The 109183-nt window shown below is 45.7% G+C and overlaps 3 protein-coding genes across 5 annotated transcripts; all 3 read left to right on the forward strand.

Annotated features, from left to right (window-relative positions):
* The first annotated feature begins 6461 nt into the window (after positions 1 to 6461).
* LOC146171668 (uncharacterized) lies at positions 6462 to 63291 on the forward strand. 3 transcript variants are annotated; one of them, XM_084586432.1, is made up of 6 exons: positions 6462 to 6510; positions 11066 to 11183; positions 12936 to 13123; positions 30573 to 30645; positions 45858 to 45977; positions 63031 to 63291. In XM_084586432.1, the coding sequence occupies exons 1-6, from the start codon at positions 6500 to 6502 to the stop codon at positions 63217 to 63219; spliced, it is 699 nt and encodes a 232-aa protein (XP_084442558.1). In that variant the 5' UTR covers positions 6462 to 6499; the 3' UTR covers positions 63220 to 63291. The 3 variants fall into 3 exon arrangements, 1 of the variants encoding a protein (XP_084442558.1); XR_014702830.1 differs by lacking the exon at positions 30573 to 30645 and having other exon boundaries at positions 63031 to 63043; XR_014702831.1 differs by lacking the exons at positions 6462 to 6510; positions 11066 to 11183; positions 12936 to 13123; positions 30573 to 30645 and adding an exon at positions 41029 to 41137 and having other exon boundaries at positions 63031 to 63047.
* Positions 63292 to 74838: 11547 nt separating this feature from the next.
* LOC146171669 (uncharacterized) lies at positions 74839 to 104413 on the forward strand. Its single transcript, XM_084586430.1, has 6 exons — positions 74839 to 75004; positions 77957 to 78186; positions 80519 to 80713; positions 93834 to 94093; positions 96710 to 97000; positions 104273 to 104413. Exons 1-5 carry the CDS (start codon positions 74906 to 74908, stop codon positions 96928 to 96930), a joined length of 1005 nt encoding a protein of 334 aa, XP_084442556.1. The 5' UTR covers positions 74839 to 74905; the 3' UTR covers positions 96931 to 97000; positions 104273 to 104413.
* LOC146171670 (uncharacterized) lies at positions 90523 to 92414 on the forward strand. The gene has a single exon (XM_084586431.1). The coding sequence runs from the start codon at positions 91444 to 91446 to the stop codon at positions 92152 to 92154; it is 711 nt and encodes a 236-aa protein (XP_084442557.1). The 5' UTR covers positions 90523 to 91443; the 3' UTR covers positions 92155 to 92414.
* Positions 104414 to 109183: the final 4770 nt, after the last annotated feature.

The following is a 109183-nucleotide window of genomic DNA, read 5'->3' on the forward strand; positions in this document are numbered from 1 at the left end:
TTGTTATCTTCAGCTCTTGGGTATGATAAGAAATTTTTATTACCCATATCGCTCGCACAGGGCATAGCTTTCGAAAGTTTTTCTCTCGTGATATTGAACTACTTCACTTCACCTACGATGTGCAATTCTCTTTGGGGACTGCATCATCATCTGACTGCATATTTCCTAATTTTGCTAAAGCATTCGACAAAGTTATTAACTCGCTGCTATTACATAGGATAAGTGTGTTGAAAATTGAGACTGCAGCTCATAACTGAATCTGTGGACTTCCTTCGTCTGTTAAATTTGTGAGCATTAATTACCGCAATCCCCATACTCTACCACACGGTTCTTGGAATCTTCAAAGATTAGTACTTGGCTCTTAGCCTTTTTATATTCTATATTGCTGTGAATTGCCTTTCCCTTTTGTATTGTACTTTGTATCCTGAGAATGAAATAAATAAATAAATATCCCTTGCCAAGGAGCATGCTAGGAGGAGACATGGGAGGGCCAATGAAGAAGACCTGGCAGATTGAAAACTGCTTCTGTGCAACCGAATGATACAAATCATTTGACACCATCCGCAAGCCTACGTGACAAACAGTTTGGTTGTAATGGCCACCCAGAGTTCCGCCATATTCATGGTTTCCAGGTAAAAAGCTCATCGGTGGGTGTCTAGTACATATATTTTAGACCTCATTTAAATTAGCAGATTTAATATTTGACACAAACGTGGATATCCTGCCTCAAAGACATGACCCCCAAATGTTATCTAAATGGTGGTCCGGGGCGTAGTCTCAATTCGATGGCCTATAAAAAGGCACATATATAAGGAAGACAAGGTTTAATGTCGAAGCGCTGTGGGCTCATTGTTGCTATGCGCCTATTATGATCACGTAATATATATTTTATTGCCTTTTCGCCTTTGTCCTTCATAGCAGACGTCCACAACCTTTGAAATAGAAAGTAGTAAGAGCTAATGTTCTTGAACCCTAATAATTTTAGCACACCACATTAGTGTGATTAGTACAACTTCTTCCTTCTGCCTTTAACATAGGTTTAGGGCGACACTGACGCGCTGGGATACAACGAAGTGGGCTACTCTCTTCATTGCGACGTTGACAATGTTTGCACGTCATGCATCGCCGTCAGTAATGTGTTACGTGCGACCTTTGAATAGCGAAAACACCATGCTGCGCAAGGGTTATCGCATTCGGCTACTGAGCCAAAGTGCTGAGAATGGAAATTCCGGCCAGTTCTGGGCACGCTGCTCTTTGCATGCATGTTATCCGATCTTTTGCATCCTGCCGCTTGCTATGTACTATTCCGTCTAAACGCCATGGTACGCGAGAAAGATAATTTATAAACTTGGTGGAAGAGAATGCGACCGCGGTTTTTAGCTGCATCCGTGGCCCATACATGCCCACGTACAATAAGTGGTCCCATTTAGTCCTGGTTGCCCAGACCACAGTCGGAAAAATATATAACGACATGCATCCCGGCGCGTTTAGATGTTCGTGCACAAATACATTCGTATACGCGCCGAAAATGCCTAACAAGGGCGCAATGATGGGTGGTAGTGCCGTCAAAATAGACGGCCACCACTCATGGCAACATCTTACGAGAAATATTGGCGCGATTTCTGCATACAGGCTGAACACACACGCAGTACTTTCAGAAAGTGCAAAATATAAAACAAATAATCTATATGAATAAAATTTATGCCGCGAAAATTATTAAAGAAAAGGAAAGGAAATGTTGCGAACGGAAGAAAACGCGAGATGGTTACTTATGATTTTCCTCAATACATACCGATACCTTGTAAACACATTGTTTTAATATCGTCCACGACATTTCCTTCCTTTTATAATAAAGAGGACAGTGTCGTAAAACAAGTGGCATTCATGCAAATTAGCGCCAGCTATAGGTTTTGAAAGGCCACATGTATTCTTCATGGGCACTCTCACTAGTGAGGTCTTATACTAACCTTAGGCGCGAGTAAGCGTTTCACAATAGCACGGCCCCAGGTGGTTTGGTTACAAGCCTCTTTTATTAGTCCTTTCAAACAAGAATAAAAAAAACGTAAAAGAAAGAGAGAGGGAGTTTCGACCAACGAAGCTTTGCCGGGCTTAAACCAATTGAGGATAAATGAAAAGGAGTTAAGAGCCCAAAATAAAATATTGTGATTTGAAAAGAAAGAGGGATGTGAAAAAAGTACGCCAACAGGAAGTTTACGAACTGGATACTTATAGGCAGGTCAACGTGCATGAACTATCACGCGGTCGTGAAATGCATGCATAAAAGAGGCTGAAAACGCACAGAGTCAAAACGCACCGAGTCATTACGCCCTTAAAACCCACTCTGAGACTTGTAGAACGCTTTTCTCACCTAAAGATCAAAGCGGCCTTCCTTGCGTGACACAACAATTAGCTATAGAACCGGAGGACATATGCAGTATAGGAAAAAAGTTGACTCTGACGAGCTTAACCATAGCTTCAGCGATGAAAAGCAGGCATGCAGAAGCACGATTAGGCATACTAAGTTTATTAGTGCTGACAACTTTAATGGATCGTCGCTTCCAAACTGCACTGAAACTTTGGCCGCATATTAGCGCCGCGTCTGCACGAAAACACGCGAGAGAATTGGGAGCTGTGCTTTAGGGGCAGGTTGCACATAGCAGCGGCGTCCACATCTCCACAAAGTGGCAGGCAGGTCTACAGAAAAAACAGCTCTGTTTCAGACAGAGCAGGAAAGTCTGCCAGCGACTGGGATCCACGTCCTGTGATTGAGTCTGAGAACTGCCCACAGAATCCCATGCGACAACAGAGTGATCACGACGTCCCGTTTCTCGGCTCGCAAGTGTTTTCCGTCTGGCTCCATAGCTGTTAGGCAGTTCCATAGTTTTTTTGCACTGTTGTCAAGGGTCTTGCACGGGTTTTGCATCGTGAAAATACTGTGCAAGACAATCTTTGTTACACGCGATCCAAGGCCGGCCAACTTGACAGCGTTGGGGGCTCCGAGCGCGTACCAAAAGGCGTCCAGGTCAGCGACATCGATGGGTGAGGCACCAGTTCGCAATTCGCTGCCAAACATTAGCTCTGCAACTGGAACGTTTCCGCCCAAGGTGGAAGACGCAGCTTCAGCAGCTGCCATCCAGTTCGCGAGTGGGTCACTGGTCATGTTTGGAAGTGAAAAATAGACCTCTTTGACGTAGTGTGTCTCATACCTCCGAAATATATCCAGCAGTGTGTCCTGGGTAATGTATGAAGGACAGTCCCCAGAGAAGTACCAGTGGCGTGTCAGAAAATCACCGACGGCACGAAAGAGATGCTTGACAAGGTCTGTCATGTCATCTCTAAATGACTCAGTGTTGATGTCGTTGAAAAGACTGTACTGAAACGCGTAGTGCATGAAGAAGTCTGTCTGGCGGAAACAGTGTGCTCGATGTTGGCTCGCAACGCACTGCGAAGAGTAGTAGCTTGCAATAATTTTGTCGTTCGTAAAAGAGAACAGAGCCGGAGCGCAAAGGTAACCGTACAGATACATGGTTTTTTGTTGTCCGAATTTTTTGTAGTGCGCAAAGACAGCCGAAAAGTACTCTTTGCTGTCAACTACAACTAGCACCGAGTCGTTCTTAAATATCTTGAAGTACTTGAGAAACGCTGCCTGTCAACGCTTCTTGGACACAGTTTTGGTCCATTGATGAACTTCTGTTGAGGTGGTCCTTTCCGCGTCGCGTTAATGATGGTCTCATTCAGCAAATCAAACAGCTCCTTCTGCTGGTATATTAGGGCTCTGTAACATCTGTCCAAGTCGAGGAGAGACGTTTGTTCGAGCGAAAATGATTCGTTAAGTGTGCGGAAAAAGTTCTTCTCATTTGACGTTTTCGTTTTTTTCCTATGGTTAGTCATGACGTTGAACATGCCCATGGTATTAGAAATACGAATCTTCTCTGACCTGCCTTGAATGAAAGACAGGTCGAATATAAGTGGCACCCTTACAACGCGACACATGTAAAATACCGCGTCAAAGAGATCGTTCTTCGTATCGACGTTGGGCCACGTAATGCCGCCATTGCGCAATAGTTTCTTGACCTCGCCCAAGTGATCGTCTGAGGCGGACATTACGTCGTCGCAGGCGGTGAAGTACCGGGCTGCCTTCCCCAATGGCGTCTGGTGAAGTTCCGGCACCTGCATGCCCCTCTCTCGATAGCTTATCTTGTCAATTAGTGCGTCCCGCGAAGCTTGCGTGACGCTCACCGTACGGCCCCGCAGCCAGCCTCCGCAGACGTAGTCGTGGAAATCGTTGCATGGTCGAGCACTTTGATTCCCAGCGCTGGCGAGCAGTGCGGCCAGCCTACTGCAGGAATCGCTGCCGCAGGCTCTGGCAGCCGGTATTCGCCACTGGCGCCTCATCACTCTGTATGAGTGGTGCTGGCTACTTCCGTTAAATAGAATAGATGCGAAAAACATCATGGCCAAGAGTACGGCGGCAACCAATGAGGTTTTGGCGGGCGCGTGCTTTGGGCTCCGTGGATTCAGAGCGGAACCCGTCTCGATGTTTTGAGGCTCAAATGCATTCTCCGGCGATTTCTCGTCCTGCATTCAAGCAAGGTGAAATTTGCAAAGTACACATTTTGCGATGGCTCTTGAGAGGCTTTCAGTTATTCTGTTTTAAGAAAACACTGAACTAAGTTTGTATTAATATAGAAACACTTCGTGCTTTTAAGGTGCAACGGTGGCGTAGCGGTAGAGCATCCGCCTCGCGTGCAAGAGGACCGGGGTTCGAATCCCGGTGCCACGCAATTACCCAACGGATACGAAAGGAATTAACAAAAACCGCGCGTCGATGGAATTGCATAAATAGGTTTGGGATGCGACCTGATGCCGGTGCACTCCCTTACCAGAACAGGAGTTGGCCAACCCTGGTGCAGAAATTGGCCGCAACCTGCTCTAATTATTCCTATCGAACACTTTATAAAAATATGACAACTTGAGGAACGGCTACAGCCCGGCAGGCGGATCGTTGACGAATTGTTAAATTGCGAGTGACGAAGTAGAAGGTGTGCTTAGACAAGCTTCCATAGCCGAGTTCAATGAGCTCATTATGAGACACGACCCTCGTTAAAAAAATAGTCAAAAAGGAGTTGAAAACAATGCTCACAGTGCATTATTTTCTAATTATTCACGGAAACAGTATAACGTTGCAGACGAGAGTTTCGTGTTAAGCATGTGGAAGTACTGTAGCCAGTGTCGATATAAAAAGTGCATTTCACTCGCAACGCGGTGCGAGATAAGGTGGTATGCAGCACACCGCCCTTTGTGAGTGTGCTTCCGCAACACACGTAAAGTGCAGAGTCGGTGTCCTGTAATTTCCATTTATTCGTCAATTGAAAAACCAAATTTACAGCTTGGTGCACATTTTCGGGATGTTTCCGTCAATCTTCAGCGAAGAGTTGGTCAGCTTTGCTATTTAGCAGCGCAACGTAGAGATTATCGATCGAAAGCGCTAGCCAATGTAGTGCTGAGCAGATAGAGCCTTATAGCTATCAACGTGGGCATATATTCATCGCGCTGTCCGGAGGGAAACAAAAACAGACAGAAGCTCCAGTATTAAAATTCATATCAGCAAAGTAGGTTCCGTTAAAGATTGACAGGCGCTATATAGTTACCCTGTCTACTCGAACGCCTGGCCTGACCCAGGCTTGCGAGCGAGCGCCTCCGATCGGCAGCCGAAGAGGAGCGCCTCAGCGACAGTCTTCTCCTTGACAAGCCCCGCAGAGAGCGAGACCTACGGGACACAGAGGGATGGCGGGCGGCGGGACTATGTTCAGAGCTGCTCTCTTCCATCTTGCTGTTGTGCCTGACTGTTTCTCTGCTATAGCAGCTGCTTACACTCTTCTGTCTCCTCTTCCTTCACTCAGGCTGCGCCTGAAGAATGGCATGGAGACGATTTTAGAGAAAATCAGCGATTTAATGTTATCTGTCAATAGTGCGAGCATTACTGCAAATTCGGCACGATGCCTATTACTCCTTCGCAGTAAATCTCTCTCTGAAATCTCTCTATATAGTAGGTGTTCAAATAACTGCTGTTAAAAAACGCCTATTCTAATTTCCAAAATTTGTTGATTCAAAAAGGTTCATAATTACTGCACTCATTGTCCTTTGATAGTAAAACTAATCAGCTTGTTTTTTTTTGTTTTTTTTAATCTACGGTCGAGCAAAAAGTGTTAATGTTAAAGCTGCAATTTGCCTCGAAAATAAAGCTGGCTACGTTATTTCCACCAATCTAACCCCCCCCCCCCCCCCCCCCCCCCCCCCCCCGATTTACGTAGCTATATTCATTGTCCTTCAATAGTTGACACGCTATCAGATATTATTTTTAACGTACAGTTGGTGAGGAAAATATATACGCAAGGATGCATTACGCGTGAATGACTATGTTCAAAAAGAGTGGTTACAGCGGTGAGCCGTCAGATAATACGAAGAGAGTGTCTCCTCGCCGACTAAGCGTGTTTGCATGACTGCGCAGTACGTGACATCTCACGTTTTTTGTTTTCAATCCAAACATGGTAGCCTTTAAAGCTACGGCGTCGCATATCTTTGCGGTGGTTGTCTGCGCTTTATGCTGCGGAGTTTTACAGATTTGGATGGCTCGGAGGCGTTTCGGGCTCGCACAATAGGTCGTTTTGTCGGTGTATCATGGCCTGAAGGCGAGCGAGCAGAGAGAGAACTCTTGGCTCCCTTTTATTTACAAGATATATGCACAGGGAGTATCAGCCGGTAGTTCGACCATGACGGAGAACCATGCTCTGGAGGGCATGCTGTGCGGGGTCCTTCGCTGTTAAAGGGAAAACACAAGCAAGTGGACTTTCTTGTCAAAGCACCTTTGCATCCAACCCAGCCACCCAATGCAGATAATTGGCAGGCCATGTGAACCATTACCTCCATGTCTCTCAATTTCGACTCAAATTTGTTTCGATATGCGGCTGTATAGAACGCAGCGGCGCTTTGATGAGAGCAACCACCCCTTCGCGTGTTCACCCTAAATGTGAATGACTACATAAAACCCCTATTCCATATTATTCCAATGATCAAATTGGTAGAATCAAGGCATCTACCAATTTGATCGACAGGTTGAGAGAACATGCTAATAACGTAAAAAATGCCAGTGACGGAAAAGAATTTAAAGGTTTCGTAGCCATCTACTGCCTTACTTGTGAGGACTTTTTCAGGATCTTGCTAGCACTGTTATCGGAAAAACGAAACAGCGTGTAACGCGAGAAATCGTGGAATCGGAGCTGATATGCTAACGAGGAGAAGCACGTGTTAGTTCCGCTTTTATCACGCTCTCTGAAAAAGACCGGATTTATTTGCGCATGAACTGACTTTTTGCGTATGCATTGACGATGACGCCAGACGTTTCAGATTGTAACATGTTCACGCAATTCGTTCGCATTAAAAGTTGGAAGTTGGAAGCAGCAGAATCAAGCTCCTGATGCGCTGTGGCATCAAGCAACACACAGACGTTTTTCGCAATCACCTTCCCCTTAACGCGGATTGCGTTTTTTGATTGACACGACAGCGCACATAATTTTTATTCCTGTACAGTTTCTTTAATGCAGTCCCGACTAGCGTGCTTGCCTGAAATGTGAAGAGTAGATCGAACGCGCGGCAAAAGGCCCTCTTCAGGCCGTCTGGATGCCGTTATCTGAGAGAGGCACGAGCATCCGGTTACCAATAGTTTTTTTTTTCTTTTTTTCTTAGAATTCGATACCTTGCTTTTCCACTGCAGCACCACATTCGTGCTTTCCACCGATCGCATTTGGCGCAGCACTTTCTCATGTGGCAGAGGCTGTCGGCTGCACTGGTGAAGCGGGGCCCCCGACAGCGGTCGCATCTAATTTACTTCACCCCGTGTGATTGGCGTCTGGTTGCGGTGTGAAACAGGCGGATAGAATAGTGAATCTTCATTGCAGATGTGTTGAACGCTATTGGGGAAGAACTATAAGCCCTTTATACCTAGTGGCACTGGCAGAGGCATATTATTTTCTATTAGGTTTGGGTAGCCTCACCATAATATATGTATCAAAGTCTGTCGGTCTGAAGACGCAAAAACGAGCTCTCACTGCTCCGCCTCTTAAAACGAACGTCTGGGGTGAGCACACCACCGCGCTCATGGTCGCTCCGGTCATCTCAACATTACCGTCCTCATTTCCGTCGACATCTTTTCCCTACTGTTGGACATATTTTTAAAACCTGGAATGCAATTCTGCTCGCATTTTCTTCGCTTAGTGACCAAGAAGTCAGACCTACAGTGATTGCAAATTCCTGTTTAAGGGTCTTATTGGACTGGTCGTAACGACTTGTGCATCAATATTGTGCAATATATTTTTATTTATATTGAAAGTTGATGTAGAGAAGAATACGTAGACAAGTTTAAAAAGACACCAAAACGGTGTTTTTTTATTGTCCTCAGAGATTTTCATTGTCATGGTGAAGGTGATTGCGAAAAACGTCTGTGGGAGGCCTATGCCACAACGCATGAGGAACTCTACGCATACAAAACTGACTCCGAATCATTCATTGCTGTGTCTGTCACAGCTAGTTTGCAACGTAGAGACAAAAAATTAACAGCAAGCTACTAAAAAATACCATTTCATTGTCTAGCCAGGTACTGCATCTAATTTTTACGCAATCTTTAGATACCGGGGTTGTCCCTGACAATTGGAAAAAAGCTCAAATTACACCCATATTTAAAGCGGATGACCGCACGTGCCCTAACAACTATCTTCCCATTTCTCTCACTAGTATACCGTCTGAACTACTTGAGCACATTATTTTTTCCAATCTTATGACCCACCTAGAATCAATTAACTTTTTCTATCCGAATCAACACGGCTTCCGGAAGCAGCTGTCATGTGAGACCCAGCTTGCCGAATTCACCCACGACATTCTACAATACTTAGATAACCTTGTCCAGATCAACGCTATCTTTCTCGACTTTTCAAAAGCATTTGATCGTGTTTCCCATAATCTTCTTCTTTTTAAGTTCTCATCGCTCGGCATTCCACAAACCTTGCTCTCCTGGCTAGAGCAGTTCCTTAAAGGACGTAAGCAGTTCACCTGTGTTAATAACTGTCGCTCAGCTTTTTCCGACGTAACATCCGGCGTACCTCAAGGTGCAGGCTTATCACCTCTTTTATTCCTCATCTACATCAATGACCTACCAATCAACATAAAATCAACGCTACGTTTATTCGCAGATGACTGCGTAATTTACAGCCCCATCCACGGCGCTAGCGCCATTGCCGCTCTTCAACAGGATCTAACCACTATCTCAGCGTGGTGTGACAAATGGCACATGCCTCTTAATCTAAATAAATGCCAATACATATCATTCTCCCGCAAAAACACAGTTATTGATAGCACTTACCTGAAGTAAAAAAGTTGGCATACATAACATTCGTACGTCCTAAATTGAAGTACGCGTCATCTGTCTGGCATCCATCACAATCGTATCTCATCTCAGACCTTGAAGCCATTCAAAATCGCGCCGCCCGTTTTATTACATCGCAGTACTCAAGAAATACCAGCGTAACATTACTAAAACGATCCCTCGGCCTTCAAACACTAGCAACTCGCCGTGTTATTTCCCGGCTATGCCTCTTTCACTCTTTCTTTTATCGCTCACCAAGACATTTGTTGCTGCAGCCACCCCCACGTACGTCATCCCGCCTAAACCACAGTAACCCAATCGCACGCAATAAAACCCGCACCTCCGCAATGAGCAGTTCATTTTTTCCCGACGCCATAGTGCTCTGGAATGGCCTTCCCGACAACGTAATTGCATGCTCCGATCACCGCCTTTTCCGTGAGAAACTGGCTAATCACTTCTCATAAACATATTCATACTGCGACACCGGAGTGCCAACTGTTGCTTGTTTTCTTTTTGTATGTTTATTTCTTGCTTTTAGTTTGTATGTTATTTTACACTTTTTTGGTACCCCGTGTATTTTTCCCCCTTTCTTTCTTTTGTGTTCTCTGCTACTACCCTCCAACCTGTATGTACGCCCCCCCTTATGTAATGCCTTCGGGCCTTTAAGGGACAAATAAATGAAATATGTAGTAGGCGGCGAGGAGAGTTTGTCCGCGTCTGTCGACTTGTGTCTGCAACTGTTGTCGATGGGAAAACAACTTTCATCGTAGCAGCACCCTCTCAATACTTAATGGTTCACTTGCAGCATCTGAAGCCGCGGTGTGCTATCAGCTACATTATATTTGATTGTTTACATCGATTACTAACAAGGTCACCGCGGTGTTCACTTCTGCTCTAGTCCACATCAGTTCACAGCTCTTTACATGACCAAAGCTGCTGTTAATGCACTGCGATGAAATTGAAAAATGGCTTTGCGGAACGCTGTGGAGGAAAGAAAAGGGCGGACCAACCGTCTCCACGACGGCATTCCGAACTCAGCCGTGAAAAAAAGTGGTGGGAGTGAAAGACTTGAGACAGGCGTCTTTACATTTCGCCGCCATCGAAACGCGGCGGGATTGAAAACGCGTTCTAGGGCTCAGCAGCCGCACGTGCTAACCACTGAGCCATCACGAAAGGCGGTGGAAAGGGAGACAAAACATTAATTTGCCGACCCTGGTCAGAAAAACTAAACGTTATTATTATTATTATTGACAACTGCGTTTGATGTGCAGTACTGGGATACTGTGCTCGTGGCTGTATGGCTTGAATATCTGTGTCTCCACTCACACACGGTTGTCTGTGGAACTCGGCAGCTAATGCCTTGTTTAACTGTGCACGCAGTTTGTGTGTTTATATCTGTTCCCGAGGAAATGTCATGGTAATAACTAGCAACAAATTTTAATTAAGCCATCGTATACTGACTGCATTTTGCTAAATATTCCTTTCTTTTTATCTTTATTCTCAACTGTGCACATAGTTTGTGTGTTTATATCTGTTCTCGTGGAAATGTCCTGGTAATAACTGTAGCAACACATTTTAACTAAGCCATCGTATACTGACTGCATTTTGCTAAATATTCCTTTATTTTTTTCTTTATTCTCTACACAGGCCGCTGTTTTCAGCCAAAGTGAAGTGTTGGTTCTGCGGAGCACAGACAGTGGTCTCATATGGCAATATTAACTGCTGGGACTGCCCAAGCTGTGACCAGTACAATGGATTCAAGGAGGTATGATGAACTTGCTGACTGGCCACAGTCATTTTTGGTAGATCCTCGTTTACCCAAGCGATACATTTTCTGTGTACCACTACAGCTCGGGTGCCTCTGAGCGCAGTGGCAGATGATGCAGCTGGCACAAATCTATTTCTTCATTATTTTAATGATTTTCAATAAAACCACTTGATGATTAAATGATGCCTTCTAGGCTGCAGCTTGCTAATGTGTGTTAAAGTTGTCTTTTGATTTCCTTTTACTTTCTCTTACTCTTAAAGCATTGCAGTTTACATTCTGAAGCTGCGCATTCACAGGGCTAAGGAAACTGCTACCCAAGGCCAACCCTTCAAAAGAGTAGGCAGATTCAGAACGTTCTTAAAAGCAGGGAGGCATGCATCAAGAAGAACAAGGGTTTGCACATTCAGAGTCCAAATGACGCAACGATCACATCACAAAAATTATCACTTATCTGTCATAAACCGATTGGTTAGCCCTGCTATTGTTGGTTGATTCTGATCGATGGACCTGTTGACCAATAGGAGCGGGGACTGACTGATAGGCTTGTGACAGCTTTTATGATGTGATTGTGCATAATTCCACCCCTGTTTTCTAAACAAGTGTCAGTGACTCACACTCTATGAACTTGTTTCTCTGAGGCTGGGTCCTGAAAGCGACAATGCTTTTCCATCCTTGCCACAGGAATTAAACAATAAGCAAGTGTTAACTTATTAGCACACACCCAACTGTAGCCATGCGGCTTCCTGAAATTCCACAGAACAATTTTTCTGATCTTGGGCTTGAAAATGGGGCTGCCACTTCTGTGGGTCTCCGTTCTGCTATTTAAGGTCAGGAGAGCTACTTCGTAAATGGCAAGACTAGCCAAGTGAATATTATCCTATTTAATATGGTCTTCACCTTGCGGGGATTGCCTTATGCACATATTAAATAAATAGGCATGTGCTGGCATCAAAAGTTCGACTATACATAGTCGACCCTAGCACATGATTTTTGTGCAAAATTTGGATCTAGAAAAATAAACTGTAATGAAAAGAGAGAGTTTTGAAGATGTCATGATAACTATATATGCAGGCTACTGCATAATGACATCTACAGAAGTGCTACACTTTGTGGAAAATGTCTAAATTTTAGCAGTTAAAAATGTTTCTGAACTGAACCTCTTGTGTTTTTTTTTCAGTGGAGGTACTAGAATAGGTCCACTTCATTGTTACAGTGCTGTCAGGAACTTTGCTCGACTAACTGAACACTGTGCAACAAGTTTAGTAACAGCATATAGTTGGAAATAAGCGCGTAGTTGATGTTCAGCATAACAATATTTGGAATCTCTTGTAGACTGAGTTACTTCGGGACATTAAGACCTCATGAGTCATAAGCCTTCCAACATTAATTTGTAGTTGTAAAGTTTGTGATTTAGAAGCACTACGCTTCTTCAGCTGCCTGTATATTTTTCCTCGTGGAAAAAGAATGTGTGGAGCAATCATGCGCATTTTGTTTGTGCAGTATCATAAATGCATCAGTGATGAATGTCACAGCGGGATCTGATAATTTCGCTCAGCAGTGTGTTCTGTGCTGTCAACAGTCTGGGCAAATTACTTTGCAGCGATGTACTTTACTGAGCAATGCGGAGCTGTTGCTATATTTTTGTGTACCCTTTGCGTACATGCATGTAGTTGTTGCTCCTTCTAATTTGGACGTCTCCAGTTGACTTCATTCTGCTGGTCTAGTTTTGACTTTTGCTTCTTTCTTCAGGACGGCGACTACAACAAGCCGATTCCTGCACAGTTTGATGAGGCTCTCAACTTCACGACGACGACATGCTGTGAGCCAGACTCATCGCCTATAGCTCTTAAGCCCAAGTTTGCAGCCTGTGTTCAGTCTACAACTATCACCAACTCATCAAGGTCCGGCTTCTGGCAAACTTTACTCCTACAGAAGAGGTATGTGGTGCTGGGAATGTTCAGCGTTCTTTATTATTTTATTACGTTGAGTTTGGTTGCATTTGAATGAGGCAAGCCTTTTTTTATACATTGTAGAGTATAAATAGATGCAGTCTACGTCCCAAGTCTTCAAAAAAAACTTTCGGAAGCTTTAGAAAGGCGTTTTGAGTAACAGTACACAGTTTGTCACGTCCGCACTTTCAGTTAATTGTATGCAAACAAAGTTGCCATACTTCAGCCTACTGGTGCCATCTGGTTTTCAAAACTGAAACAATTTTTGGTATAAAGAACCAACTTTTGTTTTTAGGCCTGGGAAAGCCAAAATTATTGGCCGAAATAAAAATTAAAGGTAATTCAATGCTCGTGGATGTTGCTGTAGGTGAGATGAAGCCAAATGAGTGCCTGATGTGCTGTTTATGACCAATGAACATGCCAAAAAACCCAGTAACAACGACGAGTTGACTGTGAGTGAGACGGCCTCTTCGAAGCACTTGGACATGTTGAAAACATGATTTCAGCATATGCAATGGTCGTGAACGCTAAACTCTGGAAACAATGTATATAAGTCGAGCGTACGTTCAGGTTCGATTTGAAATAGCATTTTGCAAATGTGCACTTTAAAACATGTCATCCCATATGCTTTACGGGCACTTTATACTGGCGCTACATTCCACAGCCTCAAACCGTTGCCTCTGCAATCATGGTAGCTTTGGTACTGGTGCAAGGAACTACTGAGATAGAGTATAAGTAGCACCTTGACCCAGGGCTCTTCAGGTGCATAGTTGCCTTTCTTCGAGGTCATTTAGCACTATTTTTTTGTTGAATATATAACTAGAGACTGGACTTCTTGGTTTAAGCAAAAACACCCATAAAAGTATGTCAGTTTCAGTTTCTTTAAATTTGAGCTTAACCGAAAGAAGCCATTATTCTTGACATGTAAGGCATAGTTGGCTGGCTGTTGAGCACAAATTGCACTGGGTCAAGGTTGAAAATTGACTAGTTTAATAGAGAAGTCAGGGACATGATGCCACTGTGTATTATTAGATAAGCAACCAGTTGTGCAATTTGAGATATTGCTTCGTTACCTCGGTAGACCGGGAAGCACCACCTCCCAGCCGCCTGCTATCTGAGCACTTTTTATTTCCTATCACCACCCGATTAGAGCAACTACTCGGTTAAGGATGTTTAGTATCAGCTGATTTTAGAGCGGTGACATGGAACCATGCATGGGCATCATGAAAACTTCTGTTCTAATTACCACAGTGAATGAGTGGCAGTTCCATCACTTGTGTCACACCCTGTCACACCTATCACTGTGGCTCAGTGGTTAGAGCGCTCGCCTAATGAACTCAAGGATGCAGGATTAAAAAACCAAGGTGCCCGCTTACTGTGCAGTGTCAGTGCATGTTAAAGAACCCCATGTGGTCGAAATTTCTGGCGTCCTTCGTTTTGGTGCCTCGCGTTGTCTAAAGAGTTGCTTCAGGACGTTAAACCCTACAAACCAAGCCAAACCATCACTTCGGTCAACACTAAGGCTATGGAATTTAAGAGGGTGCATTGCTCGGCAAGTCGGTCAGCCATGATAAATAAAAGGTTAGGGCACACTTGGAGACAATGATGAGGAGGGAACATAACAGTGCCCCATGCTTTCATTTGATGCAGCGCAGGAACTCAAGAAACCAACACTAATATTTTAAACTACTATAGTTCATTGAAGTAAACTTCTACTTGCATTTTTATTCTGCCTACTTTCTTATTTATTGAGTTGCATTTTTCTCAATGAATAATTTCTTTCACAGGCAGAGTTCAAAATGCTCTCATTTGGACATTAATTAGAAGTAAATAAATTGTTTGCGCTGACAAAAATGTTGAGACGCACTATAAGCAACCGTTGACCACAAAGATTGACATATAGATAATGAGAAAAGTAATTGACTCGTTGAAAATAATATTTGCAAAAAGAAGAAAGAAAGACTAAACATGTTCTGAAAAAGAACACTTAAAGATGCAGCCAAATTTTCCAAACAAAAACTGAAAAATCCTGCCCCTTGATATTACTCATTTGAACCAATCAATATAAATTATATATGCGCCAAAAGCATGCTGCCATGCTTAAAATTCAGCTTTCATAACTTACCATGTAAGCTGAAATACTGCTGCTGTATGCATTATGCTGTCCTTGAGTTTGGTGCAGATGCTGTATGTATATCATTGTATTTCTATTTTGACATGAAACATAAGTTGTTCATTCACTGTGGTGTTTGCATGTTTTTCTCAAGCTGTATATATTTTCACCACAGAGTTGGCACATACATTGACATATCTCAGTAGAAACTGTACGAGTTCATTTGACACTTTGACTTTCCCAAAAACCATCTGTTCTGCTAGATTCCTTCTTTATTTGCTTGCTTGCTTGCTGGCTCGACTCAGCCTTCACAAACATTTTCGTAGTGCAGCTCAGTAGCAATGGTACCTCTTCACGAACAACCCCATTTCATTTTGAGGAAGCTTCAACGCATGGATGATCATCCTCAGAACGCTACGGTTCAGTGTACTTGAAGAGTGGAGGAAGCATATGGATTCAAGAGAGAGAAATATGCGTGGTCGTTAGAACAGCGTGTGACGTGCTAAGCAGCGTCCGAAACGACACGGCTGACCTATGCACAGGCCCAATGTCAGTGGTGGGATGGCGTGAATTTAAGCAAAACTATTTATGTGGCTATGCTGTATTTCGGCAGTGGAATACTTCTGATCATCATCATTCCTGCCGTAGCGTGCACGTCTGAGGTGTGTAGGTACCACTGTTTTATGCAATTCATGTCAGAGAACATCAGTTTGGCTAACCACTAGCTTCGCAGGTCATACCTGGATGCGACTCCTCATCTGAATTAACAGGCACAAGGCCTTCCATGTCCGAATTGACGAGCGTCTGACACCATAGATTTACACGGACGTCAGCTGGGACTGCACTCCTATTTTGAAATTTCGAATTAATGGGGGTCAAATAGTTTTAGTTTACTGTACCTTATGATAACATCACAATATTTCGTTGTTAGCTCAAGTTGTCCAGCCCAGTCTTTAATGCGACATCTGTCTTGATTAAAACAATGCAGAAAATGCCACTTGGTTGAAATTGACCTATAGCTCTGGTATTGTGTCCTGTGGCCTACAATTTTGTTTGGCATATGCACACCCACAGCACTTTACTTCATGGCATCTGATATTGCTTGAAACTGCACAAGCTAGACCATAATTAAAGCGCAGATGAGTGAACTTGGTGTAGAATATGAATTTTGGCTATAATGACGTTAAAGGTACAGTCAGCTGTCTGAGACAAGTAAACACATACAGTAAAACCTCATTGTTTCGAACTCATTGGGACTGCGCAAAATTTCAGGTCGAACACCGTGAAAAACAAAAGGGCGAGGCAAAAAATTTCATCACTAGAATGCGCTGCGCATCTGCACGTACCCTGCACTTCATCCCGCCTCTGCACCTTGTTTATAATTTCTCGAGGGGTGGCATTGTGGTGCGCTTGCAACTTCAAAAAACAAAAATGTGAATATGTTACGATGTTAGCAGAGATGAAAAGAGAAATGCCACTCCTTCCTGCCTTCCACACTTGAGCGTGATCTGAGCGGCTTGCTGCAAATTTGCACGGTAGTGCAGTTTTTGATTTCACAGCACACACATGCCCCAAGATTATTATTGAAAGTTGCTCTTGCGCTGCCTATCACTTCTGAGGCAGCGACCACCAGCGTATAGAAGCCAGGCAAACAACGTGCAATTCGAACTTCGTTGCCAACTACACTTTGATGATTGGGCCCTTGTTCTGCCGGCATCGGGCATTGTCATGGGCACTTATTACTTGCCACTGGTTGAAAACACGAGGATAATGAGGACACACGGCGCACCACTTCGTTGTATATTCTCATCCTCCTCTTATGTGATTGGCCAGAACCAGTAGTGATGCCGTATTATGTTCAAATTTTGTAACTCTACTAGTAGACTGGCTACACTGCCTGGGGTTGACACATGCACTACATCTTTAAGAACAACCGCAATGCAAAGGGTTATTTTCATTCAAAGAACCTTCAGGCACCTACATCTTTTTTTTTCTCTCTTCATTGCATTTTGCGTGGTGTAATTCTGCGTTCTCACCATCTTTTAAAATGGTTTGCATGGGCAGCGTTCTAGTATGCTGACAGTGGCGCTGCCTTTGACAGTGCTGCTAATGGCAAACTATCTTTGCATTTATGTGTGGTAGGTGTCACCAGCCTTATGTTTTGGCAATTAATTGCGAAAGCAATACTACTACAACAGCCAAAGCGAGACCTTGGGTGGCCGCAGCTACGCCGTGAAGAGGCGTAGCTACGGTCTCTTCATAAAAATTCAGCCTGCCATGACATTTCAATTCACGTTACCCCTATGCTATGGGCAGGAGCTGCCAACTCGGGTCACTCTTTTCATATGAGAGGGTGATATCAGAATCAGCCTGCAAGAACAGTTTGCATTCTCGTTACCCCTATGATACGCAGGCATTTCTGTACGGCTTGGTTGAAGCGTGACTTTATATGTGGGCTGGTAGCTTACATTCTCGCGTTATACCAGGGATTAAGTGCCCCCCAATAATGTAGCACCTTACACTGATGGGGCATGATAGGGGAATAACGTAGCAAGCAAAAGAAGCTTCCGTCGTTGCTCTTGCAATTCAACTAGGGTTTACCAGAGCTAAACCATAACTAACGTTTTCAGAAACTGTATTAGTTCTTTAAACCTTTGTTCTCACCATCTGATGGATGTTGAGATCATGGAACTGTGGCCAAAGCCATTGTTGACCCTTAAGGCCTACAAAGCACTAGTTTCATTATTCGAGGGCCTCATGCTTGTGTGTCAGAAGTTATCGTGCTCCTGACCTCTTCTCTGATTTCCTTTTATATCCCAAAATCCCATTCCCCTGGTACAGGGCAGCCGTTTGGAACACCTTTCCCTCTTCCTCTTCCACACACTTTCAAGCAAACCTGCATGTCTCAATACCACGCTGATTATTGCCCCGGCGGCAGGCGGTCATTCTCATGTCTCTTTCAGTGTTCTGCGTTTATCAGCCCAGGTTTAGTTCGACAAGGAGCTTTTGATTGTCGCAAAGAAAATACATGACTAACAAAATTCACATGACGGTTTATTTAAACATTGACACCTTTGCAAGGTGTGCTATCGCCTCTACAAGTATGGTAGTTAGTATACAAGCTTTTGATGTTGCTGGGCTACGGCTTAGCAGGAGAAGGAATTCAGATTGCATGCTACTTGCTTGCTGTGTTGTGCAGAGCCTCCCGGCCTCGGCGGCCGCTTTTCGGTGGAGGCGAAAAGCAAGGCGCCCGTGTGCTGTGCGATGTCAGTGCACGTTAAAGAACCCCAGGTGGTCGAAATTTCCGGAGTCCTACACTACGGCGTCTCTCATAGCCTGAGTCGCTTTGGGACGTTAAACCCCACAAAACCAACCAACCAAATTCGAGACTGAGGTGGAGCAGTATCGGGCGCATCTGGAAGCACGCGAGTAAATCGTCAGCCAAACCCAACTCCAAGCCGTCCCTATGCCTTCCCTAATTGAATCAAACCTAGTGCTGTTTGGTCCCTAGCTTTCTGGGTGTCCCCAACCGTCCCCAACCACTGTATGCGTTGTGCACGTGTACCTTCTCTGCGCGCGAACTTTAGTTTGTTGTAGCCCACAGCGTCCATCATCCGCCATGGCATTGCGAGGCGTACTGGTTGGCGATTGCCAGCTGAAGCGTTTGTGCAGGGCTCGTCTGCGGTTAATCCCATCTGTAGAGACCTGCACGTTCAGTTTCGGAGGCTACGACGCCTTGCGTCTCGCAAACGCCGTGCGGCGCCTTGATCTGCGGCGCGCAGACTTTGCGATTGTATATGTCGGCGGCAACGACCTGTGCAACCCGGATTTCAGACCGCAAGATATTTGCGAGAACATTAAGGTACGTGATCTTACAAATCGTCGACGCTTTTTAATTGCAGTAATAAAGTCTCATTTATCATTTCACATCCTAGGCCCTCGTCCTGCAGCTTCTGGGTGGCGTGGGCATTGTTTTTGTCACGAACATTTTGCCACGCTGCTTCGGAACAGACAATGAAGCAAGCCGCCGCTGGCTCAACGGCCGTCGATTACTCAACAAAAAGATCAAGAGGACTTTTCAGCTGATGAACCATGTGATACTGAACCCGGAAGTGAGTATGCATGCTGTTTCGTGCAACGTTTGATCTCGTGTGTGTCTTGATCTACGCATTACCAGCGAACAGAGCACAGAAGAAGCAAGCAGAATTGAGACCATACTATGATCTGAGGGCTGACTTGCAGCAACATTTATTCATTGTACGTATAATCTATAAACGCGTTCTATATACAGTTGAATCCCGCTATAACGAAATTCACGGTGCACGAAAAAAAATTCGTTCTCGCGGAACTTCGTTATCGCAAAAATTTGACGTGAAACGCAGAAAGAATTGCCCAAGCAGCAGCAAAGGCGTTTAATGCCAAAAATCTGTAAGCTTGGTTTGCTTACGCTTCACGGCGAGCAACGCCGTCACGCGATTTTCGCACTCGGTCAGCAAACCCATTGCAACATCGTCGTCTCGGACAGCAACGAAATTCCTGATGACATCAAAAGCGTCCATCACCTGTACGGCGGTTGCCGCAGCCGGCGCTTCCTGTACGTCGTCGTCTTCTTCATCGGAAGAGTCCTTATCATTCCGGGCAGCTTTTATGATCTGCTCATCACTCACATCTTCGTGAACAACAACACAAGCGTCAGCGCCGATGTATTCGTCGAGCTCGAGATTAGGCGGCACGGTTCCTATTTCTCCCAGCGTTTTCCAGGCGGCCGCGATCCCCGGAGCCGGTGACGCCTCTTCGTCGTCGTCTGTAACGCCTGGTGTTAGGCCAGCAGAGTGTACGGGTCGACCTTCGGCAAATCCGGCGTGCCTGAAACAGTTCACAATTACTGAGCGCCCCAGTGTGCTCCAGGCAGCAGACATAATCTGCAGTGCCACGTACAAGTCCACCTTCGTGTCTCGGCCGGTTTCAGTGTTAAAAAGCAGCCGCTGAATTAACCTCCCGCGGTAAGCGCGCTTCAGGCTAAGAATCACGCCCTGATCGAGAGGCTGTAAGACAGACGTGCAATTGGGAGGGAAAAACCTCAGCTCCGTGTTAGTGAGCTTGACTTCGTCGGAGTGATGCGCTGAACAATTGTCCAAAAGCAAGCAAACTTTACGGCCCTGCCGCTTCATGTCGCGGTCGAATGCCATCATCCACTCGGTGAAAATAGCGCGGGTCATCCATGACTTGTTGTTCGCCTTGTACTGCACAGGTAGGCTACGAGTTCCCTTAAAACAGCGCGGCTTGGCACTTTTGCCTATGACTAACGGCGGACGCTTGTCCGAGCCATCCATGTTTGTGCAAAGCAGCACTGTGATGCGTTTTTTGCTGTGTTTGCCGCCGTGACAGCGCTGCCCCTTGAAGTCGAGCGTCCTAGCCGGCAACATCTCGTAGAATAGCCCGGTCTCGTCGGCGTTGTAAATGTCTGCAGGCGCGAAGTTGCTTAAAATTCCGGCCTTGTTACTCGCCTTCCAAGCAGCTGCTCCGTCCACGTCTGCTGACATTGACTCGCCGCACAACACTTTTCCAACGATGTTATGGCGGGCCTTGAAACGGTTTAGCCAGCCAATGCTGGCTTTAAAATCATCAATGCCAAGTAGGCATGCATAGTTCAAGGCTTTCTGCTGGACGATGCTTCCGGACAGGGGGACGTTGCTGGCTCGTGCTTCCACAAACCACGCATGCACTGCTTTGTCCAACTCTTCATGGAGGGGCCGCGTCACCTTTTTGTGCTTCGAGGATGTGCCTGAAGCAAGTGCCATTCTCACGCTGTCCTTATTGCCTAGAATCGTTGACAGCGAACTTGCAGGAATTCCGAAGTCTTCAGCAATTGCCGCTTTCTTCCTTCCGCTTTCTGCTTGGGCGATTATTTGAGCTTTTTGCTCAAGGGAAAGAGTTTTGCGTTTTTTTACTAGCGTTGCCATCGTGTCCTGCGGATGAAAACTCGTCGTTGTCGAAGAGAAAGGCAGCGAGTGAACAACGCGACCACGACACAAAGCCAAAATGGCGGAACTGCAATCACGTGATTTCATGCTTAATGTGGCTTTGGATTTGACTTGGACTTCTCGCCAATAAAACTAGTTTCGGTTTCGATTTTGAACGCGAAAATTTTGTTGAAGCGGAAACGCTCTGCAAAAATGGTTCGTTGTGCAGAGAAATTTAGGCCATTAATTCTTATAGGATACTCGCGGGGAATAAAAAATTATTCGTTGTCGCGGAAATTTCGTTGTGGCGGGATTCAACAGAAATTTAGCGCCTGCATTTGGCCATGAACTGGCGAGCTCTTTTGGTAAAAAATAGTCTACTAGCATAATATTCGCCCTCTCTCCCCATTTCGATAATCTCAGCTTGGCTGTGTCAATTTACCTAATTTTTTTTGTTCACATGCCTAACATGCTCCAGCAAGTGTGAGGAGGCTGTATTAGAAACTGGGGTGACAATAGAACAGCATTATTTCAACATCATTTTACCATAGTAAATGACCAATTCGAAAATAGAGCTCATGATGGAAACAAAATGCAGCACATTTTTGCTTCGAAAGTAACGGGGTCAGAGACATGAACAACAATGTCTTGAAAAACACGACAATACACAATAGCACATGACTGACAGTGCTGATTAATAAAAAGCAGTGGTTCTTTCCAAGGAACACTTGAAACTTGGGTAATCATGTGGAATGTGCAGCTCATTTGTGCTCGAGGTAGGGTAAAACGGTGCCCGCTGTAAGCAATTTTATGGAGGAGGCAAATAAGTGCTGTTCTGTGAGATTCTAAGGACAAGAGGAACGGCAGTCTCTTAATCTTAGTAAAATTTCAGCTGTCATGTTGAACAATGAAACAAGCTGCAGCACTTTTTATGTGCTCTATGGAGTCAAGTAAGTAGTGTCGATGAAGGACAATGAAAGATGCATATTCAAGTTAAGGCAGAACAAACATTTGATAGGCAAGCTGCTGGGTGGAAGTGAGCGTGCCTCTGAGGTGATATTTTATATAGATGGACGGTTGTCTTTAGCAAAAGCTTTTTCTGTATTGGCTTTTCGTGAAAGAAAACAAAATGAACGCTAGGCACTTGTATGATGACACAACAGTGCCTGGACTTATGCAGTTAATAAGTAAAGAGAATCGGATTCTTTGTGACTAAATGACATTATCAGGCTTTTATAGCGTAAGGGGATTTTTCATAATGAACACCAGCTAGTACTGATCTTCCTGAAAAGCATTGTTGTCAATAGATAGGATCTTTCTATAAATAATGTAATACTCGGCAAACAGTCCGATGGCTGAGGCAATATTTAATGGCACGACATTTATGCAGGAATGGATTTGCTGCTCCATTCTGCTCCAAACTGCTTTCCTTGCTCCATCCTATTCGAAAATACAATATTGCACCATAACTTCTCCAAACTGGCTGCCTTGGTGTTTTGCCATTAAATTTAGCAGAACATGGGAGTCAGGCAGGTTCCTTATTCCGTCTTTCAGGCATTCTCCAACAAAGCCCAACAGCAGTTGACAATTCCAGATTACAAGGAATTGATTTCCATAATTGTGAACAATAAATTGCACTCAGAGTGTGGCTTCTCTGTTCGACACCAGAGTTCAATCTCTCCTGTCTCTTGCGTCGATCTGCTCTCCTCGAATTTGCCCTCTCCCTTGAAGTTTTTTTCACCTGATTGTTGGAAGATCCTTCTTCTTCGTTGTTTTCTTTTTCCAAATTTCTGAACGCCACAGTCGTGGTGGCTTCTTTGACCCCAGAGCCCAATGGCCATTACAGCCGTAAGTCATAGCTTCGAAGCACAGACTGCGGTCAGTTTGGAGTACACCCCTCCAAGAGTGGCATGCCTCTCTTCCAGCCTGTGTTTCATTCGCTTCTTACCGCCTTTCAGGCACTAGTCTTCCGGTCCCCATTACTGTTCTTCATCCCTCGTTTTGGGGATGTCTTTCGTCCATCACCACTTGTTAGGACGCAGAGCTCACACATAAACACGTAAAAAGACTACTGTTTGTTTTTTCAGTATTCGGTGCAAAACACATCGTACACGACAATGGACTTTTGTCAAACGATGGGCCATTAATGCTGCCTACAGGAAAATATGATTCGATCCAATTCAATTAAGCAAATGTCAGAAGTGCAGCAGGTTGGTTGCATGTCAAGAGTTGCATGTCCATGCTATAAGGACTGTCTTAGTTCAAGCAATGGCAGCACACTGGTACCACAGTTATAAGTGTTCTTGCAATGGTAATATGAATAAAATTTTCATAAACTAAGAGATACACGAAGCATGATAAATATTTTTTTCGCGAGGAAATTTGAAACGAGAAACCAGTTTTTTTTTAGTTCCCCACTTCTTTCTATTCGTCACAATTCCTACCAAAGCTTGTTGCACCAACTTTCCAATATCTGTATACTAACACGCCTAGTGCATTTCGATGGAGCGGTCTTGGTGCTGCACAAGTGATTGGAGGAAATTTCAAAAAATGTTCTTTGTGTATGAACTAGCACCACCTCCTAGCCTTCTGAGTCACTGGTAGTAAGAGAAGCGAGAAAAGCAAACACTACAAACTACCACGAAGTGTCGGCCAACTTGTCCAGCTACAAAGATCTACATGAGTTGTTCTGATGCTTCTGCTGCTAAAGCAAGAAGGTATTTCACCACTGAGCCTCTCTATTAACAACCATCTCAAGCCTACAAAAACGTAGTTGAAGCATTATGGGGTTGGCACCTTGAAGGTGCCAATTGCTACAAATGTTCTCACAAGTGTTGCAAAGCCATACAGGGCCTAATTCCAGTGTGTTGAAATTAAGGAAGCCCCAGCGTCTCTCAAGTGAAAGCATGAGGATGTACTGCCAAAAAGCAGTGAAGTAAACAAGCTAAAAGAGGAAAAGACTGCTCTTTAGTTTTATCTATCCACCCTGAATGCACTACTGACGAATTCCCAAGAATTTTATAGGCACAAGCATAGGATGAAACAGGATATGCACAAGATAGGGAGCAGAAATATACTGCTCATTGATGTGAACTCCAAGCTAGTGGGAGTGCTTCAATGCATCAATGTGCTACACTCCACATTTGAATCAATGAAACCAAAATAGTCGAAAACTTTTAGTCAAACTTGATATTCAGTATTGTAGTGAAGCAAGCATTCTGTTTGCTGCTAGTCTGTTCTAAATTGTTGTTTAGGTCAGCTGTATTATTTTAATCTTCTGTACATGGTTTGGGCGGTTTGTCCTGGCTCGACAGGGAGGCATGCATAGCCAGCGAAGCACTGAATGTTGAATTAAAATTGACCAAATGAAATTCTTATGTATTTCAGGGATAAAAAAATGCAGTTAATAAAAATGTTTGGCCCTATAAAACATGTTCCAATACATAATTGTTCAAAAATTCTCTTTTTATTGCTCCAAAGCTGCTCCATAATAGCATCATTACTGCCCCCTGGGCTACTCCAAAATGTTCGAGCGTGCTTCCAGCCCTTATTTTGCAGACCAAAAATAATAACAGGCCTATTATACTACCTTGTAGTATGTTAGGTGTTGTACTGTTTAAATAGGATCAATTATTGACAAAAGTGATGATGATGATGATGATTGACAAAAGTGAGCTGCTTACAAATTGAGAAAAAGTTTCTTATTCAAGCAATTGCTAAGGAATCATGGCCCAAAGATGATAGGTCAGCTATCAGACAACAATGTGGAAATGGAATGAAGGCTTTAGTATAGTCGAGGAATACATAGTTATTTTGAGGAGTCTTGTCTTCTGTGTAGCAGCTCATTAGTAAGGCCCAGAGTTGCGTGGCTCATGATAGTATAGTTTTCTAAATCCGTGCTGTATTGGAAAGAAGGAACCTTCTGAAGCCTCCTAAAAATTGTGCCATGTTAGATGCAATGACGTGTTCGAGAAGTTTCATGACATACATGCCAGTGATATCAGGTGATAGCAATGAAAAGCCGTTCACACAATTACCAACATGCCCATTCTTGTTTTTTTAAACAGTCGAGTGGTGGTCATCAATGGTGTCTGGAGCATTTCACGTGGAACGACTGTTTCAGTACATATGGTAGTGATAATTGCTCGCACGATTGTGAGCTTTTGAAAATGCAATGATTTTTGTCGCTTGGTGATCCAGAGCTCGATCAAGTGTCTTGTTCAAAAAAAAAGTAAAACTCAGCAACACCTGTATCCTCAAACTCCTGTCATATGCTGTGGTTGCTGAAATTCGGTGTCATTTGCAACTTGGGCTTGACATTGTTGATCTGCACAAGAAATAGTTAAAAGAAAACTTTTTGAATTCTTTGGAGAGGCATGCATGTCTTGGAACAAAATTTCAAAATTTTCCTCCCTATCGTTGAGCAAATCTGCAAAAACATCACAAGATTCTAAGCAATAGTTGTAAAGTGGTCCTGTGGACTTGCTCTTATTTGGTGCTGCTAGAGTTGTAATCTCACCTGAAAGGCACAAACATCCTTGCCTATTTTTTTCCTGAAGTTCTGCATTCAAGATGTTCAGGGGATCACATAACTATGTGAGAAATACAAGGGGAACAAAGCCACTTCTTATCTTACACATCAGCAGTCTACCTAGTTTCCTTTCTGAGGTACAAAAAATCTCTTCAGCACTTTTCCGCTAGCCATCCACAAGTCGCATCTCTGCTGGATGATTTCCCAGTATGTTCTACCTCTTATTGCACAGATAGAAAGAGATTGTGAACTCCCAATGGAGTGCACTGCACCAAATACAACGTCCATGACAGATTTTATGCTCAGTGACGTGCTGCATAGTACTTCTTGGTGGAAGGTGCAATGCACTGTAAAACACTATCTGTTGACACTGAAACCTTCGTTCTCAAATGTCCCACAAGACTGCTCCTGGTTTCAACCATTAAAGGCTATCTGTCATTTGCAACACACACCATCCCTTCCTAGTGCTAAGTGGTGTGTTGAACAACCCCTTCAAGAATATTAATGTCTTCTGCTGTAGTCATACCTTTTATTGGGATAAAGTTTAGTAGTTCTCCTGTCACCTTGAGATCTTTGCACTCCTAATGAAAATGGCACACCAGGTGTAATCTCGAATGTCAATGTTTGTTGGCGAAAGAAGAAAATGCTTCAAAGTCCTCACACTGGTTCATCAAGGCATCTTCAATGTTGTGACTCAGTAATTTTTTACACAACCTCAAACAGGCAGCTTTTCACTGTAATACCTATCAGCAAAACACTTTCCAGATTTGACAGATATGGGAATTGATGCTTACTGTCACGATTTCTTAAGGTTCTTTGGCTAGACTTTGGAAAAATTCCTACTGCTTTTCAAGTAACGCTTTCAGTTGAGGCATATTTTCATTGGTGATATTTATTTATGATTTCTTACAGGGCCCAGAAAGACAGTGAGTGAGGAGGACAAAAAATGACATATGTAAAAAAAAAAACAGTTAATACATGAAATACAAAGCACAAATGAACAGAAAGTATTGTGCATTACAAAACTTAAGGGTACAAATTTTACATAATTAAAGGTGTTTAGTAGTGGCATGAATGCAAAATATGGTAAGTACATGTCTAGAAAAAAAAAGGTAGTGGTCATATTACTAACGTCAGTCATTGAAAAATTAAAGCGCACAAGAAACCAAAATAAAATTCCATAACAATGAAAAAAAAAATCACAAACTGCAGAACAAAGATAAAGAATTGTTAAGATATCACTACCCCGTCGGGGTGGTGCAGTGGTTACAGCGCTCGACTAGTGTTCCCAAGAATGCGGGATCGAATCCCAGCCTCGCCAGTCGCCTTTCGGTGGAGGCGAAGAGCAAGGCGCCCGTCTGCTGTGTGATGTCAGTGCACGTTAAGGAACCCCAGGAGGTCAAAATTCCGGAGTTCTCCACTACGGCTTCTCTCATAGCCTGAGTTGCTTTGGGACGTTAAACCCCTGAAACCAAACCAAACCTAAGATATCGCAGGAGAAAATGTTTGCCTAGCTAGTCATGGAATGATTAATGGTTGCACATACACGCAATAATGGCAGGAAGATCATTCCAAACTACAGCACATGGAAGTGCGGATGAATAAAAAGCTTGAGTTCTTCCGTGAGTGTGTTTTATGCTGTACTGGTTATGTAGGCAATGTGAAATGCATGAAACAGCTTCCAGAGGTAATGGAGGTGGCCTGGTGCTGTAAGAATATTTATGTAGTAACCATAAAAGAGCTATGGAGCAATGAATGTCTAATGGCTGAAGGCAGGTATCATGCTTGATCTGTGTTAACCTGCATAGCAACTGTAGTGTCATGGAGTACTTGTGTGTCGTGAGACAAGCAGGTCTATTTTGAATGGATTCTAGTGTGTTAATTAAGTAGCTTTGATATGGAATTATGCGGGTGATGCAAATTCTAGTTGTGGCTGTACGAATGCTAGGCATGCCTGTTTTCTTATGCTGTTAAAAGAGGTATGCAAGTTTCGATGCAGGTACTCGAGTGATGTGGAAGCTTTCGCACAAATGGCATGAATGTGAGTGGGCCATGAAATATTGTGCATCAGATGAATGCCTAGATACTTGTGCATGATGAAGCCCGAGACACTGTGATGCTCTCTGTGAGGTACGAAAAGTTATGATTAATACACTTGTGGCTTAAAATCTTGCATTTAGTAGAGTTGATATTCGTTTTTCATTTATTGCACCAGTCTGAGATTAGGTTCAGGTCATTTCGGAGAGCAAGGTGATCAACTATGAATGCGGTCATCTGCGAAAAATTGAAGGGAAGATAAATCCAGTAGATAAATCATTTACAAATATTGAAAACAATAAAGGACCAAGAACACTGCCTTGAGGCATACCAGGTGCTGCATCACAGAGTGAAGAGGTGAAACTGCTGTCGAAAGTAAGAAAGGTGTGAAGCCATGTCAGTGTTAAAGAATCTAGACAAAGAGCATCTAATTTAAAAACAAACGGGAGTGTGCAACACGTTGAAAGCATTAGGAAAATATTGAAAAATGCACTCTGTTTGTAGGTTGCCGTATATGTTGAAATGCAAGTCAGTCGTAATTACAAATAGTTCACCAAATTTCTCAGGATGGCAGGACATGAAATGGTATTGCATACTGTGCTCCTTTGGCGGATAAAAAACTCTGGTTTGCTCTGCAATTCACTAAAGAAATACGACTGTTCCACTTGCGGCTGAAATCTAATTTTCATTTTCAACTTTATGCTTTGTTCATGTCTTCAACAGCGACCTTCCAACATTAAGCTTTCAGAGCATAAAGGCAATATTTTTACTGTATTTTACTGACTTTAAAAAAACATTAAAATATATATTTTAAATGTGCAACGCAAATTAGAGCATGCAATCCTTAAGTAGCATTTGGCGTGGCGACGCATCGTAATGCAGCTTTCCGAAGAGTATCACAAGAATGACTTAGAAGCAGACAAAAAATAATTTCAAATCATCCCACAACAAGGAAAGGCAGGAGCCAGCTTAATTTTGTCTTCATCCTGGAAGCCCTAATGTTTGCCTGGAATTCCTAATCTCTGCTTGCAATAATTTGTAGATGTAAGCACGAATATTTTCAAACTTGTAGCCTTTCTCACATTGCATATTGTGGCAATTGCAGCGGTAGTTTTTCAGTCTATACCTAAGGGTAAGAATGAGGTTTTTGAAATGAAGGAGGAATAAGAACAAAGTTTTCAGCATGCTGCTGGCAATCAGGAAGGCCACACCTTGAAGGGAAAGAAATATGTGGCAGATGGAAATCCTTGCTTCCTCATTCAATACGGAAACAAGGACTTGGAAAGGGCTGCAGGCACTGCATGCTACCCCACATGACAAAAAAAAAAGCCCTTACAGTCTGCTCACAGAGGCATACTCTGTGTGTAATGCGATTTGTGCCCTTAGTGCCTTGAGAACTTGCTTTAGTTGCGAATCCCATTTTCTTCACAGCACTGAAAAAACATAATGCGATTGTTAATGCAGTGCCCCACAAGGCAAGTAATTGGCTAATTCACGGATTTAGTTTGCCCTCGGCTACTGGGAACTGCATTTTCAATGCCCTTTATCGTCACCTCAGCGGGTTCTCCTCATACAAGATAAAAGTTAATCAGTGACTCACAGTGATCTGGGTAGGGACAAGGCAGGATTTTACTGCCCTTCAGTTCTCACACCAAATTATAGCTACCTGCTGACACAGAGCAACAGGTAGCTGTGAGTGAGATCGCCTGGAAAGAGATAGACGCAATTAAAGATCAGTTTAGTGTTGTTAGGCTAAATGTGAATTAGGTGCTCTAACACTTCACATTTTCACTTTATTTTCAGGGCGCAAATATTAGCATACTGTCTTACTTTTCTGAAAGACCACTCTTTATAGTTATGTTGCTGCTACACGTATACTAAGCCATACAAACATATCCGCATGGCCTAGGTATAGTATGTGTGCCTGACTCAGGATTCAGTGGTCCCATTCGCACCTCAAAGGAGCTACACAAATTGGCTGCTGCTGCCAACTTGGCCATGTCATTTCGTCTCATGACATCACATAGCCCTTGAAACGGTCAGTGGCCAGCCATGTCACCTGCCAACTTCCACTTTCCACAAGCATGCTCGTGAGAAGGCCAGACAAACAGACATTGGAGAAATGCTGAAGTGGGATTCTTATGGGCGGCTGTTTAAATAAAAACATTCAACAGAACATTTGTTGATGACTCAGCTTCTCTTCAATGAAAAGATGGCTTAGACAGAGTTTTTGATATGGTACGAATTATACCATTGTCACTTATTGTGAAGAGAGGAAATTTAGACGTTGATGCAAAATAGAAGGGGTTCTCTATCTTTCTCTATATGCACTTTTGAATACAGTTAATGTTCATCCTGACTGCGCTTACATTAACGGGGTCCTACCTTTTTGTTTCCATGAAGTGACTGTCATTCCTGGCAATATGTTTTTGGTTGATCTCAGTTTAGAAACAAAGTTGGTGGTGAAGCTGAATCATGAGCTGACTTGTGAAGCCAACACATATTTCTGGAACAAAGGCTGAAATTTGAGGACCCAGCTCAACACATTCCTTCCCTCTGCAAGCCACATACTTGAGACTTTTATTATACCTTTCCAATGAATAGTCACTAGGCATCGTCATATTGTTCACTTGACTGCTTTTTCCACTTGGCACTAGCATAGTGGACGCTGCAGTGGAACTGGTTTTTCAGCAGCCTAGACACGAGAAGTGAACAATATGGTGATGACCATACATGCTTTCTAATTTGTCTCAATCTGCCTTGGTTCTGAAGAAAGTGTTTTTTTTTTTTCAGCATCGCTTCCTGGATTCATCAAAAGCGCCCAAGAGACACTTTTTTGCTGACGACGGTTACCATCTGTCAGCTGGTGAGGGTATTCGGGAGGTGTCCGAGATCGTTGTCAGGGCCTTGGCTAAAGTGTACGGAGCAGGCATCCTTGGACCTTTCTCTAGAGCACCAGCCAGGCACATCATTTTTCGGTGCAGTCTCTGCGGTTCGAAGGGCCACGAGTACGGGGAGTGCTATGAGTACTGCAGGCTGTAGGACCTGCACTGTAACCTACAGGACTCATAGCAGTGGGTATTGCCGTGAAAGTGAGACCTGGGCCCGCATTCCAAGGTTACGTCGTTATCAAAGTGTCGCTGTCTCATGCGACTTCGAGTCATCTGATTGGTGGAAACACCGGAACATTATCTTCCAGTTTCGTGGTGGTAACACCCGGTTCTGGCATTTCAACCAATCAGATGACTCGAGGTCACGTGAGATAGCAACACTTCGATAACAACGCAAACTCGGAATATGGGCCCTGTTCGGTTTGATGCATGAGCTGTGCCCGCTGCTTGAAGACTGGGTACATCACCTGTGATCCTTTAATGTGCACTGACATGATAAATGGATGCCTTGTGCATGGCCTTAATTGAAACGCAGCTGCCGTGGATGCGATTGAAGGCATGACTTCAAAATCATCACTTAAGCACCTTAACCGCTGAGTGGTTCCTGTTATTTATTTATTTTATTTATTTAGAATACTGCCAACCCCAAAGGGGTCATTACAGGAGTGGGTTCACAAATGAGGGCAATAGGAGAAAACAAATGCACATGAAGAAGTACGAAAGTTACAGAACCAGTGCAAATAGTTGCTGCAACAATTTATGGGTCTAGATGGTGTACAGTTTGCTTCAGCAAAAAAGAAAAAAAACACAATAACAAGCCAAATTCTTTTTTTTTCCTATTCATGGTCAACGAAAAAAGGCCAGTAGCCTTGAAATATCAACCACAGCATGCTAACTGTGCTAACACAGCCTCAAGAGAAAATGAAGTATCAGAACGAGAAGCATGGTGGGATCGGTAAACTAAACAGTGCTACTACTTGATTTGAGGCATTTCTGCACTACCTGAAACATATGGCAGTACAGATGCGTAGCACCACCTGTTCATAATTGGCAATACCCAATTAGAGCCATTGCATTGTTAAGGGGATTATGGCACTGTATGTACTGCCACCGCAACTTGTAACCATATTAGGCCACAGTCAGTGCAAACCGTGCAGAAGCATAGCGAACAAGTGTCACATCCTAGCTTCCACGGTTGTTTAGTCATCTCTGAATTTCTCATTTTGGACGCCTTTCTCTACAGCATGCAATTTTATTTATGTGAGGCATTCAGTGGTTTCACATTTGTCCATGACTGAAGCATTAACCAGCAAGTTGCAAGCTGTAGTCATGAACTGATAACAGTTTCAATTTATCTTTTTGCCTCATCATGTAACTCTCATTAATACAATCCCTCTGGTAACGGCATTTTATTTTGTTAGCAATGCTCTGGACGTAAAGACACTAATACAGTTCAATGAATTTAACAAACAAGTCATCATTACATTACATTTGACTGCACAGAGGTGCCTCATATGTTGCTGGAAAAAAAAAATAATTCTTTCAGAAGTTACAGTCACAAAAAGATGAGAAAAGAGTTCTGAAATAATCTTCAGAAAATCTCTACTGAACCTTCACAAAATCTCTACTGAACAGTTTCAGCAGAACCTGCAGTGGAGAAATGCGAAAGCCTACTGCACACGGTACATAGAGCGCCCCTTGTCGAACACAGCCAGCATTCCGTTGAACGCATCAAAGTTCACCGGCAATCTATAATTGTTTTACAGGAAAGGAAAGACACCGTATATGTCACTCGCAGAATCTCGCAGACAAATCTCGCTGACAAATCTCGCTGACACGAGATTTTCACCATGAGCCTAGAAAGGCTTTAGCCTTAATAAAAAAGAAACTGAACACTTCAGCCCCCAGATATGACACGGTGCTTTTTTTTTTTTTTTTGAGACTGCACAGTAAACGTTGAATATTCTGGTGTGAATAAGTGTTTAAAGCACTAAAGATGAACAGTATTCACGATTTGTTGCTTTTAGTTATCTATGTTATAATCTACCTGCTAACATTTTATTGTGCATGTTACTTTCTGTGGACAATTCTGTCATCTTTTGCTATCCTTGATCACCGTGGCGCCTCTAGTGTGACCTAAATGCCATGTTAACATGTTTGAAGGAAAGAAGCCAACAGTCGGCGAGGCCAAGGAAAGCGTTGGGGATGTTACTTTATGTCCTTTTTTTTTTTTTTTTAATGCTTACTCAGATAATCACAGAAGTTAGTAATGTAATCTTGTTTAGGGGAAAGATAATTAAACACGAAGTAGCAGAAAAAACAACGTGCCGATGGTGGGAACAGAACCCACGACCTCCGAATATCGCGTCCGGTGCTCTTCCAACTGAGCTACATCGGCCGCTGTCCCCCCTGCTACTTGCTTGGGTATTTATGTTGTCTGTATACGAACCTTGAGAGTGTTCACCAGCTCCACCTTCAACCATAGCGGCGGACGTAGAACGTCCTTTGTTACCGCCAGCGTCATGTAGAACGTGATCAAGAGCGAGGGCGAAAGCTGTGCTAGAACCCTCTTACGCTAGCTATGGCTTCAATACTGCCAGAACTGAGACCCCCGTAAGCTACAAGCAGATCAATTAAGGGGAAATGAGGGTGCTCGTTATAATACATGAAGGAAAGAAGCCAACAGCCGGCGAGGCCAAGGAAAGTGTTGGGGATGTTACTTTATGTCCTTTTTTTTTTTTAATATTTACTTGGATAATCACAGAAATTAGTTATGTAATCTTGTTTAGGGGAAAGATAATTAAACACGAAGTAGCAGAAAAAACAACGTCCCGATGGTGGGAACCGAACCCACAACCTCCGAATATCGCGTCCGGTGCTCTTCCAACTGAGCTACATCGGCCGCTGTCCCCCCTGCTACTTGCTTGGGTATTTATGTTGTCTATATACGAACCTTGAGAGTGTTCACCAGCGCCACCCTCAACCATAGCGGCGGACGTAGAACGTCCTTTGTTACCACCAGCGTCACGTAGCACCCTCATTTCCCCTTAATTGATCTGCATGTTAACATGTTGGAATGCTTTGAAAAAATGGCTCAATACACATCTAAATGAAAAACAGGTGGTTTTTTCTGTGACAGCACAAGCCCTAATTTCTCATACAGTGTCTATAACACCACAGTAGTGAGGCACAAAATATTTTTAACTGTTTGTACTTGCATTTCATTCATGTTTTTTGGTTCTGCCCGTACTTGTTCAGTCAGCAGGCATGTTCGGATGAGGTCGTTGTTCTGAATTCGTGCTCGTGGCACTGTTAACACTCAAGCAAGTTCTTTTGTGGTCTGTACTTGTGCTCCAGATTGGGAGCTGTGAAATGGGCACCTACACAAAACTACCCATAATGTTTTCTTCATGAAGATGCCTAGATAAATCCAGATAGTAGGTGATTATAGTATTGGCTATAGAAATAGTAAGAGGCAGTTATTAGGCTAGTGTGCAGAATGCAATAGCTTGAGTAATGGATACCTTCTTTAGCAAAAATTCAGCAAACTGAAGCATTGGATTTGAGCCCGGAAAAGCCAGAATGGGGAGACAAAATATTAAATTGAGTTCATATTGTGCTCAAACCCTGGCATTGTGCAGGATGTAGAAGTAATCGGAAATATGAAATGCAGTGACTGCAGAATTAAGGTCGCAAATTAGTCTGTATTGTAAGAAGGAATGGAACTAAAAAGTAAGGCAGAAGTCCATCAATGAACTAGCAGTGAGAGAGAAAGTAGAGGAATTTTGGGTCCCGCTACAGAACAAATATGCTTTAAACCGAGGAAGACGACCTTAGCTTTCAAGCAGTGAAAGATAATTTGAGATATCATTACTTTTATTTTTATTTGTTTATTATAACCTCAAGGGTCCCCAGGTGAGACATTATTTGTAAGGTGATTCATTATCATCAGCCTGATTATACCCACTGCAGGGCGAAGGCCTCTCCCATATTTCTCCACTTTACCCGGTTCTTTGCTAGCTGCATCCACTTGACCCCTGCGAACTTCTTAATCTCATCCGCCCACCTAACTTTCTGCCGCCCCCTACTACGCTTTCCTTCCCTTGGAATCCACTTTGTTACTCTCAGCGACCATCGGTTATCCTCTCTTCGTACTACATGTCCTGCCCATGTCCATTTCTTCTTCTTAATTTCTACTAGAATGTCAGTAACTTGAGTTATTTCTCTCACCCACTCTGCACGCTTTCTATCTCTTAATGTTACCCCTACCATTTTTCGTTCCATAGCCCTCTGGGTTGTCCTCAACTTGGTGATTACAAGATGATTACAAAGATGATAAAGCCTCTGCAGTCTTGAAATGAGCAGGGTCGTAGATTAGCACAAGACTGCTGGGAAGGTCATTCCAGTTTAGAATGCAGTAGTGCGGACACAATGCGGGATGACCCTGTTAGAATGGCCTGTGTGGGATGTTCGACGTACCGGTTGGGTAAGTTGGCTGTCATGAGGAGAACTATAAAAAAACTTGTGATAAAGGAAGAGGCATGAAATTTGGCGATGGAAAGCGAGAGAAGGAAATTGAAGCTTTAAGGTGGATATGCTAAAGTATCGTCACCAGTTTGAAAGGATAAAGCGAGTAGCATGGTTACGTACAGATTCAAGAGCTGTGATAAGGTTAGCTTTGTGCAGATTAAAGATTGCGCTAGTGTGTTAAAATTTAGATCGCACAAGTGTTTTGTAAGTTAAGTTAATAATTTTAATGGAAAAGGAGCCATGCGTAGGTTACGACTAAGGTAGCCAATTGTTCGATGAGATGAATTTATTAATATGGTTAACATGGTAAGTTCATGATAAATCACTAGTTAGGGTAATACCAAGGTAATTAAAGGAGTTAGTGGAAGTAATGGCAGAATCGTTAATTTTATCAGCAGGCGGAGTACAATTTTGACGGTGGTGGAAAGTAGTACTGTCTTTGTGTTATTTAAAGAGATCAGCCACGCTGAGCACCATTGATGTATGCCATTGAGGTAATTTTGAAGCAGATGCGTCGCTAGGGTCATCCGCACCCGGTGTAAAAACGCCCCCCCCCCCCCCCCCCCCCCTTTCTCGCGCATTTTTAATCACAGAATCGCAACTTCCTTTCTACCTCTTCTGTTCTCATGGTTTGCTTTGAAATCAAGTTCGCTCTGCACCCAACCCTGCAGTGCGAGTGAATTGGCTTTTTTTTTTCTTTGTAACACTTAGACGCAGTGATGGTGCCCCACGACAAATAATTCAGCAAAACATCACATTAAAAGCACATATTTTTGTAAAATGTAGAAAAACTAGCACTTATAAGTTGCTAGGAAATTCACTGAGCAAGCAACTTAAGACAGGTGATTGCCCAGTATGAGACCATAAGAAAAAATGGGCCTTATGCATTACGCATTGTGTAAACATTCCATGCTTTTCGGTGTTTTGAAAGTGTAAGGCCGAGGAGCGAGAAAGGCACAGGAGATAAATGAAAAAACAAAGACTGCCGGAAAGATACTGCCAGTGGTCCTTGCTTGAGAAAGGAGAATGAACTACACGTACACAAAAAGAGGCGATGCGGCGGAGCGGCTGCTGACAGTTGCCGTCTAATGCTCCCGCGCACAGGGGTTTCCAATGGGTGTCGGGTACCTTAGCTGATGTTTACAGGGGATACACGCACATACACAGGCCGCTGCAACGTTAAAATGGTGTGGAGTCTCTGGCATAAACTAAGGCATGTGTTCAAGCACTCTCACAACAGTCTAATTCGGTCTACGAGAAGATCCAGTCAGTGCCTCAGCGAGACCAATGAGTGCATTTTTGTGCCTTCACACAATAATTCATTTCGTTCCCCCCCCCCCCCCCCCGCCCCCCGCCCCGCCCCTTCAAACGCTGCACCCGGTGCGGACCGCACCCGCCTTGCGACGCCACTGTTTTGAAGGACAGAAGTATCGTCGGTGTTGGTTATAGGGCGGTAGAGTACACAGTTATCTACGATGAGGCGGATGGTAGATATTAGCGTGGAAGGCAGGTCGTTCATGTATATTAAAGAGATTAAGGGGCCCAGGACTGTGCCTTGAGGCACTCCTGAAAGAACATGCGAGTAAGTCGATGAGAAGTTGTTAGCAAAACCAAATTACATGCAATCTGTTAAACAACTTCGGATCCGGTTGAAGACAAGTGAATGAAGATTTAAAAGGGACAGTTTGAGTAAGAGGCGGGAGTGAGGTACTTTATGGAATGCTTTCTCAAAATCCTAGAATAATGCATCAGTTGGGTATTGTGGTCAAGATTGGAATGAATATCATGCAGGAACAAAGCTGATTGGGTTTCACATGAATGACCTTTCTTTAAGATTGGATGGAAAAAGCTGACTGACGCTAGAAATGTAGCAACATTGTCGTGTTCCATGATTTTAGAGCATACACTAGTTAGCGAAATGGGTCGATAATTACCTGAAGATGATTGATCACCTTTTTTGGCTGCGATGACCTTCTCAATTGGCCAGTCAAGCGGAACAGAGCCAGTATCAAAAGACTGCTGAAAAATTAGTGAAAGAATAAGACTTGAAACATATTGTTACGGAGCACAGTATCGAGACGACGATGATGTGCTGGTGTGAAGTAGGGAAGAAGACGACGCTCAGGTTTAGCTGGCTTCGTTCTGTGGTGTGTGGTATGCATCTAACAGTGAACTAGCGTTTACCGTTGTGTACTTTTCCTTAACAATATTACTGTTTTTCAAAGCTTTGGAATTAATTCCGCCGATACCGCAGGAAGATGAACATTTAAGTGAATTGATAATATTGTTACGTGGCGGAAAGCGATGACAACAGGAGAACAGAGGACAGAGAGAAGATGCTCGATGACAGTGAGATGACATTTAATGAATCTGTGTGTGGGCCTAGCGTGCGCGCTCCTGCCCGCGCCACTGCCTTCTTCCTCCTTCGTCCGTAACAATATTAACAACTTCATACAGTTGAATGTGATGCTGTCCATTGGCGGATGTGGCAATGGTGGAAGGTTGGAAATATCATGAGTGCACCTCAGAAATAGATGGTAGGATGGTTAGACAGGATACTGGTAAACTGTCTGAGGGGATGAAATATTTGGTCAAAAAAAAAACAAAAGGTGGGACCCTCCTACCAAAAAGACAGGATAGAACTGGCAGAGCTATTATAGCTAATCAACAGGCGTAAAGTGCCCAATGTAAAGCGCTATATGGAGAAAATTGAGCATAGAAAGAATGGCAGTAGCCTAAACGCAAGAGAACACTATGCGAGGCAAAAATTTTACCTATACGCTCTATACGGAGAAAATTGAGCATATAAAGAATGGCAGTAGCCTAAACGCAAGAGAACACTATGCGAGGCAAAAATTTGACCTATACGCTCATTGATAAGGTGGGCAACGCCATTACCAATATGGATGACATAGTCATAGCAGGCGAACAGTTCTGCATTCATCTATACAGTAGCCGAAGTAATCGGGACAATGATGAGAATAACAGTAGTGCAGGACAAGCAGATGTTCAATCAATAACAAAGGACGAGTTTAAGACAGCTATAGAAAGTGTGATAAGAGGGAAAGAAACTGGGTAAGATTAGGTAACTGCTTATTTTTGAAAGAGGGTAGGGATATTGCAGTACAATTATGTGTGCCATGACTTGAACAGCACCGAAATCTGTGAAGGACGCTAACTATATATAAATTTGCTAAAATAATCACTAATAGAATCAGGACAACCTTCGACTTCAATTGACCACAGGATCAAGCAGGTTTTTGGTAAAGCTTCTCTTCATGATAGTATCCATACTGTGAAACAGGTGATAGAAAAATGCTCTGGATAGAATTAATATAACCAGCCCTTTGATTACGCAAAAGCATTTGACTGGGTCGAAAGCTCAGCAGTCATGCTGACATTGTAAAACCAGGGTGTAGGTGAGCCACATGTGAAATTGCTGGGAGTTATCTATAGTGGCTGCACAGCAACTGCATATACAGTGGAAAAAATACTTTTATATTGGAGCAGTTTATGAGATAGGATCGGGTAAAATGACCTACCAGAATCCGGTTCCAATATACAGATTTCGCCCTGCTATACTTTCCTATTCCTTTCCTAATGCGATATCAGCATTATCAGTATTGTCATTTTCTCAATACTTGATACATTTGACTAAATGAAATATGCAAATTATGTACAATTGCTTGATGTAATTGGCAGCAAACAGTACAGAATTATCCACCTTCATCCCCTCCCTTACGGCGCGGTTCAGGTGTCCACAGAGCAAGTGTGACAGATACTGCACCTTTCCCTTCCTACGAACCAACCAACCACCCATCCACCCACCCATCCACCCACCCATCCACCCATCCACCCACCCATCCACCCATCCACCCACCCATCCACCCATCCATCCATCCATCCATCCATCCACCCATCCACCCACCCGTCCGTCCGTCCGTCCGTCCGTCCGTCCGTCCGTCCGTCCGTCCGTCCGTCCGTCCGCGTCCGTCCGTCCGTCCGTCCGTCCGTCCGTCCGCGTCCGTCCGTCCGTCCGTCCGTCCGTCCGTCCGTCCGTCCGCGTCCGTCCGTCCGTCCGTCCGTCCGTCCGTCCGTCCGTCCGTCCGTCCGTCCGTCCGTCCGTCCGTCCGTCCGTCCGTCCGTCCGTCCGTCCGTCCGTCCGTCCGTCCGTCCGTCCGTCCGTCCGTCCGTCCGTCCGTCCGTCCGTCCGTCCGTCCGTCCGTCCGTCCGTCCGTCCGTCCGTCCGTCCGTCCGTCCGTCCGTCCGTCCGTCCGTCCGTCCGTCCGTCCGTCCGTCCGTCCGTCCGTCCGTCCGTCCGTCCGTCCGTCCGTCCGTCCGTCCGTCCGTCCGTCCGTCCGTCCGTCCGTCCGTCCGTCCGTCCGTCCGTCCGTCCGTCCGTCCGTCCGTCCGTCCGTCCGTCCGTCCGTCCGTCCGTCCGTCCGTCCGTCCGTCCGTCCGTCCGTCCGTCCGTCCGTCCGTCCGTCCGTCCGTCCGTCCGTCCGTCCGTCCGTCCGTCCCGTAGGAGCACTCGAGCAGACGACGCTCTGGCGCGTGATTCCTCTGAGCAGCGCCACCAAGCGACAAATAGTGGATATATTGTCTAAACAAATAAGAACATATTTAAAGCCCACCGTTCCCGTCGTTTTGGTGGCGCAATTGATTAACACCACGCATCTCTTCACTGATGCCACTTAAACATGCGTTCGACTCCTGTGTTTTATTGTTTTTTCTGAATATTTTTTTTTCAATTGTCTTCACTGTAATTATATTCTGCCTTCAGTGAGCGTAGGTTACCTTTAGGTTGCGTTTATAGACACCTTTAAGTAACAATCGGTATGACAACAGTTACACTAAGCAATTACCTTTCCCACAATCATTTCATGCCTCAGTGAGTGTATGTTACCTTTAGGTTGCGTTCACTGACATCTTTCAGCAACAATCGCCCTTTACAGTGAGTGTATGTTACCTTTAGGTTGCGTTCACAGAGATCTTTCAGCAACAATCGCCGTTTAACTCGCTGAAAGCGTCGTCTGTTCCAGTGCGCCTATGGGATATGGTATGGCAATACGCTTCCCGGTGTGGTCAGGACAATGAGGGCTGCAAATGTCGGTCAGCGAGTGTACCGCAGGATGACGGCTTCACTGCGCTGTGTTTCTTGCAATGCCGTGAAGCTGCTCATATTGACAACATCGCCGTTTATCAAGAAGTATCGGTTAACTTTTAAGCATATATACCACTCACGACAAGCGGTAAGTTTGAAAAGTTGTGCTTAGACGACATAGGCACGCCATGGGCACGCCGCGCGGGCTCATCTTGAACAGCGTGTGCTTTCTTTAGAACGGTGCGTAGTTTTTTTATTGCTTGAGGTTTAACGAACGCGTACTAAATAATTTGAAATTGTTATTGAATTTTATCATAGAGTTCCGTATGCTTGCATAACCTGCACAGAAATAATTTTTTTTTTTTTTTGCAGTTGCTAACAGGCTTTTTAAAATCGAAACCAGAAGATATAGAAGTTCAGTATTCATTATTCGGTACATGTAAGAGTAATACACCTGTTGTAGTTAATATTAATGCACGACTAGAGTACGCAGATTAGCATAGAGTTAATATACAAACTCGGCAGCTTAGGCCTCTTTTTCAATGCGTACATATATAGATGCACGGCATTTCGTCTGCACGTTATTCCATGCTGGGGGCACTGAAAAGTTCTTATTAATGAAATATTGGTGTGCGTTTTGAAAAGCATTTAAAGCGCACAACTAAATTAGATAAGGTTTTCTTTTTCGTAATGTGCTTGCGTTCGCCGCTAGGAGTCTCAACAGCGCTTAGTAAAATGGCCGCGTCCGTGCTGCTTGCGTTACGTATCAAAACATGAAGGAAAGATTAATGAAAACATCGCAAAGAGTTGTGAAGACGTCAGCCTTGCTAAAGGTAATTAAACTCTATGTAATAGCAACTCATGCACTGTGTGTTATAACCACACAATTGTTCGTTACCGGCCTTGGCTGATTTCAAGGCACGGCAGGGCAGCTGTAGTCTGGTGCGTGGGAAGGCGGACGAATGCTGTTTTTACTTCAACGTTATGTACCAGAGGCTGTTTAAGAAATAGTGGAAAGTGAGCAGTTGACTGTAAATGTTTCGCGTGATGTGAAGGCTTCAATTTTCAGCACACGGTCATTAATATCAAACGTCAGGCAAGACCATTGACGTCGAGCATTGATGTTTCAGTAACAAGTGTGCATTGGCTCTGCTGTCTCTATGTTACTTAACGCTGGAGGCTATGCGGACATGAACGTCCAGCATCTAGTTGGGCTACGCATTACAGCGAAACAGTATATTACCATTGTAGCGGATGAAATGGCCCGAATGCGACCATCTAGACAACCTCGTATTGAGAGCAATGGAAAGCGGTACGCCTAAGAGTGTTGCGACAATTATAGGCATACGTCGTACTAATACCGCAATCTAAAGCTCCCCAACCATTGTGGCACTCAGCATTTGTGGTCTTTGATCTATTGCGCTGAGCCAGTAGGTAAACGACAAATCACCCAACCAAGGTATCGCGGAGAGTTTCAGACTTTAATGATACTACTATTTCCCGTTTGAATTCCGTTTTTCTGTTTCATTGACCAAGCCAAAATGCAGGTGATCCAAGCTTAAGGCCCCGCGACCCATTCAGTTCTCAGCAGCAGATGAGATTTGTAGTCGGGTACCGAGAGAGGGGTGTGCAGATTCTCTGGTTCCGGTAAAAACGTCCTCGGAAAGAAGGTTCCCGGAATAAATGTTCCCGGAACAAACGCCCCCGGAAAGAAAGTCCTTTTTTTTTTTTTTTTGCGAAATAGGGGAACATATCCCCAAACGAGTGCAATCAAAGTAACGTATCGTAATCTCAGTCTTTCGCCTGCCCTGGAGATTGGCTTCTCTGGGATTAAATGCTCGGAAAATGGGTGTTTTGCCTAACATAGTGTGAAAAACGGCCGCAAGCGAGCCTTTACATGATGAATTAGCAAGAGGACACTAGTGTCGCCCCTGTTTGCTTATTTGACCTTGCATCTCCTTTTGTGATTTTAGCTTGAACCTGATTTGAATTTTTTGTGTATGTTTCTCTGCGTGTTTTCTCGTTCCACATGCTGCAGCAGCTCATTGTGCTATAAAGGCGTAGACTATGATTATACATGTCGAGTTGCAATAATCAGTGCGGATGCGCCCCATATCAGCATACATTATTGCAACAACAAAGATTATGGCAACGAGTAGTGGTAGCGTAGTGTTTTATGGCTTGACCTGCACTACATTATCGTGGCATGATCTGGTGCTGACCAGTAGCCTCGTCTTTGTCTTGTTGCGCGCTGACCACCGGCTTTGGTGGCAGAAGCGGGGAAGGGCGTTTCAGGGTGGTCATCCTGATTTCCCTAGTAAAGCACTACTGGTAGTGCAGCTAGAATTTCGTACCGTGGACACCAGAACGGTTGACCCTCATCACTGAAAGATCTGTAAGGGTGTTTCAGTAACGCTTTCTACTGTGGGCGGTTACTCAAGGCTACTAATTAGGCAATCACAGGACCCAGATACTATACAATGCTTACATCTACTATCAACAGTTATTAACGTCAGCGCAGAATGCAACAAAAGGTTCATTTTTTTGCGAAGTGAAATTTGGAAGGTTATATTCTATGGGCAAAATTCGTCCTTGAGGATGTTTTCTCCTAGGAGTTGCTTCATAAGGGGCCCTTTCATCCAGGTACGGTTTTTCTGGCACCGAATTTTCCGGGGACGTTTTTACCTACACCAGCAGATTACCTTGCACCCATGATATCTGTATGTACAATAGAACAGCTTATCTTAAATCTCCCTGTCACATCATGCTTCATGGTGTTAATGTAATCCAACATATTGCCAGGGGGCGCTCAGAGTGAAAGACGACGTTGAAGTGAATCGGCTCCGGACTCGCGGGACGTATCTAAACCTTGGACCGTGTGATTCTACCTGTACCGGCTCTGTTAATCTAGCCCCAGTCGCCAACACCGTGACAAATCTGGTGGAGGTCAGGTCTGATGTCCCGTACCCCTACGCTAAGCAGGAGTGCTGGTCATATATTCGAGGAGACGCCCGTTCACCGCACTAGCCGCAGGCAACGAGGCCTACCACCTGAGTTTTCCCCCTCGGGCATGACTACCAGTAGCCACGACGTCGTCGCAATGCCTGGCGCGACCCCCACCTACGTGACGTTGCAAAACCCCCGCGTCCCAAAGACCTTTCACGGGGACACCTATGAAGACGTCGACGACTGGTTGCAGCACTACGAAAGGGTAGCTACATTCAACCTCTGGGATGACGCCGCACGGCTTCGAAATGTATATCCCCAAATGTTCCTATCCCCATGTATCACCCTGTTCACATCCATGACATCGCACCTGAGGGCCTTCCCTACCTCCCAGATCATCTCATTAGCCCTCAGTACTTGGTGTGCTACATACGGGCCCTGTCCCTTGACTGCCGGCACTGTGCACAGCACTATGTGCACATTCTCAGCTGTAGCCCGTAGCTTCGCCACCCCTGTTCTTATCTGCCTGCCTAGGTTTTGTCCCCTGTTCTTTAGCACGTCGTTTACTCCGGCATGGATGACTACCAGATTGTCTCCTTCTCTATTTTCCCACAGCATATCCCTTGTCCTCTCCACTACCTGCCCAAAACACTCGCCCGGCCTGCTTTCCACTTATACTTTCTCAGTAAACTTCACTGTCTTTAAGACTGCCTTTTTAATTCTCGTGACATTAGAGCTCCCTACCACCCATACCCTCTTGCTGCCGGCTCCTGTCTCTTCCCTGTCAGTGGTATCCAGTCCCTGCTGTCTCGACCCCTGTGTCCCCTCTTCCCTCCGGTTACCATCGGGGCTCGTGTCCCCTAGCGCCCTGTATAGACCTTTTCACGACCCTTGGAGAAACTGGTTTGACTGGGCTGAGAACCAGGTATGGGGGGGGGAGAATCCGCAGCTTTTTCCTGTGTTATGAGCACAGCCCAGTCTCCAATATGGCAGCGCCCTTTGGCCAATTTTGAAAAGGTCTATACATGGACTCGACAGCACCGGGTCGAGTAAGCGTCGAGTAAGTGAAGTCACCATTACTCGACCCGATTGGTGTCTACACGAACTCGCTTTCTAGCGAGTAAGTATCGCAGCGGCGCGTAGCGTCGAGATTTGTAGTTATTGTGCAAGTTTCTTACTCGTATTTGATTCCGTTTCCTTTTACTATTGAGAGCTTCGATTATTCTTTTTTATCATTGATGAGGGCTAAAAAGCATTCAACTTCGCTGACGCTCATCGCCACTCCGGTTGCTTTTTAATCCCAGAGTTCGCCATAACTCGACTCGCTGACTCGACAGCGTCTACATGCTTTTAGACAAGCGAGTCAAGCGAGTTAACCTACCCCCTGCAAGCGAGTTAACGCGACCCGCTCCGCGGCTATTTTACTCGACCCGACTGCGTATTCATGAACCCGACAACTGGTTTTTTACTCGACAGGCTTACTCGACCCGACTCTGTCGAGTCCATGTATACAGGGCTCATGATCGCTACATTCTCCCTGCGCGCCCCCTGTGACGCGTCCGCCATGAATAATGCCAGTGTTGCCTGGATTTTTGCTGGACAGCCGCCCTGAATCCCTAGCAATCCCTAGGTCGGATTGTCCCTAGTTGGGGGCACGGCGTGCCGGCGAGCCACCGCTCATCGCCCGCCAACCGCCCTGCCTGGGGTTGCCGCCGGTGCCGCGGCGGCGGTTTGGTGCCGTGGCTTTTGTTGTAGTAAACGAGGGACGGACAGGTGCGATCGAACTGACTGGTGTGCGCGCCATGAACAACCCTGGCACATCTGCTGCGGCTTCGGTACAGAAAGGTTAGTGCCCGGTCTGTGAAAAGATTTGTTTAGTTGTAGACAAAGCATGCCAATGAAGGTGCCGCCATGTTCAAATTTTAGCTGCCCCATTTGCGTACAATGTTCGTGGTTATATGCTGTCCGCTTACCGTTCTTATTTGTCACATACTGCAGGGATTTGTGCCAAGGTATGCACTTACAGCACGCGCCAATTTAGCACGGTTGAAGGCGAGCACTGCACTGTCTTATGATGCTGCTAACTGGCGCTTGATGCTTTGTCTTCTCTCAACCAGATACTCACGGCACTCGTCAGTGATTAGCTGCTTAGGGCGACGAAGCTCATTTTATGCTTTTTTCGTTCTTGGCCCAGCTTCTCCATACGCTGTTCGTTTTGATCACATCCGGGTGAAATACTTGCCTATGATATCGCTCGAGCATCACTAGCTTGAAACTAGTGATACATATTGAGCACCAAAAGCTCGAAACTAGCACTGAACCTTTTACAGCCAAAAGCGGCAGCTATATGGATGATATCCTGCATACCCTTGATGAAATTTTACCTAGTTTGCGTCGGGTACGACAAAAGGATAAGCTCTGTTGAGGCAACAGAAATGATAACGTAAATACCGTTTAGACAACTCCATTGTAGCACGGAGACCACGTAGCGGTGCTGCAAAGTAATGAACTCGCTACTGAACTCCCCTTATGTGTGTGTGTTTTTTTTCCTGTACCTTTAGTTTCTTACACTCCTTACTAGAGCCCTGCACGGGTTGGATTTTCCAGCCCCTTCCCTGGCCCACGTTTGAAGACCATCCCGGGCCCATGGTTCCAAGCCCATCGGCAATGATTACATGTCCCGGATCCGGCCTGCGCTTCCACGACGGCCCGAGCCAAACCTGCAAAGTAAGTCTGAGCAGACGCCTTAAAAATTGCTCAACTAGCACATAACAATAAATCAAGATGAGAGACAAACCTTGTAAAATATTCTTGGTAGAGAAGGGCACAGTTAAAGCACCGACAGAAGCAAAGGCTTGGTGAAGAATATTTTGATCAGACATTTTATGTAAAGCTATCTAGCACAATGTACATTTAAAAGGTATGGATTACGGACATTTTAACTATGACTCCTTATAAACAATTGGCTCTTGGTGCAAGTTCTTTGCTTAATCACCTACAAAAAGACTGCCCCTGGCAACTTTGCCCCAGGAACATGTGTGGGCAAGGGCAGAAAAAAAACGAAATTTACATATTCATTGAAGAAATCACTGCCACATTACCACATCTCTGTGGAGACAAAAAGCGGTAGTGTCTGTTCATTGTGCATGTATATGTTATTCAATACGTAAAGATTCCTAAAGCAATAAGCTCTTATCCTACAGCATTTATTGTAGCGTAGAGACATTCTTTTGGGGGGGAAGGGGGGGGGGCAAAGCAGACAGTCAGAATTTTTATGAACAGATGGCTGCCTGCCGAGCAGTCAATTGAAGGTCCTTGTCCAGGGGCTGTTATGAGGCTTCAAATGTCCAGCCGTTAGCGGTAACACAAAGGTTAGAAGCTACCCTCTTGCTCACTGATTGCTGAGAAATCCTAAGCTGATGGTGTTGAGTACTCCAGTAGGCACGTGCTCAGGGGTGTGAAACTCCCTATACCTCCCAGCGGCCACGAATTACAGACGCTAGCGCCAAACTCCCCATTATAGGATTATAGCGGGAGGGGGCGCGTAAAAAATGGACTTGACGGGGGAGGCCGTGTAGCAGACTGGTCCAAAAAAACGGTGCGCTGAAGGGGGTGTGAGTAGGTTGCTTCAAGCAGCGCGGGTCGCGCGCTCACGTGCGCCCGTGGATTTTCTACCGCATCATCGTTCTGCCGCGGCGCGACCGGCTCGCGGCAGGAACAGTGTGATGGAAAGAAAAACCACAAGCATAGCGCTCTCGAGGGCGCAGGCGCTCGCGAGCAAGCTTACCCGACCGCAGCAAGAAATAGCACAGAGAACAGCAGATATCGTTTCTCTTTTTTATTAACTGCACGTGAAACAGAAAATTAAAAGATGCGACAAGGTATCCCTCAGACACACGCACTTTACATAGCTAACAGTTTACAGTAGTGTTCTGTGTTCTGCGCTAACATTGTAATCTTGCACGCTTGCTTTATCACTACAAAAGAACCCAGTTTGCCGGCACTGCTTCTGCCAGCATGTGTACAGTTGATATGAAATTAAATAAATGATGCACATATTCATTCTACGCATTCCATACCATCAAAGCAATGTAGAAACATGAGCAAATACCTGCGTTCTAGTTACCTAGTTTGGTATTTGATGCAAGTAATCACATGTCACTGTGCATGATTAAAAATTTACACTACCCTTCCTGGAAGAACCGTCTTCTTCGAAACGCACGTCTCTCCACAGTACATGAAGGTAACAAGTTCAACAACACGAAACACAGCGGATATCGCCGACTGTAATGGCCAGCACAATCAGCAGACGAGATGGGTCCACGGAACTGGAGGTGCACGCAGACAAGTCTCTCGTCTCACGAAGGGGCGAAGAGCCAGCAGGAATGAGATGCACAGAGTAAAAGAACCGCGACGAAAAATCGCAACTCGCTCGCATTCAAAACGAGCGGAGTCGTAACGGCTGCAGCGGTTCACGCGAGGACGAAGCAAGCCACGCAGCGCAGTCGGCGGCGCCGTCAGTGCGAGGGGAAAATTTAGGCGCGAGGGAGAAGTCCTCCTCCCAGCTTTTTCTTTCCTCCTTTCGCCCCCGCTTGGGAGAATCCGCCTTTTGCGCGAGGATGTGGCGCCATCATGCGGGAGCGGGCGGGAAACACATTGAGCGGCAGTGTAGCAGACGACGCGAAAGCGCACCATACGAAATGGCCACGCCAACGCTGGTAGAAAGCGAAAGCTTCCCCCCTTTTTTGGCCTCGGAGCGAAAAGTAGTGACAGTGATTGCAGCATATCATGTTCACGCAGTATGGGGGAAGGTAGAGCGTTTTCACAATCCACTCATAACGCACGTACACATATACTATCTTCGTATTGTAAGAGCGTGTAGTGCGGGCCGTGTTCGACGTGACAGAATGAGACGCTCTCAGCGTGCAGGTTTTCGGCAGACAGGAGAGGGTGGGGGCAGAGAGAGAGAGAGAGGGATCTCAAAGGGCAAAGCAGCCAGGGGTTTGTTGATGCTGCAGAGCTAGGTGGAATCGTCTCCTGTGACTTTGAGCGGCGCATATGCGCGGGGTGTCTTGAGTTACCGAGCACAATGCGGTCACCGCGGCGCCGGCATGGTGCAATGGGCGTCGCTTCCTCCTCGCGTCATCTACAACCGTGCAGCTATAGGATTTCATCCACGAAGATCGGCAGAGGGGCACATATACACACCCCGTGAAAAGGGCATTGTCCCGGCCGGAATGCACACCTGCAGGAAACGCGCTGCATGTTTCTGGCAATGGATGATTCAGAGCTGTAGCCAGTTTCTGGCCTCAGGAGTCAGAACAGATGTGATCGCAGTGGTGAAAAGGTTCTCGGTGCGCAGAGAATGGTCATTCTGTTGTGAAAGGATCTCCAACGTTCATTTCTGCCTCCGCCACGATTTCTGCAGAATCAACAACTTGGTGACACATGTGAATCTCCTACATATCGGATGCGCATCTCGGTCAGGAACCAACCCTGTTCTACGTCCAGAGGGATCCACTCTGCAAGTGAACGAGCATGAACCCTCCAGGAGACTCATTTATTGTGCCGGGTGGTTTCCTTGCCGTTGCAAACGGTTGGACGTAGACGACGATTATCAAGCTCCCTAACGAAGTGCATCTGATTGCGTACACCAAAGGAACAAAATCTGGATGCTTTGGCGTGCACGAAGGCGAGCCTTTAATTTAAAAAAAAAAAATACTGTGCGTTGTGCAAGAGTGTCAAGTGCGTCATATGCGCCGAGCGGCAAAAACACAGATACTACAGGTATGTATGCATCTAAACAAAATATGCATAATGAAAAGTACCTACTGGAATTTTCGCCCGGGCTGTAGCGCACCAGGGATAGCTGCAATGAGGATTTTTTCGGTGCGTGATTGCTTTAGTTGCGCCGGGGCCTGAAGGTGATGTATTTTGTCCTTTCTTTTCTTTATGTGCGAAAGGGCTAGGTAGCTTAGATATCACAGGCGGCTCTGTGCGCTAGGCCGTAATATTTAGCATGTTTTATCGTGACTGCCTAACAAGAAAAAAAACACGGCGTTTTAATGCACTGCCGTTCGCGAGCCTCATGACCAGCTCAACCACTCGGCTCGCGAACGGCGGTGCATCACAACAAACGCCCAATTTTTCTTTTCTTTTTAGTCAGGCGGCAGTCGCGATAAAACATGCTAAATATTACGGTCTAGCGCACACAGCCACCTGATATATGCGCTACCCGGCCCCTTCGCACATAAAGAAAACAAACGACAAAATACATCGCCATCAGACGCGCCGAACAAATGCTCATTGCGGCTATCACTGGTGGGTTACAGGCTTGGTGCAAACTCCGGTAGATACTTTTCATTATGCACATTTCCCTTAGATGCATACATACCTGTAACGAAGTGTTTTTCGCACAGTCGAGAGTACGCAGTCGGTTGCTAAGGTCGGCCATTCGCATCTTGACACTTGGTGGCCCTAATTGTAGCTTCACGTCGTTGTTGGCCGCGGCTCGGCGAAGGAAACCTGAAAAACCGCGTCTTGCATCTTGGCGCGCTTAGAGAGTGGCAACCGTACGCGGCAGATGTGGTTGGCATCGCTTTGCCAAGCCTGTGACGGCCACCGTGCCGCCCGGTGCCGCCAGCCCCCATGCACTGGCGGCGCCGAGAAACGCCGTCGACGCCACTCAATGTGTTTCCATCGGTCGCCGCTACGACTTCGCGCATGCGCAGAAAACTCGCGCAAAAGGCGGATTAGACGGGACGGAAGTGCCCCTGACTTTCCGCGGCCTGACGTGCTTATGCAAACGGGCTGTGTCATGCATGACAGGTCACAGCACTTCATAACACCTCCATTGTAGTACAGTTCGCTATCGAGTTTTGAGCCTTTTCTTTCTAACTTTTTTCACTTGTGTCATTGAATGCAGCCCGGCATGTTCGTACTAAATTACTTGGACAAAACACAGATGGGCACTGATTAAACTCTGTTTACAAATGAGCTTTCTCTCATTCTCTGTCAACATATGTACTAGTAGTGGTTTATTCATAAACCACTGGAATGATTTTAGTGCTGGAATTCCATCTCCAAAAGAAGCCATACACAGCTTTACCCAGCCTGGCCTGGTTCCGCCACTTCAAGCTGCAAGCCCAGGCCTGCATGTCAAGCCTGAGCCAGGTCCAGACCCATAAAAACGGCAATTTTCCAGCCCGGCCCAGGTTTTCGGGCTGCCTGAATTCATGCTCTGCTCCATATACTGTTGAAATTATTTGCCGAGAATAAGTTCTCAGCAGGCAGTACTTTGGTAATCTTTGTTAGGAAGAAATTACATGCCATAATTTTTTTGCCCTGGAAACTTGGGTGATATCTGGATTACACGACTACCTCAAAAATATCACCCAGACGTGTCCCTTGCCTGCAGTCGCTTGCTGTACAAACAGCATTGCAATTTATTTGCTGACACTATGGCGCATGTAGTGCGAAACAAAAGGAGGTCATTATTTGCTAAAAGATGATTGTGAAAGTATGAAAAATTTCAGTCACTGCTATTTTCATGGGAAAATGTCGCATGGCCTTGTATAGCCAATTAGGGCCAATTGATGAGAAATTTTTGCTTAAGATTTCTGCCAGCAGAGTAGGCACTGCTGTCATTTCTAATAGCTATTTCATTTGCAGCGGCACCAACATGTTCTGTTGTCTGTGTTTTGTGCACCCATATTCTGTTCGTTGCTTTAAAACATTTCTGGGTAAGTGCAGTCGAGACCGCGAGCATAGTGTTGGGCGAATTCACCAGGCGGCATGACAAAAGGAGGCAGTGTGGTGTAGAGGAATCCACTTGTGCTTGTGACAGAGACTGCAACCATGCCAGACAGGTTGCCAAGACATCGAACGAGAAGCCAGACTAGCCTATTGCTGAGCTTACCAAATGCGGAATCAAGCCAAGACTGAAGCGGCAGCTACAAATGCGGCACCGGCCGATGGCTAATGCTCTTGACTTGGTTCAAAGAGAGCTGAACCTCTACAATTTTTAATATTTCATAACAAAGGCTTCAAGGATTTGCCTCAAGTGATTCCAGTAGCCCTGCATGCACAAACCTTTGTCACGGATACACCTGCAAGAGACAAATAGTGGCGCGTAATTGCTCCAAGCGATGTTCTCTTTGTTTTCCTTTTTAACTTGATACCATGAAAAGCACCCTGTGTAGCAGCACCTGCTGACTTGGTCATGTCATGTGGCCTTGTGATGTCACACAACCTGACGGACAGTCATTGCAGTGCTGCGTCACCTTCCTGCCACTTGCCAGATACATGCCCATAATTTTTCATGGATGCCAGATTTTCTGCAGTATGGGACCCATCAGAATATTTTTTGTTGCCAGAATCCAATAGTGCAGTGTTTCGTGACTTTTTTGTCGCTTGTCCGGCAGCAAGAAACATTTATTGCCCAGATATTTCGATTTGAAGTTGCAGAGGTCTTTTTTCCTTCCAAGGGATTTAGACTTGGGAAAAATACCTTATGTGGTGTACTCTAGCGTCGCTGCCCTGCAGATGGCAAACTGATGTGCCAGTAAGGTCTGTGCATGCACGCTGGGACAGCAGAAAATACAGAAATAGAAATATTACGAGATAGTTTGGCAGACTCCTATGCTTATCATAGATATGAGACATCGGTGACACTATCAACAGCCAGCAAAAGCATTCAGCACACTTGGGATGCAATTGTTTAGCGGTGAGTGAAAAATATGTGTAAAAAATGCAATTGCACTACACAAGTAATGTAATGCGAGAGGTCTCAGCTGTTCGTGTGGCGCAATGGCTAAGACATTCAGTTAAAACTCCAAAGGACTTAGGATTAAATCCCGTTCGAGGCTGGTTTTTTTTATTTATTTATTTATTTTTTGTCGCTTTTTTTTTTTTTTTTCCTTAAGCACCCATGCCATTTTAAATCTTACTTTTTCCAGCCTTTCTTTTCTTTCCCAGCTCCACTCGGGTCAGTGCAGGTTTATTCTGCCCAGTAAGTTACAACGTATGGTAATCCTGTGTGCATTTCATACCAGATTTTTCAATAGAGAAGCGCTTACTGAGGCATGAACTTCATCAGAGGAAAACTGCTGCTCCGCACTTGTAAACCAAAGCATGTATATTAAAAATGAAACCATGTGGGCATGCCAAATGCATAGCTGTGACTTCAAAGAACCAAAACATACCAAAACGAAACTGACTGCCTGTGGCACTGCCAAGCGCAAATTTTTTTTTTGGCTTCCAATATTTAGCCTGTCTTTTTGCCATTTTTGAAACAAAAGTTAACAATTCAAACATGCAACAATAATACATGTTAGGCAGCCTCCGGGATCCCTTGCATGTCATTGTGCATGCATTTGCGATTTCTGTATTTCTGCAATGCCTGCATTTCTGTTCTCTTTTTTCTACCTTATAAGAGTTTTGTTTTCAGCGAAAGTGGTGTTTTTGTGATTAGGAGCCAGTATACCATCGCTGCAAGCTTACTTTTTCTTGCACCTGAAAACTTCAAACACAAATTGAGAACCTGTAATTTCTCTTTTTTTTTTTGCTCACTGCGTGTTCTTTGCGAATGATGAATTTGACCACTTGCTTCACGAGGGAAGGCTCGAGGACGTTGAAGCTACTTTGATTGCCCGTCACTAGGCACAGTTATACACTGGGTGCATGAGGCATTTGAGGTTACTACTCCTTATCGCCATAGACACCAGCAGGCTCAGCATATGTATCTAGGCATGCGGCTTCTTGTTAGTTGACCCCTTATCATTTATACTGCGCAGTTTGTTGAATAATGGAAGCGTACAAGTTGACGCAGGAAATGAAACACCATGCAGTCCTCATCGCACTGGCCGCGCGCCACAGCGACTTGGAAATTGCCAACTTTCTGAATGTAGCAAAGTCTTTCGTTAACAAGGTGCGAACAGAACTGATGTGCTGTGACGGTGACGTGGCATCTGTGGCGAAAAGGAAAAAGCACACTCAGTGGTCAGACGTCGTCAGAACACCTAATTTTCTTCAGAGGCTGCTAGTCATCGTGAGTGACAACCCAGAGAAGTCAATGCGGGCCATTGCAAAGGAGCTCGATGTCGCAGAGTCAGCTGTCAGGCTTGCTGTGCACGAGGACGTGAGGTACCATTTCTGTGTCATGAGGCGGGCGCAATTTTTTTCTGGTAAAGCTCGGAAGAATAGTCTGCTCTGGTCCAAGCGCTTGCTAGGCAAGCTGAAGAGCCTGGAATGCTTTTTTTTCTTTCAGATAAAAAGAACTTCGATCAAGACCAAAAAGCTAATTGCCATAATGAAAGATGGCTTTACGGAAGCGCTAATGAGGTGCTGACAGCATTGCACACAAAAATTCTGTCTGTGATGGTGTCAGTAGCCGTCAGCAACAAGGGTGATGTCATGCTGCCGCACTGTTTTGCAGAAGGACTCCGCGTTAATGCTGCCGAGTACGCAGAGGTGCTTGCCACCGTTGTGAAGGCCTGGACTGATACTGTTTTGAAAAAAAAAAAACTCGTGTCTTTCAGCAACATTCGGCTCTCGCCCACACCGCCTGCGTCACCCACGAGTGGCTGGCCAACAACTTCCAATAGGGAACCAAAGCTGGAGTTTGCTCCGCGACGCCAGCGCTCGGTTTACAGCGGAGCGGAGAGGAACTACAAAACCTACGCGCATCCGCGCCCGCGCTGCGCGTGGCTGTCTGCGGAGTCTGCGCAGCCCGCTCGCTCGGGAGCGCGTGCTACATTCAGCCGCGCGTGCACGCGGAGCGGGAGAAGGAGAGTGAGGACGAGGGGGGTTGGTGGCGCGTTCTCGCGCGCAAAGCCGGCGCTCTTTGCCAGTGGGATTTCTTAATTTTGCTTCTTTCTGTGCCCCGGCTGACATAGAGGCTGGCTGGAGGCATGTTTTTTATGGGTGCTTTTGAAAGCAAGAAATTATGATTAATTGATCGCCAGACATTGTTTTCAAAGAGCGCTTGTTGGCAGGCTCAGACATACATAAAAAAAAAAAAGAAAGCGAATTCGCTGCTTGGAGGCCGGAGGCAAACGACAGGTATCTTGAAGGACTTGAGGCGGCACCTCTTGATGCCTCTGTCCATGTTCACAGAGTGAAGGGTCCAGCCTTCGAGTGCTCCTTCCTTTCCCTTTGTAACTGGTCACTTGAAAGGGGCCTATTCAGCTCTTTTGGGACAAACGTTTTAGGCAGTGCTGCCGGCGCCGTGGGGCCTGTTTTCGGCGCGTTTAGGATGCGTTCCCTACAAAGGCACAAAGCATGCCGCCTTACCCTTTGGTTCCTGCCGACACCGGCCAGGGGAAGTTCACTGCTGCAGCGCTGCCATCCGAAATCAATGACCTAGCTACCGTTAACGATGAGGGGTTTCTTAACGACCTGGGTCATTCCCCAGAAGCCGAGGCATGCCATTTTTGCGGCAGTTTCCTCTCCACGAGACGAACAGCGAGGAAATGTCTGACGACTTTCCATGCAGACGGGGACATCTCTCCACGGAAATCTTTGTCTTCTTAATTCCACTGTTACGCTGCGCAATTCCTAGTTCAGTTATCTCCTATAGCGAACGCACAGTTTTGAGCTCCCGAAGCAGGATCGCGTATGAGGATAGGATGATTGACGTAAAGTGATCGCATTAATGACGAATATCTGTTTCTTGAAGCCGACCCGGTTCCACGATGGCTGCTTCAGCACCGCCAGTTAGAGAAGTACGACACACGAATGGTACGAGAAATCCCCCCCCCCCCCCCCCCCAAAAAAAAAGAAAAAAGAAAGGCCCACAACCATCCCATTACTTTTCCACACAAGCTTCGCGAAAAAAGTGCGCCGTCATTATTTTCCTTCTAGTTCTTTTCTTTCTTTTTTCTTCCCCCCCTCATTGTTAGAGCGCGACGGTGGCCACAATGCGGCCGGAGGAGGAGAGAAACAACCGAGCGCGCGCGCGCAAACACGTGCTGGAGAGCAGCGCGGAGCAGACGACAACATGCTTTTCTATGCGGCGGCTAGCAGACGACGCGGCCGGGCTGCGCGTAGATTTTGACGGGGTCTCCATGGAGGGCGCTGACGCACAGAGCGGCGCAGCGCCCCCTGGCCCAGGTTTTCTCCCCTATAACCACATCACTCCCAACTTGTGGCCTCCTAGTTGTCCAGATTTGAATCCACTCGGCATCGTTGAGAGAGAAGCGGACAAAAGGCCACATAATACAAAAAGCTCTGAAGGTCGCCACTGCGAACTCAATGGGCAGTACCTCTAAGAACCACCTGATCCGTGCATGCAGCCATTTCCGAAGCCGAATTGAATTGGTTATTGCTGCAAGTGGCGCATTCATTGAGTAATGTGAAAATAAACAGTAAGAGAAATATCTCCTAAAGTTTGGTGAAAATATATATCTGCTGGAGATATTCTCTGCCTGAAGCCAACATTGCATCCTCAAATGCCTCGCGCACCCGGTATATTGCAAGATATGTGGCTCGAAAGTTCTGACACAAATCAAAATGCAGTACTTATTCTGTATCTAATTTTGAGCAAATTATGTGTGCGAAAAAGAAAACGAATTCATCTCAAATTTTGACCACCGAGGTCTTCTTTATACGTCTGCAGAGCTTGCAAAGCTCGTAAACACGCTGGAAAATTCGATTTTTTTTAAATTATTTATTTCATTTCAATAATTGAGATTAAGACAAGCAGCATTCATAATTTTGCTATGTTTTTGAAAAGCCCAGAGGTTCCCGAGCCTGGATATTCTGCCCATGACAAAAAAATTACTCTTCCAGATGAGGTTCTGTTTTTATGTGACGTCACTAAACTAAGAGCAGAGCTCTAAACCAGAGCAGATAATGCACTTGAAGGTGAGGAGATGGAAAAAATTATGTTCTAGGGCTCTATTTAATGACTCTGCCCGCATCTTGTGTATTTTCAAATTTAGCAGCTTAATTCATTCACGTGCTCGTAGTTCAGTGTATTTCAGTGACATTTTCATATAATTCTGTAGTGTTTCTTATGTTGGTACCATATGCTTGAACTATATTCACTTAAAGGGCATGACAGCTAAAATTTGAGCATAAACTGATTATTGCATTTCACTCCGTTCACGTTGATTATAAATCCTCGAATTTGAGATTTCAGTGCAGTAGATAGTTTAAAATGAATTTTTATTATTAATAGCGAAAGCAGCTTTATGGTTTGGCAACCTTGGGCGCTGACGTCGCACGATATCATCCCCATGTTTTCTGCTATTCATAGTGACTGCGGCACTCTTGCATGCATGCCGTGGATTGTGGTCACTAAGAGCCTTTTTCTTTCTTCAGCAAAAATATTTCATTCGCATATTATTTTTACTTTGGCAAGCCTTCACTATAGTGTGCAACCTTAGCGATCCTTGGACTTGTTTTGGGCTTCGTCTAGAGATTGTCGAGAAAGCCAAAATAGATGTGCTCATGCTGTATTATTTAAGCATACAATTTGAAGCACATTATTTTTATGTTTTGAGAGTTAGCTTGTTTAGCAACAAGCGCTCCCATATATAAAAAGGCACATGTCCAACATTTCCTTCCTGGTCTTAAATCGGCCACCAATCAGCAACACAGTTGATATGAATCGAAGTTCGGTTTACATCCGGCTTCTGTTTTGGTGAGCAGTCAAGGTCGACAAGTCTCGTTCTGAACGAGGCCAATTTGGGAAAGCGACCCACGGGTTGCCTTTGCAAGTGTGAACATCGGTCAATCTGAGCGGTTCCTTAATCGCACACCCTTTGCAATCCTTAATCGTGAATGGGCCTTTAAACTGCACGCTGGTGACATGTTGTTTACAGTCAGTCCGCAGTAAAACGTCTTCAGAACACAGCGGGCCTGTTTGTAAGCAGCACAATTTCTGCTGCCAAGAAGGGTAGAAAGGCCTTTATGACTTATTGGAGATTTAATTGACCACATGCTCTGAAGTTTCTTCAAAAAGTCGATATTTCTGCTATAAAACATTAACATTTCTGCTCCATAGCTGTTTCAGAACGTCTGTCCTGCTTTCTGCTCCATTTAGCTGCTCCAAAAAGCATATTTGCTTGCTCCAAGAGCTGCTCTAAACACCTATTTTGGCCACGCACACATGGTACTGCTTTTCACGAGCCCCTGTCCAAAAGTGCTGGAAGAAGACAATAACGATGCTATTTTGGGGCCTATTTCATGCAAGTTCAGCACTCAGACTTCGACTACCTTGAAGGAAAGTCATCCTTGCTGCTTAGAGTGTTCAAACGTGGACTAGCCTCCCTTGCGCTTTATAATGGCGTTCGCACCCTGACCGCCTACTTACTTGTCCCTGTGGGCATTCTCGATGAAATCCTACAGGCCCCTCATGATGAGCCCACAGCTGGGCGTCTTAACTTTATTTTACTCTCAGTCGCATTCAGGTTAAATAACATGGGCCCATATTGGTCTCGTCTATCTGCTAATGTCACGCACTATGTCAGGAGTTGCTGCGACTGCTGACGACACCGAACACTGCTAACAAGACTGCAGGATATACAACCAAACCAATCACTTGCGAGGCCATTCCAACAGATCGGCATGGACTTACTAGGTCATTTCCCGACATTGAAATCTAGCAACAAGTGGATAATACTAGCAACTGACTACCTGACTCGCAACGCCGAAGCAAAGGGCCAAAGGCTTCTTCAGACTAATTATCGTTGTAGAAAGCGAGAAGCACATCATAATATCCGTCGTGTAAAAAACCCACTTCTCGTTGTCCGTGGCATTGTCCTCCTTGCATGCATTAGCAGTCAGTCGGCCTGAAAGTTAAGCCGATGTAACTAGTTTCTCGTTTTAATGTCAGCACAGTAGCCCACCACGCTGTTGCTGCCGGCTAGAAGCGGAGAAGCAGGTCAACTCCATTCCACCTTGTGTATGGCAGGGAGCCCGAAAATTCCGAGAGCACTGTGGAATCTACACTGCAGAAGTGCGAAAGGCTGAGCGTTGCTGGTGCACACGGTGCATCACGTTTGCTCTCATTATCATTATCAACTAAATGCACCGTTATCATTGCTAATGTCGTCATTGTCATATCACTAATTGCAGCGTCATTGTCAGCGCTACTATCGTCGCATGTGAGACAACCGCTGTAGTGATGTCGGCACCTCGGCAATGGGAGATTCTCCTCCACCGGGCGGGCCCCGATGCGCCCACTTGAAGCCCATATACAACAGCCGTGTTTCTCCGGAGACAGAGAACCGGGACGGTAGGAATGCATCGCTCTCCGGTTTCGCATGTGTCTGCAAAGAGCGGAACTTCTCGGAAGAAACAGCCAGACTAAACATTGCTAACGGCGGGCAATACCCCCGCGGGGAGAGGCGATGATCTCGGCTGTCTGCCGCGTGAAAGTAAAGCGTACGCGAGTGACACGGCTCGTAAAACAGAGAGAGGGAGCGCTGCACGTCGGGGGGCTACGCTCTGGCGGGGAGGCAACTCGAGTTAGAACGGAGCCGCGTCTGTGAGCAGTCGCTTGGTTTGAAGCTCCCGCGGTCGCCCGAGGGCTCCGCATATTTTACGGGCAGTCGTGCGCGCCTGGCCCGATTTTTAACGGCTTGCGAGCCGTGAGTGTACCGTGCGCGGTACTACTAGTACGTTGCGGCGTACTGCGTAACAGTTAGTCTTTTGTGTGTGTGTTGTATTATGTCCAAGGCAATCAAATACACGCCTGTTGTGCTATCTTGAACGGCACCGTCTGCTGAGTACCTTCTTGGAAGCCGCTCTCATCCACGAGCGGACACCCAAGCACAGAAGAGAACATTACTACCGCCAAGCTTGCCTTGCAGCGCCGGCTGAGCACTTTGCCATAGATGGTCCAGCGAGGCATACAAGTACATCGTACTCAAGTGCTCCAACACCAGATGGATGCTTTGAACGCGAAGGTTGGCAGAGGAGTACGGAATTCCATAAGCCGGCCTGTTGGAGATATTCCAGCTTGCGTGGAGAGAGCAGATCCATAACCAGGTTTGAGAAGCAGAAATGAAGAGATGGCACAGCGAAGCACGGGCAATGTCATCCCTGGCGGTGGACTCCAGCACAAAACACACGATCGATAATGAGAACATCTATGACAACACACGAGACAGCGGACGGCAGCGGGTTACTCTGCGAGGCACGGAGTGGTTTTCTGCGCACAAGTGGTCCAAGTGCGACGCAGCCGATAAAACCATACAGCATGTTGTGATCGAGTGCCCGAAACTGTGGCCCTCCCCCCCTACAACTGCGACATCAGCACTGATGGAGACTCCTTCGACAGCACTTGGTCTGCAGTCGATGTCACCACCCAAAGAGCACACCCTGGGTAGGGCAGTAGAGGTGACAAAGCACCGCCTTGACTGGTGGCGTAAACGAGAAGATTGTTGAAGGACTGACCCCTTCTTTTTCTTCTTTTCTTTTTTCTTGACTTTTGGCCAATGCACAGCAGTTGGTATAGTTTTTGTTCTTTCTCTACTCCTTTATTTATTGGCCTAATGAAGAACTCTGTGATCCCTCACTACAAAGGAGAGTGGCCGCATCAGCATCATGCAGACAAGGAGAATTATAATGTGTTTTAACTCATCCTCACGATAGACAAGGGCCCGCCGGGGTGGCGCAGTGGTTACGGCGCTCGACTACTGTTCCCAAGAATGCGGGATCGTAACCGGGCTTCGGCGGCCGCTTTTCGATGGAGACGAAAGCAAGGCGCCTGTGTTCTATGCGATGTCAGTGCACGGTAAAGACCCCCGGTGGTCGAAATTTCCGGAGTCCTCCACTACGGCACCTATCATAGCCTGAGTCTGTTTGGGATGTTAAACCCCGCAAACCAAACCAAATCACTGTAGAAAAGATTTATGTGCAGTTCACGATCCCGGGCGTGGCGCAGTTGGTTAAAGCTTAGGCTGGCGATGCGAGGGATGCAGGTTCGATTCCCGGTGGATGCAGGATTTTTATCTTTCCGATGACATTAGTTTCGGTTTCAGGTGATGTCATTTGATTGAAAGCTATATTGTGACTGAACGAACGCAGACAGTATGAGCCATTAAAGCGCAGCTGCATCACTTTTTGAGAATTCTGCGACATTAAAGAATTTGACTCTCCATAAGCTGTCGGTAATGCTTGCAAAGTGTTTGTGTGCTATCTTTAAAACTGATGAAGTAATCAACGATTACAATTCGAGCTTCTCCTCACAGCACTGAAGGACTGCGTAGAAGCTTGATATCACGGACGGTAATATTTTTTCTTTTCGTTACCTTCGCCCACATCATGCGGTGCCTTTTTTAATGCCATCAAACAATGTTTCTGGGCCTTCAATTTTGGTAGCCTTGTTTTTACTTCTTCCAACCAAGCCATTCTATGCGGGAAACATACCGGTGCCGTCAATGATGTCATCATGTGCACCCCATGCGTCGCTGTGTGGTGAGGAGAAGCTTGATAGCTGAAGCGGTTTAAATTGCTATTTGCGCCATTGTTTGAAATGCTAGCGCGAAGATATCTTGCATGCTTAACCTGGAACCTGTAATCATTTGATTCCTTGAAACTCATCAAAATCTACAACCGGTGCAGTTTCCCTTTAAAGGCTTTTGCCTTAATACAGCGCTCAATGTCATGCTGATGCCACATGTAACGGAAAAGGACAGCCTCAGTGTCACTGCCTACCTTCAGCGTGCAGAAGCAGCCCGACGACTCGCCCAGCTGCGCATAAAAAGCCAGCAAGGCACCAATGCCTAACGTAACCTACAATGACAATGAAAATTACGAGCCAGCAGACCGACTCTAGGTTTGGATGCTGAATCACCATCGTGGATTTAATGAAAACCATAAATTTTATGCTGCTGTTTCCGCAAATCAAGTTCACTCATCTAGATGAAATGGGCTATGGAATTGTCCCCAGATGCTGCTGACAGGACCCCAGGGGCGATACATGTCCAAAAATTGTATGTTGTGTGCCTAAAGCCCTATTATAACTGATGGGCACTGTGTTTATATTTTGCTTGATGTTTATTTTTGCCTACCTTTCTATTCAATGTAGAGCATTGGGCCGATGCTTCTTTGAGGGGGAAGTCATACCGCAAAGCTTTGTTTTTTTTTTTTTTTTTTCACGCTTTATGCCACCTGGACGCAGCTTTTACTCTTTTTTGTTGTACAATGATGATGCACAGAGATTTACCTCGAATAATTGCCACAACACAACACTGCTTCTACATTGTTCTTGATCATTGTACTTGGCAGGTTTACCTCTGTTTCTTTGTTGCCTTTAAACTCAGCACTGGGCATTCTGTTGTTCGATGACCAGTGCCTATGTCGTGATTGGCACCTTGTTGCAACGAAATAAACTCTGAAAGTGAATCCAGTGTGCAGATAATGCTGTCAGAGTACTGAGTTCTTTTTGGCTGATAGTAAATGATGGAATAAGAACACATGGTTGCAAAGAGCATATGTAGGCTCTTGAAGAAGTTACCTGTGCTCCTTCTGCCATTAGCTTGTTAATCGGTGTGATGAACCACTAGTTTAAGAAACACTATTACCAACCACATTATTTATTAAAACCCAACGTTTCGCGACCAACTCGGTTCCTTCCTCAGGGGCGACTAAAGTTTGAGGCCTGCAGTAGTAGGCAGCGGCCTATGCATAGCCGATCTGAAGAAGAATGGCTATACACGCGCCTTTATTCCAATGTGCTTCCCACCGTCGAGCTAGCAGGACAAGAGGGTCGGTCAGCACGCAAACGACGAAGCGCCCTCGCATTGTGCTCCCATATGTGGCGGGCACCAGTGAGGCGTTTGCACGCATCCTGCGCAAACACGTCTGTGTGTCGCACAAACCTACCTCAACAGTCTGCCGTTTTCTGCCGCAACCAAAAGACCATATTCCCAGAGAAAAATAACCAGGCGTTACTTATAAAATCTCGTGCTCTGCCTCGTATATCGGCGAAACAAAAAATCTCTGTCTGCGCATATTGCAGCACAAAAACGACGCCCGGCAATTGAACTCGAAAAGCAACCCCCCTCGCCGAGCACTGCGAATGCGCCGACCACAAAATCGCCTTTGACGAGGTGAACATACTTGATGTGGAGACCAATCCTTTCAAAAGACGTCACGTCTTTTTTCGGTTCATCCGGCTGACAGCTGCAGCAGTGAACAAGAATCCGGGGACGCTACCCTGGCTCTGCTACACAATTGGACATCGCCACGTGTGCCTGCTACTGCGGGCCTCGAACTTTAGTCGCCCCTGAGGAAGGGACTGAGTTGGACCTGAAACGTCGGGTTCTAATAAAAAATTTGGTTGGTGATGGTGTTTCTTAAACTTTTGTTTCAAGTACCCAACCAGGCGGAGTTACACCAAAGATGTTCTCGTTCAAGTCAATGAACCAATAGGAAAAGCTTTAGGCCTTTCCAGTGACAGGCATCGTAAAGAACCAATGAGTGCGGAGGACAAGTCTATTTTCCATGTTTAAGCCCTGTCAGAGCCTCTATGAAGGCACACAAAGGACCACTTGATAAGAAGTTATCTAGCTCATTTTGGATATGTTGACATTCATCCAGCAGTAGTTATGGCTGACTGCATGGCAGTGTAGCCTAGCCTCTGAAATCTGCTTCCAAAAATTGATGTCAACATGCGCAGTTTACTTGTGCAATCCGCTGGTGTTGGCAGTACCTGTATTTTTTTTTTTTTTTGTATTTTGTATTTTCCAGTCTACAAGAGTTCTGTTTCTTGCTGTCTTTTTTTGAGACTCACTTTTGACAACTTGGAAAATCTTTCTTTTTGCAGAGTTCAAAGCCTGGAAGGACCATATGGAAATCTGTGAAGTGGCTCATTTTGTTAGTGGCAGGAATGGCTCATCTGCATACCATGCAGGGTTTTGCAAATGCACATCTGTTTGTTAGCAGACTGAAAAATATGAGGGCTAAGGAACCTGTTCCACATCATGTTCAAAATAGGCTGTGCTTATATGCCTAAGCTGCTTCTGACATTGCCATGGTGCTTTTGATTTTGTATACAAATGCTATCTGAATAAAAGGTGCCTACGTATTTTGTATGTTTAATGACATTGTTAATGATGGTCCCCAAGATACACAGCATTTAATTGATGCTAATCATATGAAGTTAGCTGCACGTTAACCCTGTAACCACCAAGTCAGTCAGTTCAGGCGTTCAGTCGTGTCCGACTCTTCGTGACCCTATGGACCATGTCACGCCACGCTTTCCGGTCTCTCACTATCTTCTTAACATCACATAGCTTCATCTGCAATGCCTCGAGAATGCCATCTAACCATCGCGTTCGCTGCCTACCCCTTCTCCGGCGACCCTCAACCTTTCCCAACATCAAATCTTTCTCCAGCGACTCCTCTCTTCTCATCAGATGACCAAAGTAGCTGAGCTTTAACTTTAGAATTTGACCCTCCAATGAGCAGTCAGGGTTTATGGTCGACAATATCGACTGATTTGATCTTCTGGCAGTCCAAGGAACTCCTAAGAGTCTTCGCCAGCACCACAATTCAAACGCGTCAATTCTTCGGCGGTCAGCCTTTTTCACAGTACAACTCTCGCATCCATACATCACAACTGGAAAGACCATAGCACGGGTTAACTCCCAAAAAACATACTAACATCGCCAAGTTTAGTTGTAATGTTTTTCATACCATTCTAATTCTAAAAAGTTTCCTTCATTAGTAAAGCATGCTGTCACTTCGCCATCTTTTCTTTTTTTTCTTCTTCTTTTACCACTTTATGCACATCGCAAACGGGGTCAGAGTAACTGTCAGGTACAAATACTAGATTGTCAGCGAAGCTGCTGCCTGAACTCTTTACGAAAGAGCTCTTTTTTGTTGAGGCATCACCGCCACCGGCACTCTTTGTGTGTGGCACTATCATAAAATGACTTTTGTCATGCCAAAAATGTGTGCTAAAGACTGAAATGCGCCTTTTTTTTCCATGGATAACTATGGCTCTGTAGAGTTGAAAATGCAATCAATGTATTTACCAAATCTATTCCTTTTTCACTGGCAGTGCAAGCAATGTAAGAGCAGGTTGGACAAGTGCCACTTGTCACTGGCAATACTGCAAGGACTAAGCCAGCATATGGTTTTGTGGATGCGGAAAGTTATGTGTAGTTAGTCAAGTTTGTACACAGTCGTCTGAAAGATTCTCAACATTTTTACAATGATTATTGCAGACCTGCAATGAGACACTAGAATATTCACTTTTACCTAGAAAAGTGATGCAGCTTCAATAGAGGCAATATGCGAAAATGCCCATATGATATGCAGCAGTATTAGTAGTGCACAATAAAGGTTCCCAAGAGGCTAAAATTGTGGCCCTCCTACAGCCTGGAAATAAAACCCCATATACTTTGCCGATATGCACAGAAATACTGCCTTTTGATAACTAGGCATACGCAGCACCTACCTCCACCATCTGTGCTTGCCTTGGATTGCAATGCCTTGTGTAACGTGCACAAAGGGATTGTACTTTATTTTGCAATTAATTTCGCATGTACATTTTGGTGAACTGTCTGCAGCCACAGGGCCTGCTTTTGAGCTGCATAGATTGTTTTCTCCTCATGGAAGTTTACAGTTGACAAGTGTTCTGTTTGGTTTATGGGGTTTAATGTCTATTGGCTATAAGGGATGCTGTAGTGGACAGCTCCAGAAAATTCTGACCACCTGGGGCTTTTATGTGCACTGACATCGCAAAGTACAAAGCCGCCTTTCGCCTCCATCAGCTGAGAGTAAACCTGTATCTTTGGGATCAGCAATCAAGCTCTCTTATCACTGAGCCACCGCAGCAGGGTACAAGTGAACATGGCTGATCCACGGCATGGAAAGTTTTCCCAGCTGGTGTACCTGTAGGCTTAAGTTCAGGTGCAGAAACATTTTCTACAAGATTTTGCCTTGCAAACAAGCAACATTTGTGCACAACCTGCAAGGAGGCTGCAGTGACAAAGCCGGCACCTGTTTCCAAAGCTAAGGTTAAGCTTGGCCACAAAGCTGCACATGCAAAAAATGAAATGATGCATTTTGAAAACCCCAATGCTCAGCTTCATTCAAAGATGTGTACAAAGCCAAAATTCCTTTTGCCAAACATGAAATCCATGTTTCCTGCACAGCTGTTGTGCATAAGATGCCCATCTGAAAACCGATAATCAAAAGTTTCGCACCTTGCTTAACTGTGAAGAATCCATTTTTATTGCATGCTTCAAGCTTACTCAAGCTGTTGGGCTGTTCCTAATTCGTTAGCATTGTGCAAATTATTGCAGTGCAAGTTTGCCAGCTGGCTAACGTGCATCATTTAAAATGATGCACTCTAGCCCCCCAACCAAGCTTGAACAAAACTAGCCAGGGTTCTTCAATAAATTTGCATTTCGGAAACACCCTGGAGCCTGAAAGTTGCAAGGAATGGCGATTGCTAAATGGCTTTTTTCAGCTGCACAGTGCCTTCAATAAGCTCAAGCGTATGACACTATTTGGCAGTAAAGTCTTCTACTGGCTTGATTGGTGCACTATCCACAAAAAAGCATTGGCACACGTGCTGCGCAAGTCTAGATTAGGAAATGTTAAATGGTTCACAGGGCAAAGCACAAGCTGCTTTATTCTAGGTGTAGGAAATTACCAACATTACAAAATAGTGAGAGGGTACGTACACAGGACAGGAAAGGAAATGGCTGACTAAATATTCTCAGCCTGTGGAGTCATCTGCCTGACTGTTGGGTCAAACGCTATGCAACCACTAGATAATTCCATTCTTAAAAGCTTGGGCTCGCCTCATGACAAAGGCATTAATATTTCTCTATTTTGCTGCATTAAATAGCCGTATTGCTGACACAAGCTGCAAGTCTGCGAAGTGTTCACTAGATAAAACTGCTTTCAAGCAATGTAAACCGTGAACGCCACACTACTTCTACCGTTCCATTAGCACAAGCAGCAAGCATCGGTGCTGGAGAGCTTCTAGCAAAGAACACTCAGAAGCAAACACTCAGAAGCCGCGCAAAAAAAGTGCCTCGGTAGTAGTTAAACCGCTTGCGTTTTTCATTCCATAAGGTAAATGAAAATGCGGTGCCGTTTCGAATGTTATCAACAAAGCGAGGGGTGAAGACAAGAGTAGTAGCCAAAGGAGAAATCTTCCCTACCGTGGTGGCATTCTATGCCATCAAGAGCAGTTCCCTCAAATACCGTGCGATGGGCCCTACGTAGCCGCCGTGCTCATCAATGTGCTGGGCGAAGAAAAAAGGTTAATAAAGTATATTAAAAGCGACGGAATTCGGGCAAAAACAGCGGTAAGCAGATCAGAATACATTTTTTGTCCTGATTCAACCTCCTTAATCCCGGCGTCACCCATTCCTTGGCACTTAGGTGCACACTTCTGAATCTAAGCACAAAGATATAATTTTCATAAAGCACAAACAACCGGCGCAACAAAACGCAACATAATCGCGCCGTCGCGAGGACGTGGGGCGGCCCTTTGACGTCTTATGTCCTTACCTGCAAGAAAAAGCAGCACCTTGGATGCGGGACGTGTTATTAGCGAGGACCGTGAAACTTTGTTATGGGTAAACATTCAGGACAAGAAATCTTCAAAAAAGACGGTCACTTATGCGTCTCAGCACAAAACATGGAGGCAACCATCTTGAATGTTTTTTTTTCTTTTTTTTTTTTTGGTGTACATACACAACAGATGGTGCGAGACGCTACAAAAACGATAATGATGATAATGGCCGCAAATTTTGAAAATTTAATTTGGGCAGAAGGGTGGCGTTTTTCGCTTAAATTAGGCGCAAATCGACGAGTTTATAGGCAGACGCCAGGCATGAAAGGGAGATTCAATTTGTCTACGAAAAAAAATTTACGCCATACATAGCATAAAAGCAAATCCCACTTATAGTCCTTTTCGACTTCAATTACACTCAGAGACAACTTATGGCAGTGTGGCCAAGGCTAGGCAGAAAAGGTAAGATAGGCTGCTGTTCCCTAGCCTTGGAAAAGGAGCCAACTCACCCCTAGTGACCTTACACTTTCTCTTCAATTTATATCCCTTTCACCCGTCCCCTCGCCTTCCACAGGGCAAGCCACGAGGCAAGAGGACCATGGCTGTCCTCTTTCCCTTCCTGTCTGGCCTTGGCCACAGTGAGAAAAAAAAAGGGTATCCCTTAGTATATACATAAAATATACTGACAATGAAACATGAACTGATCGCGCAGCGCCTAGCTTGTCCGTGCGACCCTCCATAGCAGTTGCAGATCCTGTATGGCCCGAGAACTTGTGTTCCGTCCAAAAAGCAAGGTAAGGCACAAGCTTTCTAAACTGGTTTATTTTATTTCATACATACTGCTAGCCTCCTTTTGGAGGCTGTTACAGGTTTGGGGCATAATATAGAAACAGCAAATGACAGGAATACTGACAATCCACAGTTGTCTAATTTTTATATAATTCAATATGGCAGTGTGGAACAAGAAATGGAAAAGAAGGATATGATACAATATAATCACACTGAAGACACATGTTTCACTATATTTATATAGAGGTCAGGCTACACATATATAGGGTACTCAAGGAACAATTGCCAGCCGTGAACTGAACCCATCTAGTGATGAGCAATTAACCACTTCATCGGCTAAACCATTCCATTCGCGGACCGCCAGGGGAAAGAAGGAGAACGTATCACAGTGTGCTCGATACTCGACTAAATGCTTGGAATGACGCATTCTTTCGTTTCTATGTGGTGACAGTTTAATAAATTTGGAAGCTGTATGCAATCAAGAACATCCACACCGTGCGTGCTGCATAGCAAACAGCCTTCGGATACTTGCCGTTGAATCAAACTATAATTGGAGTCTCTATAAAAGTCTTGACCATGAACTGCAGTACTTTATGTTGCTTTTCACCTCATCTTGGTTTGCAACTTCAGGTTTAGGTTCATTGCACAGGCAAGTTCTGAGTGTACCTGAGTGTAACTATAGGCAGGGGTGTTGGAAGAGGAGGAAAGGCAGGGAGGTTAACCGAAGAAGAAACCGGTTTGCTACTCTGCACTGGGGGAAGGGGGTAAGTGGATATAAAAGTGATGGGTAAAAGAAAGTAACAGAAATATGAAGTCAGTACTGTCACATCACAGCCATATCACGTCGCATCGCAGCAAAATCACAGTCTACCGATCAGGCCCGTGGTTTTCATGAAGCAGAGCAGTGCCTGGGAGGTCTTCACCGCAGCCAATGGCATATAATCTTGGCATATAATCGCCGCAGCCAATGGCATGTAATCTTGATTTCTGTCAGAGGGTGTCCATATAGACACTCTAGTGCAGGGCAGAGACATTGTATGTGGTCCACTCGCAAAGAATGTGGCCTATAGTCTCGTCAGACCCACAGGTTGCACATGCAGGGCTATTAGCCATACCTATCACAAACGAATGAGAATTTGTGAACGCTACACCAACCCACAGGCAGCACAGCAAAGTTGCTTCACGTCGGGGTAGGCCGTGTAGAATCCGGAGCTTCAGGTCAGGAGCAGGGGTGCCGAGAGGCCTGTTCTGCTTATGATATAATGACAGCACCACATTTAAGCTGCAGTGAATATGTTTTGTTAAGAATGTTGCAATAAGTGGGTACCGCACGGTTGCTGATTTATCTATACATAGGAGAGTGTCCCCCTTATATGATACAGGGAAAGAAATAACCACATAGCGATCAAAAGGATGGAGGAAGGAGAGACTGATGACAGCATGCTTTCTTGCCACTGAAAAACTGTGGAATAAAAGAAATCAGGCTAGTGCCAAGAGACGGTTGGTTGGTAACTGGTTTATGGGGTTTAATGCCCCAAGCATCTCGAGTCGTATGACATCAAGAGAAGTGGTTATGGAAAAATCAAGCACATATAACAGTAGGACAAAAAAAAAAAAAAAAAAAAGACATACCAGAACTTGCCCAGACATAACAGATAAACAAATAAACAGACAAGTGTAGCAGTATAACACCAAAGCATTGTGCCTTACAACATGTTTACAAATTTGCTTCCATGTGCATGCAGAAACTTGTTATAGCCTTTTCAAGGTCATGGAATCAAGCATGTTGCATGCAAGGGCAAAAGTGGCTGTAAGCGTGGGAAGAAGGTGACACAAGCCGCTGACAAGGAGAAAGCTTTGAAACAGTTCACAGGAATAGGGAACGTAAGGCACAATGAGCAGGTACAGGTCTGGACAGTATCAAGGAAGTGACAGTGGCTGCGCACGATTGCGTCGCATGAATGTGAAATGTGTAGCCTCTCAAATGACGTCAATGTATCCATATGCATTTTAGCGTGCAGTTGCTGTTTGTTTGCTTTTCTTTTTTTAGCGAAGTGGGGGCTTGACTATGGCAGGCCTGAACTGTTTGAGATCAAGTTAAATATTTATCTAAAGCTTTCCTGAGGCCTAAAACTCCATTCGTGTTGTATCTGCGGAAATACGATTTCCCATCATCATTCTGTTGTTCTGTATACTGATGTCCATTTAAAGCAAGAATAACATCAGGAGAATGTGGCTGCTAATATTTAATTTCGCAACAGATGCTTAAGCTAGGGCAGCGCAAAATGCTGAAGCCATTCTAGTGCTCAATAATACTGGGTGAGGTTAGAGCATTGAAGGATACTGGTTCATATCTACGGCACTCACACGCCATGCACGACTATGCTACGAGGGTGTGGAGGAGCAAGCAGTCGGAGGTTGCAAGCCCAAGCCACGGATGACAACAAGGACAAGTGAGCGGATGTCTATACCATGAGGTAATGCTAATTTAAGCATCTAGATCATCATCATCATCCTCAGCCTGACTATACCCACTGCAGGGCGAAGGCCTCTCCCATATTCCTCCAATTAACGCGGTCCTGTGCGAGCTGCATCCACTTGACCCCTGCAATCTCGTCCGCCCCCTGCTACGCTTTCCTCCGCTTGGAATCCAGTTTGTTGCCCAAAGCGACCATCACTTATCCTTTCCTCGCGCTACATGTCCTACCCATGCCCATTTCTTCTTCTTGATTTCCATTAGAATGTCAGTGACGAGTTATTTCTCTGACCCACTCTGCACGCTTCCTATCTCTTAACATTACCCCTACCATTTTTCTTTCCATAGCCCTCTGCGTTGTCCTCAACTTTAGTAGAACCCTCTTTGTTAGCTTCCACGTTTCAGTCCCATAGGTAAGTACAGGTAAGATGCAACTGTTGTATGCTTTCCTCTTGAGCGATACCGATAAACTGCTAGTCATAATCTGGGAGTACTTGCCAAATGTGCTCCATCCCAGTCTTATTCTCCTTGTTATTTCCCTTTCATGGTCCGGATCTGCTGTTACTACCTGTCCTAAATAGATATATTCGCCTACTACTTCAGTGCTTCGCTACCTAACGTAAACTGTTTTTCCTTCCCTAGGCTATTAAACATTACCTTAGTCTTGTGCATATTGATTTTCAAGCCTACTTTTTTACTTTTCCTGTCTAGGTCATCATTCTTTGCAATTCATCCCCTGAGTTACTTAGCAGACAATGTCATCAGCAAATCGCAGATTACTGAGGTATTCTCCATCTACTCTTATCCCTAACTGCTCCCATTCTAGATGTCTTCTTTCTTAGATTCTAGCATCTAGATATCACTGCATAAATTGTTCATGGTTTTTTGTGCACCTATTTCTGCTTACAGCTTTTCTTTGCTTGTATTGTAAGTTATTTGCGTTTATTTGATGAATCCCCCTCCCTATGTAATGTCCGCAAAGGCCCTTAGGGTATTTGAAATAAATAAATAAATAAAAAAATATATATAGGTGTGTAGTGCTAACAGTAAGTGCTGGAGTAGCTCGGTGCAGTAAGCAGCCAACAAGTGTGGCAGTTACGAGACGTGTTGGGTTGAGCGCTGGGGTATTATAGCGTATAAGTGTGTATTGCAACCCAGATTCAATTTCAGTTTGGTGGAATGACTATGCAGGTAATTCATTGGGTATAGGGTGTGGCATGTCCAGACGATACCAACGACAATGGCAACAATGTGGCCTCACAGATTGACACTCATATGTTTGAATTGTTGCTATAAATGTTTTTCAGTCACTTAACAAATTGCTATCCATAGCAGAAACAATACTCATGCACTGAAAAATAAAATGAAAATACTGAATATAATGCACATATATATACCTTGCTACATGTACTGTACATGTAGGGAGCCAAGGATGCGAAAGTTGTCCAGAATAAATGAGCGGCTGCGTCTCCAAGACTGCTGACAGTAAAAACAAAAAATGGCATAGACACATGTAAACACTGAAATGAAGAGAGTGCTCTACCAAGCAGCATTGCATATGAGATATTAGCCCAAGTTTATAGTCTACTAACACGTATACAGTAACAAGGCAGCTGCAAGTGACCTGAAGGAAGTTAAGCAAGCTACCTTCCTGGCCGCATTTTGGCAGCTCGCTGCATTCGTTACTCTGGGCCTCAAGCGAACTACTGTATAGTATTGTGTCATAGTGTATATATATATTTTTTATTTTTACCTACCCTTTCTCCCTATCGTTCACCTCTTTGATTTCCTCTACCCCTTCCTCGCTATCCCTTCCACCGCCCCTGTTCAGGTGCTTCAGATATCAGATACCGGGGCTGGAAAACATCTTTTCTTTCCTTTTGTATATGTAATAAAATAACCACTAAAACAACAAATGCTGCTAATGCTAATCATCTTAAATTAGAATCAGATAAGCAGCAAGCTGACACAGTATAGTGCCTACGTTGTCGTGTAGCATTGTCGCAAGCTCCTGATAGAAAAATAAAATGTATTTGCGCAAAGCTTTGTTGGAAAGAATTTCATTCCTTCCAAAGTCATTTTTGCTATACTGCTTATATATCGATACATGTTCTGATAAAACACACGAGTTTTGCACCGTCTCCAGATTGCTTTCCAAAGCTAGAAGGTGGCACCCATGCCACAGAGATATAAGTAATTGACAAATTGCACGCTAATTTCGATCTGTCATATCTGCAAGCTCAAAAACAATTAAGTACCAGGTTGCTGTTTAGCTTAATTCACTGCTGAATGACACCTCTCGCATTGATTTCGCGGACAAAAATGGACACGACACCCACCTACCGCTGCACTCAGCGCACTATGTCAAAAAACAACAGCAATGACAATGGCTTACGTGAGAAGCGACGGCCGATGTCAGATCGTTGACGCAGACATCGCAAATTTGCTCGGTACCCATGAATCGAACGTCCAACTTTTGCAGTTGAATGGTTTAATGTTAAGGGTGCGTTGCACTACCTCCGCTGCAGCAAAACCACGCCAATAAACTGAGAGACTTTACACAAACACTGCCCGAATGCGCCGACGACGGCCGGAAAAAAAAGAAAAGTCCGCCAGCCCGCCACGAATCTGGGGACAAATTCAGACTCAACTAGGCACATAATAGTCAACATTTAGGTACTTTGTAAAAACATGGCGTTCAATGCGTTTGGGGAAATCTAGAGACAAAATTTTAGTCGAAAAAACCCTATTCATGGCGGGTTTTAGTCACGTGTCTAACGTATTACTACCAAGGTCAATGTACAACTGGTCGCGCAACTTGGAAGAAAGCGCGTGCAGCTGCCTACTGCCAGCGGCATCAACTCGATGATGAGGGCTCCTGCGAACTGTGAGGCAAATTACTAGCGCACAGAAAATAAGATCTGCCAGAACTCCAAAGAACTAGAAAGTAAACATAATATTCTCGCTCAGGAATGAATGCAGTTTTTGTTTCTTGCGTAAGAAAAAAACGTGTCACATTTTTAATAATATTTTAACTTGTTTCTAACGGCCTCTCTCGGCCACTTATTATCCGCTGCGTAGTTGCCCAAAGCTCAGATATGGCTCAGACCAAAGCTTTTTTTATGCGCGGGATGGGTGCGTCATCGGCCCCGGTTCAACGTTCATCGTTGCGCGCTGCGTACAGAGTGGGTTATCTGTAACAAACAGTCAGTATTTTATTATGCTAGTTGTGGTAGAGCTTTACAGCAAGGCTAAGACTGTCTGTGCTCGATGAGAAACTGATTGCCGCTGCATGTGCGCATTTCCGGACGATGGGACAATGCTGCGTCACAGCTCGGCGGCTCAGCTCTGCCTCCCAGGCACGTCGCAAAAGTGGTGGCTTGTTTTACGGATACACGTCTGCATGAGCGGCGTATCGCTGCATGTTTTAATTGAGCGGTGAAGGTGAGATTTTATTGCCCCCAAGACGCGTGTCGCATTGCTCAAAACCTTCCGTTCCGCTCCCTTTGCTGCGTGTTTTGCTTGTTGCGTCCTATTACCGCACCAACGTTCGCTGAACGTGCTTTAGCTGTTATTACAGTGATGTTCCTATTGTCAATGGGATCTTTCTCATGAACATGTTAAATGCTTAAGTTGTAAATTTGTAACCTCACATTGACTCCTCTCAGTGGCAAATGAAGCGCGAGTAAAATAATGGAATCATGAACAGGGCGAGATTTATTGGAGCAAAGCTATATCGTAGATATTTTGACTTCTCAGACGCATTAGCTTCTAAATACTAGTAATCCCAATTTGAATTGCTTACCTAAGCTCTTACAGGTTGGCGTTCTAGCGCTAGCGTTAGTTATTCCGTTCGTTTGTTTTTGTTGTTCTTTGACACTGATATGTACTTTGTTTGTTAGCAAGATTTTTTGCCCTTTTATAATCGCACCGCGTCTCGTTAGGAGACCTACGCTGAGGATATTTTGTTATCACGAGGATTTCATGAAGAACGTGAATGAGCGGTGGTCGCTTTCCCACACTTAAAGATTTCATTGTCGTGAAGCGTCTATGTAAGTAATCGTGAATTAATAAAGCCTGGCTTTCTATGCAGCACAGCTTCACTCATTTATGCCCTTAGTGGAATGCCTCAAGCCATGTGATTCTATCCATGTGCTTGCCGAATTCACTTGAAGGCCCTTGTTCACAAATGTGCCCGAAGAAATAAGCCCCAGAATGCGTTTACATGACGCGCGACGAAAGACTAGGCTAACGACGACGGAGGCAGAACGATGCTATGATAAGGTGGTTAAGATGCCGTAACATTTCAGTTAACGTAAAACTTGACTGTAGAAATCCATGTCAAGTCAAGTTGGCTGAACAGTTACGGTGTCCATTTTTCTGCCTTATCCGAGCATCGTTCTGCCTCCGTCGTTGTTGGCCTTGTTTTTCGTTCAAAAGTAAAAAGACGATCAAATTCCCCGCCAAAAGCACGTTCCTGTGACGTCACAAGCAACGTCACGTGATTGTTGTGCCTCACAGTTCGCAGGGGGCGCTGGGAGACTAAAGCCTCGCTCAGAGTCGACACCTATGGGAGTTACGCTACCATTTGTTCTTCTACCATGTTACTACCGCGTTAATAGCATATAAATGTAGCAAGTATAAAATATTTTGTTAGACAATAACTAAAATGACAAGATAAAGTTTTAAGCATTACTTTTATGCACTCTTGAATATGCATATTATTAACAAAAATACAACAGGTACAAAAAGCAGGGACGGCTGGGGAAATCCCTGACCGTGCTGAACCTAGGTACCCATCAGCCGTCATGGGGAAAGTGGGCGGAGCCTCGCGGGTTCAGCTCGCTATTCACTACGCTCCCATCTTGCACGAGGTGTGAATGCGCTCTGCCTGGCATGCAAAACTCGGGTGAAGCGCAAGACTCTCTGCTGCGGCCACAGCTGATGGGCCACACACTGCAAACCCGTTGGAGAGTACTGGCACACTACTCCCTTGTAAGTTGATCTGATTAATTGCTACAGTGTTAGTAATGAATGCGTTGGAACTAGTTGCCCGCTCAGGAGATGGTGCTGGTTTCAGTATATGTCAAGCTGTGACATTACTTTCAATGGTTAGCTGGTGGCAAATTGGAGAGGGGATATCCTGCTCTCCACTTGTACGGCAGAGAAGAATGTGTACGTTGAGTAATGGATGGGATGGGGTCTTTGGGTTATTCTTGGGGGGGGGGGGGGGGGGGGATACCGGACACGGGTTATGCCGGCCTTAATTCGCGGCGGCACTCTTGGTGTCCGGGGGAAGGGTAGATGGGATGTTGGGAGGGGGAGGGGGGGGTCATCATCGTCGTCGTGGAGTCGCTCTCGTCGTCCTTGTCATTGGCTCCGTCGCCAGCGCTGTGGCCAGCAGGTCAGCAGGCCCGGTGGTGGGCTACAGTCTTGCAGCCAGGCCGGACTCCTCCAGGAAGGCCAGCAGGAGCCGGTGGGCTGCCAGGGGGCTCCTGGCCGGGCAGAGCAGGTGCTCCTCGGTGGCAGCAGGAAGTCCGAGGGCCCGGTAGCCTGCCTCCATCTTGCGACGGTGGTGGGCGTGTGCCGGGCACACGCAGAGGAGGTGCCCCAGCGTTCCTGCATCACCGCAGGAGGGGCATGCTGGGGTGGGGGCCCGGCCACGGACATACATCTCCGTGGGCGTCCAGGAACCTCCGGTGCGGAGGCGTAGGAGGAGAGCTCGTTCCCTGCGGGCGAGCTTGTCGGACAGGCGGTGAAAGCCCTCCCCTCGGCGATCCGCCGATCGGGGTGCAGGGCCCTCACGGCCTTCTTGAGGGGGAGCCTGGAAAAGTCAAAGGCAGATACATGATCAGTCATACTTACCTGGTCGGAGTGGGCCGCTTTGGCAAGTGCGTCGGCCTCATCGTTGCCCTGGATGCCCGCATGGCCCGGGATCCAGTGCAGTAAGATGCAGTGCAGTACAGTAAGATGCAGTGCAGTAAGGTGCAGTGCAGTAAGAGTACGTGTAAACCATGTACCGCTGTTGGCAGGTTGCACAGTGGAGAGAGGAAAATCTTCCTCTCCGCTTCTAGGGGAGAGGAGGTGAAACCAGAAGTTGGTGGCCACGGAAAGAACCGATGCAGTGGCTGTTGTGGACAGAGGAGGTCCTGACATGGGTGGAGGGATGTCACCCTGAGGGTGATTGCCATGCAGCAACTCATGGGTGGTTACCGAGGAAGGTGGAGGGCCCCATCAGCCAATGCCAATTAGTTTTCATTGACAAATGCACTATACCAGCTATCTTGACTCTTCAAGCATTGAGAAGACTTAACCGCAACAAAAATTTTTTGTTCTGTGGAGGGAGTGTTTTTTTAGTAGGACATCAAGAGGGAGTACTAAAAATGAAACATGGAATTCGTAATAGAAGCGATTATGTCAGGAATGGACTCTCAAAACGTTTTATTTTTTATTTATTTTTACTACAAGCTACTACTTGCTCGCATGATGAAAACTGGTCTTTTTTTTAAGACGTTGGATGCAGTAGAGTATTTATGTAAAGTGGGCCTGCGCTTTTCAGTACTTGTTTGTGTGTGATTATGCTGTGCAGATTGGGTTTCTACATTGGGGGAGGGGACCACTTACGCATGTTGGTATTCATACGACTTCGCTACAAAACGGGAGATGTTGACAAAGGAGACTTGTTTATAAAATTGCTAACCTTGCCACAAACACTGCTCGAATACATGTCAGCACCTATGTTAGTGGTCTGTATCAAAGGTGTTGATAACAGCTTGTTCTTGGTCGGCAAAAGTTGATTGCTTGGATCTTTTTATGTTTGGCAGCAAAAAAAAAAATGCATTTGTAACACTGAGGTAATTGGATTTCAAGGAAATTCATGCCACTCGAGTGATCATTGTTGAATGGCGATGGGGTTCAGCTTGTCGGCAAGTGCAAAAAATTTGTCATTCTTACAGTTTGCTTGTGAAAAATTACCGGGAATGGCGATAGTACTTGTATTTTGTTTTCCCCGTAAACTTAAAGGATGCTGTTTTCATTGGCAATGGTCTCTTTGTATTCAACACATGGTAAGCTGTCATCTGGCCAGATTCAGCCTGTCTTCACGGTGCAATTTTGTCTACTTAAATATAATAAGTGAGCAAATTTTCACAGTTAGTGTGCTGAGAAGTACGCTCATGGGATCACCCAAGCCGAGCACTGGAATTTTGCGTGCCGTCACTCTCATTAGCTAAGCTGTTTCATGACGTCCACCACCGGGATCCTAGCATTCCCCGTCTGAAGCTCACACCGTCAATATATCGCAGGCATGCATCTGGCAGGTGAGAAAGTGGGGCGCAGGTTAGTCAGCGTGTTGTGTGATGTCACGAGACCAGATGACATGATCGAGTTGGAATGGGCTGCCACCTCAGGCAGCTCCTTTCATATGGAACCGCAAAATTAGAATTGAATGCCATCGGATATTGTGTGCCATCCACCTGATTGGCTGAACTGTTTTGTGACGTCACAACTATGTGGTCTCGAGCAAGTAATTAAAGTCTGGTATATGCTCAGCCAATGGCTTACTATGACCCGAGCTTTGACCTTGACTTGATCTTTAATTTAATCTTTACCTTAATTAGCCATGATCCAAACCAGTACTTCTCAGAACACTGCCACTGGCGTAACCAGGTTAAGCCTCTTCTAATTTTCTAGATCACCTATCAAACTTTAACCTTGACTTAACCTTTACCTTTACCTTAATTAGCCATGATCCAAACCAGTACTTCTCAGAACACTGCCACTGGCGTAATCAGGTTAAGCCTCTTCTAATTTTCTAGATCACCTATCACTACAGCACTGCTGACTCGTCTCATTACTCCAGTCTTGTTCGTCTTTGCATCCAGTTTTGATGCTTTGTTAACTGTGCAGCACACTCGATAGGCTAACCTGCGTCTTTTTTTGTCGCAGCCTTGGAAGCAACGCCTGCGGCTCTTACTGTCAACGACGGCATCAGTGTTGAGCCTTTGTACCTCACTGATGTTGGTCATGGCCTTTTTGAAGAACGACTGTGTGCTTGCCCGTTACGGCACAAAGTTGGGCTTAGCCAACGTGGTAGTGAGCATGCCACCCACGCATCTGCTGCGGTCAGCCGGCTTCGTGTTATCTTCCAGCTCTGTGCTGCTTGCAGGACGTCGACGGTAATCTTCAGCACTTTTAACTTTGTTCTGGGCTTTTCTTTTTTTTTTTTTACTTTAATGGGACATAGCACTGAGCAAAATGTTTCATGAAATTGTGGTGGAAATAAAAAGATCTTGCCTCATTTAGTACTGTACAGATCGAGCACTACAGTATCCAAAAATGAAGATTTATAATTTTAGTGTGGCACTAAAAATTGCATAAAACCAGCTGAAGTGACTTCTTGCGGGGAAACGGTGTCATTATCAGCGTAGTACCCCACGTGACCACATCTCAGGAAAATTATCACTAACATTTTTAAGTTGATGGTGTTCTTTTTTTCTTTTCTTTTTTTCAGGGGTTCTTGTTCTGTATTTGTGCTCTCTCGAGTGTCCTTTAATATAAATCATTCCTCCTTTCACATTGCCTATGATGTGTCTCTAGCGCCTCTCACTCATGGTGCCACAGGGCTGTGAATTCCTTGACTGAAGCGGTAACCACAGTCCGTTAAAACTTTATTGACGAGGCATACATTCTACAGGCATACAGAACAACCCTGCAAAATGTGAGGAGTGTAGTTTCAGTATACTAGAAGCACAGAACCGGACCTACAAAGGGTTAGAAACTGTGAGAAAAAGTGGGGGGGCGTGGTGGCAGCGTTTGGCGAGCGGGGCACTGCTTGCATGCTGGTAGGTGGTGCTACAAGAGATGCATCGCTGGCCTTAAAGCTGTGTATTCGTGCTTCTATGTTATGAATAATAAGCTTACCTACTTTAATGTTTTGTCTTTCTAATCATGGACATATCAGACTATTTCATGATCCTTTTCGTGCTCAATATATCCAGGTTTGACTGTATTTCCAGTCTCTCCTCATTGGTCATACCCAGACCTGGCCTCCTTCTGAGAAGTCATTTGAATAACCTGTGCGAGACCCGTAGCGTTCAAATTAGTGTGCTGCTGATACCATAGACTTGTGTCGTGCATTGTGCAAGGTTGCGCTGACAGTTCGAATGGTTTGGATTTTCGATTTATCGCGGTTTTACTGTGCCTCATATTTAGATGATTTGCATGAAACATTAGGGCACCTTATCTGAGTCCAGGGCCTAGCTTCTTCACTGTATGTCGGAGCAGCTGGCAATGAGCAGGTCAGAAAGATGCTCATGTTTTCACCACCCTTCTGGCCGTGCACATAGCAGCCACTATGACCTTGGTACAAACTGTGTAGTATATGGATGCTGCTTATGTATGATTCAGACAAAAAAACAATCTGTAGTGTTAGCGCTCCTGCCGTTTGTTTTATTGCGAAAGCTTTAATAGCTTATTTAAAAGTCAAATATATAGAAATTACAATGACATGATCGGTGTCACAGCATGTAGCATCACATGTGGAAAAGTGAAAAACGAGTTGAGAGAGAGAGAGAAAGCCTGGCAGAATGCATATGCTCATTGAGAGAATAGAGCTCATGCCAATTGCTATGGCAGTAGAGGTGGCTATCACAGAATGCCTCGTGTATCAGTGCATCAGCTGCGATGGCAGAGTACACTATAGAGGCAGCACCAACGGAAGCCAGTTGCTCACAAGTGCTAGGTAGTGTTCGTATGATGCGCAAAGATTATCACGTGACACATGCTGTAGCATGAAGTATACGTCATCAATTGCAGTGGCGATAAAGGAGCAGTCACTCACGGTTGTTATGAATAGTAGTAGTAGTAGTAGTAGTAGTTAGTAGCCTGTGTTGGGATGGAGCATACTTTGCGGCTGTGTTCTTGTGTGCTGACGTCGTGGGTGTCATTGCCTTGGAGCGTCAGTACAATCGCAAGTTGGCAACCAATGAGTGGACGCCCACGTGTTCAGGAGTATAGCGCCGTCACAAAGAGGTTGTTATTTTGGACTAGGCCACAAAGTGCGGAGGATATGTGGCTTGCCAAGCCAGGTGCCAGGGAGTACAGATGCCACTGCAAAGAGGAGAGGGTAACATATTATGCTCGAAGATTTGGCATGTTTTCCGAGCTTAATAATATAACACGTGAGGAAACCGGTGACTGCAAATTAAGGCTCTGTATGCACCACTGAGCAGTCGCCTGTAAAATGCTGAAACAAGACTTGTGCTCCATACCTCTCAACCACTAATGGCAATCTGCTAGTTAACGACAGCTTTCCCTGAACTATCTGATATTTGAATATGCTTACCTGTAAATTTTTTTAGAAGACATGGTGGTATTTTTAAATATTCTTTAAAAATGTGTTCTGCCTATTTTGGTTGAAGAAACTTGCATGTAGCAACAGGAAGCCACATTTGCTCTCTTCACTGGTAGCCATCACTTATTTTCCTCTTTTTTTTTTTTCCTTTGCAGGCTTGGGCGTACAGCTTTAGTTCCGTGCTTCCTTTGGCTGCAGTTTGAGGCGTACCACAATTTTGAAGGGGGAAGGTGGTTAAACACATTCTACATGGCATGGTTGCAGCTTGCCCTTGCTTGCGCCACATTCGTCTTAGCTTTTGCTCACACTTTGTTCCTCATCAAGATCCAGCTGCGTGGCGGTGCGTTCAGGTAAGCAGAGCGCTCTGTTGCTTATTTTTTTGCTGGGAATAGAGCAGGCTTTGTTCCATCTATCACGTTACTTTCTCTAAGCCATAGAGAATGCTGTTGCATTAGCATAGCAAAGCACCGTGAATCAATGTACCAACATTTTGCTCACATTTTATTTGTCACGTGTGATTGTTTGTATGTGTTGAAAGAATTTTTTTTCAAGTAATGTGACTTCCTTTTTTTTACTTCTCATGCATACCCATTTTATGTGGAGAGTTTCAGAGAAATTAGTTATTGCTACAAAAGGGCTGCTGCATATGCCAGTAGCCTGTCATGTTGTCTGAACTACAGTGAGCTCATGATAATGAGAAAACTGAAAAAATTGACCGTTATAACCACTTATGATCAGAAATCACCCGCACACATCCATATTTGCTTTGGATGCAAACAGTAGTTGTTGTAGAATGCAGGTACTAGTACCAAAAAATTAACATTTGACTCCCTATTCAGCTGCTAAATTGGTGCATCGTGCGTTAGGTATGGTAATGAAATCCAATAGCAGCTGTGACTTCATGATCGCGCAGTGCATGAATCAAACTGCTACGCATACATTGGGTTAGATCGCCTATCCAGACAGCGGTGCTCCCGCTTTTCAAAGAATTGTCAAGATTGTTAACTGCGCTAATTTTTACTTGTTCACGAGAGCACCCACTTCGAATACTTGTCTCAGATCTGCTGCTTCGTCACAAGACTTGGGCTTTTCGATTTGCCGGTATTGTGACAATCCACTCAGCTTAAGAATGCTCCATAAATGCACTTCTGCCTTATCGCACGGTCGGCCGCTGTCAGCATTGTTGCCAGTTTCTTTTCTTCTCTCTCTCTCTCTCTCTTTCACTTCAGCATCTGGCACCATCTTCCGACACACTGTATCAACTTGGCATCCAGGATCGGTGCACACGAAGTGGTCATTGCCAATCGCGGATGCCGCAAGCGTCTGCAAAACTTTTGTTAGCTCTCGGCATTGTTCTACTTCCAGATTTTAGAATTTTTCAGTGGCGCGGATATAGTAGTACTAAAATGAGACTTTCATTCAGCCAAAAATTACAGGTTGAACACGTTGACAACTTGAGCGACCAGTCGATGCTGTTTTTCTTCTTCTGCGCCAAGCAAGTCTAGCCAGGCAGTTGGGCAGTAGCAGAGGCAATGGGATAGATTTGCATAGGTAGTGGGACATTTAAGACAGGACGGGTCAGATCAATAGCAATTAAAGAGGTTATAAGCATAGTGAAAGTGGTCTGCTATTCTGCAATTTCTTTGCCATCGACAATGGCATTCTGTGTTGCTCATACTCAGAGATCACACTGTAAGTTCATCAACCGGATCAGCATCACTACTGCATTGAACACCTCTGTTCTAAGGTAATGATGATGCACCTGCAGAATTTAGGTTTCGCCTCACTGTTGCCCTATTAACTCTGGGTCTCCAAGCATATTGTTGGGACGCGGGTCTTAATATCGCGAAAAATGGTCAAAAATGGCAATTCTTAAAAATTGCTGTTTTGAAGTCTTCAATGTCCCGACTATGCCTCTACAAAATATTATAGCTCAATTCCTACTCAAAGTATTAAAATAACGGCAATTTAGAAACGTCGGTGAGCCGAAATTGAACGCCAAACGCGAAAATTTGCACCATTTTCAAGCCGCCGTAGCTCCGCGCGGCGCGAACCGATAGGCGCCATCTTAGACTCGTTTGAAAGCTCGTTTCCCGCTCTCTCTCCTGGCGTCTCTCAACACGCTGTAGGTGTTCGCACAGCCACGGCCGGTCTCGAAGGAGAGAGCGCGCGCTCTTTCTTACAGCCTTCTCAATCGCGGCGGGAACAATGGGAACTTTTCTCCTTGAGTTACGCTCTCGGCCACCGCAAGGGGCGCGACCTGCTCACTGTTCGCTCCGCGTCTGCTTCAGCGGCGGCGGGAGGCTTTTGCCTGGCTTCGCGCTGTCGCTCGCGAGTTTCGTGGTGAGTGCAGCCCCGAAATTAAAAAGCACAGATGGTAGATGCTGCAGCGGCATGTCGTCAACGTACCACACGTGAATGGATATAAAAAACATTGTCGTTCAGCAAACGCTCGACAAGCATAGCATACGTTGCGGCACGGTAGCTACTTTTGTCCATTTTAATCCAAATTTTCGCCAAGCCTGTACAAGAATAGGAACAAAAAGAAAACAATGAACAGTGATCACATCGAAGCTTCTTCAAGGCTAACATGACAGCAACTCGTCTGCAACAGCAAAACGGTCTTTCAGCGCTAGATGCGAAACCATTCATGTAGCACCGAAGATGAAAATAATTTCATAAATTGCGAAATGCTTACATGATATAAAGTATTAGTATAACAGTCAAAGTAAACGTTGTAGGGTTGAGTTTTGAATGTTATTACAATTCATATATTAGGCAATGTGTGGTATTATAAACAATATTTTAATTTTGCAAATAAACATTGTTTTAATGAAATTTTTGCACGATATTATGCTTATTATGAAAACAAAAAATGGTTTGATATACATGACACCACTTGTGCTCGAAGGGGTAAAAAATGCCAATAAATGATGAAGGTGATACTCGATGTAGTGGCTTACAAATGAGCTCACCTGCTATATCGAAAGTATGCAAGAAACTTCTAAAGCGTTAAAGAAGGACACTCTCACTGAAGACTCATTTCAAGCCTTATTTAGCGATCCATTGAGACTCTCTTCGGGAAAGTATAGGTTAATGTGCGGAAGTGAATGACATATGCTAGATGCGAGGGCCGTAACAGTTAGCGGCACATGACTACATTGTCAAGACGGGTGTTTCATCTGAGAGCAAAATCAAGGCACTGAAGGAAGTGATGGCATCTCCTACCATCCCATTTCCCACTGTCACATATTCCGGTTCACCTTATACGTCGCTGGACATATCGTTTAGTTAATCAACTTCGGGTGTGACGCTTGCGCTATTCTTCTTGAAACTAGGGAAAGAAGCAGCCCTATGTAGTACGCTGTTCTACGAGGACAGTGTTCTAGTGGACTGCATTATCCGAAACCAGAGCTTAATTGTTGCCCTATTGGACAAGCTTTTTTTTTTTTTGAAAAAGCTGCCGTGAACCTACTACACACAAATGTCCTCGAAGTACTTAAGATCCTGATTCAGTCAGCATTTCAGAACTCAACACTGAGTTGCCCGAAAGGAATTGACAACAGGTAGGTTATTAAGTCCGCTTCTTTGATATTTGAAAAATTTCTCAGAATTCGTCTTCTCAATTAATTACACCAGGAAAGTGACAGAGAAGACCGAGAGGCTAACTCCTTGGTCAAATATTTAGGGGAATCTCCCAAGGTGGAGTAGATCTGTAATAAGGGAGTAATTACTAAAAAACTACGAAGTTTCTGAGAAAGCTGTATAGCTTTCCTTTGTAGCCGTATGGCTGCGCTTGGCTGGATGCAATGAGTAATTACTCCCTTATTACAAATCTACTCCACCTTGGGGGATTCCCCTAAATATTTGACCAACACCATTCCCACTTCGAGTTATAGATCAATTCGCTCTCGCCCTACCATCTGATCTGCTGACCGTCCTGGTTAGCTCAGTCGGTAGAGCGACTGCCCCAAAAAGGCGGTGGTGCCGAGTTCGATTCCCGGATCAGGACGAATTTTTCTTTAACTACGAAGTTTCTGAGAAAGCTGTATAGCTTTCCTTTGTAGCCGTAAGGCTAACTCCTTATGTGTACAAGCCGTGCAGGAAGATTTTGAGCCTGAATTTTCCAGACGCAGGTCGCATTTTGATGAATTGATGAGTATATAGTGCAATGTGTAACTTTGAAGAACAATTTTTTTATTGTTTGCCGCTCTTTTCGATTCTGCTCAACTGTTTATGCACATTTCCTTGATTAATAGTAGTCGCGACTCGCGAGACTACATATACATCTTCTGTCTTTCAACCGACTGATATATGTTTTGAACGAAGCTAGAACAGCCCACTCCACTAGACAATAGAAATTTTTACTATACGAGTAAATTTTTGTTCTTTACTCTGAATCTGAGACGTGCCATGATTTTTTGCCGGTGCCTCTTCTGATCTAAACGAAAACGGTAGCGGTTGACAAAATCTCCACCCAACAGTTCACCACGCACTCACGTCAGGTCACGCTACACCTGCTTAAAACATTCAAAGGCAGATTACATAGCCTGGTAAATTTATTTTTGTACAAAACTTAGGGGTAAGAAATGTTGAAGTGTTCCTGAAGCTTCATTCGACCGTGCAAGGCCGCACTGACGAAGGAGCGCGCGCGTGAGCGGATTGTTGACTGTATTTTATTCCTCGTACACGACAAATATTCGATGTTGATTACGGATTTTGCATAAACCATGAGGGGCGAAATGTCAGGACCTGCCGGTTGCAACTGACGCGGGCGAAGCTAAAAGCGAGCGCGCGTTTCCCTTGAGCGTGAACGGCTGTAGCGGAGGAGCAGCAGTGGGGCGGTGGCGACCCCACCGAGGCGCGGCGGCCGGTAGAAACAGACCCCATTGGAGAGGCCGTGGCACAGCACAGCCACGGCCGCTCAATGGAGGCGCACTTGGGTGCGGCCCGTCGCGTCGCCCAGAAGAGCCGTATTGCGCCTAGTTCTCATCGCCACCGCTGCGGCGCCACCGCTCCGGGACGAGTCTGGGCGGAGAGCTGCGCGCAGCGGCCGTGGCTGTGCTTTCGTCTCGGCGTCCGCGTGGTCGGCGCTTGCTCAATTTAGGATTAAGAGCGGCGTTTCACACAGTATGTTATGCTATGTGCAAGTTTGCTATTGATAAGGTGATAGCGGAAAAGTCATCATCACTAGGCTTTTTCAAGACATTCGTGGTCTTCCGTTTACAACGAGAACGATGCAGTCGTGTGCTTCGCTGAGTGCGCACCCATTTATTTGCATTTCAACCACTGTAATAACGTATAGGGAACCAAAGCTGGAGTTTGCTCCGCGACACCAGCGCTCGGTTTCCAGCGGAGCGGAGAGGAACTACAAAACCTACGCGCATCCGCGCCCGCGCTGCGCGTGGCTGTCTGCGGAGTCTGCGCAGCCCGCTCGCTCGGGAGCGCGTGCTACGTTCAGCCGCGCGTGCACGCGGAGCGAGAGAAGGAGAGTGAGCACGAGGGGGGTAGTGGCGCGTTCTCGCGCGCAAAGCCGGCGCTCTTTGCCAGTGGGATTTCTTAATTTTGCTTTTTTCTGTGCCCCGGCTGACATAGAGGCTGGCTGGAGGCATGTTTTTTATCGGTGCTTTTGAAAGCAAGAAATTATGATTAATTGATCGCCGGACATTGTTTTCAAAGAGCGCTTGTTGGCAGGCTCAGACATACATAAAAAAAAAAAAAAATGAACGCGAATTCGCTGCTTGAAGGTGGGAGGCAAACGACAGGTATCTTGAAGGACTTGAGGCGGCACGGCACCTCTTGATGCCTCTGTCCATGTTCACAGAATGAAGGGTCCAGCCTTCGAGTGCTCCTTCCTTTCCCTTTGTGACTGGTCACTTGAAAGGGGCCTATTCAGCTCTTTGGGGACAAACGTTTTAGGCAGTGCTGCCGGCGCCGTGGGGCCTGTTTTCGGCGCGTTTAGGATGCGTTCCCTACAAAGGCACAAAGCATGCCGCCTTACCCTTTGGTTCCTGCCGACACCGGCCAGGGGAAGTTCACTGCTGCGGCGCTGCCATCCGAAATCAATGACCTAGCTACCGTTAACGATGAGGGGTTTCTTAACTACCTGGGTCATTCCCCAGAAGCCGAGGCATGCCATTCTTTCGGCAGTTTCCTCTCTACGAGACGAACAGCGAGGAAATGTCTGACGACTTTCCATGCAGACGGGGACATCTCTCCACGGAAATCTTTGTCTTCTTAATTCCACTGTTACGCGGCGCGATTCCTAGTTCAGTTATCTCCTATAGCGAACGCGCTTGTTTTGAGCTCCCGAAGCAGGATCGCGTATGAGGATAGGATGATTGACGTAAAGTGATCGCATTAATGACGAATATCTGTTTCTTGAGGCCGACCCGGTTCCACGATGGCTGCTTCAGCACCGCCAGTTAGAGAAGTACGACACACGAACGGTACGAGATATCCCCCCCCCCCCCCAAAAAAAAAGAAAAAAAGAAAGGCCCACAACCATCCCGTAGAAAGGCCCACAACCATCCCGTTACCGTTTCCACACAAGCTTCGCGAAAAAAGTGCGCCGTCATTATTTTCCTTCTAGTTCTTTTCTTTCTTATTCCCCCCTCATTGTTAGAGCTCGACGGTGGCCACAATGCGGCCGGAGGAGGAGAGAAACAACCGAGCGCGCGCGCGCAAACACGTGCTAGAAAGCAGCGCGGAGCAGACGACAACATGCTTTTCTATGCGGCGGCTAGCAGACGACGCGGCCGGGCTGCGCGTAGATTTTGACAGGGTCTCCATGGAGGGCGCTGACGCACAGAGCGGCGCAGCGCCCCCTGGCCCAGGTTTTCTCCCCTATTAGATATTGCAATCTTGAAATCGGGACATGGTTTGGGGCCATTGATTCAGCGTGCACTTTTCTGGAAATTTACAATTCAGGACGTAGCGTTCAACATTATTGTTCAGCCTGTTCCTCCGTTTTCACTGGAAATAATATTCAAGTGGGTACCACCACCAAAACATACTAAAGCTAACTCAAACTGTTGCAAAAGAAACAACACAAGACAGCCAGTTCAATGACACGCCCGCAGGCTCAGGCAATTTTTTTCTCGTTTGATTATGAAGCCGCGTGATGCACAGAAGACACGCAAGCTTATTTTACAAGCGAAGAACTTTTCTCGAAAAAGGTTTATGTGCAAGTGTGATTTTTTCCACTGTCTGATTGATGTTGCCTGTCCAGTTGGTCAGCAGTGGTCGCATTAGTTTGGTTAGGTCCTTAGTGCGACTGCGGTCTTCTCTCTCGCAAATCAACTCCGGAAATTGCACAAAATAGGGAAGAAGGGATGAAACCAACATGTTGCATAGCTTGCTGCTTCTTCTGACCTCCGGGCACTTCATCACCTTGCTAACAAAGGTGCACGGTGATTTTCAGACACTTTATGCGTCCATCATCAAGCATTTTGATAAGTCCAGGGTTTTGCAGGAATCACAAGGCACGAAGTTAATGGATGGGGACTAATAAAATAAAATTATTGACACTTTAAAGTAAGCACTAGAAGTTATTTAAACTTTGGTAATATATAAATAATGAAAACACGGGCAGGCACTGAAAACAGAATAAATAAAAATGTTTCATGAGATTCTGTTAAACTATTTATATTTTATCTTCAAATGGACGTGCAAGGTAACCAGCCAAAAACTCAATCGGTGCTAACTCTATGTCAGCTGCTGGTTCACACATGAATGAATCCAAGCTGACTCGAAAACTCTCTCGCAGCAGACGTGATATGGCAGTTGGCAAGGTACGACTTTCATAATCACGAATGCCAAGTTTTATAGCTGTCTATTGTTGATAGGTGCATTTGCAGACTGATGCTTGCAAGATGCCAACCTGCACAAAGCATGGCAAAATGTGTATCTCAGTCGATATATTTTTTTTTCGCTAGTTGTACCTTCAGTATTTTCTCCGAGGTGAAAACTGCAGCCCTTGCGTCAACTCTGCCGTTCCCGCCTTTGAATTGCCTTACGCTGCTAAAAAGCGATACTACAGGCCTGCTGTTGAGGGCCTGCTTTAGGGCGTATCGGAAGCTGAAAATAAGATTCGGTTAAACGCAATGCACTTGTAAGGCACACAGAAGACGTTGCAAGATACTTGATGTGATCAAGAAGGTACTTAATTTGCGCCACTGTGGATCTGGTTGTCATGATTATTGCTTCGTATGTTAATTTGCTTGGTTAGCCTTTGCTTCGACGTGCCTCCTAGGACCTGAATGTCTTTGATATGGCAAAGTCCAACTCTAACCAAGAGAGTCACTCGTCATCTGACAAATAGAGCGGCTCCTCTTGGTGTCTCTATGGCTTCACTTATGCGATGTTGAGCAAGGCATACCATTTTGATATCATCGTCATAAAAGTGATCGTGGCGCACCTATCTTGAAACACACATGCTTCAGGATGACATGGGGGGTTGTCCAGGAGGAAATGAAGTGTAGCTATAACAAGTGGGGAAAATAAAGCTATTGACCTGCGTACATTAATTTTTTCAAGGTTGTTTGGCTCAACATGAGCCCGCATGAGTAACTCAACTTGTAAGGTGGGCAGTTTGGGAACACGAAGGGGACAGCTGAAGGAAGTAGTATCTTCAGTTTTATGTTCTTCCTGTAATCGTCATCTGTGAAGTGCAGTGAGTATACCAGTGACTTGTCACTCGGCTCCCACCGGCTTCCTTTTCCGTCCTAACCTTCCCGAGATATGTTTTTCAGCCATGCTGCTCGACGTTGTGAATCGCACGGGAACCCATGGTAACCGATCTTTTCTTGCTTTCGTGGTGCACAGCGGCACACAGCAGTTGCCTGGCATGGTGCTGCATACGCTTAGGACGCTGTTGACACAGGCACTGATGAAATGCATGCAGAACTATCAGAACCACGCGGTTATGCTGAGTAGTCAAAACGATAACACGCGCCAACCCAGCCAGCGCGCTCCTTCTGCGTCGTCTGCTCGTCCGTGCCGGCGGCGCCTTGTCCTGGAGTGGTGGCGCCCCCGCGGCGGAAACTGTAACTTCTCCCAATACGCGCTTCCCCAGCCATTGAGGCGCGACGCGACGGGCCGCACCAAGTGCGCCTCCATTGAGCGGCCGTGACCAAGTGCGCCTCCATTGAGCGGCCGTGGCACAGCGGAGCTTTCGGCATCCGTCCGCAAGGGGTGAATCGTCGCGAGACAGCCGCTGATTGGGTAAAGCGCGCGCTCTCCGAGGCGCAGCCCTCTGATTGGCCCTGACGCATGCCTCACCTCCCGCGACCGCGCGTTGCCGACTCTTCGTCGTCTGCTTTTGCCCGCTGGCACGTGATTTTTTGCGCTCCTCTTTGTTTCCTAGCATTTCTCGTTCTGCATTTTTTCTCATCGTTCCTGTAAATATTTTGACTATTAACTCGCTCCTCTTAGCTTCGAAGTTATTGTTTTCGTGTGTATTTGCCTGCCTGGTGTCTGTTCCGTGTGTCTCGATGGCACGGGACGCGCGCTTGAAAGCAAGCACGCGAAAAGCAGTCGGCAAAAGGAGACGCGCGTGGAATAAGAAGAGTGCCACATCGAGAACTACAGCTTCGGTGTTGCCGCAAGCTGCAAGGCCGTCGGCGGATGCGGCTGGATTGAACTCGTCGACCACAGTTTTGCCGATGGACCCGGCTGGACCGACATCGTCGATGTCAGCTTCGTTGGTGGACGCCGCGGCTGGACCGTGCCGATCGGCGTCAACTTCGGTGTTACCGCAAGTGTCTGCGGTTCCAGTGGATGCGCCTGGACTTAGCCCGTCGAAAATATCGACTTTTGATGCTCTGCGAGTCGCTTCAAATTCTGTGTCGTCGGAAGCGGCCCAGCCGGCTGAGCTAAGCCTAACGACGACTTCGGCGTTTCCGCACGTCGCTTCAGCGCCGACGGACGCGGCTAAACCGAGCTCGCGTGTTCAACGTTTGGACACAGTGTTTTTTACGGAGGCGGAGTGCGCGGGACGCGAAAAATGTGCAGATAACGCCAAGACGTCATTGGCGAAGAAGTCCGCGACTTCCCGCAAGTTCGAGCTGATGAACGTCAGCACAGTAAGTGTAGACGACGATCGCGGCACTGAGTATATAATTGTTGATATGAGCATACTGAAGAAGCTGTTTGCAACCACAAGCTGCAGCAAGTGTGGGATGGCCAGTGTTCAACTCGCGAAATGCAGCGGAAGAGAGTATGGCTTAGCTGTGAAGTTAGTGCTCACATGTTCGAATTGCGATTTCGCCGAGCGGCACTTTTCGTCGCCACGAGTGCCCGGGAAATCTAGCATCACACCCTTTGAAGTAAATCTGCGGGCGATGAAAGGCATACAAAGTATAGGGAAGGGAGTGACTGCTCTAGCGGATTTTTGTGCAACAATGAACCTCTCCCACCGAGGACTTCACCACAAAACTTTCAGGGGGCACATGAACACCATGGTGAAAGCTTGCCAGGCAGTTGCTACTGCTACAGAAGCAGCAAGTGTCAAAGTGGTGAAGGACTTATACAAAGATTTCCTGAACCCAACAGGAAATGTAGACGTGATATTTGATGGCACATGGAAAACGCGTGGCCACAATTCAAATATTGCAGTTGGCTGCATTATAGAACTGTACACTGGCCTTGTACTGGACCATGTTGTGCTTTCGAGGTACTGTCGTGGGTGCCAAGGGGCACCTGATCCCAGTGATGATGGTTACGGTGACTGGGCTGTGAACCACAAGTGTATGAAGAACATTGACTGCAATGCCGGACGAATGGAGACCGAAGCAGCTATGATTTTATTCAATAGGTCCTTGGAAAAAAATGGGTTGCGGTACACAACCATACTTTCGGATGGTGATAGCCGCACATTTCATGCATTGACCCAGGAAGGCGTGTATGGATATATATCCATCGAAAAGAAAGACTGCCTCAACCATGTCCACAAGCGGACGGGGATGGCTCTTCGCAACTTGGTTGAGAAAAAGAAGGCACAAGGGCAATCTCTTGGTGGAAAGGGCAACCTTACCCAAGAAAAGATAAAAAAGATCACCTCAACCATGTCCACAAGCGGATGGGGATGGCTCTTCGCAACTTGGTTGAGAAAAAGAAGGCACAAGGGCAATCTCTTGGTGGAAAGGGCAACCTTACCCAAGAAAAGATAAAAAAGATCACCAATTACTATGGGTATGCCTTGCGGAGCCATAGCCAGGACGTCGCAGGCATGAAAAAGGCAGTGCAAGCTACGCTGTTGCACCTGACCTCAACAGATGAAGCCCCAGATCACAGTTGCTGTCCTCAAGGAGTTGATTCATGGTGTGCCTTCAATCGTGCTTTGGCAAACCAGGTGGAGCCTCCACCACACAAAAACCCTCTGCCAGGCCATGTTCGCACTGCGCTTGAGCCAGTTTTTGCCAGGCTGGGCGACGAGGCCCTTTTGAAGCGCTGCAAAGATGGCATGACACAGAATGCTATCGAGTGCCTGCACTCTGTTATCTGGAGCCAATGCTCTAAAAACACGCATGACTCTTTGCTGGCTGTTCAAAGGGCTGTTGCAGAAGCAGTTTCTCGCTTCAATCAAGGGATGGCAGCAACCAGCAGAGCTATTGCAGAGCAGCTTGGTTATAGCCCTGGCAGGTGCCTCATTCGTCGGAGCCTTGAAAAAGATAAACAGAGGCTGTGCAGGTCTGATAAGGGTCACACCGATAGTGAAAAGGTGAAGAAGAAGATGGCCAAGAGGCACAGGCCTGACAAAACCCAAGACTACTGCCCAGGACTTATGTGAATGATTTAAGATTCAGAGACTGTAGCAAGTGACTTTCTGAGCATCTTTTTTTTGTTAAGTGCCAATGCCATACATAGATCTTCACAGCCATTACATGAACAGATTTATGTAAATTTGGTGTCATTTTGTTCACCAATAACTGGGCTGCATGCTAAAGCATTAAATCTTTCCATGTGATTGGAAAACAAAAGTGGCACAGTGAGTAAAACTTTGAATGCAGTTTTCTCAGCTTTGTTTATTTGGTAAAAAGCCTTGCCTTACGGAACTTTTCATAATGCTTGCATGCATGGATTTTATTGAACTTGGTATCATTTTTTTCAGTAAAATCTCAGCTACATCCTAAAGCTTTCCGTTTTCGATAAATCCTGAGAGACTAGCAATTAGATCAGATGTAAACTAATTACTCCCACATTGTCTTTTTTCTCCCAACTTTGTTATTCATTCATTACCTATATAATGACTTCTTAAAAATTTCCTTAGCTTTAGGATGTGCAGTAGGCTCTTGGAAATGACAGCATATTTTTAAAACCAGTTTTTTTAATTAAGAAATTGCCGTAATGGCCCGTAAGAAAAGACACTATGTGCAGTACATTATCTTGCCATATTTTCATGTCTAGATGAGGTATTTCAAATCTAAATACATATTTGGAATCACCATTCAAAGATATATCACCATGGCAATTTTCAGCAAGATAGGTTAAGAAATAAAAAAAGTTTTTAAGACTCTCATCCCCCCTTATGATGGCGTGTCCACCGCTGTCACAGCCCCATTGTGGGCACATTTTTTTTCCCGCCCCTTTTTTCATATTAGAGAGAGAGGGAAGGGGTCTTTTAGTTGGCACGCAGTAAAATAAAATCAAGCCTACTGTGCACTTTGCCGCTTTTCTATCATAAGTGCAAGAATGTGCATTTTGGTTTCCTTGTGCTCATTGTAGAGAGGCAAGGCTATTTGCTTTGAGGGCACAATAGTGAGCTCTAAGGTCATGGGTGTGCCGAAGGCAACTGACACCTTGTCCTCTTACGGGGTTTTGGGTAAACATAGCACACTAGCTTTGAGCACAGGGAGTTCGACATACATCCATCGATGTAGATTGCAAGCAACACGGCCACATCAGCTGTGCGGGCTGGTGTGGGTGACTGGTTGCCCCAACACTAGAGCTTTGTAGTGGTTTCACTCGAAGTCACGTTCTCCGGCCTTGCCTGTATTATCCCAGATGGCGGAAGCAGGCTGCGCGCTGGCCACTAGGATCTTTATCATCACATTTCCCGTTCCAATGCGTCTTTAAATGTATGCACTCAGCTCAATCATTTGAACTTGTATTACAATTTAGGCTCAGGTTCAATTCATTTCAGCAGTGAAATTTCATTACGCTTTGATGCTAAAAGTACTATACGGTGTTCAGTGAGTATGAGGTTTCGAAGACTGAAATAATTCATTACATCCAGGATTTCTTTAAATTGAATTTAATTGCAGTGAGGTTTGAGTGCATTGCCTTTTTCAGTTTCCATCACGAATTCAGGAAGTCACTTTTGCTCTTGATTATGATCTCCTAGCTTCCAGCAGGATTCACTCTTCCTACTTTCTTTTAAGTGTCTCGCAGTACTAAGCCTTGCAGAAGCAGTCATTGTGACAGCATACAGATTTCCCCCTGGGCGGCACTTGTGTTGGATTTCCCCAGGAAGCTGGTTGGCTCGGGTGCAGGCAGCCTGTCATCTTCGAGCCCCTGTGCCTCTAGTGGTGTGAGCCTGAGTTCAGCGGAATACCTGCCCAGCTGGGACGAGGGTTCTCAGCACATTGGCCAGAGTGACTTCGGAGACAGGCGGAGCACATACAGCTGGCAGACGGAGTCCTCTCGTTGCTCAGCACGTCTGACAGACCTTTCCGACAGGATGAGCGACCTGCACATATCCCCCGAGAGTGAACGGTCGTGGACCACTAGTGAGTTGGCTGCTTCTGCTGTTTTTACAAAGGGCATTCGCAGTGTTGTGGCTGGAATAACATTGCACATTGGTAGAAGTGGCTGCCAGACAGTAATTAGTACAGTTTTTCTTTAGCATAGTGTTTGTTGCACTTCGAACAGCCAAAAACATTGCAACATTGCAGTGCACACTTTGCCGGCAACGGGTTTAGTGAACGATGGTTACTGCTTCACAACAATAAATGCAAAACACTGTAGTGCCATCTACTGACACAAGCTCAAAACACTTCACTGGCAATGCAAAGGAATTTATTTATTTATTTATTTTCGATACCCTCAAGCGCCGAGGCATTACAGAGGGGAGTGGGCAAGCAAACAACGCAAGAAAAAAATTATTTTTTGTTAAAGGCGGCACAACAACGTAGTTAAAATGTAGCAACACACAGTATTCGAAAAAGTACAGAAACAACAACTGTAACAAATGCAACGCAAGAAACTGAACAAACATAGCAGAAAAAAAAGTAATAAAAAACGAAGAAAATAACAAAGCAACAAAGAAACTAGCTATTCGCATCAAATAAAAGCATCGTCATCAGAGACTGACGATAAGCAGTATAATCCTGTATACAAGCCACGGCAGCGGGAAGGTGGTTCCACTCTTTCGGTGTGGGAGGAATGAAAGAATGCAAAAAAGTGTCAGTACGGCAAAAAATAGATCCAGTCTTATGTTGATGGTCGACACGAGAAGAGCGATAGGGGGGTGTAGTGATAGAACGAGAGTGCATGATAAAACGAGAGTGCATTGTTGCCTTTCATCTTCTCGTTTGCATCATGATCTTGTGTCACGTTTCACTCAGTTGCTAGTCCCCTTAAACTTGCTTTCTGCGAGTGTGATTACTATTTCTAATTAGATGCACTGAAATCATAGTGCATGCTTAACAGCTGCAGATCAGGATTAAATAAAGGTGTTCAAAGTAGTATATCTTATGACAGCACACTTGTAATGCCTCGAATTAAGGAATTCTACCCGTATATTAATAATAGAAAGATGGCTGTAAAAGTGGAACAAAGCAGGGACTTTGCTGAAATGTCGGCACTGCATTTGGTTCTTTGTTTCTGTCCATTTTATTCATGATGAACCATCAGCATTTTTCCTATGTAGCCATTCTTGTGCAATACACGACCAGTTAATTGGTCTCCGTGCTGATTAACAACAAAGATGTAAATTTGATGATCATGCCATCAAAAATGAAAAAGGAAACTGGCATTGATCTAGCTGTCCTCGAAGCCAAAAAGAGTTGAATAAGCAATAGCCAATCTGTAATACTTCATTTAGTTGGTTTGGTCTGCATGTTTCTTTCCAATTAACCCTTTATAGGACAGCAAATATTTTTGCAAAATAATAAAAAAACCTTTTTTTGCGTGTATAAATGATTGTTTTAGGTTTTAGAGGATTTAACATCCCAAAGCGACTTAGGCTACAATGTACGCTTTAGTGGAGGGCTCTGGAAATTTCGATCACTTGATATTCTTCGATGTACACTAATATCGCACAGTATATTGCACCTGCCAACCCTCCCAATTTGCCCATGAGGCTTCCAATTTTTTTTTCTCTCTCTCTGGACTTCCCATTTGTACTACCACCGCCCTGTATCTTCCAAAAGTTGCCTCTGCCAATGCAAGAATAGCTTTTGTGGAACTGGCACGGTTGCAGCTGGCATGGCGGAATCTGCAACTGTATCCTAATAGTCAGCATCACTATTAATGGCCACGCTAGCACCATCAGCATCATAGGTTCAGCAGCTGACCAGAGCCTGACCAGCTGTGGCTGCTTTGGCTTTGCAGCGTTCATTCTGAACAAGGCCACCATTTTATTGCGCTCATGATTTTTTTTGCCCCCTGTGCTCCCCTGCTCTTCTTTGCTGTCTTTTCACGTGTTTAAACACAAGTACTTACCTTCGAAGAATACCATGTTAGCCTGCTCTCTAAGGATAGGTGCACATCATGCCTTGTGCTAGCCTATACAGACAACACGTCTCCATCCAGAGCAGCGCTTCATTGCGAGATTAGTATATGCGAAGACTGCAGTCAGAAATCGTCAAAACCCCTACGTCTGATTGGTGTTTGGCGCCGTGCCACAGTCCTTTTACTGCAGGATTTGCACAAACCCTTTAAATCCTTGATTTTCAAAAAAAAAAAAAAAAATTCAAAGGCCTTGAACCCTTTTAAATGTGCAACGCAAATAATGTCAGAGGTAGAACTGTGGCATTAGGTGCGATGCGTCCGAAATTTAATTCATGCTCTTACACTGAACCCTAAGGAATGGATGACTCAGCGTCGTGCAAGTTTAGGTTGTAAGCTATGTCCGAAAAACATGTAGCACCTTTTATATTTAAATTTAGCAGCATGTAAATAACCGCACAATAACGGCTTGAGACAATGATGCTTAGTTCACCTCAGTTCTGCTGCTTGAAAATTGCCTAATGCAAGTTTCAAAAGACTATTTTAGTGTGAAGGGGTAAGTGGGGTAAGACAGAAAAACAGGTGTGTCTGAAGCCTCGATCGGCAGGTGCTGCCAACTCGGGAAAAAGAAAAGTACATCTATCTGTTTTTCTTCTTGTTTGTTGCTTGTACAGGCACGTGGTCGAAGCCAACAAGCCTGCAGGCAGCATCTGAAGGAGCTGGGCAAGTAGGTGGCACGAGTGAATGTGGCATGCCTAATGGCTCGGCGTCGTCATTGCTGTGGCCTCCCAAGCTGCGCCTGCATCAAGGCTCATCGTGGATGGCAGGCAGCATGTGGGCCCTGGGTGGCACACGCACTCCATCGGACACACAGGTCCTTTGGGGAGTCAGGTAGAGGTTTGGTCTGCTTACCCCACCGCCTTCAGTAGCTGGCTCAGCCAAGCACAGCTCCAGCAGCCCCAATGGTGAGTTCTGTGTTGAGCACTGCAGGAGGCTAGTGACTGTAAAGTTTATGCAGTTGTCCCAGCTAAGGTGGGCCAATATTTTATAAATACCTACTTGTCATTTTGTCTTTTTATTCAAGTGAGCATTGTGGGGATTCACAATCTCCTGCCCCCATTTTAACGCCAGCGCGTAATAACGCCGGGAGGAAAGAGCGGGAGACTGGGCAGCGTCACTGCGGGAGACTGGGAGGCGGTGGGGGGGTGGCCTGTCCAGTGTGCCCTCTCTTCCACTAACCTCCTTAACAGCGCGCATAACTCGCGTTATAATTACGCTCTGCGTTATAAAGGGGGCAGGGGATTGGGAATGCCCACAACATTTCTGTATTTAAAATACCACCTAGTGCTGTTTTTTTTTTTTCTGCCTACTTCGAAAGTAGTCAACATAAACTAACATTTAAATATTGCTTAAACTCTCAGGTGCCAGCGGGGAAGTTTTCAAGCATTGCGAGAATGGCCTGACCGAAATGTATAACGAGGTAGCCTTCGCGTAGCACTTTTTACCGGACAAAAATGAAAGCCTGAGAAGTTTAAAAAATACGACATGACAGCTTGCTTTGTGCATCTGAATGTGCTGTGATTACAGTGCTCTTCTCTGCCACTCAATAAAGTGCCGCCACATTCGCTTCTGCACTGCTCATGGCAGAGCTTTGGTTTGCTGCTGGTTGTGAGGTAATTGTCAGCTGCACTAATACTCTCGTTTCTAAGATACGAGAAAACATTTTATGAGATTGCTTGTTCTTGATAGAAAAATTTCAGGGGAACACTTAGGTCAGGTCACCTTACATGCAGCGAAGCGGAAGCCTTTTGGTCGCGCTGCTACGATACTTTGAACGCTCCTGATTCCTCGACAGAGACTCTGTCTATAGAGGGAGAAGGGCACTCTCTCTCTCTTTGGTCTCCTGATAGAGGGAGGAAAAGAGACGAAGGGGAAAGAGGGGAGGAGCTTTCTCACTCTTACACATCACCGACTTTATCATCGGCGCACACTTTCTGCCGATGCCACTCTTGAGCTGTTAAAGGCTTTCACCTTAAAACACTTCAGTGACACATCTGGGCAGAAAGATATCTCGCTAAGCATGAGGGCAGTACTTAAATCCGTGGATTTTTGGCAGAGAAATGGCACAAAGGTGTCTGTTTCTCTGTTGTGCACGGATGTTTTGGAGCTTCAGTCAAATCCCGATATAATGAATCCCGCAGGAGCGCAAAAAATTATTCGTTGTTTTGAAATATCGTTTTAATGAAAATTTTGCGATTATAAGACAGTGGTCATGCCTAAGTATGAAAATGACATACCTTGGCAGTAGGCACATGTGTAGACAAGTAAAACCTCAAGTGAAAATGTTGCACTAACTCAGAGCTGATTTATTTGAAGAAATCAATTATTTTCTTCTGCTGCGTGCGACAAACACGACTGCGCACTACATTACACCACTACAGCACATACACCTTCCACTTTCCGGAACACCTCACTCATTTCATGCGTGATTGCATCGAGCGATGAAAGTACAGACTTTGTCCATGTGCAAAAAAAAAAAAAACAAAAAAAAAACAAAAAAAAAACAAAAAAAAAAAACAAAAAAACATCAAAGGTCTCTATGACCCCATCTTCAATGCTCCCTGAACTTTGAAAATCTTGTCTCGGTCTTTCATAATGATCGCGGCAGTCGATGGGGCAATGCTCGCTGTCTGTAGAGGCCGAATCACTTTTTCCCTGCGTCGATTCCTTGCAGTGAAAGCAGCTGCGTTCATATCTTCTTGGCACTTCGCTGGCTAATGTCTCCAATCTCGCACAAACTTCGCAATAAGATAATCTGCGGCAAAAAAAAAACAACTAAAATACCGCCCCGCATGCGTGAACGACCCGAGCCGCGTATGGCACACAACACAGGAAGAAAAAAACGCAGGCAGCTAGGCCTGCTGGCTACTGCGTAATAAACCATAGCTATGGTGGCTAGAAAGGTTAGGTGACGCGAGCTGGCCGCGAGCGCCGCACCTACATTTTATGCCTCTCGTAGGTGGCGCTGCTCTCAGCACTTCGATGCATGCTCGGCTCGCGCTGGGGCACGGCCGGTCTCGAGGGAGAGCGCGCGCTCCCCCTCGAGACGGGCCGTGGCTGGGGTAAACTTTGGTGCGATTGCTGCGCAGTCATACCAACATACCAACAAAATGTTAAAATTATTGTTACCACTTGAAATATTTTAACCAGGTAAGCAAAATAGGCAAGTCAGGAGTGACGTCGACTGCTAATATGCTCTTTGGCACCGTGAAAGCGGGCGATGCGGCTGTGCCGGTTGTTTTGCTTGTCGTGCTACTAAATGCTGCTTAAATGAAGAAGTTTTGGTCTGAAGATGCATTACATCATTTCCCGATGGGCACAGTGGTCGAAGTTATAAAGCTAAATATCTTGGTTTGGTGTCGTGAGTTTTAAAAAAGCCAAAGCGACTCGGGCTGAGGGGCGTTGCAGTCGAAGATTACAGAGAATGCAGATGACAAGCGATTATTTAACGTGCGGTTACGTCGCACAGTACGCAGGCATCAGGCTAATTTCTATTCTTTGTTGTCTGCGAATTTCCGGTGCGTCTAAAGTGGGAAAGTGCAATTTTTAGCCAGATGATAGCCAGAACGTGCAACATGCGATGTGAAACGGTATTATAAGTACAGAAGGAACAAATTGCAGTTTTATTCACAAAAACCTCTCATGGATAAGCAAAGTTTTGTTTATTGCACTTAAGGGCAAGAATGCTGGAAAGAAAAGTGAAATATCACAATGTTGAGGTTGCTGTTGATGGCCTCAAATATACATGTAATACAGGTAGAATAAACACAATTTCCAGACACAACTGCTCACAACCAAATAGCAAATTAAACAACCCACCTCAGTTTCAACAGTTTCATTCTCCCTTGCCTTTCTTTTGAAAATGAATTCTGCGTCTTCAGGTGTAGTCTGCTAAGAACATAGAACTTGATCACTTTGTCACAAATTTAATATGTCCGTGACAACCAACCAGCTGCAGTTTGGTCATTTGGAGAATGGATACCAAGTCAATAAGGCTGTCTCTTCGGATTTCACGCGCACTAAAACAGCGAGTAAAGGTGTTTTCATGGGATGTCACAGGGGCGTTTAGATTGGTTGATGGAAACATAAGACCGCCTATGTCAACTGCACTGGTAATTAACTAGAATAGCAGCTTGGGCATATGTTGGTTATGCATCTTGAGGTAACAGCGCGGAACGTGGACGGGAGCACAAGATTAGAAGACGCCACAACGAGCGCTGACTTTCAACTGGTAATTAAGACACGCTCAGCTCCGTTCTTGAGACTGGGGAGTTGTCTGCATCAGTCTTCACATTTGGTGCCAGCGATGCATTTCTTCGCCACATATCCAGCGATATAAAATATCAGCCTTGAATAACTGGCCTGAGTGATGACAGATGTGTGTTCGATGCCACAGTCTTTGAGAACTTCATTTGCCTCACTCAGGTCTCGCACATATAAGAAGCTGGTCCTGGATGATGCTGTCACTAATCTTTTTTTTTAGCAATTGATTGGCCTTTTGCCTGACATTAATGCTTCATGATTTTTTTTAGTTAATGATTGGCATTTTGCGTGACAACCGTGCTTTCATTATTATGTTTTAGCAATTGACTGGCCTTTTGCCTGACAACAATGCTTTCATTAATTTTTTTAGCAATTGACTGGCCTTTGCCTGACAACGATGCTTTCATTAATTTTTTTTAACAATTGACTGGCCTTTTGCCTGACAACAATGCTTTCATTAATTTTTTTTAGCAATTCACTGGCCTTTTGCCTGACAACGATGCTCTCATTAATTTTTTTTAACAATTGACTGGCCTTTTGCCTGTCAACAATGCTCTCACTAATTTTTTTTTAGCAATTGACTGGCCTTTAGCCTGACAACGATGCTTTCATTAATTTTTTTTAGCAATTGACTGGCCTTTTGCCTGACAACGATGCTTTCATTCATTTTTTTGTTTAGCAATTGAAGGTAATTTTGCCTGACAACGATTCTTTCATTTTTTCTTTTTTTAGCGGGGGGTTTCTAAACGCAAGAGAAACAGAAAAGTATGCACATGTACTACATACTCCCACTAGCACCTCGGCAAGAAAAACTACATAGGCACCAAACAAAACAGGATAACCTGAGCTAGGGCAAAGCCGATTGAAAAATAGCACCACAGCTCAAGCAGCATCTACAGGCAAACAAGAACGAACGAACCGGCGTGCGCCGGAGAGAATGCATCGAAGAGCTGACAGCAGCGCCACAGCGGCGACCAGTGGCGGCGGCATGAACCGAAAGGCGCGTTTTCTCCAAGCGGCGGAATGCGCGGTCGCGCCACCTCACCATAACCATAGCTTCATGGTGGCGCTAGAAGCTGGTCCTAGATGTCCTGATGATGATAGCTACAGCCCACGGACCATACACACAGAAACAGCGGTTTCTGTTTCGTTTCACGCAAGAGTTGCAAGCTGCGGCGCTGTTAATTTCAGCCGAATTCGTAATACTGATGTTCCAAAATTATAGAAGAAGAAATAAAATACTTTCGTTATTCTGAAATATACACTATTTTGAAATTCGTAATTCTGAAATAGTTTTACATTCAAAACATAGCAAATCTGCCGGGGATTCTTAAAAAATTCGTTAATTTGAAAACTTTGTTAATGTGGTGTTTGTAGTAACGAGATTTCACTGTACCTGGCCATGTTCAGTCAATGAGGCGTGCTCAACGAATGGAAAATGCAAAACTCTGGTACCGATTTAAATGTATCTCAGGCCGAGAGTGCTGAGATGCAGTTACTTGCAGCGAGCAAGGTTGGTGGTGTTCCTGTTTCATTGCTTGCAAGTCCAAATGTAAGCATAACAACCTCAGCTGTCTGCTTGTCTCTGCATGAGAAACTGGGTTTTCAAAGCATTATGCTCTTTACATAGATTTGTTGTTCTGTTCTAAACTGCAAGTATGGCTATGAAAAGCTGAGAAAGCAGTTTTAATCTTTGTTTGACTGAAAAGGAGCTGCTGTATGGGTGCCCCAAGTGTACAGTAGAGAACTGGTCTGTGGAAAAACTGCACTGCTTAGTCTGGGCTGCTGATGAGACAAGCACCAAAAGCATAGCCCTGGTCATCCAGATGTCCATCACGCTCTCGAGCTATGTGCATGTTCATATCGTCTGGACTGGATGCAGGAGAAGGTGGAGTGGTATTGGTGCTGGGCGGCTCATAACGAGGCGAGAAACGGCGGTGACTGTAATCTGAGTAGCGGTAAACGTAAGTGAAACGTCGAGGTGGTGAAGACCTGCGGCAGTGGCGAGAGATGTGGCCAATACGCGAGCACGTGAAACAGATCGGCCTATCGTTAGGGGTGTGCCACTCATCAGGATTGCGGTATCTGTAGAGTGCCGTGTAGGTGTTGCGAGGCGTAGCGGTGACGACCATGGGAGGGACGGGACTCGAACTCTGGTGTTCCACGGTGCGGCTACAGGGGACACCCATGTTGGCAACCTCCTGACAGATGACCGTTGAATAACGGATATCGTTGCTAGGTTGCTGTCTGAGGAGGGCGGGTTGGATGCAGCAGGAGCGAGCGCTTCCAGTTCGCGACGTACGATGCGGGTCACGTTTTCAGTGTTGGAAGGCTGCCTTAGGGTTGGCAGATCCTTGCACATGGAGCTAGGGGCGGTGTTGGGGAGCCGGTCGAAGCAATGTGCAATGCGTCTTTGTTTGGCCTGCTCGAAACGTCAACAAACTTGCAGAATGGAGTCAACCGTAGAACAGTCCCGACAGATTGGAAGATTGAAGGCATCATCGGCTATGCCTTTGAGGATGTGCCCCACCTTATCAGGTTCTGTCATGTCTTTATCAACTTTTCGACAGAGAGCCAGAATGTCTTGTATATAGGTGATATAAGGCTCGATAGATGTCTGGGCCCGTGTGGCAAGGTCCCTCTTGGCGGCAAGTTGACGGCCAACCGGTTTTCCGGACAGGTCATGGAGTTTTTGTTTGCAAACATCTCAGGAGGGAATATCTGCTTGGTGCATTTCGAACCACACGTGTGCTGTGCCAGTGAGATAGAAGACGACATTGGCCAGCATCGACGTGGCGTCCCACCTGTTGTGCTGGCTAACACGCTCATAAAGCGAAAGCCAGTGTTCGACATCAACCTCATCTGTACCGCAGAATGGGCCAGGGTCACGGGGGTGGGCTACGACAATGGTTGGAGTTGCGGAGGTAGATGGAGCCACTTCGGTTGTCACCGTGACGGTTTCGAGGTGACGGCCACTGCGGAGATCCAGCGTCAGATTGTGTCGAACCCGCAACCTCCACCGATATGTGCTCACAGACAAAGATGACGACCGAGGAACGCGGGCACTACAAAGCATTGAGAAAGAAGACGACGCTGACAGAGTGGATGCTGCATGGCTACTGAAGTCTTGGCGTCGAGTTCAGCCCATTGCAGCGCCAGTTACATTAAGGATATCCCAGTAACAATATGATGCTAAAGCACGGCGGGGGGGGGGGGGGGGGGGGGGGGGAAATGTTCGTTTGTGTGCTCAGTTTTCCTTCTGAGGTTTCTGTACCACCCTGGGCAAAAGTTTATGAAGTGTGGGTTTGCTAAAAATCAAGCGCTTATTTTTGCATTGCCTTCTCCCCAGTCTTATGGTGTTCATTCCAGCACATAGAGCTCCGTTCATGCTTCTAGGTTTTTCAGTTAAGTGGTTGGAACAACTACTTACACACAAAATATATAGCCAATTCAGTGTGGTTAAACCAGATGCTTTGGTGCACTACCACTTCTGTTTTCACTTCAGTTTCTGTTCGCATATGCTCATTAGCATGCAGTTGTAACGTGCCACATTTATGTGAAAGGCCACTGAAATAGATTTGAAGCCCTGCTTTAACCAAGCTGTATGAACATGCCTGCATGGCCTTGGAGTAGCATGTCTGGCCCCTCATCTCAAAACTGCTGCCCAAGTTGGTAGCTTCTGCCAGTTTGGCCTACATTACGTGATCTCATGGCATAACACAAGGCACCAACCAATCACTACCTGGCCATATCACCTGCCAGCTACCACCTGCCAGAGACATGCCGTATGACCAACATTGGTAAACATTGGTGAAATATGGAAATGAGTGGTCTTAGTGTAAAATGTTTTCTGCAAACTTGCATCCCTTAAAATCCTCATTGCCATTTTCTTTATTCTGTTTTCTTGAACACAGCTGGCCAGAAGCGACAAACAGACTGGCTGTTCTTCGAAAGAGACAAACTACTGACGCCGGACAGGGCGGACGCGTCCACTTCGGCTCCCGACAAAAGAGCCTATTGCGGTGCCAACTTCCATCGGACCACCTTCAAATTAACAAGCGAAGATCGGAACATGACAGGAGTCTGACAGTACCAACTTTTTGGTGAGCGGACCACCGATTTTTCGATTATCGCAGCACTTCCATCGACTACGCCGGCGTTAGGCTTAGCGCGGCAGCGGAGGAGCGAGTGGAACCGAGAGCGCCCTGCGGCTGGCGGCAGCCACCGCGGGGGCGAGGATCTAGACAAAGGAGGTCCATCCGGGCCAACATTTCGCTCGAGAATGGACGGCACCCAAGGCCAAGATCTATCGATGGACACCACACCGTGCCCGAACCTGCCTCCACCCGACGGGGAAACAGGCGGAACGCCGGCTGCCAACACCATCGAGGCCACCGACACGAATACCACGGAAAACACCTTTCAAGGCGATTGGACAACCGTAGTTTCGAGACTATGGCAGAAAAAAGCGAAAAAACGGGAGCGTCGGGCCAAGATTACCGAGAATACGACAGCAAACACTCAAGTGGGCGAGACGGCGACGACGGCGCCACCAGCCAAGATGGCCGCTGCGGCGGTACATGAATCCAAGATGGCGAGCGGCGCGGAGAGCAGCCGGGGAGGCCGCGGAGGCAGCGCCACCGTGCAGGATTCCAGCCAACGTCACGACGTAGCTGACGCGCCTGTTCCGAGAGGACGCCGGCCCGGCGCGGAGGAGGGAGCGCGAAATTCGAACCGTTTTAAAGGCGGAGTGGCGACTCAGGCGCGCGAAACCACTGCCGATGAATGACGCTAAGGTGATCTTCAGACCCCATCAGGGTCTGGTGGTGAAGAACTTGACAACACCCCAAGTAGCCAAGGCTATAGCGCAAGCCTGCGGAGATCCACAGAATTTTCGTCTAAAAGACTTGTTGGTCCGCCTTCGACCGGGATCCAACATCATCGTCACCAGCACCCCAGACATGCAGATGGCGGAGCGCATGATGAGCATCCGAAGCTTGAATTTCGAGGGAAAAGACCATCCGGTCAACGCTTTTATGACTACACCGGAAGAGTACCTCAAAGGGGTGGCCCATGGCATCAACCCCGGGGCAACGGAGAAGGAATTAATGGAGAACCTGTTCGTCAGGACCCAGGGCGTGAAAATTATCGCGGCCAGAGCAATGGGCAAGTCCAAGTCGGCCCTCATTGTCTTTGAGGGGCCAATCGTACCAAAGTGGGTGTACTACTATGGGGGAGAGATCCCATGCGAGCCGTACAAGCCAACGAAGCAATTTTGCTACACCTGCCGAAAGCCAGGACACCGAACAGACGTATGCCCGAACCCGTCTATCAGGGCATGCAGAAGATGCAACAAGCAAGATCCGGAGGAAAGTCACGAGTGCGAACTCCAATGCGCTCTCTGTGGAGGAGCACATGAGACTGGAGCCGCCGGCTGCCGAAGCAAGCTCAAGGAGATCACAAAGAAGACAAAGGGACATCCAAAGTCACGTCAGAGCCGCCCAGAAACGAGTGGCATCATGAAGAAGCATCAGAGGTGGTTCAGTTCGGACGGGGAGGAAGAAACATCGCGTGAGCGGTCCAGGTCCCAGTCCAGGTCGGAGGCCAACACGGAACTCAAGAAGCCAGCGAAGAAAAGCAAGCCAGGCGCCTGGGAGAAGAAGAAAGAAGAGAAGAAAAAAGACCTTGATCAGGTGAGCTGGCCAGCATTGCCCTCCCAAAAACAGCTAGATGAGGAAAGAACAGAAATTCTAGCTGAGCTAAAAGGAATAAGAGAGGAGAACGCAATGATTAAGCAACGATTAGATCAGATGCAGAACCAAATTAACATTACACAAAACAGGTTCGACAAATCCACACCATCGGCAAATCAGACACTCCCTTTGACTGCCGAAGACGTAGGAAGAATAGTAGAGGAAAAGCTAGCACAGCTGCTCCCACACATCATTGAGCAAATCACAAAGAAAGCCATGGAACAAGTCACAGGCTATATAGAGCAAAAGTTTCAGGCGATGCAAATCGAGATGACCAAACTGATTAGGAAGCAAACAACAGCCACCACAGTAAGAGAAAGGGCTGAGAAGCCGTATCACAGGCCCGGACTGACAAGCTTGCAATCTGAGACCGATCATGACTAGACACCAGAAGGCGAAGCAAGACCGCCTAGAGATTTGGCAGTAGAATTGTAGAAGCATCCGACGCAAGAAAGGGATGTTGTCACAGCTGCTGGCCTCGCAAGCGGAACCACCGGCTGTGATAGCCCTACAGGAGGTTGGCAGTTCCCCTTCAATTAGCGGGTACGAGGTCTTTGCTGCCGATGACGAGAGCTGGAAGGTGGCGACAATGGTGGAGAAGACCATTACAACAATTCGGCATGACCAATTTAAAGGGATTGAAACACCCCATATCCTTGTGGAGGTGGTCCAAAAGAGTGACAAAAAACAGGGCACTTTTATCCTAAATGTATACAGCCCCCCCTCCCAACGAAAGATCGACTTCGACAGACTTCTCGGAGAAACATTAAACTTGGTAAGAGGAAATCAGCTAATTATATTAGGCGACTTTAATGCAAAAGACCTGGCCTGGGGATACACGCGACAGGACAAGAGAGGCCGCATTATTAGAGAGCTAATAGACAGACATGAATTAACACTGGTAACGGACCCGGGAGTGCCCACGAGAACGGGCAACAGTGTGAGCAAGGACACTACCCCGGACCTTACGATGGTCAAGAACTGTGGCGATGTTGAGTGGATAAACACGCTTAACGATCTCGGCAGTGATCACTATATAGTGAGCACGACCATCCACACCTACAAGATCAGGCGACAGGTTGGCGCAGCCAGGATTACCAACTGGCACAAGTTCAGAGAAGCGCAGGAGGAGGACCAAGGCGAGATTGAGGATCTTGATAGCTGGTGCGGGGCGCTGCGGAAAAACAAGCAGAGATTTACCCAAGAACTGACACGCACAAATGAGACACCAGAAATAGACGCCCATCTACTCCACCTGTGGGAAGCGAGGAGGGGACTGTTAAGAAGATGGAAGAAACAGAGGCACAATCGAAAGCTTAGGATGAAAATTGTGGAGATCACAAAGAAGGCGGCGGAGTACGCTGAACAACTGACGAGAGCCAACTGGGGCAAATTCTGCGACTCTCTGCAGGGGACGCTCAGCACTTCCAAGACGTGGCGAATTCTAAAAGCCATCATGGACCCCACCAAAACCAAGCGAGAGGGGCAGAAGTCGCTGGAGCGGTTGCTACACACATTCCCAGGCACGAAGGAAGATGTGATCAAGGCCGTCCATGACAAATGCTACGGAGTAGACCTAGAGGATCCATATCCATACGCAGAAGATTACAAAGGAAACCCAAATCCGAGAATGGACGAGCCGATCACGGAGGAAGAAGTCCGGACGGCAATAGCAAGTGCCACTCGAAACACAGCGGCTGGTGACGACAAGATCACTAATGGCATAATTCGGAACATGAGCAACAGCAATATCAAGGCACTGGCGCATTTCATGAACAAGCATTGGGAAGCAGGAGCGGTGCCAGCGCAGTGGAAACACTCGGTGGTCATCATGATCCAGAAACCCGGGAAAAAATTGGCAATAGAGAATTTGCGGCCCATTTCTTTAACTTCGTGCCTGGGAAAGATTTTCGAGAGGGTTGTCAGTAATAGACTGAAAAATTACTTAGAGGATAGCGCTCAGATGCCGGACACCATGTTTGGCTTCAGAGAGAAGCTATCAGCCCAGGACGTTCTCCTGCAGATTAAAGAAGAGGTCTTGACAGGTATCCCACGCTCGGCAGAACACATAGTTTTGGCAGTGGACATTAAAGGTGCATTTGATAATGTTAGTCACAAGCCGATCTTAGATGGCCTGGCAGACACGAATTGTGGAACCAGAGTCTACGAGTACGTTAGGAGCTTTCTGAGTAACCGGACGGCCGAAATCAAGATTGGCAATATAGAAACAGAGACCTTCTCCCCGCCCAACAAAGGGACACCTCAAGGGGCAGTCATTTCGCCCACGCTGTTCAACGTGGCAATGATTGGCCTGGCCAGGCGCCTCGAGAAGGTGGAGGGCATACAGCACGCTATGTATGCTGATGACGTCACCATCTGGACGACCACAGGATCACTCGGGGAGAAGGAAGCGAAATTGCAAGAAGCAGCATCTGTCATCGAAGAATATCTAAAGCAGAGGGGCTTGGAGTGCTCATCACGGAAATCAGAACTGATCAGATTCTGGCGAGGGAAGGGCAACCGCTCTGCTCCCACAGATCAAGGCCACAAGCTCGAGATCCGGCTACAAGGGGAGACAGTGCCCGAAAAGACAACCGTGAGGATCCTGGGGATGTGGCTCCAATCGAATCAAAGGTGTCAACACACGCTTAATCTTCTCAAGACCTCGACCCAGCAGGTCGCCCGAATGATAGCACGGGTGACCAGCAAAAAGATGGGGATGAAGGAGCCCGACACACTCAAACTTGTCCGGAGCCTCGTTATTAGCAGAGTAGCGTATGCTCTACCCTACTTCAATATGACCAAAGGAGAGGAAGACAGAGCGGACGTCATCATCAAAATGGCTATCAAGACCGCACTCAAGCTCCCCAAGAACACACCGAACCACAAACTAGCAGCTCTGGGTCTGCACAATACAATACAAGAATTAGCAGAAGCCCAAATCAAGTCACAGCTAAACAGACTTCTACAAACGAGGACGGGAAGACGGGTGTTGGAAAGACTGGGATATAGCACACACCTACAGGTTTATAACAAGACAAGAGAGGTATCGCGGGAAGTCAGAAATTGGTA

This window comes from Amblyomma maculatum, unplaced genomic scaffold (assembly GCF_055883805.1).
Source record: "Amblyomma maculatum isolate TAMU_Amacu unplaced genomic scaffold, ASM5588380v1 scaffold_19, whole genome shotgun sequence".
Taxonomy (NCBI): Eukaryota; Metazoa; Arthropoda; class Arachnida; order Ixodida; family Ixodidae; genus Amblyomma; species Amblyomma maculatum.

Bases quoted from the DNA above. Each gene is read 5' to 3' on its own strand.
- LOC146171668 (XM_084586432.1), top strand. The intron at 30,646-45,857 runs GTGAGGGTATTC...TGGATTTTCCAG, and splicing joins CGGTTACCATCTGTCAGCTG to CCCCTTCCCTGGCCCACGTT. The intron at 45,978-63,030 runs GTAAGTCTGAGC...TTCTTTTTGCAG, and splicing joins GCCCGAGCCAAACCTGCAAA to AGTTCAAAGCCTGGAAGGAC.
- LOC146171669 (XM_084586430.1), top strand. From the start codon at position 74,906: ATGCAAAACTCGGGTGAAGCGCAAGACTCTCTGCTGCGGCCACAGCTG. The intron at 80,714-93,833 runs GTAAGCAGAGCG...GGATTTCCCCAG, and splicing joins CTGCGTGGCGGTGCGTTCAG to GAAGCTGGTTGGCTCGGGTG. The intron at 94,094-96,709 runs GTGAGTTGGCTG...TTGCTTGTACAG, and splicing joins TGAACGGTCGTGGACCACTA to GCACGTGGTCGAAGCCAACA.
- LOC146171670 (XM_084586431.1), top strand. From the start codon at position 91,444: ATGGGGATGGCTCTTCGCAACTTGGTTGAGAAAAAGAAGGCACAAGGG.